Source organism: Perna viridis, chromosome 1, assembly GCF_037379345.1.
Source record: "Perna viridis isolate PV_CMFRI_1.1 ecotype Kerala chromosome 1, ASM3737934v1, whole genome shotgun sequence".
NCBI lineage: Eukaryota > Metazoa > Mollusca > Bivalvia > Mytilida > Mytilidae > Perna > Perna viridis.
In genome coordinates, this window is record NC_142445.1 from 61622982 (window position 1) to 61767160 (window position 144179).

The window sequence follows — 144179 nt, forward strand, 5'->3', positions numbered from 1 at the left end:
AGTAATATGAATTCAAATTTTGGTGAGCTAATTGTCATGTTACTTGAAGTTATGAATTAAGGACATTAAACCTAAATAATGAATAGAAAAACGGATTATATTTTAGTATAAATCATCAATCGACGATGAATTACGGTGCTGTTTATATTTGACGGCTATACACAGTTTTATCCTTTACACATGGCACAATTAGTCTTCAAACGTTGATTTTCACTGATGGTCTTTATTAAATTAATTTGTTAGAAGTTGAAGATCTGGTTGTGGTCCACCGTCTAATAGTTTTCATGTGACCATCTGCTTTTCTGTTGTTCTTCGTTATGCATTTAGCTTAACCATGTGTATAAATATATCTTTGAGATTTATGCAGGCATTCTGTCATAGACATTTTGTTTCCCTTTTAACTAGCCCCATTCCCTGCTCTTTTTCATTGTGAGTGGTTTCCAACAGCCCTCTGAAGATGTTTTTACATGTCAGTATCTCATATGTATTTTTCTTATGTGTATTTCTACTAAACCCATGAGTTTTTACATGTCAGTATCTCATATGTATTTTTCTTATGTGTATTTCTACTAAACCCATGTGTTTATATCTGAATAAAATGAAATATTCAATGTCATTTCAGAACAAAAGTAAAATTTTATATTTTGATATTACCAGAATCATGATAAATACTCATCCAATATGATTTACTAAACCGTTGAATATGCTAATTCGTACGGGATATAGTTATGATAGTGTTGTCGTTAAGGATAGCATTCTTTTTATATTAACTATGATTTGTTCATATGGTCTTTACAAAGAAAACAAAAAACCATATTGATATTTGGCATGACATGGGTTATTCACTTATTGTTTGACTTAGGATGTACCTCGATTCTCATCCCCGCATAGGAACATTTGGGATTGATTTTACATACGATGGAACATAATTTTTTTGTATGTTTAAACTGGTCTGGAGCAGGTGTGTCACTTAACTGCTAGTAGTCCTTAGTTTGTGCAATCGTGTAATTTATATTCAGTTTGTTTATTTCCGTTGTATCAAGGGACTCTGTATACTGAATTCTGTAATATATTTTCAACAGTGGCCAGATTTTAAAGGGGTAGGGTTGTGATCACCAATGTACTGTAATACCGTTGATTTTTTTTGCGCCTGTCCCGTCAGGAATTTCTGGCCTCTGTATGTCTTGTTCCGTTTTCACCTTTAGTTTATTTTTGTGTTACCTGAGTATATATGGGCAACTCTTTTGCTGTACTTGTGTGCAATGACGTTTTGATACCAGCTGCAGCCTGTTCTGCCTGTGGTGTGACGGTTTCTTTGTTGTTCATTGAAGACAAATTGGTGGCCTTGGGCTGACATTTTCACCCCGGTTGGTTCGTTATCTCTTTCTCATATTTAACATACCTATTATCGTTTTATTATTACTAGATTTCTGAACTTTCTTATAATTGAACAAAAATTCTGTGTGTACTTTGAGTATCTAAGTCAGTACGTTACCGACCCCTTACACAGATTTTACAGTTTCAACGCCGTTGTCACGGTTTTTCTATAACCGGATTTTGTTCCTGAGAATAGAGATGGGTTGCTTAAGTAAATGACTTAGAAATGAACATATGAATCAATATTAGCATTCCATGCTTAAATGATCAACCTTTCAGAGTATTTCTGTATCTACACAGATTTCAGGTCTCACTAACCACTTCTAACGTTTCCATTACTTTACATGTTAAAAAAGTAATTTTCAAAGTCTCACTGTGAATTCCCAGGACAAATGACATCTTAAAGTTGCATATCGTTGCGAAGCTTGGAAAGTAAGGCTTCCAAAATCATTATGCTAATGGTACGATGGTAGTAGAAATTCTTCACAAAATTTACTTGAATAAATAATACTGAAAATCCACATTTTTACCTGTTCTGTAAACTGACAAAATGGAGGCAAATTACTCACACATGTAAACAATATTCATACACTTTTGTAGTTAATTACATATATGATTTTAAAGTACACATTCTCAGCTTTATTTTGACTACTTTTAATCATAATACACACAAATAATGTACTTACAATGCATATGTCTAGGTTCAGTGTGTTTTGGTACTACATAGGGGGGTGGCCATTTGACCCGGAAGTGGTTAGTGAGACCTCAAGAAGTAACCTCTCATCGGCAGCATTAAAATCAAAGATAAAGGAAGATCTTAATCCAAAAATTAAGTAAATACAAGAAGTACTCAAAACAAGAACTATCGGAATATTGATTGATTTATTCGTTCATTATGGCTAAACGTCCTACAGATATTTCATGCATTTCATGACGATAACGATTGACCAATCGAACATAATCTGCTTCGTACTAGTTCGATACGCTGAGCCTTATCTTTATTGTGCTAGCTCAGAGAAGCAACAGCCTACAGGTAGGCATGTCACCCACCCCACTCGGACATATTATTCTGACCTCACACCAACCAGTCGTCACTCTATCCTCTTACACCGAGTGCTTGGTGGAGAAGCAATGACTATCAGTTTTAAAATCTTTGTTGTAACTCGACAAGGGATCGAACCTAAGACGTCCCGCGTTCGAGGAGAGCACGCTATCCTGAGACCACCAAAGCAGTTACTATCGAAATAACACGACAAATCATTCAGAACGGTTCCACCATGTGCATAACAAGAAATGAGGCACTGAATAGACTGTAAAATGCACAGATTTTCCACAAATGCTCTCACGTTTGCAAAAGTTCCGCGGTGATTTTACGGTTTTTCTTTCTAGCAACGGCGATTGGATCGGTAACTTTTTGACAAAACATTGATAAAATAAATTTATTTGAAGTGTTCAAAAAAGATTTATCAAATATATATATATATAGTGTGTTTCTTCTAATTCACACTCGCTCGCCACGCTGTCACCAAAACAATTGTTAAAAAATATGAGAAAAATTGCGATGATTAACAGCTTAAAGATATCGAAAAAGAAGAAATAAGAATTAGAAAATATTAGAAAAGAGAGTTCAAATAGAGTTAAGAATGTTAAAAACCTACAAAATGTTTTTGCGGCTTGGAAACAAGAATCTTTACTTTTAAAATATAAGACATAAATGGTACTATTGTAACGAAAAAATTTGATATATTAAAGGAGACTAAACTTTTCTATGTAAAATTGTATATAAGTAGAGATGGATGTACTATAAATACATTATAACTTTATTTACACAATTTAGTATGTAGAAAACTGCAGAAAAAATATGTTAAGAAGATTTATAAATAACGTATTGGAATACACAGAAGATAAAACTATACAATATTAATATATTGGTAGGCATTCGATTCGATATCACGAGACTTTCTCATAGGTGTTTTGCATTTTCTTTTCTATTTTGGGGATTGCTTTATTAGTTGGGTTAAGTCTTCACAAAAATATTGAATTAACAGTTTTACAAGGTGAAAATCTATATAATCATTAACATTTGCCGTAGACAAGGAAACCCACTATTCTCTTACCTTTTATTTTCTGCGCGGACATTTAATCGGTTAATATAAGGGGAAATAGTAGGATTCAAGGTACAGAGGTAACACAAGTAGAACAAAAGTTGTCAAAATTTTTTATTACACTTCCCTAATATTAGATGGAAGAGAAGATTCTCTAAATGAAGCTTTAGGAGAACTGGATTAATAATATTAAACTATCTAAGTGGTATAAGTGGCATGGATTGGAAGAATGATGACATGAAAAAAAAGGATGGGACACAAGGATAATAGGGTCGACAAATTTTGATTGCCAGTAGAATAAGGGGTGATGGGTAGGGTCGGGCAATTTATCCATCTGTGGCGGAGCGCAAAGGTTCCTAGTCCTATCGAATACCACAGCAGGGTTCTTTAACGTGCGAGGAACGTGGCCTCTTTCCCAACACAGTGCACCACTATGGTTTGCGGTTAGGTTTTCTGTATTATAGCCTGACAACCCCAGCATGTAACACGCCAGGGGTACCCCATTCCACCACCTGGGGCATATATGCCAGTTGCTCTGTGGGCAGAGCGCCTAGCCCCCGGCTAGGTTTCTGAGCACTAATTAGTCGCCTTTTACGATAAGCTTAGCGCTGCTGCAGGCCTATTCTTTTGACACCCGGACCTGCTTGGGGCCGGATCCACATTGAATTAATACCACTAAGGTAAACAAGTATTGTGGTAGGACTGGAGACCCTCTTTGACGACAGCTGTAAGTATAGAAGTTAGAAGTTTTGTTAGATATTTTGTGGAACATTTTGAAGATCCAGCTAAGTGGCGTTGTTTTTATGGATTCTTGTGGAGTCCAGTACATTGCCGGTAAATCACTATCATCGTCTTTTGTAGAGAGACCAAAAGAGGATAGCACAGAATTATGGTTTTCCACTATCTCGTCTTTGGAAAGTGTAGTGTATAGAAATAAAGTTTGCTATGATGTCTTCTGTACATGGCAATTCTTTATATATAGAAGTGACTATGCATGTTGGAATTATTATGGATGAATAAGAATAATCTTTATGAAAACCTACACTTAATAGAGAATGGTTTATGAAAGGTTTTATTTTTGTTCATGATATATTGAAGGATAATTGAAGATTTCAATGTTAATTCAGCAGATAAAAGTTGACATATGAAAGACACATGACTATAGTTTTAATGTCATTATGCCAAGGGGCATGTAAAATCAAAACTGTTTTAAGTTGAATTTATATGTAAGATTTTGCCAAAGATGGAAGGTGGACTAAGATGGGGCTTAATTTAAGGACAATGGATACACCTGCTAGATCAAGATATGTTTTTGTAGGTGGGAACATACTATTGCTTTCATGAAGGGTTATCGGTATAGCCAACAAATACCAATCTATCAAACAAACATAGTTTTACCTTGCAAATTTGACATTGGGGTCTATTCATAATACATTTAGTTTAATTGATTTGTTAAAATGTTTTTTACGCTTCTTATCAAGAGCGTGTTGCATCGACGCAAGATTAAGGGTGACAACAAAATTACCGAACACTAATCCGATCCCTAATCAAGTCAAGTCCTCAAAAAGTCTGACAAAATAGATGTTACATCACCGGTGCAGCAGGAACTGCATTGGTTCCGACTAAGTGCAGGCATTTCAAACGAAATGGTGGGTTAAATCAAGGTTTTACAGCGCGCCAAACCTCCCTCTTCCATTGCGGCGTGAATATACCGTCGGAGATTAAATAGCATTTGCATGCTCTTGTGTCAAAATCGGTAAATCAGTGGTCATATCAGTACAAAGAATAATTCACAAAAACAATCATTACTTAATGTTTTACAAGAAACTGAGTGTTTTTTCAATCAAGGAGGACTGATACTTGAAAAAAAAATAATTTGGTAAGAGACCTTTTGAGAGGCATTTCCACATATTGCTAACTTGGGAGTCAGTTACGCAGACATTTGTGGGGTGCAATAAAATCAGAGTACATGTAGTTAGTACATTCTCTAGTGTAGCGAATCAATTGTGAAATATAAACACCATATGCAGGAGATGAAGGTATATTGCTGCACAGGTAAGAAATATTTATACTTTTAAAACTAAACTCGTCTCTTTTATCATAAATCTTAGTACTGAGACGATAACTGTTGTCGAACTCGAGATGTAGGTCCAAAAAGATGCTGAACAAGCTGTTTCTGTAGTCTTTTTTATCTCAAGCTCTTGTGGATATATTGAAGGTAACCATTGACTAAAAGAAGTATTGTTAATGGACAATACATCATAAATATACGAGTTCGAGTCCCGCGGAGGGAACGACCAAAATTTTGCATCGTAAATTTGACAGTTCTAACATCGTTGGGAATTTTTCAGACCTTTCTGTACGTTTACATATCTTCCCTGTATCAAATTGATCCGATGGAGCAGTGTAGCGAATAGAGTCGTCACATTCTGAGACGTCTGAGATATATATATATATATATATCTAGGAGAGGAACACAATTAGTGCCTATGGAATGCCAACTGAAATAAGCTCCAAATGTGAATTGTTATCAATGAGGAAATCAAGTATGCTACAAATCTTCTTTTCTGTGATTCCCCTTCTCAGAAAAATATGTAACCTAGACCAACATAATTTTCTCGACTCAGCAAAAGAATCACGAAAAAGTCCTTTTCAACGAGATTTCAATTTATCATGTCACACCGTAGTGTAAAGTGTTGAAAAATCTAAATTTGAAAAGAATTAATTTCAAGTGAGCCATTAGAATTTTTAAGTATCCACATATGATTAATGGCACTACGAGAAAAGATGGTATTGCAACTAACTTATTGTCCATCTTTCACTGCGAACAATATCTTTATTAGGTGACATGACCTCTTTCGTGGAGCAAGATGAAAATCCAGTTAAATGCCTTTCCTTGTATGGATTCTTATGAAGTTTGGGAATCAAATACAGGTAAGGCAAGTCCTCACAATTTGTTGTGAGAAGACCTGAAGAACTTAAGGTTGTTTCTTTTTTAAAAGAAGTACGTTTGTATGTGGTATTTCTTGGGGTGTTACTATCAATGCCATAATTCCTTGTAAAGGCAATTGATGTATTGGGCTTTACAAACAAGTAGAATGTTGTTTGAAACTTGTCTCCAGGGACGATAACATATTTGTCATGCAGTAAGGAAAGGCATGCCTCATGATCGCTGAATACAGACTTGGGTCATTTACTAACATCCTTTTTGAGATTTTCAACCGATCGGATGGTACGTATCCATTAATCTGACAAGGACTCGATTTCTGGTTCTTATACGTAAGATGGACCCTTATACTTTATTTGATATCATATTTAATTGATAAAGAACATGTATCTAGAACTTATTCTCTTGAATTCTTCAAACACTTTTACAATATGGCATTTGATATGTTTTCCACATAAAACTTAATTTACTTTTCAAGTCTTGTTCAAATACGCTCCATGTTACTTCAAAAGAGGAATTTGCCATTGAATAAAATATGTATTGTATCTGTCAAGCAGCATAAACGAAGCAAAAAACATTTTATTGACAATACTTACACTAGAACGACTATACGGAAATATCCGTTGATTTTCTATTTGATCTCTATGTAACAGCGGTAATAGACATAATGGGTGGTTGTACGGTTAACAATGTAAGGTTCAGATCATCCAGTTTTAGATTTGTAATACAACACCATGTTCAAATGAATCTGTCAAATCTCATTGGGAAATTGCCTGTAATGAGAGGAACAATGTGATAATGTCCATTAATTATTTGAAAAGGCTTTTAATGCAACAAAATTTCCTCTTTGATCCTTATAGGTAATATCAGTCATATAAGGTTTAATTAAGACAATAGCGGTTGATGTATCACCCATCGCGTCACCAAAGTCTTTATACATTCAGACCAAAGCATAGAAAAATGGGCGATGGTGTTTAGGTTCTTTTTAACTATAGACGCATTCGTCAAGGACTACGTTGGTCTTTAATTACAGTTCACTTTACAAAGAAACAAAGTATGTTTTATTACTAATATCAATATTTTCTTTTTCCATATAGTAACACAAAAATAATAATACAGACACAATCTTCCTTAAGTACGTGAACATAAAATCAGTTCATCTGAATGAATTTTTCCGAATACTTCATAAAAAGGAAATTTACAACACAAGTTTTTAACTCGTTGAGACAATAAGGAATATTTGTAGTATTATATTTGAAGAATTGAGGTAACAACTGGCGCCTGAATTTTACGGCGTAATCCATTAATATTGTAGCATTAGATTCACAAATAACTAAGATTAATTAAGTAAATGTTTTTAATATTTTGAACACATCAATGAACGATGCTATGCATGAGAATTATTTATAAATCAATTTGTGTATTAATCATGTATTGATTTCCATGAATTTGGGCTGGTCATATGCATTATGTGCATGTTTTTGCTGTGCATGAATTGATCCTTGATATAAAAGTATCAAACCATTTGATAAATATATATATTTTGTTTCGACCACGTCGGGACCAGTTACTTTTATCCAGTAACAGTGAACAAAACTATTCGCTACAGTTTGCTGAATCAGATCTTGAGTGGTACTGGAACGATAACGTATGCATATATAGAGGTTTGAAAACTTCCCAATGATGTCAGAGCTTTCAAATGTGCAGAACAAATGATAGGTCGTTTCATCCGCGGGATTCAAGCTCGAACCGCTGTGACATCTATGGCAACACCGCCTGCAATACCTTCAGCACCCTAGACCACTCGACCAGCCAGGCTAGCTAGGCTATATATCACAACAAAGTATTTAAACCTCTCCGCATGTTTACGCCTATCCCAAGGCAGGAATTTGGCCTCTGTATGTATTGCTCCGGTTTCACTTTCAGTCTACTTTTATGTTGCTGGAGCATATGGGGCAACTATTTCGCTGTATCTGTGTATAATGCTTTTTCTGGGCCAGCTGCAGCCTTCCCTGTGGTGTGAATGCTTCCTCGTTTTCTCGTTAAGCATTGAAGACCAAGGGTGACTTGAGCTGACATTTTTCATCCTGGTGGGATCGTTTTCTCTTTGATATATTCACCATATTCATTAACATTATATAAAAATGTAGTCAAATTTACGTTTCATAATGTGAACCACATTATTCGCTATATGTATTTCAATTATTGTGATATTTTACGACAAGAACAGAAAAGTATTGCAAGCATAATAATCAATGAAGAATCGGATACACCACATAAACAAAATGAGTCAAACGACCAATTAGGAAAGAATGAAAGTACAGGTGCACGATCAAGCATACTATTTCATGCGAGTAAAATGCACAAATAGATGTGCCGATCATCAGTAAACAACCAGTTTTCCTAGAAATATGCCACCCGCACCAAATGTAGGCTGTAATCCATTTAAATATCAAGAGAATGCTGAAGTTCTTTCTATACTTTTAAATCAAATTGGCATCGATATTTGATTCCATTATTACATACGTAATCTACAAATTGCCTTTGAAGCCACTAGAATGTTGACAGTATATTTCCACTAGTTTAGGGTTGCTTATTTCTAGAAAATGACTGCAATTCTTCAGGTATTTCCTACTTCGATTTAAAGAGCTACATTTATGGACATCCCACTACAGATAATTAGTATGATTCTGCTTTTTTTATTTCCGGTAAAGTATCTGAAAGTTCCCCAAGTTATCATATCATTAGTGGTTTATTATAAACTTTCCATATTGTAAATTCGATTTAAACCTTTTTACCTTTATTTCATTTCTACAGTAGAATATATTTTTCCAAAAAATGGAATTAACACATTATCAACTATTATGAGGCAGGTGCAACTTGTAAGATGGCAAAGTTGAATATATTAAATTAAAGTGATGTCTTTTTTTTACAGTTTATCATTAACTACGAATTTGTCATTTTTAGAAGGATACTTTTCAACAAAATATCAGCATTCCAATGAGCAATTATTTTGCCCATTTCCTAGCCGATTAGTTACTTTATTCGTATGAATCAGAGTTTCCTAAAAATCTTGTGAAAGACAAAAAGGTTAAAGAGTTAAGATCCGTTAATTCCACATAATGTCGATATATTGATGATGTTCACTCTATTAATAGCCTTCAATTTGGAGAATGGCTTCAGTTTATCAACCAGAACTAGAAGTAAAAGAGACTACTGACACAGCTTCCCCGTGTCATTATTAGATCTTCACGTCGAAATTGACTACAGTACAGCCCCGTGCAGGTTCGGGTGTCAAAAGAATAGCCCTGCAGTAGCGCTAAGCTTGTCGTAAAAGGCGACTAAATAGTGCTCAGAACCCTAGCCGGGGGCTAGGGCGCTCTGCCCACAGAGCAACTGGGATGTGTGCCCCAAGTGGTGGAATGGGGTACCCCTGTCGTGTTACATGCTGGGGTTGTCAGGCTATAATACGGAAGACCTGACCGCAAACCATAGTGGTGCACCGTGTTGGGAAAGATGCCACGTTCCTCACACGTTAAAGAACCCTACTGTGGTATTCTCCCGGATTAGGAACCATAAGGCTCCGCAACAGGAGGCTAAATTGCCCGACCCTACCCACCTCCCCCTATTTCCAGTGGCAATCAAAATTTGTCGACCCCATTGTCCTTGTGTCCCATCCCTTTTTCATTTCATCACCATTTCATGTTCATTTTATCATCAATTTCATGTTCATCGTCTGAATATAGCTGAGATATTGCTGCTCGGACGTTAAACCCCAACAAACAAACAAACAAACAAACAATACAAAAATATATGGCAAGCAATTTTGATTTTAAAAAATAAATTTCTCTTTCTTGTGCAATATTATACCAGCATCTCCTGAATATATCGTATATATTTCTCAGTTGTAGAGGTATCTCGGAGATAGTAGCGACTTCTTAAGACACCGACGTTGCCTTAGACACAGGCTTTCGGACCTAAAGAAATACATTCCATAAGCTGCCTAAAAAGTTTATTTCCTATTTCCATATCTTATTTATAAATATTATGTTTCTGGTAAACAGATTATAGAGGAGGGATTATCATAATGGATAAAAATTAATTTTCTGTATTTTTATTTGTATATTATTATTTCATCTTGAACTTGACGCACCTTACCAACAATGTTCTAGACTTATTTTGAAACTCGTGACTTGGACTCACATAATTTTTATCGTATTTAGTTCTTTTAATTTTCACTCGTTTATTGTTCATATCTCCTTTACTGCTTTGACTACTGATTTTATACAGATTGACTGGTGGCCATAAATGTTGCCCATTTGCTTTGACGTATATCGGAAATCATGAACCGTAAAGGAAGCCAGAGGTTTAGCACGCTATAAAACCTGGTTTGACCCACCTTTTATTTTGAAATGACTGTACCAAGTCTGGACCATTGCGGTGGTTTCCAACTTTCCGGTTTATCACCCTGACATTGTAATTGTTATATTGACAACCTTTTTAAATATTCCTTTTGATTACTGCCTAGATTTCATCAGTTCGGTAATTTTATTATTACCAATCATTTTTTCAACATAATTTAGCAAACGTTTTAGATGTGATCTAAGAATATTTTGTTTCTGTTAAAGATACGAAACATCCTTACTCAGTTTTACTGATGTCTGCTCGGATTTCTACATATACTACTGTAACCCATTTAGATTACCAGGTCATATGCTCAGGTTACTTTCCTGGTAGTCTGCTCTCAGTGCTTCTAATGTGATACAGTTATGAAAATTTATACTACAGTCACATCTGAGCAATCAAAATACTTAATGATGATAAACGGTTACTGACACTCTACACTTGGCTCCGCCTACTTCCTTGCATGAAAAACCTGTTTATCAAAGCGTCACTATCGGGGACCATTAATAGGGAAGATAAGTAATTAACAGATCCTACACAAATTAAACTTAATTTAAAAAGGACTAGGATTGCAGAATAAAGACAATGACAGAGCACTGACTAGAAATAAAAACGATGTACGAATCAGAAAAAAGCCTTGCGTTTTACACCGATGTAAGCATACTTTATATATCGTTTTGATTTTAAGTCAATGTATTATTAAGAGGAACAGATCTGAACCTGTAATACCCACACTATTTCATTTTGACATTTTGGTTTTTATCGTTAGGTGTCAAGTTATTTATTTAAATCTTTTACTTGGGTTTTATATAGCTTTCATGTCGTCCTGTTTACTTCGTATTAATCCTTGATATTAGGATTACAATTTTGTGTTTTAACAGTTGTCATTATTCACGGAATAATATGTTTACTCTTGTCCCAATCTAAATATACAGAATTTACTGACGATAATGAAATATTTAATCTTTTCAAGATAATTATCTTTGCTTTGTCTACAATGTAGAGAAAAAGCTATTAGGTTGGATTATGCTTATAATAATCTTATAAACTAAGAGTCAACTAATGACTGTATTTGAAACCTACATGTTTTAATATTCAGGTAAACCCATTTGTGTGACGCGTTTATGTTAATGCCTTATTTGAACTGTATGCAGATCCGACAAAAATGTTCTATTTTCAATTTAATGACAAATTGGTTATTCAAATTTCTAAACAGCCTTCAAAAATACCGAAATTATTTTATGTGATCTAATTTGGTTCCATGCATGATACCATAGTTTTGATCAATATTCCATCATTATTAAACTTTCTTTGCTATTGACTCCGAATTGCAGTCGTTATACTGTCGACAAGGACGCCGTCAATACCAATGACGACGTTAATACCATTCCTGAATATAAGCCTTTGGTTTTCACAATAACTCTAAATATGCAACGGTTGCCTTTTGTGTCTAAAATCATAAGTTTTTTTATGTATTGACCCGCATCGACAAGCATATACTATGCCGTTGGTCAGATATTTAGATTTATGGAATTTTAATAATTATTAAGGAGAGGTCGTTGATATAAAAGTTAAATGTAGTTTGGGTGGATAACTTTCCTAGAACATCTGTAAAAAGCATGTGAAAAATAAAGTATAATAGGTCGATTTGTTTTTCGTTTCCATGCCAACGCCCGACATATGATATGGAAACACTTTTTATAGACTTTTTTATTTTAACTGCGGTATGGTTGAAGGGCATAGATGATTTTTCTTCAAATTAAGGTATCGGGTTTAAACAAAAGAATATTCCGCTCAGAAGTGTATATTTTAGCACAATTGTCCCGCAGTCCAGTCCAGAGCTTCACAAAAGGCAGTTTTCCGTTTTGTGTGATTTAGACTCAGGTGGTCGGATAATTAGTATATTTTTAATAAAAAAGAAACTGGGGCTTGTTAACGAAAGTGCTTTAAGACTAAGACATGTCGTACAGGGGTAGATTCAGAAATTTGGCCGTTTCATTCAATTATTCAACATATTCTCTAATTTTATCCAGATTTCCTTCCAGTGGTACTTTGAATAACTACTATGCTACAGTTGCAAGTGTAGACTAATAATAGGGTCGACTGGTACCCTTTGATTTTTTTTATTCTCGCAAATTTATCACGTTATTTGTCGAAAAACGGCGGTATGTAAATTTTACTATCCATTCACATGTCAAACAAGATAGAAAAACACTCTCGCTCAAATAATTTGCACATTTGAAAAAGAAAATTAGCACTTGGTCACGGTCTCGTGCTAAACACGTGTGAGTAAATGTGTTCACATGGACGAATTTACAGCCGTGTGGTTAAAATGCGTTCACATGAACGAATTTACAGCCATGTGAGTAAATTCGTACATATGGACGTATATTCTCAGCCGTGTGAAATTTACATATAAAATTATACTAATGAATGTGCACATGTGCAAATGAGGTTACGAGAACCATTTACATAGCTAGGTTCGGCACTGATATTTCATTACTTGCTATCTGTGAAACTAAACATCAATCCAACTAGACTACATGTATGATATCCAATTCGAATGTAATACTTACTTATTTGTATCACTCATGTAATTAAATTTTAAATACTTTTAAAGCCAAATTATTCAAAATTATTAATGGGCGTTAACACATTCTATAAATCTCATGGTATAAAGAAATACCGACAGAATTGCTAGCTTGATCTTGGTAATGCAATATTAATGAATACGAGCATCCCCCACAGGACTAACATATAAAATTCACTTTAGAATGCTTTGAATTTACGTTTTCCACTAGCAGTTGTACTTTATTACGTTTTATAGTGTCAACATGTCGAGAAGCAAAACTATATTTATATTAATTGATGGTTTCCATTAACCTTTATCACTTTTTAACTTTCCGAAATGAATCTTTTATATCAGTGCATTCCTCTGTAGTTATACTATAATTACTTATTGTTATTCCATTGTCATATTAAGTTCATCAATTCTGTATGTTACCGTTGAACTTCAAACAAGAAGGAGATTGCGCTTAATTGTATGTCAACATAAAACTCAAGAGTACAAACACAGGGCGAGAATTATGTACGATTTCCTCTGATACCATATTTACACAGACTAAACCAGTTTCCTAACAGTAACTAATTAGAAAACTTAATTTTTCTGATTGTTTTGTGCATGTCATATCATTACTTAAAATTGGTAACATATCCGTTTGTTCTTTCTTCCATTAAAGAGAGAGAGAGAGATACGTATCTTTGCTGAAGCACTATGAATGCTGTTAATTACAGTCTCATGTTGCAACGTCGTTGTCATCCATCAAAAAGTGAGAAGATAATTTAAGAAGAAGTCGAAAGTATTCTAATCTATTTATAACATACATATGTATAAGTATAACACTATCTGTTCTAATGTTTGGGATGGGCTATGATTATGTATTTCACTTTGTTCATCAGTCTGGAATGTATTACAATAGAGAGTTAAGGTGATCAACAAGATATTTGAACGAGCTATCATTTTAAGGTTTGTGTCTGATCCAGTTCACTACGAAAAGTTCTTCAAATGGTTTACATTTTAAGACAAACGCAATCTGCTGAACGTAATAGTCTTAATTTTTATACGAAATCAGTAATGCAAATCCTGATGCTGTCACTTTAAGAAAAGTCTTACAGTTGATGATTATTGGTATGACAGAGATAAACATTTCTGTGGGTAAATAGAGATCATCTTCCAAATATACCAAAGATGTTTTCAAAATGCTGGATTTTTTTATCGACAACATATTTGTCCAGTGTGGTGGGCGTGTTTTTCAACAAACGGTCGGCATTCCAATGGAACAAAATGAGCTCCTCTACTTGCTGACCTATTTCTTCGCTCTTATGAGGCTGACTTTATAGCTGATCTGATCCGAAAGAAAGGACATCGTTTAGCTAGATCCTTTAATCTCAGTTTCCGCTATATACTAGTAGATGACGTATATCGTTAAAAGTCCTAGTTTCGGGTATTTGATACATCGCATTTATTCCAAAGAACTTGAGATAAAGGATACTACAGACACTACGAGGTCAGCCTCATATCTTGACTACACTTAGAAATCGATGGCAAAGGAAAACTATTGACCAAACTATACGACAAACGTGATGACTGTTCATTCAGCATTGTCAACTTTCTTTTCATCTGTGGCAACATCTCTTCAGCACCTGCGTATGGAGTTTTCTTATCACAACTCATACGATATGCCAGAGTTTGCCGAAACTACGAAAGACTTTTTTTAACCCGAAAGACTTCTTACAATAAGGCTTCTGGAACACGGTTATGTTGCTACAAGATTTAAGTCATCACTACAGAAGTTTTGTGGTCATCATCATGAACTCGTGGATCGTTACAGTGTATCCATGTGCCCCATGAGAACTGATTTGTTCAATATGTCATAGCTTTCCTTTCCTGTTTCGTCTACCCTGGATTTGACTTTCCATAAGCAACTCGGCGGGTGTTTCTAAATACGCAGAGGACGCTTATCCTACTGATGCACCTGGTCCATGCTTCCAGTTTTGGGAGTCCGTGTTGCTCATTTACTTTTTCTTACTTTGTATGTATTATTTCATTTATTATATGTTCTGTGTTGTGTTTGTTCTCCATATCCAGTATTTGTCCCATGATTACATTCTTTTGATTTCTGCTAGAATCTTTGATCCCTTCATTACTCTTAAAAACTTAAAACAACACCATGAAGGTTTTATTACTTGTCTCTTTGCTAAACACTTATTTTTCACTTTAATACTTTTCTAATTTTCTAAATAAAAAGGTACTTTCCAACAAAAAGTGATATAAAGGTTGTTTAGTTATGTGTGGTTTCATAATTACAAGTAGCATCTCAATTGAACAGTTTTGCAATCAATCGTTGATAACAACATTTCTCATTGCTTAATCAAGTTTACCCCGCAAAAGAGTAATCAAGGGAACCAAGGTTATAGCGGTAATCAAAAGAATTTAATCCAGGGACAAAGACCAGACACGGAAAACAGACATACACAACAAAGAACATAAAGTAACTAAAATCATACATACAAAGTAACAAAAAGCAACTCGGACTCCACTTAAAACTGGGAAAAAACGATGTTCAGAGTACTATACTATTAAACTGCTTTCTCCACTATTCAGTATTTTTTCTTCATAAAAAAGTTTTTTTTCTGGAAAGATACTTTTCATGGTTGCTTCAATGACAAAACATTATCACCGAAAAATAAAGGCGATTTGCAGTCGTCTCTCCTTATCTGCTTAGTAAATACCGATTCTTGCCCATTATTCATTATCACAGTTCGAAAACAAAAGTTTTTTATAAAGTTATTGTACCAATTTACAATTTCACCAGTTTATAATCAAAGATGAACTTTTGAACCAGGATAAAATGTTTGCTTTGTGAAATGTGATTTTTTTTAGCCTTGGATAAATCTTTTGATAACAGATGATCAGTTTGTAATGGACATGAATGCCATGAAAAGGTGCCATAATGAAACTAACTATTCACATAAGTCATTAAGAATTCATACGCCCTAGCAAAAGACGTGGTATGAATTTACTGTGTCATTATGAAAGATGTTTTTACAGAGGACATTAGTTAACACTGATTTTAAAAGAATTACTCAACATAAATTATCATTATCAATTTTGCTTATTTTTGGTCCAATACAGATTATGTAGAAACATATAACATTTAATGATTTAATTTATGATTTTGCTAAAGCTGATGTGCTTTAAATAAATTCTCTTGTGTTTTTGTGAAACAGTAAAAATTTCTGCTGATTCCCAAGTAATGAAACTGTGCAAAAAGAACTAATAAAATGTGTAGCTTTCAAGCGAAACGAAAGAATACGAATCTTCAAATTTGAACTGTTCTTTTTTGTTTCTGTTTTGGAAGAAATTTGAGTCATTTTTTGTATTTTGTCGATACTGATATCGATCAGTTGATTCTCTTTAAGTGACAAATTAAGTATCGAGTTTGACCGATTTGATAGCTCTTTTAACATAATTTTTATTGACAGAAATGTCTTCTGAAACCACAAATTATCCCTTAAAAATTTCAAATAAAACGAGTGTCTAGACCATAAAAAGACACTTATCAATATAAAAACAAAATCTGTACATACAAGGTGTTAAGATTAAAAACGTGCTTCTTTTGAAATATTGTATTAAGTTTACCGGAAAATGTTTAAAATCAATTTTAAATTATAATAAAACAACATTTTTGCAAATTTTGTTCTTAACTTCAGTGCGAGTCTTCCAGGATTGCAATAATAGGAACAATAAAGGTTGTCTTTATACATTTCAGTGAGGTATTTTGACTTTTAAACTGTTTTTGGCGTTTTCTCTGCTTGTACTTGCAGCATTTAAACAACGCAAAATTTATGTATTTAAAATACTCATTCTATCTGTAGTTCTAAAATATATATTTGCACATCAGTATGTATTGATTTTTTTTACTGAAAATGATTATAAACACGTACTTCTTTTTAACCAAGTGTCATATAACGCAACGCAAAACAATTTCTTTGTTTTCTTTGAAATACCACCTGACCATATTTTCTTGTAAAATTACGCTTCTGTGAGTTTACAGGTTCAAACCACTTTCAAGAGTGGTGTTCGAGTATAATTGGTATAAAAATGTATATGATTTTCTTCTGTTGTGAAATTTAAAAAGTGTCACTCAACCACGGTTAAACTGAAATAAAAACAATATAATGACCGTGCTAGAATTTACACAACAATTCGCCATAAAATATTGATATTGATTATTAAATAACAAAGATGTAAATATGTACATATCTATGACCGAATATTGTCATACTGACAAGTATCATTTCATTTTTACCTATGAATTAGCACACACACACTTTTGAACAATTAAAAATTTATATATTTAAATCCTCCTTTTGGTCTTCACTTTCTAAATATATTAATTAGCTCTGCATCACACGGCAAACTTTGAGAACTGAAAATGAAAGTGAAAACTTGTTTACTATAAATAACGCATAATAAACAACAAAAGTCTTTAGTTATTTCCCAAGACGTTTAAACTAAAAAATAACTCTTACGCCTTGCTGACTATTAAGAAGGAAAGTTTACCGCTAGTGGAGTGCCTTTTCTTCATGTAAACCCTCTGTGAGCTAATACATAAAAATAATATTATCGCCGTATGGTGTTATTTAAGTGTAATATTATAATAGTCGCCTCCGCTTAAAATTTTGTTTCTTTGTCCTACTTCCAGAAGTGTCACCAAATGAAGGCAAATAAAGACTCCAACTAAGAAACTGTATCTAATATAGACTGCAATAGTTTTGCAATAAAATATAGATGTTCAGCTGCCGGTCGTTTTATTGCTTACGTAATTAACTGTTTGTAAAATACTGCTAAAGAATACTTGCAGTTTTACAGTTTAATTTGTATTAAGGGAATACAAATTCATAGTCCGAAACGATTATGCAACCCCGCAAATGACATTTTATGAGCAACTTTGCGGATGTTTCTTGATAAGCAGAGGACATTTACCCCACATGGTTTATGGTTCCTGTTTTAGTGGAGCAAAAATTCACTTTTACTTCTATGTGTGTCTTATTTTGCTTATTATGTTTTCTTTCTTGTGTAAGTCTTTTACCTTTTTCTGGACCATATCCTTGGATGATGTTCGGTTTGATTACTGTTCAAAATCCGTTTCTCTTGATTTCTCTGACATAGTTTGTTCTCTTGTTTGAAATGGATGCAAATTATGATGGTGGTCAAAAGAGTATTGAATCGATGCGCTATCTTTGAAATCTAGATGTACAAAGCTCCTTCGATATTCTTCAATCATTTATCTGTATCAAAGAGGTTTAGTGTGGTACAGAATTGCAAATGTAACTAGAAAACATTCACTAAAAATGGATATAGGTTGACATACAAGTGTATGGAGTATTTTTTCAGAAATTTGAAAAACTAGATCACGGAAAAAAATGTTAGCCATGACATTTTCTTCTTTAGTCGATTTGAAAGGGGAAAAACAAAATCTCTCCTTAGGATTATCATAAATCGTCAGAATATTGATTTAAGAATCATACAGCTTACAACTTAAGAACAATTTATGACAATTTAAGACGTGAATCTAGAATTTTCTGCGGTGATAGAACAGTAGAAGTTAGAACTGGAACTAAATGTGTTATATCCTTTTTTTATGAAAGGTTCCCGTGATGACAAAACAAATATAAACAAATATAAAAAAAAGAATAGTCAAATCAGTAGTATTTTTGTAGTTGTTATTGACAACACAATAACAGAATAAGACTGCAAATTTACTGTACACTTAAATATTTGACAATATGCACACCGCAATATGTAATATAACACTCCATTGAGTTTCATCACAATCCTGCAATTCATTGAGGGGGTGGGGACAACGCATTAGACCAAGATTTACTGGAAAACGCCAACGGCCGTCATTTCTACAATTTTTTGCCCAAGCATAAATTCTTGACAATATAAACATCTCAATATAGTAATTTAACACTCAATCAAGTTTCATACCAATCTCCGCTAGTCGTTGGGGAGGAGTTGCAGACAACGTATGAGACGAAGTTTCGCTGATAAAAAAACCCATGTTCAATAGCCGTCATTTCTACAATTTTTTTTATCAAAAGTAGATTCCTGACAATATGCACTTTCCAATATGGTAATTAAACACCAAATTAGGTTTTATTATAATCCTTGAGTCGTTGAGGAGGAGTTGTGGACAACGCATCAGTCCAAGTTTCGCTTAAAAAATGCCCGTCAATTCTATATTTTTTGTACAAAAATAAATTATTGACAATACATACACTTGAAATGGTAATTTAAGTTTAATAACAATGCTGTAAGCTGCTTGGGAAAAATTTCGGACATACAGATGGACAGACAGACAGGGTGTAACCTAAATACCCCCCAAACTTAGTTTCTGGGGTATGAAAATACATATATAAGTAAAAATTACAGAAAATTAATTTGTTGACACTGTGAAAATCCATAATCTATAATCTGTTTGTCAGAAACTGAATATTTCTGAATAGGATTTGGATATCGGAAGAATAATTGTTTTAGGCAGCGCATGAGGCGTATTTTTATAAGTTTTGTCCAAAAGGCTGTCTCTCACGGCGCATTAAAATGTCAGATAGTCGCTACTAGCTCGAGCATACACAAACAAAAACTGAGAAAAATTAACTCCATATGCGGAAAAGCCGGTATTATTACTGCACAAGAAGGGGGAAATCGAAATAGTCTCGTTTGTCAAATATTTTGTACTGAGATAACTACTGTCGTCAAATTCGAGATTAAGATCTAAAAAACGAATGGGAAGCTAGTCTCTTTTATTTCTAGTTCTGGTGTTTCCTTTATATACTTAGAAACTGAGATTAAACGATTTTTCTTCTTTTGGGTTAGATCACTTATAAAGTCAGCCTATTAAGAGTGAAGGAAAAGGTCAGTAAGTAGAGGAGCACAATTTGTTCCCATTGAAATGCCTACTTTCGTTGAAAACTCGTCTACCACAATGGACACTGTTTTTCACAAAAATTCGAGCGTTTTAAAAATTTTGAATAATTGTTTACTAAGTAGGATGAACCCCTACCAAGAACTACATACTAGTATTTGTATCTTGGTGAACCGTCTTTTTCTTGAGCAGCAACAATGTACAATGTTTTTGAGTCGGGATTTAAACTGAGTGTGGGGAATAGAAGTATAAAGAGTTGAAGAATCGTCGGTTTTAATGCTATTGTCATAATCTTGAATTGAGGATCTCCAGAAGATTTTTTCAGGAGTTTTCAGGGTCCACATTGAATTAATACCACTACGGGAGTAACATGTGCCGAAGTAGGACTGGAGACCCTCTTTGACACCTTTGAGTATAGAAGTTAAAAGTTTTGAAAGAGGTTTGGTTTTGCAGGTCCAGCTATCCAGCTATGTAGCATTGTTTGTATGGATTCTTATTTTTCTCATATCTTAAATCCAGCGCAGCTTGCCTAAAGTGAATTTCATTTTTCCCCATAGCTATTTCACAAACGGTTTTTATGAACTTTTTACTTTATGAAAGAGAATGAGAATAAACCGTTAAAAGGGTTGGAAGTTTTCACTTCCAAGTTCCAATATAAACAGGATAAATTGAAAGAAATTTTATGAAGTAATTATTTTACTGTAAAAGCAATTTTATTTTGCTATTGTGTTCTTATTGGTATTCAATGTCTAGACGTATAAACTTCTGACGTTTTTTTATACGTCTATTGTTGATGCCTTTTTTCAAACTTGAATACAGGACGGCTTTACAATTCATTTCTTGAAAATTTATTTAGATTCTGTTAGGAACATTATCTTTCTTTGTGTAGTGTCCGTCTACTCGTGATTTTTATTTGAAAATATGTGTCTGATAAATGTAAAGGTAACTTGTTCTGAAATCTTATGAACCATATTTCGTGCTTCTTAATCAACAAAGGCCTCTTTTTTTTCTATATTCAACGTTTTTGTCTACATTGTGCGTTTGGAAATTTTAACTTCATTGGCAATATTTGATTTTAATGTCAAAGATAGATGATTGATACATGTAGCACAATTCTTGACAATTTAAACATTTCAAGTCACCAAAAAAATGGGACAAAATATTCATATTAGTAGTGCTATTTATCTAAGTATCACCAAAATGGGACCAAATATTTATATTAGTAGTGTTATTTATCTAAGTATTTATTTTTGTTACTGAATGTTTAGACATCTTTTCGGTTTAATATGAAGTCCCCTGTGATTTAGTACGTATACTAGAAATTATTGTTTGTTTGTTTGTTTGTATGTTTGTTGGTTTTTGTATTTAAATGCGTTTCTTGCATAAAAAACTACTACATAGTACACGAACTTTACATGGTGTGTAATACTCAGCAAGGGGACTTTAATCAATTAGAGATAATTGCTGGATTTTATAATATACTGTTTATGTTGAATCAATGGAATGATGTCAGTGCAAGTCCAATATTTTGACAGGAATTTCATGAAAGTTGTCGAGCGCGGGATAATATTCAATATTGCAATCTTAATTAGTTTACTGTACAATATAATTAAATATGAAAGAGTAAGCAAGGGAACTAAGGTTAAAGCGGTAATCCAAAGAATGTAATCCTGGGATAATGACCAATATGGAAAACAGATATAAACAACAAAGAACATTAAGTAACTAAAATCCTACATACAAAGTAACAAAAGGAAATGAGCAACTCGGACTCCACAGATAAATACAGGGAGCAAGGACTAGGTGCACCGGTAGGGTATGCGTCCTCTGTTTTTCTAGAAACAACCGCCGAGTTGCTCATAAAAAGTCAAGTCCGGGGTAGACAAATAAGGAAAGAAAAACTATGACCAGTTAAATAAATCAAATATCATGGTGCAGATGGATACACACCATAACGATCCACGTCTTCATGATGACGACCATAAAACTTCTGTAGTGATGACTTCAATCTTGCAGCAACATAACCCTGCTCCAGAAGCCTATTTGTTAGATTTTTAGCGCGATACAGAAAGTCTGCGTAGTTTCTGCAAGCTCTGGCATAACGTATGAGTTGTGATATGAACACTCTATACGCAGGTGCTGAAGGGATGTTGCCACAAATGGAAGGAAAGTTGACAATTCTGAAGGAAAAGTCATTAAGTTTGTCGTATAGTTTGGTCATTAGTTTTCCTTTGCCATCGATTTCTAAGTGCAGGTCAAAATATGAGGCTGACTTCACTGTGTCTGCAGTATCCTTTATCTCAAGTTCTTTGGGGTAGATGCGATGTATCAAATTCCCGAAATTAGGATTGTTTAAAGATAATACGTCATCTATATAGCAATATTGTCAAATTGGCAAAACGATGTGAGTAATGTAAACGTAAAATATATCTTCGTTGCATTCATATTGGTGAATATTGTGCCGAGCAGATTTATAATGCACAGCACTGTTAGTTCAATATTACTCTCGAGGGATAATATTCACAAATATAAATGCAGTAGCTCTTATTGTTTCATAATGATGAATATTTAAGATATTTGTTTGGCTCGTATTGATATAATGCAAGCTTTAACATTTTTTTTTATATTGAACTAGTTCCAATATCGATTAAAACTTCATTTTTAACAAATACAACCGATGACCACTTCCAAATTCTTTACATTAAGCAACTTTATAATAGTTTACTAACGAAACTATTCTCTGTGGAATCTAGCTCATGAAGTTACTACCATAGAGGTTCCAGTTGAAGTGCCTTAAAATCTGAAGTCATGTTTACTGTTTTGATTATGGGATGGGGGTTCACTCTCATCGTCATAATATCCGACTGGCAGTTTCAAAAACGAAACTACAATATATTGGAGTCCATTTCGAAACACATCAGTTCTATCCAGAAAATGATTATTTAGAATTCGTGCTGATACAAGGGTATATATAAATTGCATCGTTGTTTTCTCAGGCTCTTTGTCGAAATAAAGAAAAAAAGGATAATGAAAAGAACCAAGACTATAACGGAAATCAAAAGAATGGAACCCGGGTACGAAGACTAGAAAGGGAAAACACAAAGAAACAAATAAAATGAAATAACCAAACCACGCACGTAGAAACGAAGAAAATGAAATAACCAAACCACGCACGTAGAAACAAAAGAAAAATATTAATTCACATAGTTTATACATGAAAAAGAGCATTTAGGTTTAAATTGATTTATTTGAATAAACCATCATCAAAATACTAAAAAAATTAAGAAGTATTGTGCTTTGTCTAATAACACAAAAACAGATTGTTTTCATAAAATTAATTAAATTTAATATATATATATTTTCTCTGCAAGAAACAAGTACAAAATTAACAAATATAATGCTGGTATTGTTAACGTTACACAACAGTCTGTATATAACAAGAAGCCTTCAAACTGAATTTAACCTACAATAACAGTCATCAAAGTTTGGAAGTAGCTTCTCCTGACATCAATGGCTTAATGTATTTGTGGTATGCCGGGTGAACCTGTTTAGAAAAGGATACATAAATAGCTAAGGACTGTAGCAAATGTCTTGGTCAAGAATAATCAAGGCTTTTTAATACAAAAGCTATTTTAACAGGATGTGTATTAAAACTTGCTTTACCGCTTCATTGTTATCATCAGTTGAACTCCTGTTCTATTTCCTTACATATTTAATAAAAAACAAATATACAAAACATCTACAATATACATTGTATGGTTCCAAAGTGAACTTCATTCATTATGTAATTATTGTAATATCAATTATATCAATTTGGTTACTTAAGGTATAAAAGGAATAGAGAAGGTGATTATCAAGGAAAAAGAGTGTTACCTGGATACATTGGTCTTTCGGTACTTATCAACAAAAAAATAGATGTCAAAGATAAAATGTAATTTAGTCATGCAATCAAAGCAGTGCTAGATTTATTATTAGGATGAACAAATTTCATAACATTGAAATATATTAACTTTTTATAGCATAAAGCACAATTATTCAGAACAAGTAATTGTATATTACAAAACGGTGTTATAGAGATAAAATTTAAAACATGTTTTTTAATTGACCATTTCATTTTTTTATCTTTCAATATAGAATAATCAAAGGAACCAAGGTTATAGCGGTAATCAAAAGAATGTAATCCAGGGACAAAGACCAGACATGGAAAACAGACATACACAACCAAGAACATAAAGTAACTAAAATCATACATACAAAGTAACTAAAGCAAATAGGCAACTCAGACTCCAATAAATACTGGGAGCATGGACAAGGTGCACCGGTAGGGTAAGCCTCCTCTGCTTTTCTAGAAACACTCGCCGAGTTGCTCATAAAAAGTCAAGTCTTGGGTAGATGAAAGAGGAAAGGAAAACTATGACATGTTGAACAAATAAGCCTTCATGGCCCAGATGGATACACCATAACGATCCATACGTTCATGATACCGACCATAAAACTTCTGTAGTGATGACTTCAATCTTGTAGCAACATAACCCTGTTCCAGAAACCTATTTGTTAGAGTTCTAGCGTGATACAAAAAGTCTGTGTAGTTTCGGCAAGCTCTGGCATAACGTAGGAGTTGTGATACGAACACTCCATATGCAGGTGCTGAAGGGATGTTGCCACAGATGAAAGGAAAGTTGACAATTCTGAATGAAAAGTCAATCAAAAAATGAAAAAAAAAAAAAAAAACAGTGTGAATGTGTACATCTCCTTAACCTTGCAGTTGGCCACATCCATTAGCCTCATACACATAGGCTGATTTTTATTACTTTTTTTTGTTAAACTCAATGAAAAAGTATAATGTAAAAAAAGTCAACGATATTGTATAGAAGTTCTTATTGTCCTTAATAGGAGGAAAGTTATATAAATAGGATGTAAAAATGGCTACTGATTTCTATTATTTCCAATTGCAATATATTGTCAAAACACAGGTCAGTAAAATTTGCATTACACATTCTGCAACAAATAAAGGTAATAAATATATTTGACCAAAACATTTTTACGGCAACTGTCCTTCTAGTAAAAATATTGCAAGTGATACACTGTCAATGACTGTTAATAAAATTTTGTTGTGACCTGAAAAAACGTCACTTTGAAGGTGCCAGGGTGTTGGTCCTCTGCTTGGATCAAAACCTTATGCAGTGTATTTTCCAATAATAACCAAATCTAAGATCTTACCTGTGATTGGTTCATAGGGTTGTACTTGGCTGAGTCATACAGTCTTTCATAAACGTTTCCATCATAAACACCAAGTATGCCACAGATGGATTCATCATGTAAATCAAAAGCATCAACAAGGCTGACAGCATCTGGTCTAAAATATAACATGAATATTGAAATTATATTTAAACAGATATACCTGTACATAGAGTTATTACAGTATAGAATAAAATAAGATCTTGTTAACTGAAAATCAATATAAATAAGTCTGACATAGATATGAAAAGTTCAGAAAAAAAACAACTTCATCCATAATAAAAAAAACATGTTTCAACAGGTGATTTAGTCACAATATACCACATTTAGTATATTATACATAAAAATAAACTAGAAAAAGATAACTTTCAAATTTCCTTGATGTTATCAATATTTTGCATAAGAAATGAATTTATACTTAATTCAATAACATCATACCTGATCTCTTTCAATAATTTGAGCTCCTGCTCTCTGATCCATTTCAACTGCACTAACCCAACAGACTCAGTCTGAAATTAGAAAACACTCACTTCTATTGGAGATTAAGACACTTTCAGTTTTACAACCAAAAAAAAGGATTTAATTGGATTGTATCATACACATGGTTCAAAAATATTTCAAGCCACTCTTAATACAGATTCCAGTCAACAGGAAGACTATGCAGATGATTTTATATAGATTTCCGAAAAAAAGTTACTGAGCTTTATTTTCACTAACAAGCAAATCCAACATTTTTTCCTTTAAATTATACATTTTTCAAATCCTTACATTATGGAGATCCACAAGAATGATAAATATTTATTTCATTCTTTTATATTTGTCATAAAAAAATCTGTAGCTAAGGTAAAATAATGAAATAAAATGCTTTACAGGGCACAGCTTAATAGAACTGCAGACGACAACTCCTTAACAGTTTTGAACTTTGATTATGGCTATATATTTGAAACCTGATTAGAATATTACTGGTATTCAAATGGTCATCTTTTGGCCAAAAAATGGATTCAGTCAAAACCTTCAAAATAAATCTCAATCTTCCTTTTGGGGTATGACACCCTGCGGTAGAACTACAAAGCAATATTTTCCCTTTCACTAATGTCACCATCCAGACAAAATGCTTGCTCTGGCCCCTTTGTGGCCCCTTATTCTTACTTAGCTCATGTAATAGCCCAAAAATTATTTCCAGTCTTCTTTTTTGTAGTATGTTACATTGTAGTATAATTTTTATGAGATCCATTTATTTTTACTAAAGTTGTCATGCCCACAAGTAAAATGCTTGTTTCATGGCCATTTTGGCCCCTTATTCAAAAATGTTTATATCTTAAACGATTAATCAATTCTAATATGACCATTGTAGTGTAGAATATTGTGAAATAATACCACATTCCTATACTTTTATTAGAGATTTATATGTAAATTCTATAAAATGCTTGTTTTTATACGCTTTTTGGCTCCTATTCTAAAACATACTGGGACCGTAACCCCCAAAATCTCTTTGTGGTTTAAACCCTTGATATTAAAACTTATTGAGATCAACCAATATTTACGTTTTGCATGAAAACCAAATGTCTACAGGAATGCTCATTTTTGGCTCCTAATTCATAAACAGTTAGGGCCATAACAGCACCTAACCAATAACTCCAAAGACAGCACCTTACCAATAACCCTGAAAACAGCACCTTACCAATATACAACTACGAATTTTTTGTGGTCATATGAAAAGGATCAGTTTTCATGACAAATTTTGGCTGCCTTTCCAAAATTATACAGCCAAAAGACAGGTCATACTGGAATATTAGACACTTTTTAAAAACTGATAGAAAAGTATGCAGGATATGGTTTTGTTGCAAAAACAAACAAAAAATAACTGTAACTTTTTCTGCTCATTTGTTTATTATTTAATACTTAACATTCACAAAATGTTATGCACTTTTGAGAAAAAACCAGCATTAACAGAGGGGAGAACCAAATCCTGTCAGAAACTGAATCTTTCTGGATAGTTTAAAGCATGTATTTTACACCTCTTTATCTTCACAGGTGTTGCACCTACTCTTCTACCCACAATTATATTTTCACCTTTCATTTTCAAGTTTTACAAAAATAGACAGGAACAAGTTTGTGTACAAATTACATATGTTATTGCAACTATAATAGAAGAAAGCATGATTCAGTAAGGGATCATTTAAAAAAAATATGTATCTAATAAATAAATAGTAAGATATGAAAAATGTTTGCAGACAAGCAGTGACTATGGCAAAGCAATGCATTTCCAAACTGTTATCACCTTAAATATATTAATTATCTTTCTTGTTGATATTCTGACAACAAAACCTAGGTGTCACTATGGATCTCACATCCAAAATGACACCATCTATTAAGATTAACTGCATATTACAGGTAAATTTCAGATATCAAAAAGTTTAAATGAAAATTTCAACACTATTCTTGGTCAATTCCTCATCCATATGATACTCTTTTTATTTTGACAATTAACATTATTATACCTTACATAATAAAAGATTAATTCTATTGGATGAAATATAATCACGTGACAGATTAATTTGGATATTTTTGTTTTAATCGCAAGAAAGGTTGAATAACCCCCCCAAATTCATGCTGTCATTGAATAACCTTATTATTCACAGGTGAATAACCAATCAAAAATACGAGAGCAGGTGAATAACCCATTACATTTTTAAAGGATGGCCTAGCACATTTGAAACCATGCATTTTTTGTAAGTCCTTTCTTTCTTCGGTATAATAAAACAATCACTTCACTCTGATTCATTGAATATCCAAATTTGTCAACCTCAATTAAGTTATTGCCCTCGGGGCTAAAGCCATCAGGGAAATAACCCTAGTTCAGGTTGACAATTCTGGATATTCACCACCTCAAAGGGCCATAATTGTATAGTGAAATAAAAGTAATAATTTAAACACTTTCTATCATATTGATTGTACCTCTAAGAAGTCACCAGAGTTTTCAATGATCATATGCAATGCAAACAGCTGACTAAGACGTGTTAAGACTTTTGTAGTCTGTAGGCTTGTTCTAAGAGCAGTAACTCCAGCAACAAAGTCGTTTATCATAATTGTCTGACAATGTGCCTGAAAATAAAACCACAACAAATAAAAAAATAGAAATTATTACTTTCCTGAAATATTATTTGGATTAATCAAACTAAGAGCATGTTATTCAAAACTCCAGAAAAACAAAAACAATTACAACAAAAACAAGAAATACTGTGAGCAAGCTCATGAAGAGAATACACCCGCTTCAAATGAACTTTTAAGTAGCTGTCTTTGTAAGAATCATGCAAAATCTGAAAAAAGTGATACACCCCAAAAAAGGCTACATATTTTTATTTTTGTAATCAAGTTGTTTTATGGGTCTATATTATGAAATGTTTAATTATTCATTCAAATCTGCCTGCTCTTAGGAGATAATCAACATTAAAAATCCAATAGATTCTATAATATTTGAGTGTCATTCACAGAGTTATCTCCCTTAATTTTGAATTCTACAGTGCATTCTATACAATTTTTATCTCCTATGAGCACAAGTCATATGAAAAACCAAATGTTAATTTTTGTTCACTAGAGCATTTTACACAAAATATTAAAAATAAAAATATGTAGGCTTTCCAACCATGTATCACATTTTGCATGATTCTTAGCTGGAGTGCTACTTAAATGAAATATATATTCTGTAAGTTCAATTTTCAGTTGGAGTCCTCTGACATTAACTATATTAACTTCATGATGACCAACATTCCTTAAAAAAATCACCAAAATCCCTTGGTAGTTTTGGCTGAGTTGGGCTTGTGCTGTAAATAAAACCCTTAAGTTGGATTATCTCCTTTCAGAGTCCTCCAACTGTAACTTTTTTTTCATTTTGCACAACTACATATGATACCCAACCTTCCTTTAAAAATTAAACTGAAATCCCTTGAGGGGTTAAAGAAGAGTTGCACTTACAAGGTTTTATCATGTAAATAAAACCATTAAACTTGATTATCTCACTTCAAAGTCCTCTTGCAATATCTTAATTCCTTCATGCACATCTACATTTAATAACCAACCTTCCTATAAAATTTCATGAAAATCCTCTGATTAGTTTAAGAGGAGTTACTCTTACAACAAATGTGGACAGATAGACAAACAAGCAGACAGACAGACATGGTGATTCCAACATTGTTTGGGGGTTTAATAATCTGGACATCACATATATCACTTCGAAATTATGACATCAAGACTTCTTAAAAACTAGAAGTAGGAAGGCATCACTCATTAGTTGTTTACTGTTTTAATAGTTCCAAATGTTATGTTGTAAAAAAAATAACACAAACACTAGACATGACCTTGACCCAAGGAGAAATACTGAATACAAATTAATCTCTCAATGTCTTAGTAAAGAAGAAGTAACAAGAAGTACCAAATATTAAAAACTAATACGTACCTCAGCAGCTCTGACTAATGCCTGTAGATTATTGTTCATAGCGTCCTGTTGTTCAACACCTGATTCAATCTCAGCTTGAAGTCTACTGGCAACTAATCGAATCAACCTGTAAAATATTAGCAAAAATAATGAAGTATCAAGAATAGAAGGTTAATCAAGAGATATGAAAATCTGAATACATGGCTTAGAAAGCGAATATAGAAACAGAATACATAATGTAGCCAACTGAATAAAGTACTATCATATGAAAAAATCTGAAGATAAGGAAAACAACAAATTACACAAAAAACCCAAAGCAATATGAGCTCCCATAAAAACAGGAACACCATGGTTCTCTGGTACTGCTCCACCAGCAAGCAATTTATGGTTTAATCTAGCTACAATAATGTAGCTCCATGCCACACTTTGTCAAGGCCGAGCATCAAGGTAGTCCCACCAAAAATAATGTAGAAACACTATAGGTGCGATTCAAACACAGATGGTATCAGTTAATGTAACTTTATCAAATGGCAAACAAATTAATCAAGTGTAGTGGAACGAAAAAGCCATCAACAGGTTTAAACACTCACAAATGACATAAAAAACTGAACTGCAAAATTTATAACTAAAAGTACTTATGTTACGCCCACTTATTGACACCCAGACAACAGTTCTGCTTATTGATACCTATATGAGTCATGAAATAAAAAAAGAAAGTTCTCCAAATAGTAATGCAAAATAGAAGGTTTACAATGTCATCATGTGAACAAATATGTGAAAGTTTCATCAAATTCAAAATTGAATCAGTAATTTCAGGGAAATTATCGGTAGCAAGGTGCCCCCTCCCCCATGTTCAGCATTAGTTAATGATGACAGAAATGTAAAATGTTATAAAAATTACGTGAAAGTTTTATCAAATTCCATTCAATAGTTATTGTGAAGTAGGAAAATTTTATAAAGATGACGACAACACAGTGATCAACAACGCCACACCAATATAAACATAAAGTTACAAAAGTCTATTTCCGAATTTAAGTATGAAATGTAAAAAAGCAATATTTGAAAAAATAACAATATAGAACGCAACAAACAAAAAATAGGAAGAAATGTTTTTAATAGGGAGTTTCACTATAATTAAGGGTGAAGGTACAAAAAATCATTTTACCTGTTTGATCTATTTTTCGCAACATCACATAGGTATTGTAGGTTGAGGCAATCACCTGGACTTTGAATTGGACAGTTAAATGATTGTGGATCTATATTGAGATACTCAGATGTATTTGTGACCATCTCTCCACTAGCAACTTTGGCAATTTGCTTTATGAGGTATCTGAAAGATATAAAATTGTGAACATCAAAATCTGAGTAGAAATAAAAGAATTCATCACTTTACAATAATATTACATCATTTTAACCTTTACTGTAATTACCAATTGTATAATCTCTAAGCATGTTTATTTCAATTCAAAATTTAAACAAGACTGATACATGTGTGGATCTGAATCACTGTTATAAACTTGTCAACACAAAAGTGTTTTCAATATGTATATAAACAGTATGCATTTGTTAGAAAATTACAGTGTGGGTTACAAATTTCCATATATATTGTCCTATGACAGTGTATAATGCTAAAACAAATGGTTAAACTGTAAAAATGCTAAAAGTGTAGAAAAAAACAATCAAACCTCCCCATAATAGGAGGTGCATATCTTCAATTTAAATCTCCCCGTAATAGAAGGTGTACATGTTCAATTTGTATATGCAAAGTTTGAATAATATTGCTATGATACATTCTGAATTACAGATTACACAATGTAGTTACTGTTCACAAATTAAGTGACATAAAATGCCAAGTTGAACATGCTTAAATTATTGAACTTCTCCATAATAAAAGGTACACGTCTTCAAATTGTATATAACAACTTGTGCAAAGTTGATTAATATTGATTAAATACTTTACGAGTTACAGATTACACAAAGTACCGGTAGGTACCTCTAAGTGTGGTGGAGGGACAGACTCAGGCGGCTACTATACCAGCCCTTTCACTATTGGTGACACATGTAAAAAAACTATTGCATTGTTTAGTCAGCAGAATTTAAAAATGCCATGTAAACAAACTACATGTACAAGTTCATTAAAAAAACAGTGGCATAAGAACTATTACTATTGTTATACAGGAAAGAATACACATTAATCATGTGATCACATTATTGCTTTAAGTGTAGAAAAGGACTACAGGATCATCATCAGACATTATTACATCCTTCTTACTAACAAGGAAAATAAACCTATCCTAAAACATACCTTGCCATCTGCAGACAAACAACTGTGTATTCCCCTTCAGCAGTATATAAACCATGTAAGGACCCAAGGGGTTGACTTAAGGCAGCAACCTCCAAGAAACCATGACCTCCACAAGCTGTACGACAAACAGATGCCCCCTCTATACCCATTCTAGTGGATATTGCCTTAAGGCCACAAGAAATACTATGTATCTGTAAAGATTATTTGACACATTATGAAATGGAAAATTTATCTTTTTGAATGAAATTGACAATGAAATTGAATATGTTACAATGAAAAATATACTTCTGCCATATTGATACTATGATACATGTATGAACATATATTGTGTGGAGTATGAAAAATCAAATTTAATTCAATTAGACTGCTATAACTCTTTTTGCTTTGCAAAGTATTACGGCTGACCTCAGGTAACATTCTGAAGTTCCCTTTAGTTTGAATGTCAGTCATCATCTGATTGTAACGGAAATTGAGTCTTCTTGACATGAAAAACAATGCATAAATGTTGGCAAGAACAGGAAATAGCTTGTACTGCTGAGTCTGGTATTCTAAAACCTGTGGCTCCGGATCACTAAAAAATAATCAGAGATAACTCAAATAAAAAATATTAAACTTTTAGAACAATGTAAATATAACATATTACTAGGATATCTTACAAGTCTGTTCTAAATGAAGTGATAGTCATTTATAATGTGCACATGTATTGTATCATTCATTTTTGTAAATGTTAATGAGATCAAAAACATTAGTCAATGGTGTTTCTATGAGGTTGACCTCACCCACAGATATGACAGAGAAATAAAACATAAAGAAGGTAATATTCTTCACTCAATACAGACTTAAACAACAGCAGACTATCTAGTAAACTTATATCATTTTCTTTTCAACACTTAGAGAATATTTGAAAAAATTTTTTTTTTGTAAATACAGTCCATATTGGAAAGTGCTGCTGTTTACAAAAGTGGCTGGATTGTCTACCTGTGTTGTAGAGGGTTGTTACAAAAGTGGCTGGATTGTCTACCTGTGTTGTAGAGGGTTGTTACAAAAGTGGCTGGATTGTCTACCTGTGTTGTAGAGGGTTGTTACAAAAGTGGCTGGATTGTCTACCTGTGTTGTAGAGGGTTGTTACAAAAGTGGCTGGATTGCCTACCTGTGTTGTAGAGGATTGTTACAAAAGTGGCTGGATTGTAGAGGGTTGTAAAACAGCCAGTGAATAAACCTTGTTAAAGGATTAATCTTTACAGAATGGTCACTTATGGGTCTAGGGTTAGATTTTCGCTGCTGAACTAGTGAAAGTACATTTTTGTGAGGCGCATCATGCTTTTTTGTTACACAAGATAAATGAATTTGGCAACAGTCATAAATTAAGTCTACTGAGTCAAGTCTTAATCATATGTACGACAAACTAAAATTGACCATCTTTGTGGTCTCATAGCATCTAAGACTGTTTAAATAAAATGTTATAATTAACTTATTTCTGAAGTACCCTTTATATTTGTTCAATATGTATATGAACTACAAACTTCAAATGTTATGTACATCATTCATGTAAACTACAGCAAAATTTACACTTATCACACCTCTAATAATAGGTTCAAACCACCTGCCGAAGCTTTACTTAACATTATGTAAAGTACATTGTACTTAACTTTTACATAAAATAAAAAAAAAAAAAAAAAAAAAACACCTGTAATATCTAAATCTTCAGGTTTAAGTTGAATAATGTTAAAAAAAAGGAACAAGTGCATTAAGCAAAGAAGCTGAATACACCAGCAGTACAGTATTGTTATGCAAACTATACAAAGAATCAAAGTGACCTTTTTCTGGCCCCTAATTCGTAAATAGTTTGAATCCCAACCTACAAAATCAATCCCAATCTTCCTTTTGGGGTGTGGCACTTTAAGGTACAAATTCAAAGGAATCCACTTCCTTCCAAACACCAGGATAAAAGGCTTTGCCTAGTGTATCATAATTCTACCATAGTTAGTTGAACTCTGTTTATTGACAGACTTAAATATAGGGACTTTCAGTACATTATGGACAAAACTAGTGATTTTGATACAAAACTGCAAAATATTTTGAAATTCAATTTAAGTGAAAAGTTCTACTTTCAAGGTGCTTCATGGATAACTTTGTACACAATTATCTCAAAAAACAGTTAGTGATAAGTAAATATACAAGTATACATGTACTTCTGAAACCCCTTGTAAAGAGGAACAATTTACCAAAACAAATCATTAAAATCAGAAGAAAAAAAAATACAGAAAAAGCATGTCTTAAAAAAACAAGAGGTTCCCAGGAGCATGAATGACCCTGGATTGTTATTTTATTTGGAATTTCAGTAGTATTGATTATTTGGATTATTGGATATTTAATTGGTAGAAAGTCACATGCACTTTTGGAGGGAAATCCTTTTGTTCTTGTTGTCACTCTCTATACATTTAAAATCTCTGACAGACATTTTTGTAACTCAGTCTTATGAATTTATGTATTGTTATTGAAATCTTTTTGTTTATCCATATAACTGCAATAAATATTGGAACCTAATGATTTGATGTGGTTTATTTCTCCCTGGAGAACTGGCCGGACAACAATGGCGCCCAACGTGAATGTTACAGTAAATGGACTTATTCCCGGGATCAACACATTAATTTAGCGAATGCGCATTCTCAACCGAGGAATTCACAACATCCGGTTTGAAGATTCATATGTGTTTCCAGTGACAGTGACTTGACTGATTTGCTGAATATTTATTGATATTAATTTTGATGGAAGTCTGATTGTCTACTTTATGTCTATGTCACCATTATTGACTTCTTCTACTTTAAAAGGTATTTATTAGTAATAATCTTGCTACTTGTCCCAAAAATAACATTTTGAGTGATTTGAGCTGAATGAATGGATGACTGACTTATAAACTTATAAAACAGTAAAATAATATAAGAATAAAGTTAAATTAAAGGATAAATGAGTTAATATAAATCAGTAATAAATATAAAGTCTAAATGATCAAAATATTATTATTTTGATAAAACATAAATTTTATAAAGTTGATTTAGTAAGTGTTTTATTTGTGTTATGCGTTACATGTAATTGTGATTTAGATATATAGCATTTCATACTAGGTATATTTTCATCTATCAATCATACACGTAGTTTACTCGTCGAGATACAGTTGTATATCGTATAGCATATGAGAGTATAGAGAATTTTATACATGTAAATGAAGAATAGACTCAAGTCCTAGATATATTTGGTATATATATACATCAGTATACTAGTGAGTTTGGATTAAGATAAATTATCCATGTACTATTTCTGATTTAATTTGAGAATTGTCTGCTAGACAAAAGTTTATATAGTTTGATACTTCAGACTTTAAACTTTTCTTTTGTTTGAGATTGTTAACGTACAAGCTTAACAATTCTCAACGTTTTTTTTTTTTCTTTTTTTTTTTTGTGGATAGAAGTATTTGATAGCAGAATAATACAGCACAGATTGAGGTAAGCTTGCATACTTGAATTTTATTATTTTAAGTACAGACAAGTCTTTTGATTGATATATTTTATCATACTTACATAGACACTTTTGATTTTGATATTGGGTACATTTTGGTACACTTTAATCATGTCGAAAGAAAAAGGAGCGGAAGGCGGTAAGTCCGAAGTCACAGAAGAAAGAAAAGAAGGATGACACATTCATTATGATGTTTAAGACATTCCAAACTATGGGTCTTAACCCTCAGGGAAGTAATGCCGCAGAATTAGAGGAATGGATTGGTAAGTATGCTGCAGCCAAAAAGGATCCTCCTCCTGGTAACAGACTCACTTTATCATCTGATGATACAGGAGCTAGACCAAAGGTAAGGTATCAACAACCAGCAGCAACTTCATCATATCCACCCAATGTTAGAGTATTTTCTGGTGGAGACAATAAGAGTGAGACACCATATGACATATGGCGGTATGATGTTAAGATGGCGCTCAAGGATCCATCATACACCAAGGATCAGAAGGACTTTGCTATTCATCGATCTCTCACAGGTTCCGCAGTCAGATTGGTCATGTATCAAGCATTCGATAAACCTATTGAAGAGATACTTGAAGTTTTTGGACAGTGCGTATGGCACAGTAGATAATAAAGAACAACTACTTGCAGAGTTCTATAGTGCAAGACAGCGAGACGATGAAGATGTAACTACTTGGAGAAACCGTTTGCAAGACATACTTGGAAAAGGATTGGAGACGGGTACCATAGCCTACCAAAATATGAACTCAATGCTTCATGCCATGTTATGGACTGTCATAGACAAGAATTAAAGGACATCAGCGGTTATAAGTATGAATCCACCAAAGACTTCAATCAACTTAGAGTAGCTTTACGACAGTGGGAAAAAGATCACCAACCAAAGAAGTCTAAACCCAATACATCTAAAGCCATCACAGAGACTAACACAGATAAAAAGGAGATGGATGAACTTAGAGGTATGGTTCAGCAATTAAGTACTCAGGTAACAGAGATGCAACAACAACAAACCCAGTATTATAGAGGGAATAACTATAGAGGAAAGTCTTACAGAGGAAATAGAGGTAAGGGTGGCAAGTGGAATTACCAGAAGCAGCAGACAAATTCATCTCAACCACAACAGCAAGAACAATCTGATGATCAGCAATCAACATACCAACATAAACCCATAGTATGTCAACGTTGTGGACAAGAAGGACATATACAAATTGGCTGTCGTGTAAGGTTAGACCACTCAAGACAACATTTAAACTCCAGGAAGCCTATGCAGAGGGGCCGGTATTAGGCTTTACAGGATATTCATCAGGTCCCAAGGTTAATCATGTTAAGTCACCACCTGGTTTGTTTGGAACACCTACAGAAACAGAGAAATGTATAGATGGAAGAAGGGTACCAGCACTTTTAGACACAGGTTCCACTGTCTCAACTTTATCAGAAAAGTACTATAATGAACATCTTGCATCATCAATACCACTTTGTAAACCTGACGACATCTTGGAAGTAGAATGTGCAGGAGGGACATAATTGCCATACTCAGGATATATTGAGGTAAATATTAAGGTACCTGGAAATACCAACACCACCAGCAAACATGTGATGCTTATAGTACCAGAGAGTAGATACAGTCAGCATATACCAGCACTGATAGGAACCAATGTATTAGACAGTATGATGTACCACCTTAATGAGGAATATGGAGCAAGATATTTACAGAATGCTGCATTGACCACACCTTGGTTTTTGACATTCCATTGTCTTTTGATGAGGGAAAAAGAACTTTCGAAGAATAATGACCGACTAGCTGTCATCAAGACTTGTAACCGGATAACCATCTTACCCAACACCACCACTACAGATGAAGGATTTTTAGACAGAGAGATACCATAAACAGCAACACCTTCCATAATACAGTCAGCATCTTTGGCAACACAGAAGGTAATTGATACAGAACCCTCATTTTTAAACTACAACTACAAGAATACAGGAAATGTGACAGTCAAATTATCCAACATGACGAAAGGAACCATTACCATACCAAAGAGAGCTATCATTTGTGAAGTCCAGTCTGTGTCCATTGAAGCACCACCCACTATCACCAGTGAAAAAGATACCAACTTATTGGAGGAAGTTGAAATCACCAAGAGCAACCTATCAGAGGAACAGCTTGAGAAGAGGAAGGAACTGATACTACAGTATTGCGACATCTTTAGTTGGGGAGATCATGACTTAGGACACACCGGTCTAGTAAAACATCGCATCGACTTAGTGGATGAGACTCCTTTTAAACATCGATACCAAAGGATACCACCATCTATGTATGATGAAGTAAGGTCACATCTTAGACAGCATTTGAATAATGGAGTTATCAGACCATCTCATTCACTATTTGCCTCTGCCATAGTCATCGTTAGGAAAAAGAATGGTACCATCAGGATGTGTGTGGATTATCGACAACTCAATAAGCAGAGCAAGAAGGATAGTTATGCCCTTCCACGAGTAGAGGAATTGTTAGACTGTTGTGCTGGAAGCAAGTTCTTTTCTGTAGTAGACATGAAGTCGGGTTACCATCAGGTAGAAATATTGGAGGAACATAAGGAGCAAACAGCATTTTCCGTAGGACCACTTGGTTTTTGGGAGTTCAACCGCATGAGTTTCAGATTAACCAATGCACCAGCCACATACCAGCGACTTATGGAGCATTGCCTAGCCGAATACAACTTGAAGATCTACTGCATTTTTATTGATGACATTATTGTATATGGAAGGACATATGAGGAACATCTTAACAATCTCCAGCTCATCTTTCAGAGGATCAGAGAGGCAAACCTGAAGCTGTGTCCCAACAAGTGTGAGTTCTTCAAGCATAAGGTCAAGTATATAGGACATGTCGTATCGGAGGAAGGTGTCGAGATTGATCCATCAAAGACAGAGAAGGTAGTCAACTGGCCAACCCCAACCAGTCCGGAGGATGTCAGAAGTTTTTTGGGATTCGTTGGTTACTACAGACGCTTTATTAAGGACTTCAGCAAGATTAGTTGACCCCTTACAGACTTTATACCAACACCGAAGAAGAAACGCACTAAGATAAAGTCCACCAAGGAATGGAAATGGGAAGATAAAGAACAACAGGCTTTCCAGATACTGAAGGATCATCTAGTCAGTGCACCAATCCTTGGATATGCAGATAGTACACTACTGTACGAGCTGCATACAGATGTTTCTGGGGATGCCCTGGGAGCAGTTCTGTATCAGGGGCAGGGAGGAATAAAGCAAGTGATCAGTTATGCCAGTAGAGGACTCAACAAAGTGGAACGGAATTATCCACCACATAAAGGAGAATTCCTGGCACTGAAATGGGCAGTAGTGGTCAAGTTCAAGGACTACTTATATGGACAGGACTTTACTGTATACACCGACAACAACCCAGTTACTTATGTAATGACATCTGCCAAGTTAGATGCTGCAGGACATCACTGGCTGGCTGCATTGGCTGCATACAACTTTGATATCAAGTATCACCCTAGACGATCCAACGCTGATGCTGATGCCTTAAGCAGGATCCCCATCACCAGTGAATCCGTCCAAGCAATTTGCAAAGCAGCGACACAGGATCTGGCATATGTGGATAATCTAGCTTTGACACCAGATGTCATATTGGAGGACTTAGATCCCAGAGGAAGTGGAATTGGTAACTTAGTAGATTGGAAGGCAGCGCAGTTCCAGGACGCTGATATATGCCATATTATGGAATATGTCGCTCATTGTACCAAGCCATCCAGGAAGGACATAGGGCCTAATCCACTTCTGAAACAGTTCAACCACCTAAAGTTGATCGATGGAGTCCTTCACAGAGTGACAGTAACTGATGAAGAAGAGAAACATCAACTTGTACTTCCACTGAAGCATGTATAAGTTATTTTAGAAGCAATGCACAACGACATGGGTCATCCTGGTAGAGACCGAACAACATCATTGGTCAAAGATCGCTTCTATTGGACCGGAATGCACCAGGATATTACAACATGGATAAAGGAATGTGGTTGTTGTATCAGGAGAAAGTCATCAACCATCCAAAGAGCACCCCTGGTCAACATAACAACTTCACCACCGGAACTTGTATGTATGGATTTCCTTACCTTGGAACCATCAAAAGGGAATTTTCAGCACATACTAGTAATAACAGACCACTTCACCAAATTTGCCATGGCCATCCCAACAACTTCATTCTTCACTACGGTATACCAGAAAGCATCCATTCAGACCAAGGTGCCAACTTTGAAAGTACCATCATAAAAAAGCTCTGCAGTATTATGGGAATGACCAAGTCAAGAACCACCAGTTACCATCCTATGGGCAATGGACAGTGTGAACGCTTCAACCGGACACTTTGTGATATGCTTGGATCTCTGGATTCCAACAAGAAAACCAACTGGAAGAGTTATGTCAGCCCACTGGTGTTTGCTTACAACTCAACTAGACATGAGACTACTGGACAGTCACCCTTTATGTTGATGTTTGGTAGGAATCCTCGTCTACCCATTGATGCAACACTAGGACTTCAGGAAAACCATCAAGATATCAGCACCAAGTATATAATCAAGTTGAAAGACAGAATAATACAGGCCCATGATCTTGCAACAACAGCAGCACGAGATGCCAAAACCAAATAGAAGTACAATTATGACAGCAAGGTCTGTGGAGGAACAGTACAAGTCGGAGACCGTGTGTTAGTTAAAGTTGTTAGCTTTGAGGGAAAACACAAGCTAGCAGAAAGATGGGAACATGACCCCTACACAGTGTTGAGCCAACCGAACAAGGACATACCAGTGTTCAAAGTCAAGAAGGAGAATGGACAAGGACGTACGAGGACGCTCCACTGTAACCTCTTGTTACCGATTGGCTTCATCAGTGACACACCAACAATGCTTCCCAGAAAACCAAGACCGAGACAAAGACCTGCCAAGAAGACAGAGAAAGAACTGGTTCCAAACCAGACTGACAACTTGGAGGAATCTGAAGAGGAGTCAGAATGGGGAGGAAGAGTAGTCAGCATAGAGACTGGTAGCAGTGGTTCATCCATCACTGGGGATTTACCAACCCAAGATGCTGATGAGGATAACCAGGATGCAGATGAGGCTCATGGGGATGCCCAGTCTTCTGAGGGTACTCTGAGTATCTCAGAGGAAGTTTCACCTGTACCACCAAGAAGCGCTTCACCAGATAGGAGTGGTGAACAGGATCATCAACCTGACGAAGCAGAGATTCCTAGTTCAGATGATGACACCGACCAACCAGTTCTTCGTCGTTCCACCAGAGAGCGAAGAGTTCCTCTTCGCTACAGGTCTGGTGAGTTCGACATGGCCAGATCTATCCAGACACCAGCATCTGATTGGGAAAGGAGGGTGTGATGCATCACTTCCTTGTCAGGTTCACCATTTATGGAGGGATTACAGTCTGAGGCAGGAAGAACTATTCTCAAGATTTTGGAATCCTCTTCACATTCTCCTTCGTGAAATGACGGGACATCATTTTTCCAGGTAGGGGGAGTATGTGGAAGAGTGAATTTTATAATGAATATACAAATAATTTTATTTTCAGAATTTCCATGATTTAAGATGAGTGATTTATTAATAAAATATTATTTGAAAATCGTAATTTGACTTGATCTTTTTAATTATTGAACAATCAGAACTCATTCAGAAATAAAATCAGTCAGTTACCTTGTGTTTATATTTTTATATTTAAATTAAGTATATGACCTAAGTTCATGAATATGACCCTAGATTGTTATTTTATTTGGAATTTCAGTAGTAGTGATTATTTGGATTATTGGATATTTAATTGGTAGAAAGTCACATGCACTTTTGGAGGGAAATCCTTTTGTTCTTGTTGTCACTCTCTATACATTTAAAATGACAGATGGCAGACATTTTTGTAACTCAGTAAAAACTATTGGAATATCTTGGAATATTAATTTTGATGAAAGTCTGATTGTCTACTTTATGTCTATGTCACCATTATTGACTTCTTCTACTTTAAAAGGTATTTATTAGTAATAATCTTGCTACTTGTCCCAAAAATAACATTTTGAGTGATTTGAGCTGATTGAATAGATGACTGACTTATAAACTTATAAAACAGTAAAATAATACAAGAATAAAGTTAAATTAAAGGATAAATGAGTTAATATAAATCAGTAATAAATATAAAGTCTAAATGATCAAAATATTATTATTTTGATAAAACATAAATTTTATAAATTTGATTTAGTAAGTGTTTTATTTGTGTTATGCGTTACATGTAATTGTGCGTATTTTGAAGCACAATAGTTATTACTGTAATCTTATATTCAGATGTAACCATGACACTGCTGATGTTATTGCACAGAGTATTGTAATGAGTTGATATACTGGGAAACTGACCTTTGCACCTAAGTGTGAGGTAAGGAAGTGTTACATTTTTACGAAATTTGCTTAACTAATATTATTTGCTTGCTTGGTAATATTTGGCTTTCAGTCAGTAACTATTAAGCTTATTTTTAACTGATTTTTTGTTGCTTATTTAGACATTTCATGCTAAATTAATTTTTGCATGTCATTGTGTTTAAAACATATACAGATGTGGAATATTGCACATGAGATTCATGCGCAACAGACAAATACATTTTTCTAAGAAAATGCATTTTATGAGTTCTATCATATTGCCTATAGAAGGTGTAATGTTATTATATTATAACTATATTATTTTAATTAATTGACTGATAGAATTTATCTATGCTATCAGGGTTATGTTTCTTTACCCAAGTCTTATGAATTTATGTATTGTTATTGCAGGGACTTTTTGTTTATCCATATAACTGCAATAAATATTGGAACTTAACGATTTGATGTGGTTTATTTCTCCCTGGAGAACTGGCCGGACAACAACTGTAAAAAAAAAGTCATTTTTCTCACGTCAAGGGCAATAACTCTTACATGTAGTAGTCTGACAACATTTATCCCTGAAGACTTTTGTAGTCCCAATAATAAGGATCATTTCAGCTATTGAAAGAATTTTGCTAACCCTTACAGTTTTTGGAGATATACATGTGTGCAAAAAACTACTGTTTGACCCCTATATCCTATATTTAGTAATGGCGGCCATGCTTTGAGACTGATCAAAAATCCTTACAACAGTACTATGCAGTATACACCAAGAATCATTCATACCAAGTTTGGTTTCAATTGGTCAAATAGTGTCAAAAGAGAAGGTTTTTGAAAGAAATAACATTAAAAAGAGCAAAAATCGTTAAAATAGGGCAATAATTCATGATTAAAACCAAAATTTGACCAGAGATATATCTCATCATGCTAAACACTTTTACCAATAAAAATTTAGCTAAACCTAATGGTTTTGGAGATATATGCAAAAAAACTACTGTCTGACCCCTATGTTCTATTTTTAGTAATGGCGGCCAAGTTTTTCCAGGGATCAAAAATCCCCAAATCAGTTCTATGCAGGATACCCCATGAAACATTCATACTAAGTATGGTTCTAATTATTCAAGTAGTATCAGAGGAGAAGAATTTTGTATAATTGTTAACGACGACGACAAACAACAACAACCACGGACACCAAGTGATGGCGATAGCTCACTTGGCCTTTGGGAAGGTGAGCTAAAAAATATGTTTTTGGCACCTTTGACCCCTTGTAACTCAAAAACAGTGAAAAATGTCCCCATAGTGATTGAAAAATGCAGGTACATGTATACACTTCCAGATGGAATCTAATAAAAAACTATTTTCAAAATTAGTCCAGAATTTTTTTTAAACTTATTTTTTGTGTGTGTGGCCCCTTTGACCCTTTTTAACTCAAATCTTTCAAATATTCTCAACACAGAATCTTATATGGAACAATTAAAAAAGAATTGTAAACATTAAATGAAAATTATACCTTCTACATCAAATTTAAAATAAATACCAAATTTATCCCTTTTGGCTCCTTTTTGCAGAACCACAAGGTCTATTGACCCCATTCTAAATAGCAAGCTTTCTCTAGCCACAAATTGAAATTTTGGTTCTCTGCAACTTCATTTATTGCACAGAAATGAAAAAGTTAACGACTATCAACAGGCAGCATCATAACATAATATGACCACATTTTTGTGGTCGAATAAATATATTTGTTAATTGACCTTCTTTGGTCCCTCATCCAAACTGGTTTCAGTCAAAACCCTAAAACTACTCTGGCAGTATTGCACCTTATGGTATAAATTCATAGATATCTACTTATAGCCAAGTTGTTCTGACATCAGGAAAATGTGTGCTTCTGGTTCCCTTTGGCCATTCATTCCTAAACAGTCTATGTCATAAACCCTATAAATAATCCCAGCCTAATTTTTATGGTATGGCACCTTGTGGTATAATTTAAAGAGATTCATTTACTTATAGTTGTCAGAGTTATTATATGGGCATCATGAAATTGTATGTTTATGGCCCCTTTTGTGCTCCAAAATCCTGAAAGTTTAGTCTTAATCCAAAAATCAATCCCAGCCTGACCTTTGTGGTATAAATATTATTGAAAAATATAATAGACTTCCAAATGCTTTTACTGGACTATGTTAACAATAGGTAGTTAAATTCTATGAAATTCCAAAAATGGTTTGGGCCTTAACCATAAAAAAACGCCACCCTCCCTTCTGTTGTTTGGAACTTTAGTGTAAAATAATAAAATCAAACAAATACTTTTCTAGTTTCTATTATATGACCCAAAATTTTATGCAAAAACTGTCAATTTATTCAACATCAAATCTCCTTACATAAAACACTGAAGTCAACTGAGAAAATAAAAAATACATATCCAATAACATGAGTCAACAAAAAGCAATGAAGAGGAAAGGACTACCACAACACTTTGGTCTATAGTGGACTCATTTTTACCGGTTTATTGTTGGAATGGTGAAACAATTTTAAAGTTGGACTTATAAATTTTCTCAAGAATTGATGTCTACTACCTTTCTGATAGCTTGGATTGGTGTCGTACAGCACTATATCTAATAGCAGTAGTTACAAGTCTTCTGAGACAATCATAAACCCAATGGGTCATAGCTACTCTGACGTATGTCATTGTAGCATAGTTTGCTTTGTTTGGTCCTGAGCTTGTAAACTTCCCCTCTTTGGAAACCTAATAAAAAAATGTATGTATTAGTATGACCTTTATGACCTCAAGTATTACTGAGATTTAAATCAAATTTATTGAAATTACGAGGGTTTTTTTGTGGCTTCAAAGAAGAATATTAATGCAAATTAATGCATGTATCTTTTCAAGTTTTGAGATCAAGAACTGCAACAAGTGGCTCCCAGGAGCATGAATCGCTAACCTTGGTTAAATTTTGTCTTTCAAGGGCGATAAATTTAACAAAGAAATGTTCAAAAATTTTGACTCAAGAAAACTTTGGTAAGACTTATCATAAGGATCATTTCAGCATTGAGTGTTTCTATCTATTATAGTTACCAAGATATTGGCTGAAAACTGTACATCTTTCAAGGACAACAACTCTCACAAGGAATCATCTGACAACTTTGATCCCTTGGAAACTTTGGTAAGCCTTATAATAAGAATCATTTTAGCAATTTACAGAATTTGGCTAAACCTAACAGTTTTTGGAGATACAACAAGGGAAAAACTACTGTCTGACCCCTATGTTCTATTTTTAGTAACGGTGGCCATGTTTTTCGGCAGATCAAAAATCCCCACATCAGTTCTATGCAGGATACCCCAAGGAACATTCACATTCACACCAAGTTAGGTTCTAATTGGTACAGTAGTCTCGGAGTAGAAGATTGTGGAAAGAAAAAACATTAAAAATAGCAAAAATATGTCAAAAAAAGGATCATATCTCCAACATGGCTTCACAGATTAAAATGGAAATTTGACCACAGATAGATCTTATCATGCTGAACACTTTTATCCCACTCAGAATTTGGCTAACCCTAACAGTTTGGGAGATACATGTATATGCAAAAAACTACTATCTGACATGTATGTTCTATTTTAGTAGCAGCTGCCATGTTTTTTGACAGATCAAAAATCCCCACGACAGTTCTATGCAAGATACCCTATGGAACATTCAAACAAAGTTTGGTTTTAACTGGTCAAGTAGTGTCAGAGGAGAAGAGTTTTGAAAAATTGTTAATAATGGACGATGACGACGTACACCAAGTGATGGCAAATCAATTTTAACTAATTTGTTTGTTTTATCAGAGTATCAGGTACATGTATGTCACATTGGCTTGTGAAATTGTTTTCTCATATCAACATCTGCTTGTTTTGGTCCTTTGTTATACCCCAATTCTTAAACAGTTCCAGTCACAATCCCTAAAATCAATCCCGTCCTGCCTTTTGTGACATGGCACCTTGTGAAACAATTAAAAAGAAATCAATAAGACTTATAGTCAACTTATAGGGTTTATTAGTCTATCTCCAGTTTCATTTTCCTTAACGGAATATTCAGTGAAAGACAGATCTGTATTTTATTGTTTACTTCATGGATTTTAGAACTCTGCATCTTAATCTCTGCAAAATCTTTAACTTATTGCTTTTCTCAACACTTTATTCATGTAGAAATAATACTACCGGTATGTCATTTTTTCGGTATGTTTAGACAAAAAGGTATTTTACTTTTAATTCTGAGCTCAATGCTCAGTAATTGACAAAATTTCCATGCATTTGAATGGTAAATTTAAACACATTCTCATGAAACCAAGGAGTCAAGTAACAAGACTTACATACTCTATTGTTCAGACATAATGAAAATGCTTTGACTGAAATTAATGTCAGAACAATATATGTCTATGCAACAAATACAGCCTGATACTAATAATACCACTACAACTCTTTTGTAGTGGAATTATTGCATCAACATGGAACAAAAATCATCAACAATATAAGATATTTACTCCTTGGTATAAAACACCCTATTATATCCATTGAGTAATTGATTGAAGTTTGCATGTACCTGTGCATTTTTCATTAACATATTCTTCCGAGGAACTCTAACATTTCTCAAAGCAAGATAGCCATTGTCATTGTAATTAGCACCCATTTTTGGTCCAATATCACCAACTTCTATACCTTAAAAAAAATAAATACACTTGAGGTATAGTATTAGAGTAATCAAGGGAACCAAGATTCTAGCAAATATATCAAAAGAATGTAATCCTGGGACAAGGACCAGACATGAAAAACAGACATACACAACAACGAACATAAAATATATAAAGAATATCAAAATTTCTTTTTAAAATAAATCCCAAGTGTAAGAGTTACAGGTTTTGTTAATCAATGAACTTAAACAAATCGTTAGTCATGTACTGTTTCAACTTGTTAATTCTAAAGCATAATTTGTCTATTCTGTCTTAAGATTTATACCATTTGATTACAACATTTGCCAGGCTTTATTTACATTCAGCATTGAGGAAAGTCCATCCTAGCATTTTCTGGTCCATTATACTTTAGTATTGTTTTCAAAGTGGTCCATTATGATGTTCTAAACAAAGATCAATTAAGTCATCGGTAAACAAATAGAGTGTATATCTAATTGCTCACAATGACCCTTACATACATTGTAAACTAAAAATGAAGCATATACTGTACACTACTGTCAACACAATTTTAATTTCTCCACTCTCCACAGTGGAGATATTTTGAGTGGAGTGTCAGTGTCTCCACTCTCCACAGTGGAGATATTTTGAGTGGAGTGTCAGTGTCTCCACTCTCCACACTGAAGTCATCATTTCAAATATTGTCTGTAATTCCCTTCTCCTGTCTTTATATGAAGGTAAATTTATATTTAATGGTTCTAGCAGTTTAATAACATTTCAGTAAAGTTCAGAAAAACAAGTTGAGAACTATTGAAATGGAGCAATTTTATCCCGATTTTTACTTTCGTGCAGTCACGGTGTACATGAGTGACTCTACTGTGAGAAGTGGAGAAATTATAATTTTGGTTGACGGTAGTGTGGTCATTGCCGAGGATCTTCTTTGGGCCATTTTGAGATACTGGACTTATTACAGGTCCATTGTGAAAAAAAAATATGCCATCATAGTATATACATGTACATGTACCTAATGGAAATTTTGTTATTCATAATAAGCCAGGATATTCAAGATAAGTATTCATCCGTCCATCTGTCTGGCACACCTAGTAGAATTTCTTTCTTTTGCTTCAACATTGGTACAGTAGGATGTATTAAGGAAATCATGGAAACAAGGAATGAAATGGTAATCAGAGATTAAATATTCCAAGGATAACAACTAGACAAGGAAAATAGACAACAAAGTACACGAAATAACCAAAAGAACCTATACATACAACAGAGCAACCCGAACTAAAAACTGGGATCAGGTTCACTAATTCAGTATTGTTTTGATGTTTTGGTGTGCATATTACTGTGAAAGTACTTTAATTCGTGGATTAAGGAAGAAATACAAGCTATTGGATTCTTGAATTCATGGTTTTGATGTTTCAGGTAATATACCTACGGAAATCTACTTTTCCTTGCGAGGCAAATTTCATGGTTTGGCTTATCCATGAAAATTACAAAAATTGGAACCCCATGAATAATAGTTACTTTCACAGTATACTGCAAGCTACATTTTTTTGTACATGTTGCAATTTGGTTAAATTTGTTCAGTCTATTAAAAGACCATTGTATTTATTTATGATTAAAGTACTGCATAGTAACATTGTCTTCAACATTAGGAAATTCTTACCTGGTAATGGTAGATGATTCTGTAAATTTCTCAACTGCACCATAAAAGCCTGCATACCACAATTTTTACCACCTACTTCTAAGGAAGCCAGTACTATAGAATGTGTCGACGTTTTACCCACTGAAAATGATTAACATTAATTTTAGCTACAACATCCGCAGGTTATTATCAAGTGTGAACCATGGACATTGAAGTTCTTTCAAATAGACATAAAAATATATCATATACAAAAGTATATCATAAAAAAAGTTGATGACATCACTTACATTTCAAAATTTAGTCTATGAGAATATAGACAAAGATTTTTCTCCAGTCAGAAAGCTTGTTACTACTGAATTTAAATTATTGTGATTTTGTCATTTATGTACAAATACAATTTAATTTTTTGCATTTTATGCGAATAATCCAGCATCAGTAATGTTAAAAGTCCATAGCATAAAATATGTGTTTTCATTTTGTTAGTTTATAAAAACTTACATGCCCCGGCCCACCATTTCATCGCTGTTATACTAGGTGTGTTGAGAATAAATTCTTCAGTAACAGGGTCATATGTAGCCTTGGTTTCCAATCCTGGCAAATAACTTCCTACAAGATTCAGAGATTTGTTAATTATACAACATTATTTCTTTAGTTATTGATGCTCTCTGGCATTTTTGCATTTTTTAAAGAATTCAATATTTATATATAATATATCAAATTTTGTTCTCAAATAGAAAGTGGTTAATTTCAAATGAGCCTGGAAATACTTCCCTTGAAATGGGAAACCTATTTTAAACTGATATTCAATACATATATACATATATATGTTGACTAAATGTAAGACAATTTGAGAATAAAAAAGTCTCGTCATTAGCATGATACAAAAAATGTATGACCCCAATCAGTTGAACTTTGTTCACTTGAGGCAAGTGTGGACACAATATCAATTTTGGGACACAGTAAGCAAAGGGACTTACAGTTCATTATGGACACAACAACTCATTTGAACACAATATTGCACAATAAGTATAAAGGTCTGCTTCAGGGTGCATTCATACATCATGTTCTAAAAAATGTACCTCATTATCTCAAAAACAGTAAATAAGTGTAACAACAAAACCACCAACCAATAATCTGATCCATAATCAAGTCAGGTCTAAAACAATGATACGGTTAATTTGGTAAGCTCTTTAAGTTATACTGGGATTTTCATAAGGAATCCAATAAAAAAATCAAAATCACAATTAAAAAGTCCATTTTTTTTACATGGCCTTATAATTTGAAAACTACAAAAGTCAAGGTAGATGAAATCTCATTGAAAAACGCAGGCAAGTATTTTCATGAGGAATCTTATAACAAAAAATTTCTAAATTCTGAAAAGTTCAAGTCTTAACCCCAAAGATCTATCGAAGTCTGACCATTGTGGTAAAGAATATTATGGAACAATATCATAGACATTTAACACTTTTATTAGAGTTATATAGTTATATTTCATTAAATACTTGTTTTAGGCCCTTTTTTGTCCCCTAATTCTAAAACAGTTGCCATAACCCCTAAAATCAATACCAACCATCCTTTTATGATTCAAAACTCTGTTATAAAATTTTACAAAGACCAATCTACTAATATTCAAGTGCCTACAGACAACAAACAACAGCACCATACCAAAATATGCCTGCAATTTTTTGTGGTCGAATAAAAACAACAGAAGTTTACGAACCTTCCACGGTTACTTTGCTATTATATAATAAGTTATTTTAGCAAATTGCATAAATCTCTGTTACTGACTTAATAACATACTATCATACAACTTTTTTTTCACAAGTGATTCCTTTTCGCTAATTTTGCAAGCAGGAAAAATCATGAAGAGTAATCACAGCAAATAAGTCCCTCTATTATGGAATACATATAGAGTGTGCATGTCATGTCACACAACAACAACAAAACTGAATGAACACCTAATACACATTGTAAGTATCCATGTAAACTGTCTGGTTTACAGTAAATATTAATTTTTTTTAAATGCTTTGGTTGTGATTAGAAGTTGGACAGTATAAAAATATATTAGATGCAGAATATAATATCTAATTGTTTGAGCTTTAATGAAAGAAAAACAAAAACCTGAATCAATGTTAAAGTCTTGTCCTAGGCAAAAATGAAACAAAAACTATAAAATGTGGTACATACATGTACTAATGTATATGTAATCTCTATTTTCATTTAAATGTATTTATGATTCCTTTATTCAAATAAAAAAAATATTGACAGTTAAAGAATTTGATCCATATGTACATGTACATGTAGCAAAAGTTTGATCACTGAAAAAGTAAATTCTAAAGTATTCAGACGAAGTATTTACACTTATATTATGATATTTAATTAATACAGAGTAAAAAAATACAAATACATTTGTTTTTAGTTATTTCCCCTTGATCAGTCAACAAATCAATGGACAAATGGACCTTAAACAAATATTTTGCGACCCTCATCCGATGAAACTTTTAGATATTATATTACCATGGCCTATTTCAGTTTGTGCATAAGTTCCAATCCATTTAAAACTTCTGGCCAGTGGTAACCATTTTTCCTTCTGTGCCTCTGTTGCAAGACGTTCAATGGCAGGCAGGAACATTGTGTAATGTAGCTCAAAGGGAAACACATGATTTATAATACTGAAACAGAACAATGCAAGGTTTCTGGTGAGAAAGAAATTATCCTTTTTTGCCATGATTTAATAAAAGTTACTTTTCTACAGTTCCAGGAAATTTTAATATAGCAGTATGGCATAATTTTTAAATATTAAGTTACTTTTTTCGTTTTTTAAACAAGTTTTCTCAAATCTTTGATAGCAGATTTGTCCAAGTTTTATAATTTGTAGTTTTCCTTTCCTTGTTTGTCTACCCCAGACTTCACTTTTTATGAGCAACTCGGCAGGTGTTTCTAAAAAAGCAAAGAACGCTTACCCTACCAGTGCACCTGGTCCATGCTCCCAGTTTTTAGTGGAGTCCGAGTTGCTCATTTGCTTTTGTTACTTCATATGTATGATTTTAATTACTTTATGTTCTTTGTTGTGCATGTCTGTTTTCCATGTCTGGTCTTTGTCCCTGGATTACATTCTTTTGATTACCGCTATAACCTTGGCTCCCTTAATTACTCTTTAATCAGAATCTACAGTTGGAGGAAAAAAATCCACGTTGGTATTTTTATGGACACTTCAAATTTTTATAATTATTTTTTTTATTTTGTGCACTGAAGTATAATAGTAGATACACGTACTTATTAATACAGTTGTTAACAGACAAAATTTAAAATAAAAAAACAGAAATTGGCAAAATTGAAAGTAAAAATACAATAAAAATGGGAACAGAACAGCAAATCCAACTTTGAAAAATTGAGAAAAAACATGTACATGTATGTGTTTAGGATGTCATATACTGCATGATACATGAACATGTATATATTGTACATGTACCCTTAATTTTATAATACAAAATTAGTACAAACCTTTGAACTACATTAAATTGTTCATCTGTCCATCTATGTTTGTTCTTTAATTGAACCAACCTCAATCCTTTTGCCAACGAGTCTTCATACAGTTCTGATTTGGACTTAAATGCCAACTTCCAAAAATCTTTAAATACTGGATCTCCAAATATTATATTTTCTGAAAAGTAAAAGGATTAATGGTTTATTTATTATCAACATATTTTGTTTATGAAAGGTTTCTGGACAGCTCATGTAGTAATAAATTAAAACCATACAAACATATATAATGAAAAGACCACACGCATCACACAAACATGAACATGTAAAATAACTGTTCATATTTCACAGACTTATAATATATAATTTTTATACAAAAAATTCAATGCATGTACAAAAATTGTGTACATGTATTGTTGACAATACTTGTATACATGTATTGCAATCACCCAAGTAGGTTTATCCACATTTTGTACTCCAGTGATACATTTTGTACATGGTACATGTATGTGCATAGAATGGTACAGTACCTAAACCGATCCGTGCAACAAAAATTGGTCATCGGTCTTCAATCACCAATCAGTTTCCAGTCAGTCATTGATCTGTCAAACCGATCCATTAAACCAGTGATCACATCACGTGACCACAGAGCAGTCACTGTATTTGACAGTTTTTATTGTTTTCTTTGTCAATTTTACACATATTTACATAATGTAATAGATTTAAACATTAATTTATACTTGTATTTTACTTTTTTTTTTTTATTTCAAACACATTTTACATCATTTTACATAACAAAACTGTAATCAGATCAGTATCCGGTCATCGATCCGTCAAATCATTGCGCGGATCAGTTCAAGGACTGTAACCATGGTAATTTCCATTTTACATGGATTATTCTTTACTTTAATCAATAAGCCCAAAACCAAACAAAAATTATTAACAAAACTATAAAATAATACGATAAAATGTTGTTATGTGGTCAAAAACCATACAACCACCTTACCTGACCTCTGGTCAGGCAGTTTTTAAAATCATTAACAACACACTGGTAATATATATTTAGCTAAAATCTTATCATGATACAAAAGGATACATTTAAATAGCTGGTGATATCAAGTTAGATCAATTATTACGGTAACACGTCGAAGTGTTGAAAGTAAAAGCCTTAAGCACATGCGCTTGTCTCTGTCTATGTGGGGGAAATACTATCAAACAGGGGTCGACTATCAATGCCAAAGTATTGATAGTCGACCCCTGTTTGATAGTATTCCCCCCACATAAACAGAAACAAGCGCCTGTGGCCTTAAGGTCGTAATATGTACATGTAACTTTATTTCTAAATTACTGCGAAGCATTAAGGAAGATTTTTACCCGTTTCTTTCCTAAACTTTGTACTTTCAGGTCCACCATCCAATAAATTAGTAACTTCTTTTGGATCAAACGATGCACAACTTCTCTCACGTAACAAATCTTTGTTTATACGCCTGTGCTGCTTTTCACTGTCTGAAGCAGTCGCCATTTTCTTACAATCAAGTAAACACAGATCACATGATTAAGGTTTTCAAGAGCGACCGAATACCACATATCACTTTTATTGAATAGTGTCGTAAATTTCCAAGTCCATGCGATAAACATTAGTCAAGATATGCGTGAAAATATTTTCACTTTTATTATTCCTATAACTTATATGCTTTATAGCCTAATGTAAATTTATGGAGACATAACTAAGGAGGTAAACCTAGGGTAAGAGACATAACTCTTGAAATCAGTGATATGTTTTTATCATATTCATTTTCACCAAAGCCTATCAAGCTTTCATTTGAAACAGAATGAAATCAATCCCGGTTACTTTGATAATTACATAAGATTAATGTCAAATGCTGAATACAAACGTTCCAACGTTCCTTTGTGGACATAACTAAGGAGGTAAACCTAGGGTAAGAGACATAACTCTTGAAATCAGTGATATGTTTGTATCATATTCATTTTCACCGAAGCCTATCAAGCTTTCGTTTGAAACAGAATGAAATCAATCCAGGTTACTTTGATAATTACATAAGATTGATGTCAAATGCTGAATACAAACGTTCCAACGTTCCTTTGTAAGAGTTGTGTCCCTTACCCTAGGTCTACCCCCCTTAATCTGGGGGAAAATGTCAACCAAATAATTATTTACAGGAGCCAGGTAATACGCTATTTTCATTATTATACAGTTTGTGTATCCATTGTTTTGAATAAATAATGTAATATAACTTTATTTGATTGTATGATGATACAATAAATATATACGTTACAAGAGCGGAGCATATCTAAACATACAGGACTTGCGCTAAATATATACATCATTAACTCCTCCCACAAATCAGGGAGTGTATACGTATAAAACATGAGAAATTCAAACTCTGATTAAAGGCTTACTTTCTCAAATTCAACTGGAATGTTATAATTAAATCAGTGATACTCCAGCAATGATAGAGGTTGCCTAGCAAGCTATTTTCTGACTTGGTGCAATGTGCATGAGGCATATGCATTCCAATGTATATAGTATCATAAAATGGTATCAAAATAAAGCTCTAGATCTTTTATACTGTCATGCTGGATCAAACAAAATGTGGTCGTGTCGTAAGAATCCTGATCTACACCATTTACTGACACATAAATATTATTCTTTATAGTTCACCATAAATTGTCTAATAGACTTATCATATAAATTTGGTAAACAAATAAAAAGGGGTACCTCAAATCTATAAGGAAATACTAAAGGTGTACATGACAAAAATTAAAGCTGCTTTAGCCGCCAAATTTGCTCAGTTTTGATCCTACTAAATTTTGCTGATTTAATCAAATAAGTTTGTAGTAATGCAATTGAAGCAATAAATGTCAATAATACCTACACAATATTGTGGAAACGACGTTTTTTTTTTCATTCAAAGAAGATCGATAGCTCTAACCTAATTATTTTTCGCCATTACTGCCGAAGACTGCCGGCAGGACATTCACCTGGGTTAAAAAAAAAACTTCCACCTTGTTAAGTCACAATATTCAGATATCAAACAGGAGTATAAGAAAGCAAGTAAAGAGAAATCAAAGAAGGGGCACAATTAAAATTTCGGAAAGAGTTGCATATTTCTCCTTTTGTTCCACTTGCTGTTCAAAAACCTAACCCATCTTGAAAAAATATAGATCCGATTTCTGGTTGCCAGTTCCCAGACAACATGCCTCCGTTGGGCCAACGTTGACTTGGCTTTTAGTTGGCGTTGGCAAGACGACGTTGGCCATGCAACGTTGGCCTAATAAAGTAGTCGGTAGTTATGGAAAGTTTTCTTCTTGATTTATTTTTACCAAAATGGTTTCTACTTGACAACCAAACGGTTAAACACGACATTTTGAAATTTTAAATACTTTCATACTATACAAAGGTTCTACGTTGGCCTAACGTTGGCTCTCTTTGCACTTACAACATTGGCCAACATTGGGTACCCTACGTTAGCAACTCTTTCGCTGTACTGTGTGTAATAATGTTTGAGGCCAGCTACAGCCTGCCTTGTGGTGTAAAGGTTTCCTCATCGTTCATTGACTACCATTGGGAGGCTTCGGTGGGGTTGTTGTCTCTGTGACATATTCACTTTATATGTACCTATTGAAATTGATTAATGATCAGCTGTCAATTACATTGTTGTTAATTGTGTTGTTAATTTAGACAAATTATATGACGGCTACTATCACAAAAAATACATCAGCTGAATCTTTTTAAACTGTCAAGTAAACAACTACGCCGGCGAGAGATTTAAATATAGTTTATTCTGTATATATACAGTCACTGAAAAGGATATTGTACGGTTTTAGGTCGTCAAGTCCACTGATACATTATGATGTACATGGTTGATTCGATGTCATTGTTGAAGTATGTACATTTGTATTTGGCTAAATCAATTAGTAGTTATCTGGATATTTGCGAACGGTAATTTGGACTACTTTATTTGACAGGGGAATAAACCCATCATTTTCAATACATTGGTATGGTACATAATTTGTAAACACCCCTTTGGTGTTAATTAACTGATCCAGTCATATGGTTAATTCATGTGACCTGGGCATATACAAGCCGGTGCAATCAGTAATTGACGTACATTCTACTCGTTGACGTACTCCCAAAAAGTTAGAGTGGGGAAACGCTCTCGGACCCACGTGGGGTCTGGGAGTAGGCTAGAGCGTCAACAGAGCAACTCAGCCGCTAGTAGGACATACTAGGTCAGGTATCCCGAAGGCTGGGCTCCGCTACCTCCAACTACCAACAGACATCTACTAACACAACCTCTGTATGGGGCGGTCGTGCAAGATATCGGTAAGGATAGTCAAGACCGTAAAAACCACCAATCGTCGTAATTGACGTACTCCCAAATAGAACAGGGAAACGCTCTCGGACCTACGTAGGGATGGAGCGTAAACAGCAGCGACCGCGAGAGGCCTACATTGGTATTCAAGGTCGTTTAAACCCCCAATCATCATCATTATTCGTTCTTCTCTTGATCTATTGATCACAGGGCTTAGGCGAAAGTCTCGCATAACGATCGATCGTCTAAATTGCAAAATAAAGTGTTATATTAGGTGATACTTCTTATGATAAGTAGTATTTAGTATTTAATAATCTTTCGGCGAGAGTCAGGCGCTAAGCGATAAACATCGTCTGGATACCATTCAGTTTACTGTGTTTTATAAGGATTAGAGAAAAAATAAATATAATATTTTGTTCATTTTGTTGCAATAAATGCTCTATTGAGTAACTCACTGAGCATACTCAATGAGAAGTTTCTATTAAGGGTTGAGATAAAACCTATTGAGGGGATTTTGATTTAAATTACTTTAGAATTCATATAATAGATGTATCATTGTGTTTAATACAAATAAGTTTTACTGTTCTGACGTCTATGGCAGATCAACTTAAGAGTGAATGAAGGCCCCTGAAAGAACCCATTGAGAAATATAGAAATAAGAAACATTATGTTTCAATGTAAACGCTCGGTACACGTGATACTACTCTCGTTATATTTTAACAAATCTAATTTCGTTTACCCCAAGACAGCTAAAGTGTGTCCTAATTATGAGGAAAAAAATAAGAGGGTTGATGTTTGAAATCATCATTCAGTTGTCAATTAAGTAGTTGTTACTGACTTTGGTGAATATACAAAAAAGACAAATAGAATATATTGCAAATGTCGATGCTGTGCACGGGTTTCGAGGAGAAACTCTCTTCCGCAGCATTAGAATCAAATACGTTTGTAGGAATATCTAAATCCTAAATTAAGTCTATCAAAGAACTACTCAAAACTAAAGCTGTCAAAAAAGGAAGCCAAATCACCGATAGGTTCTGAAATATGAAATAAGAAATACCTGGTGGAAAATAATTTACTTTTTACGTAAACTGTAATTTAGACTTTAGTTTCAGATTACTAAGCATCTCATTCAACAATTACATGTCTGATTCATCTGATAGATCCTATCAAAAACTAAAGAAACTTTTACTGAAAAGATCATGCTAGATTTGCAAAACATCTTTGATACGATATACCACCATAATGCGTAGCAAATAAATGGTTTGAATCATATCAAGTAACGTAAGCACCAATATTGTGAACTTGATCTATGATTTATTTTATTTAGTCTTTTAAGAGAGTAGTACACAAGAACTGTAAAATTCTTGTGTTATATAAAAATATGTATATAAGCAAAACTAACTGTAAAAAAGAATTATTCTTGATGCATATCATACTTACTTTAGAATCCCGTTAGATAAGGAAATATCGATTCTTTTTTTTTAACATTTTAAGTATAGAAAACGCTTACTGTCTTAAATAATAGTTATAATAATCGCGCAATTTCATTACAAAATTGGGTAAAGTAATTGTAGGAACTGTAAGAAGACGGAGTTATAAGATAAATAGGCCTTATCGATAATTTTAATGATGTCCCAGGTCCTTGTATACTTGTCTGTGGTCCGAGTTGTTCAACATCCGTATGACACAATTGATGGAACAGTAGTGATGTGTCCTCCTACAACAGCGATTTATATACAGTAATGGCCTATAATCACGGCTTTGCTAATTTTTTCGATGACAATGGATTATTTCATTTTTTAGCTCACCTGGCTGAAGTCCACATGAGCTAATGACATCACTTGGCGGTCCGTCGTCGTCGTTATTTTCTTTAAGTTCTTCTCTGAAACTACTTGACCGATTGGAAGCAAATTTGGTATGAATGTTAGGGTATTCTGTATAGAAACGACATAGGGTATTTTTGATCTGTCGAAAAACACGACCGTTGTTACTAAAAATTGAACATACGGGTCACACAGAAGTTTTTCCTATATATCTCAAAAACCGTTAGGTTTAGCAAAATTCTGACAGCAGAAAAGTGTTTAGAAGGATCTGGGTCGATACCTCTGCTGGTATCATCAGCCAAGTAATATAATTAATGGTTTTAATAAAAGGAATGAACGAAAAACTGGTTCGGACGTAGCCCAGTCTACAAAGGTCCGAACCTGACAACAGATTGCACACACTGTTGTATTGTACGACTGTTGTAAGACTGGTGGAAATCCTAGCATGCTCACATCTGGTATGGATAGCGCCCGATAATTCCAACAAAGTGTACCCAATCGCGCGTTCAGTCTGCTGACCATGTATTCCAGTACAAAAGTTATGACTATTAAGTAATCAAGCCATGTTCTATCACTTTGAATGCTACACTTGACTACAACGATGACAAACCACATTGGTTGTACTATATCAAAATGTGAAATTAAAAATTGCAAATTTTCAATAACCGAATATTTCTTTACTAGTACCCTTACAAACAAAACCTTTCACACAAGAAGTCATGATGACTTAAGTTTCAAATCGACGAACATAATATACGCATTAAAATGCAACTTATGCTGTCTAGTATATGTCGGTGAAACACAAGAACGATTAAACAAACGATTGTGTAATCATCGTTCGGGAATTAATACCACCAAATTCCGGATAATTTACCAACATTTTAATCAAAAGGATCATTATATCCTCTCTATGACAGTTCGTATTCTTGAAAAAGAATTACTATCCAACGAATAGTGCGGTCCTAAGTAAAAGCTATCGTAGGGGAAGAGAGTAATTAGAGTAGTACTGGATACTGGACTAGGTACTGAAATACCTTACGGGTGCAATGACAACATCAAAAGTAAAGGAAACCTTTCAAGCCAATATAACAATAACAAATGTGATGAATTTATTTGACAAAAATTTAAGACGGATAAGGAGTCATGGCCATCGCTTCTATACATCACCTAAGGTGCATTATTACTCGATAGATGGTATTCTATATGATTCTATACCTCTCACTCTATTACACTCTCTTTACAAAACCAGTCTCGACACTCCTGTTTCTGAATCTACGATAAATCAATACCGATTATTTCATATTCCTATACTTCACCTTTTCCATAAAAAACTTCAATTTTAAAAGTTATTACAGAAATTCGAGATTGAGGACTTCAAGGCTAAATAACATGACTGTTCTTGCGGAAAATCTCCATTCAGATATGGTTCTTTAGGTCACATCATTACGAGAGATTTCAACATCATCGAAAATGAATCTCTCTGTAAGGTCGTACTATAAATGACAAATATGTTATCGTATCAGAACACAAAGACAAAGCAATATTGTTTTTGTCTGCAAAACGTATTACACCCAATGTTTATTATCAGAGGTAGACACACAAAATAATAGCAGAAAAAAGACCTATACTGCCACTACACTCTCAAAAGAAGAGATAATGGAAAGCCATATATCGGGGTTCTCCTCTTTTTGTCTCTCTGCCAAAGACGATAGTTGTGATCTTCCGTCTATGTACTGCATTCCTAAACTTCCCAAGATCCATACAAACAACGATACATAACTGGATCTGCAAAATGTACCACCAAACCTCTTTCAAAACTTCTGACTTCTATACTCACGGCTGTCAAAGAGGGTGTCTTGGCCTACCACGACACTTGTTACTACCGTGGTGGTATTAATTCAATATGGATCTTGAAAAAATCGAAAGATCTTCTGGAAACCCTATATTCAAGATTATTATCGGAATACAACAGTTTTAAGACCTATGATTTTTCAACTCATAATACTTCTATTAGCTATACACAGTAAAAATCCCGATTAAACATCGTTGTTACTAAAAAAAAAACGGTCCACCTAGATACAAATATGTAGTTCTTGGTAGAGATTCCTGATACTTTTTGTAAAAAAAATAATCCAGATCATCTTCCAAATATTCAGATGTTTTAAAAATGCTGGAATTTCTATTTACAACATATGTGTCCAGTGTGGTGGACACGTTTTCCAACAAACGGTTGGTATTGCAATGAAAACATATTGTGCTCCTCTACTTGCTGACCGTTTCTTTCACTCTTATGAGGATGACTTTCTAGCTCATCTGATCCGAAAGAAGAAACATCGTTTAGCTAGATCATATAATCTCAGTTTCCGCTATAAAGATGACGTGTTATCTTTAAACAATCCTAGTTTCGGGGATTTGATACATAGCATCTACCCCAAAGAACTTGAGGTAAAGGATACTGCAGACACAGTGAAGTCAGCCTCATATCTTGACCTACACTTAGAAATCATTGGTAAAGAAAAACTATTTATCAAACTATACGCCAAACGCGATGACTTTTCATTCCGCATTGTCAAATTTCTTTTCATCTGGGGGCAACATCCCTTCAGTACCTGCGTATGGAGTTTCCATACGTAATGCTAGAGCTTGCCGTAACAATGCAGACTATTTGTTTCGCGCTAGATTTCTTACAATTAGGCTTCTGGAGCAGGGTTATGTTGCTACAAGATTGAAGTCATCACTACAGAAGTTTCATGGTCATCATCATAAACTCGTGGATCGTTATGGTGTATCCATCTGCACCATGAAAACTGATTTATTCAACGTATCATAGTTTCATTTCCTCTCTCGTTTAGCCCGTACCTGACTTTTTATGAGCAACTCGGCGGGTGTTTCTAGAAAAGCAGAGGATGCTTACCCTACTGATACACCTTGTTCATGCTCCCAGTTTTTAGCCCGACTTGCTCATTTGCTTTTCTTACTTTGTATGAATTATTTTGGTTATTATATGTTCTTTATCGGGTTTGTTCGTTTTCCATGTTTGATCTTTGTCCCTGGATTATCTTTTTTTTAAATTTCCTCTAGAATCTTGGTTCCCTTGATTACTCTTACAGTCTTGCTCTTGCAGTAAAGATTTATACAGTTTTAATTTTAGACGTTTGGCCTTTAATAGTTATAGAACTACCCATTTGGCAGGATCTGGAAAGATAAAAAACCGGCGGATAAGATCCTATATTTCTGCGCTTGACCATATTTATTGCCTCCTGTGGTACCCCGGGACGGTGAGGTATTTTTAAAGGTGCGGTTCGCTCTTTAAACCGAAGCGATCAATTCATTCCTGGTAGCAGTTTTGTCTTAATTGCCTTAACTATCAATTGGGCTAAAATTGTGTAATTTGATATGTGAAGAAAGTGGTCTAGCAAAGATGTGGGTCTTACTTTTTGCGCTTTTGATTTTACGCACACGAACGTTTTCTCCGATGTTACAAGTGGAACATTGAACATGCCATTTGTGATTAGGCAATTTGAAAAAAAATTGTCATCTTGTCAAATCTACGTCTGAATTGTTTTTTATTCATCAGAACTTTTAGTATTATTTCCTCAGCCTAAGATCTTGTATTAAGTAACAGAAACTGTGACATCTTTTTCTTTGTTGTGTAAGAAAACGTTGTTCTTGCTAATTTGATGTGAATCTAGCTTGACGCGGAATTCAAACAAAACACTTCTTGTGATTTTACTTCAAATGTTCACTACATGTAGACTCGAATTACATAAATTTCAAGTGACTTATTTGCATAATTCAGGCAAAGATTAAGTGAAATTCCGCTGAAATATTTTCGCCCACGTAACCATAGGTATACAAATCTCAAAAGAACTACTACAGGTTGTTCACTTCTTTAACGACGTCGTTCGTAGAATACAATTAGAACAAAAACAATTCATTTATTTGACTATCTAACAAAAACATTTTGTCCACAGAAATTAGAAATTATAGAAATTATAACCTTATTGTAATAACATGCGATCACGCCGAATAGCTGTTTCTAGATTCAACTCCAAAACCTACAAAACAATTTTGTTTATTATCTCGCTAATCATTTTCCGGACTGCAACCACATATTTATATCTAATAAAGTGTATACCGGACGACAAACGTGTGTGAAGATAAGAATGTTTAAGTTTGACAAGTACAATTATGATCTGTTCTGATTAACAAGGTTTAGTGGTACCTTTTTTTCTTATTTTAACCTTTAGATTGCTAAAATCCACTTCATGAGTTAGTTCAGTGTAAAATAAACAAAACATCTTTTGTCATTCCCATAAAGGATACTACAACCACTGTGAAGTCAGCCTCATATCTTGACCTAAACTTTGAAATCGACGGTAAAGGAAAACTATTGACTAAACTTTACGACAAACGTGACGACTTTTCATTCAGAATTGTCAACTTCTCTTTCATCTGTGGCAACATCCCTTCAGCACCTGCGTATGGAGTGTTCATATCACAACTAATACGTTATGCCAGAGCTTGCCAAAACTACGCAGACTTTTTGTATCGCACTAGAACTCTAACAAATAGGCTTCTGGAACAGGGTTATCTTGCTACAAGATTGAAGTCATCACTACAGAAGTTTTTTGATCGTCATCATGAACTCGTGGATCGTTATGGTGTATCCATCTGCACCATGAAAACTAATTTATTCAATGGGTCATAGTTTTCCTTTCCTCTTTTGTCTACCCCGGACTTGACTTTTAATGAGCAACTCGGCGGGTGTTTCTACAAAAGCAGAGGATGCTTACCCTACTGGTGCACCTGGTCAATGCTCCCAGTTTTTAGTGGCGTCCAAGTTGCTCATTTGCTTTTGTTACTTTGTATGTATGATTTTAGTTACTTTATGTTCTTTGTTGTGTATGTCTGTTTTCCATGTCGGGTCTTTGTCCCTGGATTACATTCTTTTGATTACCGCTATAACCTTGGTTCCCTTGATTACTCTTCCACAACAAATCGCTGTACGTTTTTCCTTGCATATTAGTATTTTCCCCGAGCATGTTACTATTTTTTCCCTTGCATGTAACTAATTTTTTTCTTGCATGTTAGCATTTTTTTCATTGTCCTGTACTATAAATCTGCGTTTTGATAGTGTTTATTCTGTAAATTACATTACATGTATATTGATTGTTTGGACTGTTTTACCAAAATGTACTTCAACATGTGAGTCGATTTAAATGAAAAATATATAAAAAGAGATGCACGCTATTTTAATTTATAGATGTCGACCTGTCGTACCTCGGGACGGTGAGGTATTTTAAAAGGTGCAGTTCGCTCTTTAAACCGAAGCGATCAATTCATTCCTGGTAGCAGTTTTGTCTTAATTGCCTTAACTATCAATTGGGCTAAAATTGTGTAATTTGATATGTGAAGAAAGTGGTCTAGCAAAGATGTGGGTCTTACTTTTTGCGCTTTTGATTTTACGCACACGAACGTTTTCTCCGATGTTACAAGTGGAACATTGAACATGCCATTTGTGATTAGGCAATTTGAAAAAAAATTGTCATCTTGTCAAATCTACGTCTGAATTGTTTTTTATTCATCAGAACTTTTAGTATTATTTCCTCAGCCTAAGATCTTGTATTAAGTAACAAAAACTGTGACATCTTTTTCTTTGTTGTGTAAGAAAACATTGTTCACGTAAATTTGATGTGACGCGGAATTCAAACAAAACACTTCTTGTGATTTTACTTCAAATGTTCACTACATGTAGACTCGAATTACATAAATTTCAAGTGATTTATTTGCATAATTCAGGCAAAGATTAAGTGAAATTTCGCTGAAATATTTTCGCCCACGTAACCATAGATATACAAATCTCAAAAGAACTACTACAGGTTGTTCACCTCTTTAACGACGTCGTTCGTAGAATACAATTAGAACAAAAACAATTTATTTATTTGACTATCCAACAAAAACATTTTAGATGTATAGTATACCGAAAATTACAATATTATGCGTGGTATAATTTTATTTGTACCATAACTGTATGAGCTCACAATATATTTATCATTTCCTGTTTAATTGAGTACTTTTATTCAAGAGTAATCAAGGGAAGCAAGGGTTATAGCGGTAATCAAAGGAATGTAATCCAGGGACAAAGACCCGACATGGTAAAACAGACATACACAACAAAAAACATAAAGTTACTAAAATCATACATACAAAGTAACAAAAGCAAATGAGCAACTCGGACTGCTCTAAAAACTGGGAGCATGAACCAGGTGCACTGGTAGGGTACGCGTCATCTGCTATTTTAGAAACACCCGCCGAGTTGCTCATAAAAAGTCAAGTCTGAGATAGACGAAAGAGGAAAGGAAAACTATGAGACGTTAAACAAATCAGTTTTCATGGTGCAGATGGATACACCATAACAATCCACGAGTTAATGATAACGACCATAAAACATTTGTAGTGATGACTTCAATCTTGTAGTAACATAACCTGCTCAAGAAGCCTATTTTTTAGAATTCTAGCGCGATACAAAAAGTCTGTATAGTCTCGGCAAGCTCTGGCATAACGTATGAGTTGTGGTTTGAACACTCCATACGCAGGTGCTGAAGGGATGTTGCCACAGATGAAAGGAAAGTTGACAATTTTGAATGAAAAGTCATCACCGTTTTTCGTAAAGTTTGGTCAATAGTTTACCTTTACCATCGATTTTTAAGTGTAGGTCAAGATATGAAGCTGACTTCGCTGTGTCTGTAGTATCCTTCATGTCAAGTTATTTGGGGTAGATGCGATGTATCAAATCATAAATTAGGATTGTTTAATAAAGATAATACGTCTTCTATATAGCGGAAACTGAGATTAAAAGATCTAGCTAAACGATGTTCATTCCTTCGGATCAGATCAGCTATAAAGTCATCCTCATAAGCGTGAAGGAAACGGTCAGCAAGTGGAGGAGCACAATTTGTTCCCATTGGAATACCGACCGCTTGTTGAAAAACGCGTCCACCACACTGGACAGATATGTTGTGGATTAAAAATTCCAGCATTTTGTAAACATCTTCCTCTGTATATATGGAAGATGATTTGGAATTATTTCTTACACAGTATGAGGAATCTCTGCCAAAAACTAAAAACGCTTATTGTTTAAATAATTGTTATACGAAGTTGGAATACTGAACGATACTAGGTATTTATCTAAACGAGTACATCACTATTGTTGTCCATTATTTCATAAAACAATCCCCATTTGACTGATAATTATCGAGTTTCACATTAAAATAGATTCAAATGGTATTTGCTCAAACACAATGATAAAACCATGAAATATAATATGAAATGGAATGTCACCTAGGAGCATAAGTAAAACAAAGACAGTTCTGAAAGGACATTATTTCTACCTTGACCAATTTGTTTAACCAAACATATCACCCCCATATTCATATCTGATACTGCCCACACTGAGAGGTCCACGTTCAAAGACGAAAAGAGATAAAATGCAGAACGACATAGTTTATGTAAAGATAAGAAAGCAATGACTTAAAAGCAAACCTCGGATCGCGTGATCTACATTGTTTTGCCTCAATAGTTCACATTTTCTTTCTCATAACAATGTTCGCTTTATAGCGAAGTAAGACATATATCTTAAATGAGTTCAAATCTAAAGAATTTAGCGAAAAGAATACAGTTTCATAATAGCTGATGAAGGACATAAAAATGTATTTATGTTATAATAGAAGGCATAATTTTGAAATTGTAATTGAAAAACATGAGTGAAATACGGCCTTAACTATTTTTTACATAAGATTAGTTGGTCAGGTTACCCACTAAGTTTTCTATACTTCATGAAACCTTTGCTCAAAACAAGAAAAATAAGGCATTAAAACTTGGCGATACTGATTACATTGATATCCCATTCCATTCCATAATATGCACCTTTTGATTTCTTTAATGATCTGAATCAAAATATAATATACAACAACAGTATGCATTATTGGAATATGTAATTAAGATTTCATTCAATTCCGTTCATTAATGAAGAAGGAGTTACTGATAAGAGATGGATACCCCATGTCCCATTATTCATAAATGACAAAAGCTATGTTTTGCTATGTGAATTGATTGATAAATGAATATATCAACCAGTTACAATCGTTGTTTGTGTCTTAAAACGTTATTCTATATGATTTTGATAACACATCATGGGATCATTCGATATAAACTAGTGATATGAATAAAAAATGCCGTTGTGATTGGTTGTTATGTGATTGCGACGCAATTTCGATAAAATCGGATTGTTCGAATGAGATTTTTTTATGGATTTAACTGGCAATTTTCCATTTCTGCAGAATCTGAAAAAAATTGTACTTTGCCAATCTCTCATGTATAAAGTCCATCCTAAATGGTTAAGAACCACCCTCATGTATTTTACATATATAATTTTCAATAACAGAAATTAAACAAATATAAAAAGTTTCATTAAGTTAAACAAATATAAAAAGTTTCATTAAGTTAAGTTATAATTAGTATTCACCAAGAAGAGATCGAGTCAAGAAAAATGGAAAGCTTAAATGATTGGTACTTCACGCTATGCAAAATACACATACAAACAAAAATAATTCGACTTTCATATAAATTTAACAAGAGAACTTGAAATGTGGTGACCGTTTTGTAACACTGATTACACAATATGTAAGTTCGACAAGTGCGTACTGTACAGGACTGAATACACATGGAATGCTTGTGTACTGTTAGCAATATTTTTAAAAAAAAGCAGCAAAGACAAGTAACACGTCGGCAAATCTTTAGTGCTACTAGATACTTAATAGAGGTATAAAAACTGAAGTGAATGTTTCAATTGTTCACCCATTTAATGTTCAGACCATAGCCAGAAATGGGAATTTTGTGCGTCTTTTTCAACGCACCTTTTGCTAAGAGTTAACATCAAAGCTACTTTGTACCAAGGTATCCAATAACAATTAATCAGATTAATAACTAGTCAAGAATGCAGGAATTTCTAGGTCATTAATAAGAAACCGAAATAATCAAATAAAATTAATTTGTCCACTTGTACTCAAACATTTAAAAACGTCAATTAAAAGATAACTGTATTAATATTATAGTAATTAGATTAAAGTTGATGTGATTTGAACACATTGAGGCGATCTTTTAGTACATTTTAGTATATGTATGTGCATTTCTAATCAAATTGTTTCTAATTTGACAAAAATGTTATTACTATGTCCCTCATTTTGCTGTGTAAAATACCAGTGTTATTATTGCTAAGCAATACACACGAAATAATACACGTAACTTTGAAGCAGTCACCTATCCCAATGTTATACTACGACCTTGTTTGATTAGAGAGATCTACTTCTGATCACCTTAACAGGTGTAAAATCAAAGGTAAATAAGGAGAAGCGATAAATAAGTGGATAAGAAGACTTAGGTGTTATGCTAGTGTCATGAACTCTGAAATAGCCTTTAGCTTTTCGGTGGTAGTGTTCTTGACTTTTAATTTATTTTCTACTACCGTAGGACAGGACCCAAAACTTCCATGTGCTTCTTGTATTGGGGTAACTTGTCCACCCAAACCGACAGGATGTGAACTTGACAAAATTCCTTGCAACTGTTGTTTTTCATGTGTGAGACTCGAGGGCCAACTTTGTGAATCGTTTTCTCCAAGGTATGTAGTTAATGCAGTTATAAACCAATTTCAACTTTTATATTGAAAAAAAAAAAGGATTAACGATACAGTAATACAGATCACGTTGTAGTAAACATAATTCGAGATATCGTAGATGATTTAAAATGTACTATGGAATGCAAACTACTTTTTATTTTGTCTTTAACATATGCTTTGAAAAGCTGAAATTGAGAATTTGTGCGTTATGTATTTGAAACAAAAAAGCAGAATACCAATATCTACATTTGCGAATAAAACTGGTATTCAATACCAACAAAAAACAAAACAAAACAAAACGTACAAAAGACGACAGACAACGAATGTCGTGGTAATCAGATCCAGGAAGAAAAAGTTAACCTCATGTTATTGGATCCTTTTTTTAAGCTTAAACGCAAGGTCACCATCGATGCCCTGAAGTCGTCTTAATCTATTTCTTGATACATCATATTTCCTGGTAATAAAAGAGTAAACAAGGGAACCAAGGTTATAGCGGTAATCAAAAGAATGTAATCCAGGGACAAAGACCAGACATGGGAAACAGACATACACAACAAAGAACATAAAGTAACTAAAATCATACATACAAAGTAACAAAAGCAAATGAGCAATTCGGACTCCTCTAAAACTGGGAGCATAGACCAAGTGCACCGGTAGGGTAAGCATCCTCTGTTTTTTCTAGAAAGACCAGCCGAGTTGCTCATAAAAGTCCAGGATAGACAAACTAGGATAGGAAAACTATGACCCGTTGAATAAATCAGTTTTCATGGTGCAAATGGATACACCATAACGATCCACGAGTTCATGATGACGATCAAAAAACTTCTGTAGTGATGACTTCAATCTTGTAGTGACATAACCCTGTTCCAGAAGCCTATTTGTTAGAGTTCTAGCGCGATACAAAAAGTCTGTGTAGTTTAAGCAAGCTCTGGCATAACGTATGAGTTGTGATATGAACACTCCATACGCAGGTGCTGAAGGGATATTGCCACAGATGAAAGGAAAGTTGACAATTTTGAATGAAAAGTCATCAGTTTTCCTTTACCATCGATTTCTAACTGTAGGTCAAGATAGGAGGCTGACATCACAGTGTCTGTAGTATCCTTTATCTCAAGTTCTTTGGGGTAGATGCGATGTATCAAATCCCCGAAATTAGGATTGTTTAAAGATAATACGTCATCTATATAGCGGAAACTGAGATTAAAGGATCTAGCTAAACGATATTCTTTCTTTCGGATCAGATCAGCTATAAAGTCATCCTCATAAGTGTGAAGGAAACGGTCAGCAAGTAGAGGAACACAATTTGTTCCCATTGGAATGTCGACCGTTTGTTGAAAAGCACGTCCCCCACACTGGACACATATGTTGTCGATTAACAATTCCAGCATTTTGTAAACATCTTCCTTCTGTATATTTGGAAGATGATTTGGAATTATTTCTTACAAAGTATGAGGAATCTCTACCAAGAACTATATATTTGTATCTAGGTGTACCATCTTTTTTGGAAAAACAACGATGGATAATGTTTTTAAGTCAGGATTTTAACTGAGTATGGGGAACGTAGTATACAGTGTTGAAAAATCATAGGTTTTAATGCTATTATATTCAGATAATAGTCTTAACCTGATTGTCTCCAAAAGACCTTTCGAATTTTTCATGATCCACATTGAATTAATACCACTACGGGAGTAGCAAGTATTGTGGTAGGACTGTAGACCCTCTTTGAGAGTTGTGAATATAGAGGTTGAAAGTTTTGAAAGGGGATTGGTGGTACATTTTGCAGATCCAGCAACTTTGTTTTAAATGTTCTACACGTTTTTAAAATTTAAAATTGTGAATGTGGATCGTCTTTGTTTCATCTGGGCACGCTTAGGCAATGTTTTTTTTAACCTACTTGAATGAACCTACTACTGACGCTTCAGTATTTCTTTATTATTTTTTTACCGATATCAAACCTTTGAAATTTATTACTATTTTGATTTTTAAAGTTCAAATTAATATGTTCATTTTTTTCTATCTCTCACGTTAAAATTTTACATGCCAATTATGAAGTCTCGATTATTGTTATACCTCACTGAGTGTACTGTTAGTAAAATGTGAAAATTTAATTTAAAGGCAAACATCTTACAATACCATAAATTGGGATATTTTGGTTGTAGTTTTATTTTGGTTTAATTGTTGCCTCTTAAAATACCTAAATTTTACACACCAAAATATAACGTATGCGATTTGTTAGACTACCAATGTATATTGGTGTATTATCATTTGTTAGGGAAGGACAAACGATGTAGAAACAAATGTGTTATTTATTACCTGAAGTTACCATTATTAAAAAAGATTATTAAATGTATTAACTATTGTTGTTAATCTTATTCTGAACAGCTGAGGCAACTAATATGTAACTGGTACCATTATAATTGGATGGATTGTTTTCACTCTGATAAAAAGGCCAAAATAAAACACACCAAATTTGTACATGATTGTTTTGTCAGAAATAGAATAATCTGACGCCAAAATATCCCAATTTACGGTATATCTGTTTTTTACTACTTAAATTTCTGGACCATCATCGCGTGTCAGTTGCAGAAAAAACTAAACAGGTAGAATTCGAGTAATGATGGAGTATATTTCCTAATAACAAGATAAACGTCTTTTTTTATTATAGTGAGTTTGTTTCTAATATATAAATAATATATTGCATATCTATTATGTTCATTCAAACTGAGCTCATGCAAATTTTGATTCATTTGATTTTTAGATATAATTAACATGTATTACAACATAATCCTGGCTTTACTCTATGCATTGCCAGTATATAAATAAATTTTCGCTGTTATAAGCAATTAAAATCGAATTTTTTTTTGTTTGTTATTTTTTGTTTTTTTTTTTTTTTTTTTTTTGTTTTTTTGTTTTTTTTTTTTTTTTGATTTTTGTTGTTTGTTTTTTTTATTTTTTTTGTTTTTCTTCCGTAGGCATAACTATCATAACTGATCGGTTTTTAAAAACTGAATATATATAAAGGTTAACTCCATTTTAGATATGTACACATTTATGTCTTTCACAAATTACATTCAACATGTCTAGGTTGAAACGTTTCCCTGATATCGATGATACATATCCGCGACATGGTTCCATGCTCTTCTCCCTCTTGTCGTCACTATTTTAAAACGAGGTATGAGTACTTTTAATGAACATTTTCTCAGACAAAATGCATGACATAGCTCTTTGGAGGCGGTGAAATAGTAGTAAGACTCAGAGTACAATTCAAGTTAGAAGTTTTGGGGAAGTGCGTACGTGTTTATACGAGAGATTTTTTTTTTTGGGGGGGGGACTCAAACTGAAATTCGTTTGAACCATGCATGGATTACGAATTTACATGTTACGCTAAAAGTACATTTTGTCAATAAAATGTATAATTTCAGTGTACTCTTACAGTTGTAAACACGTGTAGCTTTAGGTTTCATGGCTATATTTGTTATTTTATGTTCTTTGTTGGGTGTGTGTCTGTTCCCCATGTCTGGTCTTTGTCTCTGGATTACATTCTTGTGATGTCCGCAAGAATCTTGGTTTCTTTGATTACTGTTTATCAATTGCCTTTCTTTTCTTAATTTAAACATCAGTATTAGTACAAGGCATCCAACTTACATATAGGTTATTTTGAATGTTCATTATCATGTCTTTGCAATAACAGACTTTGGAAATATAATTTCTTTATACAAGATAGCTTGATGATGCAAATTACACAAGAAGCGTCTTATTTCGTAGCCAGTTCCTATCATTGAAAACTGTGTTATCGGAAAATCATGACTGTTTTACAATTGACTTCGGGCAAATATGAAAGACTGATGACAATCATTTCAATATTGATGTAGAATTTATTGAATGTCAGATTTATTTTTTAAAACATAATACACATGCATTTTGAATAAAACTTGTAAATATACATTCAGAAATTCTTAGTTACAAAACAGAAATTTTATTTCAAATTAATTACTTCAAAAGAATTAATTTTGGCGGTGTATTAGATTTTGCCATTGTCGCGATAGGCAGGGCGTAAAAAAATACCAGCAGTACACGCGAAAGTAAAATTTTTACACATTTACACAATTTATTATCTCTTCAAACGGCGAACTTAAAATAATTGAGTGCTAATTTTGTAAATTTTCAAACATATTTATTTAGGTAAAGTTACAAATATTACAAATCATGGTTTCATCGAGAATTTCAGTTCAAAAGTCAATAGATGACAAACATAAGTAATATCTTTAAAATTGAAGAATTTAAGAAAGAAAAGTCAATAGATGACAAAAACAAGTAATATCTTTTTTTAAAAAGATAGCCAACGCAGTAAAGTTTTGTTCTTTTTACTTCTAAGTTTTTACATTAACACATGGCACGCAATTTTTTTTCAAACGCCTTTAAGTTATCAGTATTTGGCCAATCGGGAAACATAATTGCGATCAGGTGACTTGCGTTTCCATAGAAGAGCATCCTTAAAGTTTTAAAAAGCAAAACTATCCCGGCAGCGTTGGAAAAAATATAATGTTGAAAATGAGTGCAAAAGTGGAGGAACTCGGTGATCGTGAACGTGGTTATTGATCCCTTTGGTTGTATTTTTTTAATCTGGCAGTTCGATCTTTAATCAAAATGCCAATACGAAACGGATTTACCAGGATTTCACAAGGAGCTGAAAGTGGTTGAATAAAATCAATTGAATGTGTCACAGATATCATGAATGACCTTTCCTAAAAGCGATTAGTGTTGTCGACAAAGAGTTTTTTTTTCAATTGAATCAAAAAAGATAATGATAAACTGCAAATGGGCAAATGAATGAGAACATATCTTTTAAGTAAAATGAATTTATTTTTACAAAAGTAAATTCTTTTTCTGAACAAAAATCGTATACAGTGTTTTAAGTTTGAAAAAAAATACTTTCTCATTTCAATGTTATTTGTTTCTAGAGTAACATTTCTGTATTCTACGCGTTTTTGTTACAGCTTTTTTTTTTTGTAATTAGTTATCATGAACTAGAATTTTTATCACAAAGTATATATCGTGTAGAAAAGACAATACATAATTAGGTCGTGTACATTTGTATCCACTGTACAAGAGACATGCTTTAGATAGACAGATGTAAACATTACTTGTTATTTTAAGAATTATTGAATTGTTGTTTCGGCTTAGTCTTCATCGATCATTAACAAACTGGCTTTGAAAAATTAGAAATAATTTAGAATGGGAACAGACCATAAACAATTCTTACTACAGACATGTATCATTCCATTACCTGCTTGTTGCTGAAGGATGTTGCCTGATTGAAAAGTCATCACGTTTGTCGTAAAGTTTGGTAAATAGTTTTCCTTTACCATCCATTTCTAAGTGTATAGGTCAAGATATGAGGCTGACTTCATTGTGTCTGCAGTATCCTTTATCTCAAGTTTTTTTGGTAGATGTATGTATCAAGATTGTTTAAAGATAATAGCTGAGGCCAAATTGAAGTGTAGGCAAAATTACGGCAGGGGATCTGGGCGGAGCCCTGGTAGGGGTCCAGGGGGCGAAGCCCCTCCCCCCCCGAAGCTCCGCGGAGATAGCGTTTTAGAGCATCATTTATGCCTCTCCTGGATGTATTTTATCTTTAAAAAAATTGGCAAAATTAAGTGCAGGCAAAAGCTTTTTTGCCTAACAGCAGCTACGCGCCTGACAGCGGAAACTAAGATTAAAGGATCTAGCTAAACGATATTTTTTCTTTCGGATCAGATCAGCTATAAAGACAGCCTCATAAGACTGAAGGAATAGGTCAGCAAGTAGAGGAGCACATTTGTTCCCTCAAAGTGCTGCCCTAGAATTGTGTTGCCGCAACGCGCTAATTAATCCTTATATTATTTTAAAATAATCTCTAATAAAAGGGAGTGTTCTATCAGGTTTAGGCAGCAATGCTTAACGCTTTTGCCGAGATATATCTCATATTATTTCAAAAACATTTTGTTTTAAATTGTGGTTTGACGTCAACAATGGCAACAGAGGATAATATGAAGGTAATTTCATGGAAAATATCCTTTATACTCACATTAAAAAAACAACCAAAATGTGTATGTGGGAAACCCCCGAGAGGGTTTCATATTGAACAAAGGAGGAAACTCAAGCAAAAGAAACTATATGCTTATATGTTTTTATCTCTTTTTCAATATTTGTGGTTTAAAAAAATCTATTTTTGTACAATTCGGTTTTGATAAAGTAATAAAATTTAACAAAATCCACTTTGGTCGTCAACAAAAGATGTTGCTTCAGTATATCCTCAATATGAGGCATACTTATATAAAGCTTCTGTCAAAATAAATATCAAGTGGCTGAAATAAGTAGGTGCATAGAATACTGTAACAAAAAGGTGTAAGTTTTGCTTATGCTTTTTGTTTTTATTAAACCCTATATTTTGTTAGGAAATGGCAATTTTAATGACTAAAAACAAATATATCAAAACTCTACTCTAATAATTACTGGAGCATGTACCAGGTGCTTTTTTAGAATTACCTGTCGAGTTGCTCATTAAATGTCATATCCAAGACAGACGAAGAAGGAAATGAAAACTTTGACCTGGTGAACAAATTAGTTTTAATTGTGCAGATGGATAAACTATATTGTTCCAATATTTCATTATGACGACTATAGACCTTTGTATTGAAGACTTTAATCTTGTTGCAACAAAACTCTGTTTCTGAAGCCTAATTGTAAGAAGTCTAGTATTGTACAAGAAGTCCGCGTATTTTTTGCAAGTCGTATAGTGCGGTCATGAGTTTTTCCTTTCAATTCATCCTTAAGCGTAGGTCAAGGTATGAGGGTGGAGTGTCCGTTATTTCAAGTTCTTTGGTGTAGATGCGATGTATATAATTCCTGAATCTAGGATTTTTTAATGACAAATATCATCTGTATAGCGGAAACCGAGATGAATGGATCTGGCTTAAAGATGTCCCCCTCTTAGATAAGATCAGTTTATAGTCATCCTAAAAGAGTGACAGAATTGGTCAGTGAGTACCGAAGCACAATTTTTTCTCGTAGGAATGCCGACCGTCTGTTGAAAAGCGCGTCTACCAAACTAGACGAACAAAAATATTATCTTCGGTACGTGAGGAATATGCTTTGGTTGGATGATTGATCGATTGATTTGTTGGTTTTTTATGTCTAAGCAGCAATACTTCAGCTATATCCGGGCGATGAAGAAGAGGAAGATAAATGAACATGATGAAATGAAAAATGGGTTAGTACAAAAGGATTATAGGAAATCTTCGTATTTGTATTTAAGTATTGCATCTTTTTCAGAGTAACAATGATGTTTAATTGTTTGAAGTCTTGATGCGATTATATATAGATAACAATCTCGGATTTGGGGTTTTCAGAAGATTTTTCGAATATTTCAGGATTTATTTTGAATTGGTACATGTACCACTACGCGAGTAATAAGAGTCGAGATAGTATTGATTATACTAAATCCCTGCTCCGTATTAGTACCAAGTGACAAACCATGTATTTCCTTTCACTATCAGACTTTTGAAATACCCGGTCCCCGTTTAGTAAACTAGGTCAATGTTGGAGTTATCGCTCTATCCGGTTTACATTCAAAACGAAAATGGCGACAAAACGGTTCGTAAAAATTCAAATACTCCGTGTAGGTCATACGGAATTTTCCCTGGTCAATAGGCTTTATACCTAGCCCTGCTTAGCTGCCGAGCCTAGTATAACCTTTATTAGCCAGGTAAACCGGTTTTGATAACGTAATAAACCTCCATCTTCTATTAGGTCAATTATTTCTGTAAGACAAGTGAATCTTTTCGTTACAATGTCATATGATCAGCCTGTCTGACTAAATTGCTGTCTTTATTAGGTAGAGGACTTAATATTAACTAAAAGTAATCTGTGGTTGAAGTGCATTATTCCCAAGACAAACCAAATTATTTGGGAACAGATAATAAGCTGAAATATTTTAAAATGGGCAAATTTTGATAACAGTATGAATTATCAAAAAATAACGTTCACAAATAAAACAACATGGTTTTTTTTCAATAAGCTAAAATTTAAATCAATTACAAATGAAACAAACTTTGTGATAACAACACCATTATGATATATGATTCTCAAAGTAGATTATGTTATCTATAATTAACTAACAATAATTATATAATAAATACTTTCCTTTATTGTTTCATTATTATACAGAATCATTTCGGATTATTCGTATATATATTATAACTTTTCTACAAAAAAAGTTATGAATAACAAAAAAGTAAGACATCATTCTGAACGAAATTAAGTTTCATTTCAAGGAGTATTCATTTGCTTATTTGCCTGTAATTTACCTATATTTAACTAAAAAAATGTATTTTAAGTCATACTATATATAAACATTAATTTACTAACTATCGTTGTTATAGTTCATTAATCCAACTAATACTTGCACATTTATACACGTGTATATGATGTACATTCATGGATGGCCTTGAACTGATATCCCGTTAGAGTTGTTGTCCCTTTGACATATTCATCATGTCTATTCTTGTATATTCATAAAAAACACTTTCTACTAAAATATGATTGTTCTCTGTTAGCTTAATTTTAACAAATACATTAGGCACAAGTTCTTCAACTTAGAGAAATCCTCTCTGTTAACCACATTCTTCACACATTGAACAAATTACATGTAAAAAGTAACTAAGAAAACTTCCGTAGCTATAATATCCTAAGTACGATGGCATGAAACGCATTGAGCTACCGTACAATTACAGACAAGATGTTTTGGGGATGTTTTGTAGCGGCATGATTATCAAAGGATACCAACATATAAAACAGATTTGGGAGAAACATAAATAATATTGGAAGAAGCTGCAAAACATTTGTTAGATAAGTCATTTAGTTGGCTTACTAGAGCTAAGACCAATATCGTTTTACTACTTTCAAATTCATCATATATATGAATATATAAAATCTACTTTATATCAAAGAATATATATTTTCATGTCCTGAGTGATTGTTACAACGGTGGTTATTTTTGTTTTCATTTGTAATTATGTTTTGTCATTTTTTTTATTTTTTTCGAGCGGCTCTGAAGGTGCATCAAGTGCAATCACCATGGGCGTTGGAATGTATCACGTGATCTTTTTACAATGCACAATGACGTTAAGACTAGACATTTTCAAAATGATAAACCCTCACACTTCTGATAATTGTTATATAATCTGCTCCAAAAGTCAGGTACTGTACAAGGATTATGAATAGCCATTGAAAGCACCAGCGGCTATGTTTGATAAGGCATTTTGCACGGTTGTTTTACTAGTTTTGTGCATGATTTATCGGGCCACGCCTCGCTCATTGCCCTGTTCATCATGTGCACTTACTAATTGTGGTCCAGCACCTACAAATTGTGAACTGGATAAAATTCCATGTGGATGTTGCTTTGTCTGTGCTCGTCAAGCTGATGAATCATGTGAACCCTTTTCTCCAAGGTAAAATATGTTTTACTATTTGCCTTTCAGAGCAGTCGCGAATGCTTTGCTCACACATTAAACATGTTATTTCTGGGGTTTTTGGTTTGTGATTTAATCATCAATTCGGAAACATTACACTTACGCAGAGATAAGCAAAGTATAGAAAATCCAAGAAAGAATTATATCTTAATTTAATTTGCATCGCGCTTACAAAGCGAAGCATTGCTGTTTGCTTTTGATAAATACAAAACAAAAACAATTATATATATTGCAAATTTGTGCTGTACTCTTGTTTCAAGGAGTAACCGCTCACCAGCAGCATTACAATAATATATATATATATATACAAATGTCTTAGAATGTGACGACTCTATTCGCTACACTGCTCCATCGGATCAAATTGATACAAGGAAGATATGTAAACGTATAGAAAGGTCTGAACAATTCCCGGTCGTTCCCTCCGCGGGACCCGAACTCGTACCGCTGTGACATCTATGGCAACACCGCCTGCACAAAATCCAGCGCCCTAGACCACTCGGCCAGCTAGACTATAAAAATATAGCTTTCGCCGGCCGGGTCATTCCTCCTCGTAGGATTAATCTAGGGCTGTAACTTAGTACACGATGTATGGTAGTACAGGACAGTTCATTTAGATGTTATTATGTAGGATAGAGGATCAAAGTAATGATGCATGTCACAACAAATCAACATTATACAAACGTCTTAGAATGTGACGACTCTATTCGCGACACTGCTCCATCGGATCAAATTGATACAAGGAAGATGTAAACGTATAGAAAGGTCTGAAAAATTCCCAACGATGTTAGAACTGTCAAATTTGCGATGCAAATTTTTGGTCGTTCCCTCCGCGGGACCCGAACTCGTACCGCTGTGACATCTATGGCAACACCGCCTGCACAAAATCCAGCGCCCTAGACCACTCGGCCAGCTAGGCTATATACAAAAATAGTTTTCGCCGGCCGGGTCATTCCTCCTCGTAGGATTAATCTAGGGCTGTAACTTAGTACTCGAGGAGGAATGACCCGGCCAACGAAAGCTATATTTGTATATAGCCTAGCTGGCCGAGTGGTCTAGGGCGCTGGACTTATATATATATCTGAAGATCTAAATGTAAACATAATTTGTAAGCAATAACTACTAAGTACTCAAATCCAAAACTATAGAAATAGGATGGAAAATCCGTCACTGGGAGACTCTTTATCTGTAATACAAGAAATACAGCGGTTTTTTTTGGTTTTTTTTTGGGGGGGGGAAATAATTTGAAACTTGTAATACTGCAAACTGGTGTTTCAAATTCGTTTATTTATAAACTTCACTTTTGGCGTAAATGCAACATTTGTTTCGATTGATAAAAGTGAAGTACACTACAACCTCCATATTATTTAAACATATTTAGTTTTGATTTGAAGCAAACGAATGGGTAATTGACTCAGAAAAAAACAAGTATTAAAAAAAACAAACAAACAAAATAAAGAAGTATACTATAAATTGGTGAATAATTACATTTTTTTTTCAAATGGAAATTATTTTTTTTTATGTTTAACCTGACATAGTTACAACTCAGAAAGGTGTTTAATTTAAAATTCTCGATGATAGTTTCAAGAACTTAAATGTAGTGTCTGTAAAATCTGTCTTTTTTTAAATATGATTTCGACCTACATCAATCATAAATGTCATAAAGTATCAAAAATGATGTCGATAGTTTAACACACCGTTATTTGACTGAATGCCACTCTTTTCATTCACCATTTTCATCCAAAGATAAAACAAATTACATTTCTGTACTATCACAAGTTGTTCACCTTTGACAAGTTCGACTATTTTAATATAAATGAATGTGGGCAATTTTTGCTAATACCAGTTACGACCAAAATTTTCATCAAAATACGTGAGCTAACTAAAAAAATATAAAGCATATAAGTTTAAATAAAAAAAAATAACGCTCAGGCCAAATAAGTTTACGAACTGTTATACCTTTAACATATGCCAAAAATGATGTCACAACTTATATACTTTTATGATTTTCAATAATTTCTTACTAAACTGGGAGATTAAGGGATGTTTGAAATATTGGAAATATGCAATGATAAATTTATCGTCAAATACAGTTTTTCAACGATGTGTGAAGCCAACATTTTCTTCAAGTAAATATGTTGCAAAGTTGTATTTTTCACTGATTTGGTAGAATTTATATGATTTAGCTTCTTTCTTTTCGTGCTTGAACTGAAAAAAAAAGGTTTTGTGCAAAGTAAGCACGCATTTAACTAATAATAAATACAGGGTCCATAAGTAAACCGGACAAAATACTTTTCGGATCTTAATACATTAAATTATGAATAATATCGATATTTACATTTTCCTTCATCATAAGATGTATACACTTTGATGCTTAAGGTGAATATATGTATGTATACAAATGAAGTGAAACAAAGCAACATCCACCAATTGAAAGAAGCAAAAACAGCACATACATTTTTTTTCCTAACTACATAACGCCGCTTACAAATGGTCCGAGAATCTTATCGATTAAATTGTCACAATTTAACGTGATGCTACTTTTATCTTATAAAATAAATGATCTAGGGAAAAGCAGTAATGAACAACCGTCTATGGTAGAAATGCAATGTAACCTACACAATTTGCACGGAGCAATTAGTGTATACATTAAAAAAATTAGAAATATACTCTTGTTATCATAAATAAGACATGATTATAATTCTGTACAATAAATGCTAATGCAAGAGTAATCAAGGGAACCAAGGTTAGGGCGGTAATCAAGAGAATGTAATCCAGGGACAAAGACCAGACATGGAAAACAGACATACACAGAGAACATAAAGTAACTAAAATCATACATACAAAATAACAAAAGCAAATGAGCAACTCGGACTCCTCTAAAAACTGGGAGCATGGACAAGTTGCACCGGTAGGGTAAGCGTCTTCTGCTTTTCTAGAAACACCACTCATGAAAAGTAAAGCCCGGGGAAGACAAACGAGGAAAGGAAAACTATGACCCGTTGAACAAATCAGTTTTCATGGTGCAGATGGATACACCATAACGATCCACGAGTTCATGATGACGATCATAAAACTTCTGTAGTGATGACTTTAATCTTGTAGCAACATAACTCAGAAGCATATTTGTTGACTTCTAGCGCGATACAAAAAGTCTGCGTAGTTCGGCAAGCTCTGGTATAACCCTTTAAATATGCGTATCTTGATTCTGTAGTTACTATATTGCATTTCTATTGCTTATTGTCTTTTGTTATTTCCGTCTATAATTTTCTTCTTTTTTTCACTTTTCTGAGTTACCTTCATTTAAATCTCCGATTTTTTTGTACTTTTTCTTCAATTTCATCAACCCATCAACTTGACAATGTACTAGTTGTGTCATTGAAGCTGGAACATCAACATACATGCTCCATTTACAAACAACAGCAGGCTGTAGCAATATACATGTTGCAATTTGCAAGAAAAAGTCAATAAGCTTGTCGAGGGTTAGAACATGAGTTTTCATGTAAAAAGTATAAATAATTCAGGCAGATGGGTGCATTTGCCAAGTGTCAACTATTTCTAGCATAGATGATTACGCTTCTCATCTTTGGAAAACATTAAACTTGTTTATAATTTCAGATGTGCTACAGGTCTGAAATGTCTTACACCAGCCGGGTTGTATGATGGGCGTCCCCCATGGTACCAACCTTACTTCAAAGGTGTATGCGTTGTTGATCCTGGTCTACAATTGATACCGACTACAGCATCGCCATGGTTTGTATACATATTCATGAAATCGAATGTGGTATCATACATTTCCGAACTTCATATTTTGATGTTTATTATTTACATTTTAAACTGCACAAAGACGGATGTTCCTAGCGAACTGTATTCCATTGCTTTATATTGCTGGGGCATTCACTTTTGGTTCAGCTAGAGTTATTTAGCTCCTGGTTGACCCACTGTCACGTCACAATTTACTCCTTCGAAAATTAATGGCAAAATGTTCAATAAATTCTTGAGGTATTCTTACAGGAATTTCCTCTCTTCATAATTAAAGAAGTGGATAACATGAAACTATGTGGAAACTAGAAGAACAGAAACCATACATTGTGGTAAATGGAATGGAAGGTCATCAAAAATCCATCACGCTTTTGGATTCGGTCGTTTAAACAAACATTGGTAGCTGTGTTTATCAAACCTTCTTACTTGCGATTTTAAAGTTCAATGTCCCTAAAATAGAAAGATAAAAATATTCTAAACTTAATACTATTATTACAGCTATTACCTTTATAAACTGCCAACTTTTAACGCATTTTTAATTTATGGAGAAATTAGTAATGACCTCAAAATTCCAATTCATTGCGATTTTTTTATTTCCTCTATATCTCTAAACAGGATAATACAAAAACAAATTGCTCCATTTATCTAGTTTCTGTTTCTTTTTATTGTGTGTTTTTTTTTAAATCGTTGAAGCCGTTTAGATGAAAAGGATATAAAAAAATAATGTCAACCAGTATCGTTAATCCAGAGACAGGTGCAGTCTAGCATTTTTAAATAATAATCATTGCAAGTTTAGTCCGAAATGGTGGCTTCTGTTTGCATTTTTATATAAGTTTCTCTGTAAAATATAAAATTATATTGTTAGCTGTAGCAAAATATGGACAGATACATCATGCAATTTAAGTGTAGAATTTCTTAAATAAGCATCTTGTGTGGAAGACCTAAATTATCACGAACTGTATAGTCATTGAGAAAAACGATTCATATTCATCAGGCAGTTGGCATAACACAATTCATTAAGTTGTATATGTCATCCCATCTTCTTTTCTTGTGTAAATCATTCTTTGTTTTCTCCAAATAATTATTAATGACTTTCACATGATATACTTTAAAATAGCTTAATTTCGCCCCGCAATATTTGCCTGCGTCATCAACGGTGAGACCATGTTTGCTATCCGCTCGTCCCCGTCCGTCAATCATGTTTCGGGGAACCTACTATGTGTGATCTGTCACTCTAAAAGTGTTAAATCAATATTACTCAAATTTTACATAGTGTATACATACTGCGAGTGTGCACGTGCACCTTCTATGATACTATAACGGAGAAATTCGACGAATGTTAACTTTATTTTCAGTACATTGAACTTAGCCATTTTTCGACAAGTTATTTTGTGTTCAGTTCCTCCTTATCATAGTCATTAATTCTAAATGTATCGAACCTATATTATTCCAACTTTACACAATCATTAATCTCCCTTCATGGCCCAGGTGTGGGAAATGTAGTCACGGCTATGACCCAAAATATAAACTTTGTTGTAATAACATGACAATTGTTCTAAATATAGTACTGTATATAAGTATTAAAACAGAATTATGTGTGGCTTTATTTCATTGTAACAAAGTTAGAATTGTACCTAAATTATACGTCGTATAATATAACACTACTTAAATTTTGTTGTTTTTCGGGCACTTTACATCAAATTCACTATGTTAACACCCAAACAGTTTCATATACGATAAATTAAGTAATAAAGAATGTATTTCTTGGGAGTGGATACTAAGTCTTTGCCGGAAATGGGAGCAAAAAGGAACAAAATTAAGAGAGTTTCTGAATTTTGAAAAAAAAATAAACCTCAAGCGTTTTGCAGTGCAACTTTGCCCTTTGTCAACAGTATATTCTACCCTAAGAACATACTTTTTTATCTTTTTAAAAACATTGTATAGTTTTCTTTATATGTCGAAAACATATGATGGTGACGCAGGTCTACCCATGTTTAAATCTGATAAAACACCAAGGCTTCATTTTTTGTATCGCACATTTTAGAACTAGTACTTCTTGCTGCTTGATTTGGCTTTTAATTGCGATACTTTTGGATATAAGAATTGTTTGTATTGAACTTTATTTAGTTTTTATCATTTTTTGCATTTGATTTTAATGTTGCTGATGAGAGGTTACCCCATGAAACAGGTGGGGCATGTCCAAATTGGCGATATTATGCGATTGGTTCTGTAGTATTTACTGTATAAACAGTCAAAATATCCCTAGATAAAAATCGCTTCATAAATAACAGCATTGTTATATTCGTTTCTTTATGAAGTAAATTAAAATATTAAATGTTTTAATCTTGCATTTGTTATCCAACCGTCTCATTGTTACAAGTGTTGGTGTTAAATGACATTAAACATAGTTGTTTATTATAAACATGGGATTTCAACGTAGAGTCGGAGAGTAATACTTAGATATATAAAATTGATTATAATTTTGGGGTAAAAAAATAAATAAATATATTCATTAATCGTTTTATTTATTTATTTTTTTTTGTAACACTTTCACACTTTATAAATTAATCAATGTACAGTGTAAAGAATACAAAACTGCATTTAACAAATTTGTTTTCATAATGATTTTATGAGCTGATATTTTTGTAATAAGTTTTAGAAATATTTACGAATTATTGATCTTTATTGTTTATCATCCGATAGTGTAGACCTTGTTAGATATTTGATTCAAAATTTAATGAATATATAATTTTATTTGATTCGCAATAATTTAGATATAACATTTTTGATAAAGAACAAGTCTTGATTTGAACTATAATCGCTTCGAAATCAAAAATCAAATTATAACGACTGTTGTAGATTTTTTTACCAAGTTTTACTTACGCTTGTTTATAAACCGCTCACAGTTACATGATACGAAACAGTGGGTTATTGTCGAATAACTTTGTCAAACATTAAAACCAATTCTCCTGTATACTGCACTTTTGGCTGTTTCTATTGCAAACTAAATTATATCGTACAACTGTAGTTCATGCTGTTTACATACAATTCGCACGAATTATTTATTTGTCATTACTATAGTGCTGAATTTTCCAGAATTTCCATTCTTACCAGGGGAACTAAAATTTGTACGACACTCGAACTGTATTCTAGATAACATTTGATTACAATTACACTGACCTATATATATATATCAGTCATGATTTGATGTAGTACAAAACGCGGTATCACTTAAATAAGTTAACATTTATTTGTTTTTATTTTTATTTCATTTTATTTGTAATTTATCGATGCAAAAATTTCAAAAATTGTAAATTTAATACGAAAGTAGTTAAGATTTTTACTAGCCATGCTGAACTTTTCATCTGTATGTTTATCATTTTGCTGTATTTCGCTTTTCAGATTTGAAGCTTGACCAAATGTTGCCAACTAGATGTCTACTCAATAGAAACACGGCAATAAATCATTAAATAATTATTTCATTCACCAATATTTATATAGCGTTAGTGATGCGTTAAGGTTCAGCTCTTTCTGAAATCATTTTTTATTTAAATATTCATGAGATAAAAATGGTAGGTAAGACTGTCCCTATAATGCCATCAGACAGACGTAAGGACACATTATAAAAAAAATCAAAATAGCATTGTTTCACATGGTGTAATTTTACTTTTTATTCAGATCTTCCCATATATGTTATTGTTATGCTGCTAATGAGAGGTAACTCCTTGAGACACTCATACAACATTTCGAAATTATATATGACTATTATTTTTTGTATTTATCAGAGCTTTTCATAACTATTTATTTGCTTAAAATAAGCTTAGACCTCAAAATCAAAGGATGGAATTTTTCTATCAATTTTCTACGATCTACTAGGCTAATTATCCAAAATAGCGTTAAACATAGTTGGAAGTCGCCTAACATGAATGAAATGGTGGCCTATATAAATGTACAAATCCTTCAATCATTGTGCAAAATACCCTTCATATCCACACACATTAAAGAGAAACAATCAAAGTACATGATGGCTTCTATCAGTCTAACAAATTTCCTGAACACAGAAATACTAAATTGTAAACACATGAATCAAACCCCACGAATCTCACTTAAAAACGGTGTGTAAACACGGGTGCTCCAAGAGGCAGGGTATGGGGGCAGTTCCTGCTTCTTTCAATATATAACCCTCCCTGATTGTTGAAGGTCAATTCTAGTGAAATAGGAAGAAAATATGTGACAGATGGATGCCGTTTAAAGTTTCGTTAAGATTGGTGCCGAAGTCGTTTAACTTGCATATAACTAGCTACGATGAAGCATATAACATTTTTCAGATTTTTATCACATAGTGATTTATCGAATGTTCCCAGTGTAATTGTTTTCGATAACACACACTGTAAACTAAATTCGATAATATCACTCTTGCACTTTCTCCTGCCAAAGCGTCACCACACGAATACCAATTCGCCGTTCTCAGAAGTAAATATTTATTTTGAAAAAAAACAACAAATAAAGGAGAAAGTATATAATAAGTATATAATAAAAAAGATTATAAATTAATTAACACTCGTTAAATCTAGGCGATCTTCGTCACCTGTTATTTGGTTATTCACTCTTTCAATTAATTATCTTATTATCAAATTTCATTTCACCGAGTAATCAACCAAGATATCCGTCGTGGTTCTAAAATTTGAACCAAATATCTATGAATAATCCCGTTTGTAGAGGTTTTAAGTAATTACACACTACATGTATGGGGAAATTAAGGTTAAAACATTTAGAATACATTTATAATGTATCAGAACATAAAAAATATACAATCAGTAAGTTATGAACTGCAGTATATGTGTCTATTGTGTGTCCTTACAAAACACGAACGACTGTTAAAGTCAACAAATTACATGAACACATTTTGTTACAACAACAAAATAAACATATTTACCTTGATATTTTAACTTTTGCTAAATAGATCAACACAATCAAATATGATTTTCTGTAAACTCGATACTGATGATGTTATTTTAGTAATATCACAAGAATATAAAGTCTTTAATTTCGTCATATTACATTCATGGAATTGTATGAATTGACTGTTCATATGACCGTGAGATATTTAATCTGGAATCTTCACACACACAAAATAAATACATAATTCAGCAGTCCAACTTAAATTACAGTGTGTACTCTACTGGTAAATCAATCAATTACAGTGTGTACTCTACTGGTAAATCAATCAATTACAAAATGTGTTGACGAATTGATTGACTTGTTTCATACTGATCGAATAATAACTTATCTTAAGTAAGAGTAATATGACAAATGACCTGTTCTTGATAACAATCACCTTGTCTCCAAGATGAACATGCTAGGAGTCAATGTTTTTTTTTACCATTGTTTGTTTCGTTTTATTATTATTTTTTTTTCATATTTTATTTATTTATGTATTTACTTACTTATTTATTTTTTGTTTTGAAATGTATTTTATGGCACTTACCCAAAAACATAGCATGCATGTACTTCGTTAACTTATGATGAATGCGAAACATGTTATACTTAGATCTTACAACATCATTCGAAAAACGAACATACTAGTTTTAAAAGTACCAGCTCTAAACAAAAAGACTTGCCGTAGTGTATTGCACCCCCCAAAGTACATTGTGTTATGTCCTTATATGGAAATTACAACTGCAACTTATGAATAAATGAAGTTTTCTTTTTGGAAGTCAGACCCTAATTAAAACACATTTGATGCATTTTGTTATGTTTCACTATATCTGTTCTTTTTTTTTTTAATAGATCAGTAGTCCCTTTCACAGAAAATCGTAAGTGTAAAATTAGTCGTAAGTTGTGACGTCACTATACTTTAATTTACTATGACGTCATAACTTACGATTTTTTGTGAAAAGGACCACAGGCGTCGAATTCACAAAAAGTCGTAAGTGTGAGATTGATCGTAAATTATGACGTCACAATACTATTTTAGGTTTTAAAGTCATTACTTACGATCAACTTTACTCTTACGATTTTGTGTGAATTCGAAGCCAGGATGTAAAGTACCATGGCTTTATACCATACAAGTGTTTGTTGGTAATATTGTCTCAATTCATATTCATTTTTCGTTTAAAGGAAACAGATCTTACAGTCTTTGATAATATAATTTATGCATGCAGATAGAAATCTCTTCCGTGGAGGATGATAAATGTTTTACAAAACACTCGACTGATGCGACAGTCTTCGGTCTGGATTGACAAAAAATTAACCTATCTTTACATGCAGTTTACGAAGAGCAAAACCACTAATCGTCACAAGACGTGATACCCTAAAAATGATCTGCCCTATTTTTAATAGCTAACTTTGCCTTATCAAAAGTTATAGAATCGACTCTTATACATAAACCAGACTGTTCTTAATTTAAGCAGAATAGCGTACCGGAGATTTCTCTATGGAACGCCATAACTGTCTTATCTGGTCAGTTATATTAATTTATACGTGGTGTTGTTTTCTTTATATTCGATACTTTCTTATTCATATGCGGTTGTATTATCTTTATATATGGTGGTTTTATCTTTATAAGCGGTGGTTTTACCTTTATATGCGGTTGCTTTATCTTTATATGCTGTGAATTGACTTTTATATGCGGTGGGTTTATCTTCATATGCGGTGGATTTATCTTTATATGCGGTGGTTTCATCTTTATATGAGGTGGGTTCATCTTTATATGCGGTGGTTTTATTCATATATGCCTTGTATTTTTCTACATCAGCAATCATCTTTATATGATGTTTATACATATACACATGATATTCAAACTTCGTTATACGCTGTCAAAAGCTTTGATTATCTCATTGCAAGGCTTAAATATTCGGAACTTTGAAATATGATCAATTTTGCACAGCACAATATGAAAGGAATGAAGGAAATATGGCAAGAATTAGGCTTCGAGAATCTTGTAGAATCATTTTAAGGGTAAAAATAACACCCGACATTATTGGATTTTATCTATTTCTCAAAACGAACATTTAGGCGTAAAGGATATAAATCGGAAATGATGAAATTAGGTCTGAAATATTGGCCTTATGGAAGTCGAAAACCAAGTGAAAATGGTTGAAATTTCGAGATTCCAAAAGAATTACTTGAAACTTATTAGAAAGCAACTTCACAATTATGGACATCAGTAAGATTCTTTCGGTTTCTGAAAGTACTGTGTATAGCAAAATGAGGATGTACAAGTTAAGCAAGCATGACTTTGATGACGTTGAAGATGATGCAGTATAGACCTGGTAGTCACACAAATCATGCATAGAGGAATTCCTTCATAGAGAAGTGATGATAGGTCAGCTTTTGCGGCAGAAAAACACAAAGGTTTGTATTCCGTCAATTTCTCGCAAACCGTTACACAATTATATTGGTGCTAACGTTTTAGAATTTCATGCGCGATATTAATTAACTTCCTTTTGTCAGACATTTATCTCCAGTCTCCTATTCACTACGTTAAGGACAGACCATTTAACTTGAAACGGGGAAGGGCTTGTTTTTGGGGTTTTTTTTGGACAGATTATTTTTGCGCGTAGCGCGCGAAAATTGATTTCTTTTATTTTTTTTTCATTTGGCGGAAATAAATTGTAGCTTCATTTGAGGTGATATACCCACATACCGAATATCAGCACGATCATGTTGTAGTTTAATGAATATATCTAAAAAAAAAAAAAAAATTTTCAGGTTCCAAAATTCCAACCTAGTGACAGCCTACATAGGCTAGATGAAGACAGAATACCAGCGCGAAGAAGTCGACGACGAGTTTATAACGTGGGTGGTGTCATTTGTGGCATATAGCCACAAATCACTAGCTAATACGATGGCGGTTTGTCATTGTAGAAGGCATCGATTAAGAAAACAGACTGAAGTCTCCAAAGTCGCTAATCGTCGAATATTCACTATCACTGATTTTGGCATACTTTCAAGGCTAAAAACCACTAATTCCACTTCCCATAGGCTTCTATGCTAATTTCACAATATTCAATGGCTTCTCTGGACTTTACCTTAACTTTAACCTGCAGATGACTATATATCAGCATGATTCTACATATGTCAGCTCACAATCCTCAGAATGGCATGTGGGGTTAGCAGACTTGCAGTGCAGTACTGGTCACCGGAAGTGAAGGGTCTATAAATAGCATGGGAAATCCAAGTGTTTTCACAAGATAGGGGTATATTTAAAAATCATTATGGAGATTAGGCTTCACATCACAAGAAGCAAAATGCACCTATAAAATGTACAGAAATGTTTTTCCTTTCAGAAACTGTTTCAATTTTTTAAATAAGATGAGAACTTTTTTCACAGCACTATGAGGAACAGGGGTAATTTCTGCGTAGGACTATTTTTGCGTACGTTCCAAATGCTCATTGGTTGAATTGGTGGTCTGTAACCTAAAGAGTCACTTTTTGTCTTAGAAAAAATAAATAACTATACAGGTATCTTCCTACACACATACTGAATGCATTTGCAAAGTTTCAGTGAAATGTGACAAGCACTTTTTTAAATATTTGATTTTTAAATATAGGGTAACCAAGTTGTGCGAGCAAAAAAGTGAAAATATTCTACCATACTGAAATGCATTAAATATTTGCAAAGAACTTTTTCTGACTTTTCAAATAAAAAATATCAATCACAACTTGTTTTTTAACAATATTAATGAAGAAATAGTTTTAAAAGTAATCATTTTCTGAGAAATTGGTCTATTTTTAAAAATTTATTTCTGACATGCCTCCCCCTTTTTCTTGATCACATGTCAAAAATCCTAAATCTTTAAATTTTCACAAAAGGTGATATATTTGGCTTTAAATTTGTAAATACAGTGTTTTCACATTAAAACATGACCAGTAAAGGGCACCTAAAGCAAAAAAAGTGCTCAATAATGGATTTTCCATGTTGCCATAGGGGAATGCTTATATGGCCTTAACCGCAGTAATGAAAGTGAGTTTTTCCTCATTTCTAACCTAATTTTTGCTCAAATCTACACAAAACTTGATTTCAAGTGCTTATTACTACCATATTTAGGTAAATATAGCCCTCAAAGTTTAATATTTGATATTTTTACTAAATTTTCTACACTTTTTACAAGATAGGACAAAAAAATCAGCCAAAAAGACCAATTTTCCATAATTTGGACCTATAACTTAAAAAAATGCATATTTTGAAGGATGTTTGTAGTGTATTCCTCTCATGGCAAAGTTAACAAGATCTTCAAGTAGTTTAAAGCTATTTCAAGAAACTTTTCATTTTGCCATGGCTTTATCTTAAGAGTCACTTTTTGTCTTAGAAAAAATAAATAACTATACAGGTATCTTCCTACACACATACTGAATGCATTTGCAAAGTTTCAGTGAAATGTGACAAGCACTTTTTTAAATATTTGATTTTTAAATATAGGGTAACCAAGTTGTGCGAGCAAAAAAGTGAAAATATTCTACCATACTGAAATGCATTAAATATTTGCAAAGAACTTTTTCTGACTTTTCAAATAAAAAATATCAATCACAACTTGTTTTTTAACAATATTAATGAAGAAATAGTTTTAAAAGTAATCATTTTCTGAGAAATTGGTCTATTTTTAAAAATTTATTTCTGACATGCCTCCCCCTTTTTCTTGATCACATGTCAAAAATCCTAAATCTTTAAATTTTCACAAAAGGTGATATATTTGGCTTTAAATTTGTAAATACAGTGTTTTCACATTAAAACATGACCAGTAAAGGGCACCTAAAGCAAAAAAAGTGCTCAATAATGGATTTTCCATGTTGCCATAGGGGAATGCTTATATGGCCTTAACCGCAGTAATGAAAGTGAGTTTTTCCTCATTTCTAACCTAATTTTTGCTCAAATCTACACAAAACTTGATTTCAAGTGCTTATTACTACCATATTTAGGTAAATATAGCCCTCAAAGTTTAATATTTGATATTTTTACTAAATTTTCTACACTTTTTACAAGATAGGACATAAAAATCAGCCAAAAAGACCAATTTTCCATAATTTGGACCTATAACTTAAAAAAATGCATATTTTGAAGGATTTTTGTAGTGTATTCCTCTCATGGCAAAGTTAACAAGATCTTCAAGTAGTTTAAAGCTATTTCAAGAAACTTTTCATTTTGCCATGGCTTTATCTTAAAGAGTCACTTTTTGTCTTAGAAAAAATAAATAACTATACAGGTATCTTCCTACACACATACTGAATGCATTTGCAAAGTTTCAGTGAAATGTGACAAGCACTTTTTTAAATATTTGATTTTTAAATATAGGGTAACCAAGTTGTGCGAGCAAAAAAGTGAAAATATTCTACCATACTGAAATGCATTAAATATTTGCAAAGAACTTTTTCTGACTTTTCAAATAAAAAATATCAATCACAACTTGTTTTTTAACAATATTAATGAAGAAATAGTTTTAAAAGTAATCATTTTCTGAGAAATTGGTCTATTTTTAAAAATTTATTTCTGACATGCCTCCCCCTTTTTCTTGATCACATGTCAAAAATCCTAAATCTTTAAATTTTCACAAAAGGTGATATATTTGGCTTTAAATTTGTAAATACAGTGTTTTCACATTAAAACATGACCAGTAAAGGGCACCTAAAGCAAAAAAAGTGCTCAATAATGGATTTTCCATGTTGCCATAGGGGAATGCTTATATGGCCTTAACCGCAGTAATGAAAGTGAGTTTTTCCTCATTTCTAACCTAATTTTTGCTCAAATCTACACAAAACTTGATTTCAAGTGCTTATTACTACCATATTTAGGTAAATATAGCCCTCAAAGTTTAATATTTGATATTTTTACTAAATTTTCTACACTTTTTACAAGATAGGACATAAAAATCAGCCAAAAAGACCAATTTTCCATAATTTGGACCTATAACTTAAAAAAATGCATATTTTGAAGGATTTTTGTAGTGTATTCCTCTCATGGCAAAGTTAACAAGATCTTCAAGTAGTTTAAAGCTATTTCAAGAAACTTTTCATTTTGCCATGGCTTTATCTTAAGAGTCACTTTTTGTCTTAGAAAAAATAAATAACTATACAGGTATCTTCCTACACACATACTGAATGCATTTGCAAAGTTTCAGTGAAATGTGACAAGCACTTTTTTAAATATTTGATTTTTAAATATAGGGTAACCAAGTTGTGCGAGCAAAAAAGTGAAAATATTCTACCATACTGAAATGCATTAAATATTTGCAAAGAACTTTTTCTGACTTTTCAAATAAAAAATATCAATCACAACTTGTTTTTTAACAATATTAATGAAGAAATAGTTTTAAAAGTAATCATTTTCTGAGAAATTGGTCTATTTTTAAAAATTTATTTCTGACATGCCTCCCCCTTTTTCTTGATCACATGTCAAAAATCCTAAATCTTTAAATTTTCACAAAAGGTGATATATTTGGCTTTAAATTTGTAAATACAGTGTTTTCACATTAAAACATGACCAGTAAAGGGCACCTAAAGCAAAAAAAGTGCTCAATAATGGATTTTCCATGTTGCCATAGGGGAATGCTTATATGGCCTTAACCGCAGTAATGAAAGTGAGTTTTTCCTCATTTCTAACCTAATTTTTGCTCAAATCTACACAAAACTTGATTTCAAGTGCTTATTACTACCATATTTAGGTAAATATAGCCCTCAAAGTTTAATATTTGATATTTTTACTAAATTTTCTACACTTTTTACAAGATAGGACATAAAAATCAGCCAAAAAGACCAATTTTCCATAATTTGGACCTATAACTTAAAAAAATGCATATTTTGAAGGATTTTTGTAGTGTATTCCTCTCATGGCAAAGTTAACAAGATCTTCAAGTAGTTTAAAGCTATTTCAAGAAACTTTTCATTTTGCCATGGCTTTATCTTAAGGCTAAAAACCACTAATTCCACTTCCCATAGGCTTCTATGCTAATTTCACAATATTCAATGGCTTCTCTGGACTTTACCTTAACTTTAACCTGCAGATGACTATATATCAGCATGATTCTACATATGTCAGCTCACAATCCTCAGAATGGCATGTGGGGTTAGCAGACTTGCAGTGCAGTACTGGTCACCGGAAGTGAAGGGTCTATAAATAGCATGGGAAATCCAAGTGTTTTCACAAGATAGGGGTATATTTAAAAATCATTATGGAGATTAGGCTTCACATCACAAGAAGCAAAATGCACCTATAAAATGTACAGAAATGTTTTTCCTTTCAGAAACTGTTTCAATTTTTTAAATAAGATGAGAACTTTTTTCACAGCACTATGAGGAACAGGGGTAATTTCTGCGTAGGACTATTTTTGCGTACGTTCCAAATGCTCATTGGTTGAATTGGTGGTCTGTAACCTAAAGAGTCACTTTTTGTCTTAGAAAAAATAAATAACTATACAGGTATCTTCCTACACACATACTGAATGCATTTGCAAAGTTTCAGTGAAATGTGACAAGCACTTTTTTAAATATTTGATTTTTAAATATAGGGTAACCAAGTTGTGCGAGCAAAAAAGTGAAAATATTCTACCATACTGAAATGCATTAAATATTTGCAAAGAACTTTTTCTGACTTTTCAAATAAAAAATATCAATCACAACTTGTTTTTTAACAATATTAATGAAGAAATAGTTTTAAAAGTAATCATTTTCTGAGAAATTGGTCTATTTTTAAAAATTTATTTCTGACATGCCTCCCCCTTTTTCTTGATCACATGTCAAAAATCCTAAATCTTTAAATTTTCACAAAAGGTGATATATTTGGCTTTAAATTTGTAAATACAGTGTTTTCACATTAAAACATGACCAGTAAAGGGCACCTAAAGCAAAAAAAGTGCTCAATAATGGATTTTCCATGTTGCCATAGGGGAATGCTTATATGGCCTTAACCGCAGTAATGAAAGTGAGTTTTTCCTCATTTCTAACCTAATTTTTGCTCAAATCTACACAAAACTTGATTTCAAGTGCTTATTACTACCATATTTAGGTAAATATAGCCCTCAAAGTTTAATATTTGATATTTTTACTAAATTTTCTACACTTTTTACAAGATAGGACATAAAAATCAGCCAAAAAGACCAATTTTCCATAATTTGGACCTATAACTTAAAAAAATGCATATTTTGAAGGATTTTTGTAGTGTATTCCTCTCATGGCAAAGTTAACAAGATCTTCAAGTAGTTTAAAGCTATTTCAAGAAACTTTTCATTTTGCCATGGCTTTATCTTAAGAGTCACTTTTTGTCTTAGAAAAAATAAATAACTATACAGGTATCTTCCTACACACATACTGAATGCATTTGCAAAGTTTCAGTGAAATGTGACAAGCACTTTTTTAAATATTTGATTTTTAAATATAGGGTAACCAAGTTGTGCGAGCAAAAAAGTGAAAATATTCTACCATACTGAAATGCATTAAATATTTGCAAAGAACTTTTTCTGACTTTTCAAATAAAAAATATCAATCACAACTTGTTTTTTAACAATATTAATGAAGAAATAGTTTTAAAAGTAATCATTTTCTGAGAAATTGGTCTATTTTTAAAAATTTATTTCTGACATGCCTCCCCCTTTTTCTTGATCACATGTCAAAAATCCTAAATCTTTAAATTTTCACAAAAGGTGATATATTTGGCTTTAAATTTGTAAATACAGTGTTTTCACATTAAAACATGACCAGTAAAGGGCACCTAAAGCAAAAAAAGTGCTCAATAATGGATTTTCCATGTTGCCATAGGGGAATGCTTATATGGCCTTAACCGCAGTAATGAAAGTGAGTTTTTCCTCATTTCTAACCTAATTTTTGCTCAAATCTACACAAAACTTGATTTCAAGTGCTTATTACTACCATATTTAGGTAAATATAGCCCTCAAAGTTTAATATTTGATATTTTTACTAAATTTTCTACACTTTTTACAAGATAGGACATAAAAATCAGCCAAAAAGACCAATTTTCCATAATTTGGACCTATAACTTAAAAAAATGCATATTTTGAAGGATTTTTGTAGTGTATTCCTCTCATGGCAAAGTTAACAAGATCTTCAAGTAGTTTAAAGCTATTTCAAGAAACTTTTCATTTTGCCATGGCTTTATCTTAAGAGTCACTTTTTGTCTTAGAAAAAATAAATAACTATACAGGTATCTTCCTACACACATACTGAATGCATTTGCAAAGTTTCAGTGAAATGTGACAAGCACTTTTTTAAATATTTGATTTTTAAATATAGGGTAACCAAGTTGTGCGAGCAAAAAAGTGAAAATATTCTACCATACTGAAATGCATTAAATATTTGCAAAGAACTTTTTCTGACTTTTCAAATAAAAAATATCAATCACAACTTGTTTTTTAACAATATTAATGAAGAAATAGTTTTAAAAGTAATCATTTTCTGAGAAATTGGTCTATTTTTAAAAATTTATTTCTGACATGCCTCCCCCTTTTTCTTGATCACATGTCAAAAATCCTAAATCTTTAAATTTTCACAAAAGGTGATATATTTGGCTTTAAATTTGTAAATACAGTGTTTTCACATTAAAACATGACCAGTAAAGGGCACCTAAAGCAAAAAAAGTGCTCAATAATGGATTTTCCATGTTGCCATAGGGGAATGCTTATATGGCCTTAACCGCAGTAATGAAAGTGAGTTTTTCCTCATTTCTAACCTAATTTTTGCTCAAATCTACACAAAACTTGATTTCAAGTGCTTATTACTACCATATTTAGGTAAATATAGCCCTCAAAGTTTAATATTTGATATTTTTACTAAATTTTCTACACTTTTTACAAGATAGGACATAAAAATCAGCCAAAAAGACCAATTTTCCATAATTTGGACCTATAACTTAAAAAAATGCATATTTTGAAGGATTTTTGTAGTGTATTCCTCTCATGGCAAAGTTAACAAGATCTTCAAGTAGTTTAAAGCTATTTCAAGAAACTTTTCATTTTGCCATGGCTTTATCTTAAGGCTAAAAACCACTAATTCCACTTCCCATAGGCTTCTATGCTAATTTCACAATATTCAATGGCTTCTCTGGACTTTACCTTAACTTTAACCTGCAGATGACTATATATCAGCATGATTCTACATATGTCAGCTCACAATCCTCAGAATGGCATGTGGGGTTAGCAGACTTGCAGTGCAGTACTGGTCACCGGAAGTGAAGGGTCTATAAATAGCATGGGAAATCCAAGTGTTTTCACAAGATAGGGGTATATTTAAAAATCATTATGGAGATTAGGCTTCACATCACAAGAAGCAAAATGCACCTATAAAATGTACAGAAATGTTTTTCCTTTCAGAAACTGTTTCAATTTTTTAAATAAGATGAGAACTTTTTTCACAGCACTATGAGGAACAGGGGTAATTTCTGCGTAGGACTATTTTTGCGTACGTTCCAAATGCTCATTGGTTGAATTGGTGGTCTGTAACCTAAAGAGTCACTTTTTGTCTTAGAAAAAATAAATAACTATACAGGTATCTTCCTACACACATACTGAATGCATTTGCAAAGTTTCAGTGAAATGTGACAAGCACTTTTTTAAATATTTGATTTTTAAATATAGGGTAACCAAGTTGTGCGAGCAAAAAAGTGAAAATATTCTACCATACTGAAATGCATTAAATATTTGCAAAGAACTTTTTCTGACTTTTCAAATAAAAAATATCAATCACAACTTGTTTTTTAACAATATTAATGAAGAAATAGTTTTAAAAGTAATCATTTTCTGAGAAATTGGTCTATTTTTAAAAATTTATTTCTGACATGCCTCCCCCTTTTTCTTGATCACATGTCAAAAATCCTAAATCTTTAAATTTTCACAAAAGGTGATATATTTGGCTTTAAATTTGTAAATACAGTGTTTTCACATTAAAACATGACCAGTAAAGGGCACCTAAAGCAAAAAAAGTGCTCAATAATGGATTTTCCATGTTGCCATAGGGGAATGCTTATATGGCCTTAACCGCAGTAATGAAAGTGAGTTTTTCCTCATTTCTAACCTAATTTTTGCTCAAATCTACACAAAACTTGATTTCAAGTGCTTATTACTACCATATTTAGGTAAATATAGCCCTCAAAGTTTAATATTTGATATTTTTACTAAATTTTCTACACTTTTTACAAGATAGGACATAAAAATCAGCCAAAAAGACCAATTTTCCATAATTTGGACCTATAACTTAAAAAAATGCATATTTTGAAGGATTTTTGTAGTGTATTCCTCTCATGGCAAAGTTAACAAGATCTTCAAGTAGTTTAAAGCTATTTCAAGAAACTTTTCATTTTGCCATGGCTTTATCTTAAAGAGTCACTTTTTGTCTTAGAAAAAATAAATAACTATACAGGTATCTTCCTACACACATACTGAATGCATTTGCAAAGTTTCAGTGAAATGTGACAAGCACTTTTTTAAATATTTGATTTTTAAATATAGGGTAACCAAGTTGTGCGAGCAAAAAAGTGAAAATATTCTACCATACTGAAATGCATTAAATATTTGCAAAGAACTTTTTCTGACTTTTCAAATAAAAAATATCAATCACAACTTGTTTTTTAACAATATTAATGAAGAAATAGTTTTAAAAGTAATCATTTTCTGAGAAATTGGTCTATTTTTAAAAATTTATTTCTGACATGCCTCCCCCTTTTTCTTGATCACATGTCAAAAATCCTAAATCTTTAAATTTTCACAAAAGGTGATATATTTGGCTTTAAATTTGTAAATACAGTGTTTTCACATTAAAACATGACCAGTAAAGGGCACCTAAAGCAAAAAAAGTGCTCAATAATGGATTTTCCATGTTGCCATAGGGGAATGCTTATATGGCCTTAACCGCAGTAATGAAAGTGAGTTTTTCCTCATTTCTAACCTAATTTTTGCTCAAATCTACACAAAACTTGATTTCAAGTGCTTATTACTACCATATTTAGGTAAATATAGCCCTCAAAGTTTAATATTTGATATTTTTACTAAATTTTCTACACTTTTTACAAGATAGGACATAAAAATCAGCCAAAAAGACCAATTTTCCATAATTTGGACCTATAACTTAAAAAAATGCATATTTTGAAGGATTTTTGTAGTGTATTCCTCTCATGGCAAAGTTAACAAGATCTTCAAGTAGTTTAAAGCTATTTCAAGAAACTTTTCATTTTGCCATGGCTTTATCTTAAGAGTCACTTTTTGTCTTAGAAAAAATAAATAACTATACAGGTATCTTCCTACACACATACTGAATGCATTTGCAAAGTTTCAGTGAAATGTGACAAGCACTTTTTTAAATATTTGATTTTTAAATATAGGGTAACCAAGTTGTGCGAGCAAAAAAGTGAAAATATTCTACCATACTGAAATGCATTAAATATTTGCAAAGAACTTTTTCTGACTTTTCAAATAAAAAATATCAATCACAACTTGTTTTTTAACAATATTAATGAAGAAATAGTTTTAAAAGTAATCATTTTCTGAGAAATTGGTCTATTTTTAAAAATTTATTTCTGACATGCCTCCCCCTTTTTCTTGATCACATGTCAAAAATCCTAAATCTTTAAATTTTCACAAAAGGTGATATATTTGGCTTTAAATTTGTAAATACAGTGTTTTCACATTAAAACATGACCAGTAAAGGGCACCTAAAGCAAAAAAAGTGCTCAATAATGGATTTTCCATGTTGCCATAGGGGAATGCTTATATGGCCTTAACCGCAGTAATGAAAGTGAGTTTTTCCTCATTTCTAACCTAATTTTTGCTCAAATCTACACAAAACTTGATTTCAAGTGCTTATTACTACCATATTTAGGTAAATATAGCCCTCAAAGTTTAATATTTGATATTTTTACTAAATTTTCTACACTTTTTACAAGATAGGACATAAAAATCAGCCAAAAAGACCAATTTTCCATAATTTGGACCTATAACTTAAAAAAATGCATATTTTGAAGGATTTTTGTAGTGTATTCCTCTCATGGCAAAGTTAACAAGATCTTCAAGTAGTTTAAAGCTATTTCAAGAAACTTTTCATTTTGCCATGGCTTTATCTTAAGGCTAAAAACCACTAATTCCACTTCCCATAGGCTTCTATGCTAATTTCACAATATTCAATGGCTTCTCTGGACTTTACCTTAACTTTAACCTGCAGATGACTATATATCAGCATGATTCTACATATGTCAGCTCACAATCCTCAGAATGGCATGTGGGGTTAGCAGACTTGCAGTGCAGTACTGGTCACCGGAAGTGAAGGGTCTATAAATAGCATGGGAAATCCAAGTGTTTTCACAAGATAGGGGTATATTTAAAAATCATTATGGAGATTAGGCTTCACATCACAAGAAGCAAAATGCACCTATAAAATGTACAGAAATGTTTTTCCTTTCAGAAACTGTTTCAATTTTTTAAATAAGATGAGAACTTTTTTCACAGCACTATGAGGAACAGGGGTAATTTCTGCGTAGGACTATTTTTGCGTACGTTCCAAATGCTCATTGGTTGAATTGGTGGTCTGTAACCTAAAGAGTCACTTTTTGTCTTAGAAAAAATAAATAACTATACAGGTATCTTCCTACACACATACTGAATGCATTTGCAAAGTTTCAGTGAAATGTGACAAGCACTTTTTTAAATATTTGATTTTTAAATATAGGGTAACCAAGTTGTGCGAGCAAAAAAGTGAAAATATTCTACCATACTGAAATGCATTAAATATTTGCAAAGAACTTTTTCTGACTTTTCAAATAAAAAATATCAATCACAACTTGTTTTTTAACAATATTAATGAAGAAATAGTTTTAAAAGTAATCATTTTCTGAGAAATTGGTCTATTTTTAAAAATTTATTTCTGACATGCCTCCCCCTTTTTCTTGATCACATGTCAAAAATCCTAAATCTTTAAATTTTCACAAAAGGTGATATATTTGGCTTTAAATTTGTAAATACAGTGTTTTCACATTAAAACATGACCAGTAAAGGGCACCTAAAGCAAAAAAAGTGCTCAATAATGGATTTTCCATGTTGCCATAGGGGAATGCTTATATGGCCTTAACCGCAGTAATGAAAGTGAGTTTTTCCTCATTTCTAACCTAATTTTTGCTCAAATCTACACAAAACTTGATTTCAAGTGCTTATTACTACCATATTTAGGTAAATATAGCCCTCAAAGTTTAATATTTGATATTTTTACTAAATTTTCTACACTTTTTACAAGATAGGACATAAAAATCAGCCAAAAAGACCAATTTTCCATAATTTGGACCTATAACTTAAAAAAATGCATATTTTGAAGGATTTTTGTAGTGTATTCCTCTCATGGCAAAGTTAACAAGATCTTCAAGTAGTTTAAAGCTATTTCAAGAAACTTTTCATTTTGCCATGGCTTTATCTTAAGGCTAAAAACCACTAATTCCACTTCCCATAGGCTTCTATGCTAATTTCACAATATTCAATGGCTTCTCTGGACTTTACCTTAACTTTAACCTGCAGATGACTATATATCAGCATGATTCTACATATGTCAGCTCACAATCCTCAGAATGGCATGTGGGGTTAGCAGACTTGCAGTGCAGTACTGGTCACCGGAAGTGAAGGGTCTATAAATAGCATGGGAAATCCAAGTGTTTTCACAAGATAGGGGTATATTTAAAAATCATTATGGAGATTAGGCTTCACATCACAAGAAGCAAAATGCACCTATAAAATGTACAGAAATGTTTTTCCTTTCAGAAACTGTTTCAATTTTTTAAATAAGATGAGAACTTTTTTCACAGCACTATGAGGAACAGGGGTAATTTCTGCGTAGGACTATTTTTGCGTACGTTCCAAATGCTCATTGGTTGAATTGGTGGTCTGTAACCTAAAGAGTCACTTTTTGTCTTAGAAAAAATAAATAACTATACAGGTATCTTCCTACACACATACTGAATGCATTTGCAAAGTTTCAGTGAAATGTGACAAGCACTTTTTTAAATATTTGATTTTTAAATATAGGGTAACCAAGTTGTGCGAGCAAAAAAGTGAAAATATTCTACCATACTGAAATGCATTAAATATTTGCAAAGAACTTTTTCTGACTTTTCAAATAAAAAATATCAATCACAACTTGTTTTTTAACAATATTAATGAAGAAATAGTTTTAAAAGTAATCATTTTCTGAGAAATTGGTCTATTTTTAAAAATTTATTTCTGACATGCCTCCCCCTTTTTCTTGATCACATGTCAAAAATCCTAAATCTTTAAATTTTCACAAAAGGTGATATATTTGGCTTTAAATTTGTAAATACAGTGTTTTCACATTAAAACATGACCAGTAAAGGGCACCTAAAGCAAAAAAAGTGCTCAATAATGGATTTTCCATGTTGCCATAGGGGAATGCTTATATGGCCTTAACCGCAGTAATGAAAGTGAGTTTTTCCTCATTTCTAACCTAATTTTTGCTCAAATCTACACAAAACTTGATTTCAAGTGCTTATTACTACCATATTTAGGTAAATATAGCCCTCAAAGTTTAATATTTGATATTTTTACTAAATTTTCTACACTTTTTACAAGATAGGACATAAAAATCAGCCAAAAAGACCAATTTTCCATAATTTGGACCTATAACTTAAAAAAATGCATATTTTGAAGGATTTTTGTAGTGTATTCCTCTCATGGCAAAGTTAACAAGATCTTCAAGTAGTTTAAAGCTATTTCAAGAAACTTTTCATTTTGCCATGGCTTTATCTTAAGAGTCACTTTTTGTCTTAGAAAAAATAAATAACTATACAGGTATCTTCCTACACACATACTGAATGCATTTGCAAAGTTTCAGTGAAATGTGACAAGCACTTTTTTAAATATTTGATTTTTAAATATAGGGTAACCAAGTTGTGCGAGCAAAAAAGTGAAAATATTCTACCATACTGAAATGCATTAAATATTTGCAAAGAACTTTTTCTGACTTTTCAAATAAAAAATATCAATCACAACTTGTTTTTTAACAATATTAATGAAGAAATAGTTTTAAAAGTAATCATTTTCTGAGAAATTGGTCTATTTTTAAAAATTTATTTCTGACATGCCTCCCCCTTTTTCTTGATCACATGTCAAAAATCCTAAATCTTTAAATTTTCACAAAAGGTGATATATTTGGCTTTAAATTTGTAAATACAGTGTTTTCACATTAAAACATGACCAGTAAAGGGCACCTAAAGCAAAAAAAGTGCTCAATAATGGATTTTCCATGTTGCCATAGGGGAATGCTTATATGGCCTTAACCGCAGTAATGAAAGTGAGTTTTTCCTCATTTCTAACCTAATTTTTGCTCAAATCTACACAAAACTTGATTTCAAGTGCTTATTACTACCATATTTAGGTAAATATAGCCCTCAAAGTTTAATATTTGATATTTTTACTAAATTTTCTACACTTTTTACAAGATAGGACATAAAAATCAGCCAAAAAGACCAATTTTCCATAATTTGGACCTATAACTTAAAAAAATGCATATTTTGAAGGATTTTTGTAGTGTATTCCTCTCATGGCAAAGTTAACAAGATCTTCAAGTAGTTTAAAGCTATTTCAAGAAACTTTTCATTTTGCCATGGCTTTATCTTAAGGCTAAAAACCACTAATTCCACTTCCCATAGGCTTCTATGCTAATTTCACAATATTCAATGGCTTCTCTGGACTTTACCTTAACTTTAACCTGCAGATGACTATATATCAGCATGATTCTACATATGTCAGCTCACAATCCTCAGAATGGCATGTGGGGTTAGCAGACTTGCAGTGCAGTACTGGTCACCGGAAGTGAAGGGTCTATAAATAGCATGGGAAATCCAAGTGTTTTCACAAGATAGGGGTATATTTAAAAATCATTATGGAGATTAGGCTTCACATCACAAGAAGCAAAATGCACCTATAAAATGTACAGAAATGTTTTTCCTTTCAGAAACTGTTTCAATTTTTTAAATAAGATGAGAACTTTTTTCACAGCACTATGAGGAACAGGGGTAATTTCTGCGTAGGACTATTTTTGCGTACGTTCCAAATGCTCATTGGTTGAATTGGTGGTCTGTAACCTAAAGAGTCACTTTTTGTCTTAGAAAAAATAAATAACTATACAGGTATCTTCCTACACACATACTGAATGCATTTGCAAAGTTTCAGTGAAATGTGACAAGCACTTTTTTAAATATTTGATTTTTAAATATAGGGTAACCAAGTTGTGCGAGCAAAAAAGTGAAAATATTCTACCATACTGAAATGCATTAAATATTTGCAAAGAACTTTTTCTGACTTTTCAAATAAAAAATATCAATCACAACTTGTTTTTTAACAATATTAATGAAGAAATAGTTTTAAAAGTAATCATTTTCTGAGAAATTGGTCTATTTTTAAAAATTTATTTCTGACATGCCTCCCCCTTTTTCTTGATCACATGTCAAAAATCCTAAATCTTTAAATTTTCACAAAAGGTGATATATTTGGCTTTAAATTTGTAAATACAGTGTTTTCACATTAAAACATGACCAGTAAAGGGCACCTAAAGCAAAAAAAGTGCTCAATAATGGATTTTCCATGTTGCCATAGGGGAATGCTTATATGGCCTTAACCGCAGTAATGAAAGTGAGTTTTTCCTCATTTCTAACCTAATTTTTGCTCAAATCTACACAAAACTTGATTTCAAGTGCTTATTACTACCATATTTAGGTAAATATAGCCCTCAAAGTTTAATATTTGATATTTTTACTAAATTTTCTACACTTTTTACAAGATAGGACATAAAAATCAGCCAAAAAGACCAATTTTCCATAATTTGGACCTATAACTTAAAAAAATGCATATTTTGAAGGATTTTTGTAGTGTATTCCTCTCATGGCAAAGTTAACAAGATCTTCAAGTAGTTTAAAGCTATTTCAAGAAACTTTTCATTTTGCCATGGCTTTATCTTAAGGCTAAAAACCACTAATTCCACTTCCCATAGGCTTCTATGCTAATTTCACAATATTCAATGGCTTCTCTGGACTTTACCTTAACTTTAACCTGCAGATGACTATATATCAGCATGATTCTACATATGTCAGCTCACAATCCTCAGAATGGCATGTGGGGTTAGCAGACTTGCAGTGCAGTACTGGTCACCGGAAGTGAAGGGTCTATAAATAGCATGGGAAATCCAAGTGTTTTCACAAGATAGGGGTATATTTAAAAATCATTATGGAGATTAGGCTTCACATCACAAGAAGCAAAATGCACCTATAAAATGTACAGAAATGTTTTTCCTTTCAGAAACTGTTTCAATTTTTTAAATAAGATGAGAACTTTTTTCACAGCACTATGAGGAACAGGGGTAATTTCTGCGTAGGACTATTTTTGCGTACGTTCCAAATGCTCATTGGTTGAATTGGTGGTCTGTAACCTAAAGAGTCACTTTTTGTCTTAGAAAAAATAAATAACTATACAGGTATCTTCCTACACACATACTGAATGCATTTGCAAAGTTTCAGTGAAATGTGACAAGCACTTTTTTAAATATTTGATTTTTAAATATAGGGTAACCAAGTTGTGCGAGCAAAAAAGTGAAAATATTCTACCATACTGAAATGCATTAAATATTTGCAAAGAACTTTTTCTGACTTTTCAAATAAAAAATATCAATCACAACTTGTTTTTTAACAATATTAATGAAGAAATAGTTTTAAAAGTAATCATTTTCTGAGAAATTGGTCTATTTTTAAAAATTTATTTCTGACATGCCTCCCCCTTTTTCTTGATCACATGTCAAAAATCCTAAATCTTTAAATTTTCACAAAAGGTGATATATTTGGCTTTAAATTTGTAAATACAGTGTTTTCACATTAAAACATGACCAGTAAAGGGCACCTAAAGCAAAAAAAGTGCTCAATAATGGATTTTCCATGTTGCCATAGGGGAATGCTTATATGGCCTTAACCGCAGTAATGAAAGTGAGTTTTTCCTCATTTCTAACCTAATTTTTGCTCAAATCTACACAAAACTTGATTTCAAGTGCTTATTACTACCATATTTAGGTAAATATAGCCCTCAAAGTTTAATATTTGATATTTTTACTAAATTTTCTACACTTTTTACAAGATAGGACATAAAAATCAGCCAAAAAGACCAATTTTCCATAATTTGGACCTATAACTTAAAAAAATGCATATTTTGAAGGATTTTTGTAGTGTATTCCTCTCATGGCAAAGTTAACAAGATCTTCAAGTAGTTTAAAGCTATTTCAAGAAACTTTTCATTTTGCCATGGCTTTATCTTAAGGCTAAAAACCACTAATTCCACTTCCCATAGGCTTCTATGCTAATTTCACAATATTCAATGGCTTCTCTGGACTTTACCTTAACTTTAACCTGCAGATGACTATATATCAGCATGATTCTACATATGTCAGCTCACAATCCTCAGAATGGCATGTGGGGTTAGCAGACTTGCAGTGCAGTACTGGTCACCGGAAGTGAAGGGTCTATAAATAGCATGGGAAATCCAAGTGTTTTCACAAGATAGGGGTATATTTAAAAATCATTATGGAGATTAGGCTTCACATCACAAGAAGCAAAATGCACCTATAAAATGTACAGAAATGTTTTTCCTTTCAGAAACTGTTTCAATTTTTTAAATAAGATGAGAACTTTTTTCACAGCACTATGAGGAACAGGGGTAATTTCTGCGTAGGACTATTTTTGCGTACGTTCCAAATGCTCATTGGTTGAATTGGTGGTCTGTAACCTAAAGAGTCACTTTTTGTCTTAGAAAAAATAAATAACTATACAGGTATCTTCCTACACACATACTGAATGCATTTGCAAAGTTTCAGTGAAATGTGACAAGCACTTTTTTAAATATTTGATTTTTAAATATAGGGTAACCAAGTTGTGCGAGCAAAAAAGTGAAAATATTCTACCATACTGAAATGCATTAAATATTTGCAAAGAACTTTTTCTGACTTTTCAAATAAAAAATATCAATCACAACTTGTTTTTTAACAATATTAATGAAGAAATAGTTTTAAAAGTAATCATTTTCTGAGAAATTGGTCTATTTTTAAAAATTTATTTCTGACATGCCTCCCCCTTTTTCTTGATCACATGTCAAAAATCCTAAATCTTTAAATTTTCACAAAAGGTGATATATTTGGCTTTAAATTTGTAAATACAGTGTTTTCACATTAAAACATGACCAGTAAAGGGCACCTAAAGCAAAAAAAGTGCTCAATAATGGATTTTCCATGTTGCCATAGGGGAATGCTTATATGGCCTTAACCGCAGTAATGAAAGTGAGTTTTTCCTCATTTCTAACCTAATTTTTGCTCAAATCTACACAAAACTTGATTTCAAGTGCTTATTACTACCATATTTAGGTAAATATAGCCCTCAAAGTTTAATATTTGATATTTTTACTAAATTTTCTACACTTTTTACAAGATAGGACATAAAAATCAGCCAAAAAGACCAATTTTCCATAATTTGGACCTATAACTTAAAAAAATGCATATTTTGAAGGATTTTTGTAGTGTATTCCTCTCATGGCAAAGTTAACAAGATCTTCAAGTAGTTTAAAGCTATTTCAAGAAACTTTTCATTTTGCCATGGCTTTATCTTAAGGCTAAAAACCACTAATTCCACTTCCCATAGGCTTCTATGCTAATTTCACAATATTCAATGGCTTCTCTGGACTTTACCTTAACTTTAACCTGCAGATGACTATATATCAGCATGATTCTACATATGTCAGCTCACAATCCTCAGAATGGCATGTGGGGTTAGCAGACTTGCAGTGCAGTACTGGTCACCGGAAGTGAAGGGTCTATAAATAGCATGGGAAATCCAAGTGTTTTCACAAGATAGGGGTATATTTAAAAATCATTATGGAGATTAGGCTTCACATCACAAGAAGCAAAATGCACCTATAAAATGTACAGAAATGTTTTTCCTTTCAGAAACTGTTTCAATTTTTTAAATAAGATGAGAACTTTTTTCACAGCACTATGAGGAACAGGGGTAATTTCTGCGTAGGACTATTTTTGCGTACGTTCCAAATGCTCATTGGTTGAATTGGTGGTCTGTAACCTAAAGAGTCACTTTTTGTCTTAGAAAAAATAAATAACTATACAGGTATCTTCCTACACACATACTGAATGCATTTGCAAAGTTTCAGTGAAATGTGACAAGCACTTTTTTAAATATTTGATTTTTAAATATAGGGTAACCAAGTTGTGCGAGCAAAAAAGTGAAAATATTCTACCATACTGAAATGCATTAAATATTTGCAAAGAACTTTTTCTGACTTTTCAAATAAAAAATATCAATCACAACTTGTTTTTTAACAATATTAATGAAGAAATAGTTTTAAAAGTAATCATTTTCTGAGAAATTGGTCTATTTTTAAAAATTTATTTCTGACATGCCTCCCCCTTTTTCTTGATCACATGTCAAAAATCCTAAATCTTTAAATTTTCACAAAAGGTGATATATTTGGCTTTAAATTTGTAAATACAGTGTTTTCACATTAAAACATGACCAGTAAAGGGCACCTAAAGCAAAAAAAGTGCTCAATAATGGATTTTCCATGTTGCCATAGGGGAATGCTTATATGGCCTTAACCGCAGTAATGAAAGTGAGTTTTTCCTCATTTCTAACCTAATTTTTGCTCAAATCTACACAAAACTTGATTTCAAGTGCTTATTACTACCATATTTAGGTAAATATAGCCCTCAAAGTTTAATATTTGATATTTTTACTAAATTTTCTACACTTTTTACAAGATAGGACATAAAAATCAGCCAAAAAGACCAATTTTCCATAATTTGGACCTATAACTTAAAAAAATGCATATTTTGAAGGATTTTTGTAGTGTATTCCTCTCATGGCAAAGTTAACAAGATCTTCAAGTAGTTTAAAGCTATTTCAAGAAACTTTTCATTTTGCCATGGCTTTATCTTAAGGCTAAAAACCACTAATTCCACTTCCCATAGGCTTCTATGCTAATTTCACAATATTCAATGGCTTCTCTGGACTTTACCTTAACTTTAACCTGCAGATGACTATATATCAGCATGATTCTACATATGTCAGCTCACAATCCTCAGAATGGCATGTGGGGTTAGCAGACTTGCAGTGCAGTACTGGTCACCGGAAGTGAAGGGTCTATAAATAGCATGGGAAATCCAAGTGTTTTCACAAGATAGGGGTATATTTAAAAATCATTATGGAGATTAGGCTTCACATCACAAGAAGCAAAATGCACCTATAAAATGTACAGAAATGTTTTTCCTTTCAGAAACTGTTTCAATTTTTTAAATAAGATGAGAACTTTTTTCACAGCACTATGAGGAACAGGGGTAATTTCTGCGTAGGACTATTTTTGCGTACGTTCCAAATGCTCATTGGTTGAATTGGTGGTCTGTAACCTAAAGAGTCACTTTTTGTCTTAGAAAAAATAAATAACTATACAGGTATCTTCCTACACACATACTGAATGCATTTGCAAAGTTTCAGTGAAATGTGACAAGCACTTTTTTAAATATTTGATTTTTAAATATAGGGTAACCAAGTTGTGCGAGCAAAAAAGTGAAAATATTCTACCATACTGAAATGCATTAAATATTTGCAAAGAACTTTTTCTGACTTTTCAAATAAAAAATATCAATCACAACTTGTTTTTTAACAATATTAATGAAGAAATAGTTTTAAAAGTAATCATTTTCTGAGAAATTGGTCTATTTTTAAAAATTTATTTCTGACATGCCTCCCCCTTTTTCTTGATCACATGTCAAAAATCCTAAATCTTTAAATTTTCACAAAAGGTGATATATTTGGCTTTAAATTTGTAAATACAGTGTTTTCACATTAAAACATGACCAGTAAAGGGCACCTAAAGCAAAAAAAGTGCTCAATAATGGATTTTCCATGTTGCCATAGGGGAATGCTTATATGGCCTTAACCGCAGTAATGAAAGTGAGTTTTTCCTCATTTCTAACCTAATTTTTGCTCAAATCTACACAAAACTTGATTTCAAGTGCTTATTACTACCATATTTAGGTAAATATAGCCCTCAAAGTTTAATATTTGATATTTTTACTAAATTTTCTACACTTTTTACAAGATAGGACATAAAAATCAGCCAAAAAGACCAATTTTCCATAATTTGGACCTATAACTTAAAAAAATGCATATTTTGAAGGATTTTTGTAGTGTATTCCTCTCATGGCAAAGTTAACAAGATCTTCAAGTAGTTTAAAGCTATTTCAAGAAACTTTTCATTTTGCCATGGCTTTATCTAAAGAGTCACTTTTTGTCTTAGAAAAAATAAATAACTATACAGGTATCTTCCTACACACATACTGAATGCATTTGCAAAGTTTCAGTGAAATGTGACAAGCACTTTTTTAAATATTTGATTTTTAAATATAGGGTAACCAAGTTGTGCGAGCAAAAAAGTGAAAATATTCTACCATACTGAAATGCATTAAATATTTGCAAAGAACTTTTTCTGACTTTTCAAATAAAAAATATCAATCACAACTTGTTTTTTAACAATATTAATGAAGAAATAGTTTTAAAAGTAATCATTTTCTGAGAAATTGGTCTATTTTTAAAAATTTATTTCTGACATGCCTCCCCCTTTTTCTTGATCACATGTCAAAAATCCTAAATCTTTAAATTTTCACAAAAGGTGATATATTTGGCTTTAAATTTGTAAATACAGTGTTTTCACATTAAAACATGACCAGTAAAGGGCACCTAAAGCAAAAAAAGTGCTCAATAATGGATTTTCCATGTTGCCATAGGGGAATGCTTATATGGCCTTAACCGCAGTAATGAAAGTGAGTTTTTCCTCATTTCTAACCTAATTTTTGCTCAAATCTACACAAAACTTGATTTCAAGTGCTTATTACTACCATATTTAGGTAAATATAGCCCTCAAAGTTTAATATTTGATATTTTTACTAAATTTTCTACACTTTTTACAAGATAGGACATAAAAATCAGCCAAAAAGACCAATTTTCCATAATTTGGACCTATAACTTAAAAAAATGCATATTTTGAAGGATTTTTGTAGTGTATTCCTCTCATGGCAAAGTTAACAAGATCTTCAAGTAGTTTAAAGCTATTTCAAGAAACTTTTCATTTTGCCATGGCTTTATCTTAAGGCTAAAAACCACTAATTCCACTTCCCATAGGCTTCTATGCTAATTTCACAATATTCAATGGCTTCTCTGGACTTTACCTTAACTTTAACCTGCAGATGACTATATATCAGCATGATTCTACATATGTCAGCTCACAATCCTCAGAATGGCATGTGGGGTTAGCAGACTTGCAGTGCAGTACTGGTCACCGGAAGTGAAGGGTCTATAAATAGCATGGGAAATCCAAGTGTTTTCACAAGATAGGGGTATATTTAAAAATCATTATGGAGATTAGGCTTCACATCACAAGAAGCAAAATGCACCTATAAAATGTACAGAAATGTTTTTCCTTTCAGAAACTGTTTCAATTTTTTAAATAAGATGAGAACTTTTTTCACAGCACTATGAGGAACAGGGGTAATTTCTGCGTAGGACTATTTTTGCGTACGTTCCAAATGCTCATTGGTTGAATTGGTGGTCTGTAACCTAAAGAGTCACTTTTTGTCTTAGAAAAAATAAATAACTATACAGGTATCTTCCTACACACATACTGAATGCATTTGCAAAGTTTCAGTGAAATGTGACAAGCACTTTTTTAAATATTTGATTTTTAAATATAGGGTAACCAAGTTGTGCGAGCAAAAAAGTGAAAATATTCTACCATACTGAAATGCATTAAATATTTGCAAAGAACTTTTTCTGACTTTTCAAATAAAAAATATCAATCACAACTTGTTTTTTAACAATATTAATGAAGAAATAGTTTTAAAAGTAATCATTTTCTGAGAAATTGGTCTATTTTTAAAAATTTATTTCTGACATGCCTCCCCCTTTTTCTTGATCACATGTCAAAAATCCTAAATCTTTAAATTTTCACAAAAGGTGATATATTTGGCTTTAAATTTGTAAATACAGTGTTTTCACATTAAAACATGACCAGTAAAGGGCACCTAAAGCAAAAAAAGTGCTCAATAATGGATTTTCCATGTTGCCATAGGGGAATGCTTATATGGCCTTAACCGCAGTAATGAAAGTGAGTTTTTCCTCATTTCTAACCTAATTTTTGCTCAAATCTACACAAAACTTGATTTCAAGTGCTTATTACTACCATATTTAGGTAAATATAGCCCTCAAAGTTTAATATTTGATATTTTTACTAAATTTTCTACACTTTTTACAAGATAGGACATAAAAATCAGCCAAAAAGACCAATTTTCCATAATTTGGACCTATAACTTAAAAAAATGCATATTTTGAAGGATTTTTGTAGTGTATTCCTCTCATGGCAAAGTTAACAAGATCTTCAAGTAGTTTAAAGCTATTTCAAGAAACTTTTCATTTTGCCATGGCTTTATCTTAAGGCTAAAAACCACTAATTCCACTTCCCATAGGCTTCTATGCTAATTTCACAATATTCAATGGCTTCTCTGGACTTTACCTTAACTTTAACCTGCAGATGACTATATATCAGCATGATTCTACATATGTCAGCTCACAATCCTCAGAATGGCATGTGGGGTTAGCAGACTTGCAGTGCAGTACTGGTCACCGGAAGTGAAGGGTCTATAAATAGCATGGGAAATCCAAGTGTTTTCACAAGATAGGGGTATATTTAAAAATCATTATGGAGATTAGGCTTCACATCACAAGAAGCAAAATGCACCTATAAAATGTACAGAAATGTTTTTCCTTTCAGAAACTGTTTCAATTTTTTAAATAAGATGAGAACTTTTTTCACAGCACTATGAGGAACAGGGGTAATTTCTGCGTAGGACTATTTTTGCGTACGTTCCAAATGCTCATTGGTTGAATTGGTGGTCTGTAACCTAAAGAGTCACTTTTTGTCTTAGAAAAAATAAATAACTATACAGGTATCTTCCTACACACATACTGAATGCATTTGCAAAGTTTCAGTGAAATGTGACAAGCACTTTTTTAAATATTTGATTTTTAAATATAGGGTAACCAAGTTGTGCGAGCAAAAAAGTGAAAATATTCTACCATACTGAAATGCATTAAATATTTGCAAAGAACTTTTTCTGACTTTTCAAATAAAAAATATCAATCACAACTTGTTTTTTAACAATATTAATGAAGAAATAGTTTTAAAAGTAATCATTTTCTGAGAAATTGGTCTATTTTTAAAAATTTATTTCTGACATGCCTCCCCCTTTTTCTTGATCACATGTCAAAAATCCTAAATCTTTAAATTTTCACAAAAGGTGATATATTTGGCTTTAAATTTGTAAATACAGTGTTTTCACATTAAAACATGACCAGTAAAGGGCACCTAAAGCAAAAAAAGTGCTCAATAATGGATTTTCCATGTTGCCATAGGGGAATGCTTATATGGCCTTAACCGCAGTAATGAAAGTGAGTTTTTCCTCATTTCTAACCTAATTTTTGCTCAAATCTACACAAAACTTGATTTCAAGTGCTTATTACTACCATATTTAGGTAAATATAGCCCTCAAAGTTTAATATTTGATATTTTTACTAAATTTTCTACACTTTTTACAAGATAGGACATAAAAATCAGCCAAAAAGACCAATTTTCCATAATTTGGACCTATAACTTAAAAAAATGCATATTTTGAAGGATTTTTGTAGTGTATTCCTCTCATGGCAAAGTTAACAAGATCTTCAAGTAGTTTAAAGCTATTTCAAGAAACTTTTCATTTTGCCATGGCTTTATCTTAAGGCTAAAAACCACTAATTCCACTTCCCATAGGCTTCTATGCTAATTTCACAATATTCAATGGCTTCTCTGGACTTTACCTTAACTTTAACCTGCAGATGACTATATATCAGCATGATTCTACATATGTCAGCTCACAATCCTCAGAATGGCATGTGGGGTTAGCAGACTTGCAGTGCAGTACTGGTCACCGGAAGTGAAGGGTCTATAAATAGCATGGGAAATCCAAGTGTTTTCACAAGATAGGGGTATATTTAAAAATCATTATGGAGATTAGGCTTCACATCACAAGAAGCAAAATGCACCTATAAAATGTACAGAAATGTTTTTCCTTTCAGAAACTGTTTCAATTTTTTAAATAAGATGAGAACTTTTTTCACAGCACTATGAGGAACAGGGGTAATTTCTGCGTAGGACTATTTTTGCGTACGTTCCAAATGCTCATTGGTTGAATTGGTGGTCTGTAACCTAAAGAGTCACTTTTTGTCTTAGAAAAAATAAATAACTATACAGGTATCTTCCTACACACATACTGAATGCATTTGCAAAGTTTCAGTGAAATGTGACAAGCACTTTTTTAAATATTTGATTTTTAAATATAGGGTAACCAAGTTGTGCGAGCAAAAAAGTGAAAATATTCTACCATACTGAAATGCATTAAATATTTGCAAAGAACTTTTTCTGACTTTTCAAATAAAAAATATCAATCACAACTTGTTTTTTAACAATATTAATGAAGAAATAGTTTTAAAAGTAATCATTTTCTGAGAAATTGGTCTATTTTTAAAAATTTATTTCTGACATGCCTCCCCCTTTTTCTTGATCACATGTCAAAAATCCTAAATCTTTAAATTTTCACAAAAGGTGATATATTTGGCTTTAAATTTGTAAATACAGTGTTTTCACATTAAAACATGACCAGTAAAGGGCACCTAAAGCAAAAAAAGTGCTCAATAATGGATTTTCCATGTTGCCATAGGGGAATGCTTATATGGCCTTAACCGCAGTAATGAAAGTGAGTTTTTCCTCATTTCTAACCTAATTTTTGCTCAAATCTACACAAAACTTGATTTCAAGTGCTTATTACTACCATATTTAGGTAAATATAGCCCTCAAAGTTTAATATTTGATATTTTTACTAAATTTTCTACACTTTTTACAAGATAGGACATAAAAATCAGCCAAAAAGACCAATTTTCCATAATTTGGACCTATAACTTAAAAAAATGCATATTTTGAAGGATTTTTGTAGTGTATTCCTCTCATGGCAAAGTTAACAAGATCTTCAAGTAGTTTAAAGCTATTTCAAGAAACTTTTCATTTTGCCATGGCTTTATCTTAAGGCTAAAAACCACTAATTCCACTTCCCATAGGCTTCTATGCTAATTTCACAATATTCAATGGCTTCTCTGGACTTTACCTTAACTTTAACCTGCAGATGACTATATATCAGCATGATTCTACATATGTCAGCTCACAATCCTCAGAATGGCATGTGGGGTTAGCAGACTTGCAGTGCAGTACTGGTCACCGGAAGTGAAGGGTCTATAAATAGCATGGGAAATCCAAGTGTTTTCACAAGATAGGGGTATATTTAAAAATCATTATGGAGATTAGGCTTCACATCACAAGAAGCAAAATGCACCTATAAAATGTACAGAAATGTTTTTCCTTTCAGAAACTGTTTCAATTTTTTAAATAAGATGAGAACTTTTTTCACAGCACTATGAGGAACAGGGGTAATTTCTGCGTAGGACTATTTTTGCGTACGTTCCAAATGCTCATTGGTTGAATTGGTGGTCTGTAACCTAAAGAGTCACTTTTTGTCTTAGAAAAAATAAATAACTATACAGGTATCTTCCTACACACATACTGAATGCATTTGCAAAGTTTCAGTGAAATGTGACAAGCACTTTTTTAAATATTTGATTTTTAAATATAGGGTAACCAAGTTGTGCGAGCAAAAAAGTGAAAATATTCTACCATACTGAAATGCATTAAATATTTGCAAAGAACTTTTTCTGACTTTTCAAATAAAAAATATCAATCACAACTTGTTTTTTAACAATATTAATGAAGAAATAGTTTTAAAAGTAATCATTTTCTGAGAAATTGGTCTATTTTTAAAAATTTATTTCTGACATGCCTCCCCCTTTTTCTTGATCACATGTCAAAAATCCTAAATCTTTAAATTTTCACAAAAGGTGATATATTTGGCTTTAAATTTGTAAATACAGTGTTTTCACATTAAAACATGACCAGTAAAGGGCACCTAAAGCAAAAAAAGTGCTCAATAATGGATTTTCCATGTTGCCATAGGGGAATGCTTATATGGCCTTAACCGCAGTAATGAAAGTGAGTTTTTCCTCATTTCTAACCTAATTTTTGCTCAAATCTACACAAAACTTGATTTCAAGTGCTTATTACTACCATATTTAGGTAAATATAGCCCTCAAAGTTTAATATTTGATATTTTTACTAAATTTTCTACACTTTTTACAAGATAGGACATAAAAATCAGCCAAAAAGACCAATTTTCCATAATTTGGACCTATAACTTAAAAAAATGCATATTTTGAAGGATTTTTGTAGTGTATTCCTCTCATGGCAAAGTTAACAAGATCTTCAAGTAGTTTAAAGCTATTTCAAGAAACTTTTCATTTTGCCATGGCTTTATCTTAAAGAGTCACTTTTTGTCTTAGAAAAAATAAATAACTATACAGGTATCTTCCTACACACATACTGAATGCATTTGCAAAGTTTCAGTGAAATGTGACAAGCACTTTTTTAAATATTTGATTTTTAAATATAGGGTAACCAAGTTGTGCGAGCAAAAAAGTGAAAATATTCTACCATACTGAAATGCATTAAATATTTGCAAAGAACTTTTTCTGACTTTTCAAATAAAAAATATCAATCACAACTTGTTTTTTAACAATATTAATGAAGAAATAGTTTTAAAAGTAATCATTTTCTGAGAAATTGGTCTATTTTTAAAAATTTATTTCTGACATGCCTCCCCCTTTTTCTTGATCACATGTCAAAAATCCTAAATCTTTAAATTTTCACAAAAGGTGATATATTTGGCTTTAAATTTGTAAATACAGTGTTTTCACATTAAAACATGACCAGTAAAGGGCACCTAAAGCAAAAAAAGTGCTCAATAATGGATTTTCCATGTTGCCATAGGGGAATGCTTATATGGCCTTAACCGCAGTAATGAAAGTGAGTTTTTCCTCATTTCTAACCTAATTTTTGCTCAAATCTACACAAAACTTGATTTCAAGTGCTTATTACTACCATATTTAGGTAAATATAGCCCTCAAAGTTTAATATTTGATATTTTTACTAAATTTTCTACACTTTTTACAAGATAGGACATAAAAATCAGCCAAAAAGACCAATTTTCCATAATTTGGACCTATAACTTAAAAAAATGCATATTTTGAAGGATTTTTGTAGTGTATTCCTCTCATGGCAAAGTTAACAAGATCTTCAAGTAGTTTAAAGCTATTTCAAGAAACTTTTCATTTTGCCATGGCTTTATCTTAAGGCTAAAAACCACTAATTCCACTTCCCATAGGCTTCTATGCTAATTTCACAATATTCAATGGCTTCTCTGGACTTTACCTTAACTTTAACCTGCAGATGACTATATATCAGCATGATTCTACATATGTCAGCTCACAATCCTCAGAATGGCATGTGGGGTTAGCAGACTTGCAGTGCAGTACTGGTCACCGGAAGTGAAGGGTCTATAAATAGCATGGGAAATCCAAGTGTTTTCACAAGATAGGGGTATATTTAAAAATCATTATGGAGATTAGGCTTCACATCACAAGAAGCAAAATGCACCTATAAAATGTACAGAAATGTTTTTCCTTTCAGAAACTGTTTCAATTTTTTAAATAAGATGAGAACTTTTTTCACAGCACTATGAGGAACAGGGGTAATTTCTGCGTAGGACTATTTTTGCGTACGTTCCAAATGCTCATTGGTTGAATTGGTGGTCTGTAACCTAAAGAGTCACTTTTTGTCTTAGAAAAAATAAATAACTATACAGGTATCTTCCTACACACATACTGAATGCATTTGCAAAGTTTCAGTGAAATGTGACAAGCACTTTTTTAAATATTTGATTTTTAAATATAGGGTAACCAAGTTGTGCGAGCAAAAAAGTGAAAATATTCTACCATACTGAAATGCATTAAATATTTGCAAAGAACTTTTTCTGACTTTTCAAATAAAAAATATCAATCACAACTTGTTTTTTAACAATATTAATGAAGAAATAGTTTTAAAAGTAATCATTTTCTGAGAAATTGGTCTATTTTTAAAAATTTATTTCTGACATGCCTCCCCCTTTTTCTTGATCACATGTCAAAAATCCTAAATCTTTAAATTTTCACAAAAGGTGATATATTTGGCTTTAAATTTGTAAATACAGTGTTTTCACATTAAAACATGACCAGTAAAGGGCACCTAAAGCAAAAAAAGTGCTCAATAATGGATTTTCCATGTTGCCATAGGGGAATGCTTATATGGCCTTAACCGCAGTAATGAAAGTGAGTTTTTCCTCATTTCTAACCTAATTTTTGCTCAAATCTACACAAAACTTGATTTCAAGTGCTTATTACTACCATATTTAGGTAAATATAGCCCTCAAAGTTTAATATTTGATATTTTTACTAAATTTTCTACACTTTTTACAAGATAGGACATAAAAATCAGCCAAAAAGACCAATTTTCCATAATTTGGACCTATAACTTAAAAAAATGCATATTTTGAAGGATTTTTGTAGTGTATTCCTCTCATGGCAAAGTTAACAAGATCTTCAAGTAGTTTAAAGCTATTTCAAGAAACTTTTCATTTTGCCATGGCTTTATCTTAAAGAGTCACTTTTTGTCTTAGAAAAAATAAATAACTATACAGGTATCTTCCTACACACATACTGAATGCATTTGCAAAGTTTCAGTGAAATGTGACAAGCACTTTTTTAAATATTTGATTTTTAAATATAGGGTAACCAAGTTGTGCGAGCAAAAAAGTGAAAATATTCTACCATACTGAAATGCATTAAATATTTGCAAAGAACTTTTTCTGACTTTTCAAATAAAAAATATCAATCACAACTTGTTTTTTAACAATATTAATGAAGAAATAGTTTTAAAAGTAATCATTTTCTGAGAAATTGGTCTATTTTTAAAAATTTATTTCTGACATGCCTCCCCCTTTTTCTTGATCACATGTCAAAAATCCTAAATCTTTAAATTTTCACAAAAGGTGATATATTTGGCTTTAAATTTGTAAATACAGTGTTTTCACATTAAAACATGACCAGTAAAGGGCACCTAAAGCAAAAAAAGTGCTCAATAATGGATTTTCCATGTTGCCATAGGGGAATGCTTATATGGCCTTAACCGCAGTAATGAAAGTGAGTTTTTCCTCATTTCTAACCTAATTTTTGCTCAAATCTACACAAAACTTGATTTCAAGTGCTTATTACTACCATATTTAGGTAAATATAGCCCTCAAAGTTTAATATTTGATATTTTTACTAAATTTTCTACACTTTTTACAAGATAGGACATAAAAATCAGCCAAAAAGACCAATTTTCCATAATTTGGACCTATAACTTAAAAAAATGCATATTTTGAAGGATTTTTGTAGTGTATTCCTCTCATGGCAAAGTTAACAAGATCTTCAAGTAGTTTAAAGCTATTTCAAGAAACTTTTCATTTTGCCATGGCTTTATCTTAAGGCTAAAAACCACTAATTCCACTTCCCATAGGCTTCTATGCTAATTTCACAATATTCAATGGCTTCTCTGGACTTTACCTTAACTTTAACCTGCAGATGACTATATATCAGCATGATTCTACATATGTCAGCTCACAATCCTCAGAATGGCATGTGGGGTTAGCAGACTTGCAGTGCAGTACTGGTCACCGGAAGTGAAGGGTCTATAAATAGCATGGGAAATCCAAGTGTTTTCACAAGATAGGGGTATATTTAAAAATCATTATGGAGATTAGGCTTCACATCACAAGAAGCAAAATGCACCTATAAAATGTACAGAAATGTTTTTCCTTTCAGAAACTGTTTCAATTTTTTAAATAAGATGAGAACTTTTTTCACAGCACTATGAGGAACAGGGGTAATTTCTGCGTAGGACTATTTTTGCGTACGTTCCAAATGCTCATTGGTTGAATTGGTGGTCTGTAACCTTTCAACATCCGAAATGATACGATATGCGATATGCTCTAAAATCGGGTGAATTCCGCTAAAATCTTGGTTCCCTTAATATTATTGCGAACACTTTCGTGACCGTTATGACCCGAATGGCTATACATAGATATCGGAGTCCTGATAATATATATGACCTTTTCATAATCGATTGTAACGAAGGGCTGTGTTTGAATCGGAAACTGGGTAATATTACATAAATTCAATGCTAACTTATCATTGTCTTTTAATGTAAACTTCCCGTTCTAATACAAGCTAAAAACATAGACATGTGTATGATATTTTTAAAAAAAGGTACGTTGTAGCGATCTTTGAGTCGCCTATGATATTGACCAGTGAACCAGATTATGAACGATTAAGCAGCTGGGAATGAATATTCATAAATATCGGGGCGTGCTAATGTTTATTTTATGACTATATAGTCTTGTAACGAGCCTCAGTGCCTGAATCGGAAACTGGGTAATGTTCCAAGCTTACCGATCATTTCATGTAAAGTTCCCGTTCTCGTACAAGCACGAAACACACGTAGAACACACGTGTATAAAACTTAAGAGGTACATTTTTATTTCGTGTATAAAACTTAAGAGGTACATTTTTATTTCGAATGAAGCTAGAACTATGACGCTATGATGGTGAACACGGCGAGGATCTGCAGCATTTAGTGGCGTATTTATGCAAATCATATGCGAATATTAAGGACAAAAATTACGAGTGCAAGAAGTCGCTAACAATATTAGCGACTTAAAAAGATCACAATAACAGCAAAGCAGTCCCTCATAAAATGTTTCCATAATCTTTCTATGCCCTCGTTGTGTGTGTTCTTTCCTGTTATCATGCATTTTTTGTCCATCAGCCCTCGCATTTTTATCATATACTCTGCTACTTTAAGATTTTCCATTCCTTGTCCAATTTCACTCTCAAAGGAAGGCCAAACTCTTGCATACCTTTTTCGATGCTGAACTCCCCCTCGTATTATTTCTGAAGAACAACTCAGTTAAGTTGTTCTTAATGACAGTAAAGTAGGAGATGTGCTAAAAATTTGGATACAAGTAAAGCAGTAGGTCCTGATCTGATAAACCCCCGCTTGTTAATAGAAGCAGCTTCGGTGTCAATTTTTCAATTGTATAATTTTTTTTAACTCTCATCCTCTGAATTGAAGGAAACAAATGTAACGCCCATTTTTAAGAATAATTACCCTTGTGAAGTGAAAAATTATAGACCAATTTCATTATTATGTATTCTTTCTAAATGATTCGAAAGATGTGTCTATAAACACGTCTACATTTATTTGTTGGAAAACAAGATTACTCCAAGTCAGTACGATACGTTTACAAAGGGTGATTCATGTGTAAATCAATTAATAAGCTTTTCGAATGATATTGGTCGAACTCTTGATAGTAGTCGTATTTTGTGATACAAATAAAGCATTTGTCCGAGTTTTGGCATGCTGGACTCTTATTTAAACTGGAAAATACGGAATAACTGGGACGCTGCTACATTGGTTTTTAAAATTATTTGTCGGGGAGGGTTCAAAGGGTTGTCTTATACGGAAGTAACTCAGACTGGAGACCAATTAAAGCGGATGTTCCGCAAGGCTCCATTCTGGGACATTTATTTTGTTTATATTATTTTCAACGATATAGTATCTGACATTGGTGCGTCGATCAAGCTCTTCGCAGATGACACTAGTATATACGTAATTGTAGATACTCCTGAAAATTCTGTGGGGATCTTGAACTGTGACTTGGAAAGATACAGCGTTGGTCATGTCGGTGGCTAGTAAAATGTAACCCACAAAAAATCTGAAATCTGAATCAATTATTGTTTCACGTAAGTCAGTAAAGTCATTACACCCACCTTTGATGATGAATGGACAGGATCTTCAGGAAGTTGAATCCCATAAACATCTTGGTATCATTTTCTTTTTCCAATAATGGTTCTTGGCATGACCACATTGATTACATAGTAAAAGAGGCTTATAGTAGAAATATTGCTACTCGGACTTAAACCCCAACAAACAAACAAAACAAACGAAAGATGCGTTTCAATCTTGATAGAATCACCTTAGAGAGAATTATTTTTCTTTTATACGGCCAATTTTAGAATATGGTGACGTTATTTGGGACAACTCGACTATGTCCTTAGTTAACAAGCTAGAAAGTGTTCAGATAGATGCTATTCCATTTGTGACGGGAGGACCAAATTAACATCTATCAAGGAATTGTACAAGGAAACGGGATGGGAAAACCTTTCGAACAGAAGGGAAAACATAGACTCATATTATTATATAAGATTATCAACAAGGAAACTCCAGAGTATTTGCAATCGTTAATTCCAAACTCGTCTGATTCATTTTTGCACGGGCATTATACTAGACAATCATAAATTATTTCAGAAATTCGCACAAGGACTAACTTCTACTGTGAATACTTTTTGCCTGCAGCAGTTAAACTGTGGAACAAACTTCCTCAGAATACCTGGAGTTCTAGCTCCACTAACATTTTTTGATATTTGGTATATCACCTCAGATGAGGGTACAATTAAATTTTGCCAAATAAAAAAAAAGAATTTTAAAAAGAAAACAAGCCCCTCCCCCTTTCCAAGTTAAATGGTCTGTCCTTAACGTAGTGAATAGGAGATTGGAGATAAACGTCTGGCAAAAAAAAGTTAATTAATATCGCGCATGAAATTCTAAAACGTTAGCATCAATATAATTGTGTAACTGTTTGCGCGAAATTGACGGAATAAAAGCCTTTGTGTTTTTTTCTGTCGTAAAAGCTGACCTGTCATCATTTCTCTATTATGAGGGAAGTCCTCCTTTCATGATTTGTTTGACTACCTGGTCTAGTGCATCATCTTCAACGTCATCAAAGTCATGCTTGCTTAACTCGTACATCCTCATTTTGTTATACACAATACTTTCAGAAACCGAAAGAATCTTACTGATGTCCATACATGTAATTGTGAAGTTGCTATTTAATAAGTTTTGGAATCTCGAAATTTCAGCCATTTTTACTTGGTTTTCGACTTCCTGAAGTCATAAATTTCAGACGTAATTTCATTATTTCCGATTTATATACAACACGCCTAACTGTTCCATTTGAGAAGTAGATAGAAATCAAATAATGTCGGGTGCTAGTTTTACCCCCTAAAATGATTCTACAAGATTCACGAAGCTAATTCTTGCCATATTTCCTGCATTCTTTTGACACTGTGCTGTACAAAATTGATCATGTTTCAAAGTTCCGAACATTTATTAAAATAAGCCTTGCAATGAGATAAAGCTTTTTTACAGCGTATAAAGACGTGTAAACAGCATATAAAGGAGAATGCTGGTGTAAAATAATACACCGCATAAATGAATAAAACCGATGCATATAACGACGAAACCACCGCATATAAAGGTAAATCCATTACATATAATTTGAAACCACCGCATATAAAGGTAAAACCACTACATATAAAGGTAATACAACCGCGTATAAATAGGAAAGTACCGAATATAAAGAAAACAACACCACGTATAAATATAATTGATCAGATAAGACAGTTATGGCGTTCCATATTTCTTAGCAAATCATTATATGGCATGGTTTACAGCGAAGTTTTATTATTCTTTAGTAATATGACCGTCATTTGGAAGTAATAAGCAGCAGTGAATCGGCACTGCGGTACGCTTAACAAGCATGAAAATCTGCTGTTATGTCTTTGGTCTTAAAACATAATTTAAAAAAAAAATGCCAGTTATCTTTTCAACATTAATGAATTAGAATTCTCTGCACATCTTTGTCAATCGTAGAAATTCTTTTAAATGTTCGACATACATTTATTTTCAAAGATTTGAGAAATATTTGCCATTACTACCGGGATAAAAAAAAATTAAAAGTTTCTTTGCAATTAAATTCGAATTTCAATGCAGTTAAAAACTCACTATCAACGGCAATACACATGAAACTGAGGAAAAACATTGTTGTATCCAAAAGAACAAAGATTACAGTTTCAGACGTGTATATTAGACTCAGGATGCACTCTACAGTTACATTTAGGCGGACTGTTCCGCACACCAAGTTACCCCGTCAAATTTTGTAAAACAAAATTAAAGGTTGAAATTTGGTGAATATTGTTTAAATGTAAGTAAACATTTATACATAGACAGATGTAATATATGTAATGGTAAACAGGTGTAATTTAAATGAAGAATGGTATCCGGAACGCTTCAGTCCTCTGCCGTATTAGGTTCTCTCCTCAGCATCAGATGGCTGATTTTCAAAATACCTTATTTCGCACGAATGTTTGGAACTAAAATTGTGAGAGAGTGAATCGAAAAGGGTCTTATTCTTTTTACCCTTTTTCCACCTACTCCATGCATGCTTTCATTCTGTAGTAGTGTCTAAATGCCTGATATTTTATAAAACATAGTATTTGGCTGTTAGTTTTGGAAAGGCACCCCTGATTTGTGCTAAAACTCAGTAATACTTTTTCAGTATGTCACCATGGCTACTGGATTTTATAACAATAGTAACTAAATTACTTATAAATGACTTAAATCTCCACACACCAAGGATTTCAAAAATATGCACCTTTGTATGACAAAGCACTAGAAATTTCTTTGACGACTGCCTCAAAACAGCTTTATTTCAACAAAATGAGACAAAATTTTCAAAAATGACCTGTATTGTACTACTTTGCAGATATAGGTATATTCGTAACAAACGATACGACGTTACAATACATTGATTGGTTGATTCGTGGTGTATAAAGTATTCAATGCCCAAGCAGCAATATTTCAGCTATATGCGGGCGATGAACATGAAAAAAAAATAATAAAATGGACGTGAAATGATGATGAAATGAAAAATGGGATAGGACATAAGGAAAATAGGTAGAGGAATTTTGATTGACACTGGAAATAAGGAAAGGGAGTAAGGTCGGGCAATTTAGCCTCCTCTGGAGGAGCGCAAAGTTTCCTACTCCTATCGAATACCACATCAGGGTTCTTTAACGTGCGAGGAACGAGGCATTTTTTCTCAACACGTTGCACCATTATGGTTTGCGGTCAGGTTTTCCATATTATGGCCTGACGATCCCAGCACGTAGCATACCTAGGGTACCCCATTCAAACACCTGAGACACACAACCCAGTTGCTCTGTTGGCAGAGCGCCGTAGCCCCCAGCCAGGTTTCTGAGCACTATTTAGTCGCTTTTTACGACAAGCTTAGTGCTGGTGCGGACCTATTATTTTGACAACCGGACAAGTATAACGTTCCGTTACGCATACTAAGTTACTATTTTTCTCCTATTCTTCAAAGGATGAAAACTCTGATTGAAAATGAATAGATATCAATACTAAGGGAAAGCATAATTACCGAGATCAAGTACGTGTGATATTCGATGTTCGATATTCGATAGTCAAAGTTTTCAATATCAAATTGAATATCAAACGGTAATATTTTACGGTTTGAAATTCTTTTGATATTCATTTTTGGTTGATCTAAAGGTTGTCAACTCTAAATGAATATCAAATTGAATATCAAACCTTTTTCTGCTGTTCGATATTCATTTGACATTCATTTCGGTGTTATATATTGAATATAGAACGGATTTGAATATCAAATTTAATATCAAACATAATTTTTTTCTGTTCTATATTCGTTCGACATTCGTTTCCGCATTATATGTAGAATATAAAACGTATTTGAATATCAAACAGGATTTCTTTTCAGTTCGATATTTGTTTGAGGTTCGTTTCCTGGTTATATATTGAATATAGAACGGATTTGAACATCAAATGTAATATCAAACTGGTACTTTTAGTCAGTCCATCTACATTTGACATTCGTTTCGGGGTTCTATATTAAATATTGAACTGATTTGAATTTCAGCTTTGGTTCAGTACTAATTCCGATAATTCTAAAGAAACTACCCATTAAAATGAGAAAATGCATGACCCATGAATGCGGAATAAAGAGTTGGGATATTCGCCCGTTACGAGGGGCCATAGCAAAAGGAATGTATGTCGAAGAATCGAATTTCGCCAATGGTTACATTGGCGTAAAGTATACACCCACCGCACCGTTCGTCACAGGCGCGATGTCTAAACATGGTAAAAGTCAGAGAAAAGTCATTAAAACCCAGTCCAATTTTAAGCCGCCACCTAGGAAACAGAAAACCAAACAGTATTGTAATGGAACCCATCACCCATCCGAATGCACTAAATATGACACTGCCGAGAAACGTTTCGCCAGAATCAAACAGAAATGCTATGTTTTAATTGCTTCGGAAATCACAAGGCATCAAAATGTAAATCAAAATATTCGTGAAGTAAATGTAACAAGGGACATCACACTGCGTTATGTTATGAAAGGGAGAAGAGCGAGAACTCTGTGATAGAATCGAAAACCGCAGTGAACGTAGTAAATGAAAAAGATATGTCTACAGCAGCGTTATACAGTACGCAAGAGAGATTAATGAACAACGCGCACAGAAATGATTTCATACTGCAAATAGCCGTATCCACCGTGTCCAATGGAACAAATTCAACAACTGCACATATACTACTAGATGAAGGCTCACAACAATCGTTTGTTTCAGAAGAGTAAGCAGAGAGATTGAACCTTAAACCTTGAGGAACGTCCACACTCAGCAGTCTCATTCGGCGACTCTTGCCGAAATGTCAGAAATCTAAAGAAAGTAGTAATATAACTAGGAACGGAAAACTGCAAAAACTATCAGTCCATTTTCTTATCATTCCAACCATAGCAGCACCATTGGTAAACATTACACGACTTGAAGTCGCTAAACTACCCTATCTCAAGGGATTAAAATTAGCTCACCTAGTTACAGAGGATGAAAATTCAATGTTAATTGAAGCTGATTTCTATTGGGATATTGTTGGAAATTAAATTATACGCGGCAACGGACCCACAGTTGTCAAGTAAAAAACTCGGATACCGTCTATCTGGTCCGATATTCAACAGCAACGTTTCAACTGTTACAACAACAATGATGAATGTATTTATACAACACAATCGAGAAGTAATAGACTTAGAGAAATTCTGGAAATTAGAATTGATAGGCGTTACTAAAGTTTTCATGACACGTACGAATCGAGTATTGAACACGAAAATTGTAAACACATAGCAAAACTACCATCGAAAGATGACTTTGATGAACTACCAAGTAATTACCATATCGCAAGAATACGCACAGAGAAAATGATCAACGGACTACAAAAGGACCCGGATATGTGTAACGTATACGGGAGACCCGTATGGCTGACCAACTGAAACGAGGCTTCATAAAGAACGTCAGTGAAAATAAATGAGCAAACAGAAAACAAGGTACATTATATACCTCATCATTATGTGAAAAAGGACTCAACAACAATGCATTAGAATTGTTTCCTACTGTAGCTGCGAGTCACCCAACAAAGCTAGTCTCAATGATTGTCTGAAATCCATACCACCCGCCATGAATGACTTAAAAGGGATTCTCAAAAGATTCAGATTGAACAGATATGCTATCAGCGTCACCACCGACATAGAAAAGGCATTTATACAAATTGAGCTACACAGGAACGACCGAAATGTAACGAGATTCCTGTGGTTTGACGAACCATGCAACCCGTCCTGTCCATTAGCCAACTAACATTTTTAGAGTAGTCCTTTTCGGTGCCACTTGTTCACCCTTCATTTTATATGCTACGATCATGAAACATTTGAAATCAAACAAATCACGCTTCACAGAAATATTGAAGAATGGACAACATACGTAATAGTTTTGAGAGCGACAACGATTTTATGTCTTTCTACCGAGAATCTACTTTTAAAGAAGAAGGATTCAGCTTACGTTCTTGGTCATTCAACAATGAGACACCAGTTAGCTACAGATGAAAACTGGGTAGACCCGGAAAAGATGATCAAAATCTTAAGGCTAAGATGGAACAATGAGAAAGACGCAATATCATTCCAAGACGACTTCAACCCAGATTTGGAAAATACATGCTTGACTGGAACGGGAACTTTTAGAACAGTCATCTAGAATTTTCGACCCACTTGGATTCATGAGCCCAGTTTAGGTCCGCGCGAAACTACTAATGCAGACATTATGGAAGGTCAAGGTTGAATGGGACCAGCCACTATTAGAGAAAGTAAAAAAACAAATTGTACAGGAACCCCGCAAAGCTGTTACTGTGGAGATTCCGGGATGCTACTTTACTGACACAATAGCCACTTACTCCACAACAAAATACGTATTGACTCTATTCTCGTAGCATATGGAGCATGTGAGAAAACCGTCAAAGATAACCAATCATCACTACTGATGTCCAGAGTCGCACCAATGAAAGATATTACACTTCCAAATATGGAACTAATCAGGACCGTTTTAGGATCGAGATTACACAACATATACTTGAGAATCTTGGAATCATGAACGCCATATTTTGGTGTGATAGTCAAATCGTGTTGAAGTGGATAGCATCGAAGAAACCTCATAAGAAATTCATAACAAGTCGAATAAAATCAAGGAGAATGTACAAACACAACAATGGCGATATTGTCCAACCGACTCAAATCCTGCCGATTTACTAACAAGAGGAACGTCAGTAGACAAAGTGAACAATGCGTTCTGGATAAATGGACTGGAATAGCTCACCATGAATATTGCAATGACCGAAGTGGAATGGAAACAGCGTAATATGTAAATTGGAGGCAGAAGACGACTTTGAATCGACACATTCCGATGCTACAATAATTAACGCAGATTCAGGAATTCATACAATCATCTACAAAGATAACGTCCGCAGCTTACAAAAACAACTAAAGATTACCGCCTACCGTTTCTTGAGAAATTGTAGAGTCAATACAGAACTTCATGAAACAAAGACACTCACAACTAATGATAAACACAACACGAAGACGCCACGGATTTGCGACACGCAGAAACAGACATTTCAGGAACAATTCACAGTTGCAAGCAAACAATCATCTATCGTAAGACAACTACGACTATACAAGGATGATAATACATTCAGATTTGGAGGGAGACCTGGAAATGCATCCGTATGTGAAACTGTGTAAATACCCCTATTTGTTACCAATAAAACACCGATTTACAACACTTGTAATCCAAGATGCACACGAACGTCAACTACATGCAGGAGTCAACAGCACAGTGACTTATTGACACCAGACTTTCTGGATTGCACGACAATCCGTTAGATCGAAGTTAAAGAAATGTATGATATGTCGAAAAATGACCATACCAAAAACTAGATCCATCTTCTTTACCGAAAGAACGAGTGCAAGAGGACTTACTGTTTTTTTATGTCTGGAGTGGATTTCAAAGGACCGCTACATGTTAAGAATAGTGATAACACAACGACTAAGATATATATCTGCTTATACACATGTGCATCAATGCAAGCCGGGCACCTCGAGCTTATTCCGGCATTATCCGTGGATTCATTCATGCTTGGATTCAGAAGATTTGTTAGCAAACATTCTCTTCCGAGAACGCTAATATCAGATAATGCATTGACATTCATAGCCGCTAGCAATGATATTCGTAAATTGACGAACTCTAATGAAGTACACGATAAATTGAATTCAAAAGGGACCACATGGAACTTCATACCTAAACGAGCACCATGTTTTGTATGATTTTATGAAGGACTAATTGGACTCGCGAAACAAAGTCTTAGAAAAGTGTTGGGAAACACGTGTGTTAACACAGAGACTTTAAGAACACTTCTATCAGAAGTAGAGGCGACACTTAATGATCGCCCCTTAACCTACATTTCAGAAGACATTTTCGATCCTAGTCCGTTACCACCCTCACAACTACTGTACGGCTGACGTATCACTTCACTTCCGTATCCATTAGACTGTTGAAAACGCAAAACTTGAATGTGATGCCTGTTTGAATACAAACTTAATACGTAGGTGAAATTTGATAGAACATTTTGGCAATAGATGGAAAACAGAATATTTAACCCACTTCGTGAATACCATCGAACCATTGGGAACAGCAAAAATGATATCAAACTTGGTGAAATTGTTCAGATTCACGATGAAACGCACAGAAATCAGAGGAAACTATTAATCATTGATAAACTGTTTACTAGCGAGGGCAATCATGTTCGTTATGTACAATTGAAAACAGCTCGAGGGTACACGAACTTTACCCACTAAAAGTCACTAGAGAAGTATCTTCAGAGGAAGGAAGACAAAGCTGTTCAAGACCAAGCCAATCATCGAAAGACACAGCAATGGTAAAATCCACAAATAGACATCATAATTATAGACAACCCCAGTGAAAATAGAAACAATGCGATTGAAAGTGACTAATGAGAAAAGTGTAAAATTCTATTCATTTCTATGGACTTTAATTAGTAGTGTCATTTAAAAATCTATGTGTCAATTTAAAGTAATTTTCTAGGTTTTCTTTCATTTTCCTTCTTTCATGAATTTGGCGCTAACGCGCATAGCGCAATTATGAACACTATTGATAAGTATTGTTATGCCACGTATGTATCTATGTAACGTCATTGATATGCAGAAAACGTCTCCATAAACGTATTTGATACATCAGCGTATTATCTCTACATTCCCCATACAAAACAATATACAAATTTGTTATCCACATCTTGCATATCCATTAATGACTTTTCGATTCTCGGCGGTAGCTTCGCAGTATACTTATTACATAGGTATGAGCGATTTGTGTGAAGTATAATAATCTTGAACTTCGGCGCTCCTAGTAAGTACATACTAAACCTCTTTTTGGCCTATTTCACGGCTAACGCGTCCTTCTGCGTTTGACTATACCTTCTTTCAGTGCCAGTCATCGATCTACTTATGTTGTATTACTTTAGCTTTTCTCGGCAATAATCCCGCGATAGTCCCTCGTGATAACAAGCCTCCGTTCTTACTATTATTTGTCTCTCTTCAGATCGAAAAATGTGATTGTCTTATCATCTGTGTCTTTAAGAGTTTGAAAAGCTGTTCCGTTTTCCGACTTTCCCCATTTCAACTTAGTTCCTTTTTTTGTCAAATCTCTTAATTTTGTGGTTAACACTCGGAATGAACTTCGGCAAGTATCCTATCATACCAAGAAAACTCCTGGCGTCTTCATTAGATTCATGCAGTTTACATTCTTTAACTGCTCTTACCTTCTCTGTTGTCTTTTTCAAACCATCCTGTGTGAACCGATAGCCATCAAACTCGAGTTTTCTCGACTACAAACTGACAATGCTCTCGGTTCAATGTTACTCCATAATCTTTAGCTCGTTTCAAGACTTCGTCCACAGTCTTGTTAAGTTACTCAAATGTTCTACCATCAATAATAATGTCATCTCTTTGATTAAAACATTTCGGAATATCCATGAATATGCAAAAAGATCTTGTGATGATTTAGGTCGCATGTTCCCCATTGTGTGCTTAATGTTGCAACTTGTGTATAAAACTAATTGATACCCCTGTCTCAAGTACATTTTCGAAAATACTTTACAATCGTGAAACTTGTAAGTGAAATTCCCTACTACTGGTGATTGTAAAATTATGATTCTCTCCATATATTTATTCGGAATACATTACACTTACAAATCTACACATGCGTGGATCATGTGTGGTTCTAGATCGATGCTAATGTCGAATCACTTTTCAATTGTCTAATTTGAAGGAATACGTCCTTGAATAAAGCTTGTTCTTTTGCCGTGCAAAGTAATCATTTTATTTTCTCTTCATTTTTAATACACGCAATCTTCTTGCCTCCATATACCATGTATGATCATTGCGTCCTTCTTGTCTCCATTATCTGTAATGCGAAAATAACTTTCTCTCGATTCAATCTTGCCATACCTCCCACCGACTCCCCGTTATGAAATGATCCTCCGACGGCACAAACGTCTCTGTACCCACTGAAATTCTTTCCGCCACCGTCAATACTTAGTTTTGGTTATTAGTCATCTTCGTCGCCAATGTTATATCCAAAAGAACTAAGATTACAGTTCAAGACGTCTATATTAGACTAACACATATAGATACATATGTAACAAACAATACGACATTACAAAACATTGAAGCCAAGTATAATGTAACGTTACGCGGACTTAGTCACTACATTAATATCATAGATGAGTAATACTATGCGGTTGTGTCAGTTCTGCAAATTTAGTCTCATTTTGTTGAAATTAATCTGTTCAAGTAATTAGTCATTCTTGTCATAAAAATCAGTAGCATGGTTACATTCTAAAAAAACATATTACTAAGTCTTTGTACAAATAAGAGGTCCCTTTCCAAAACAGCCAAATACTATGTTTTATAAAATATCAGACTCAAGGAAACTAGCACAGGATTCAGCATGCATTGAGGAGGTGGAAAAAAGGTAAAAATGATAACAGCCTTTTCGGTTCATTTTATTGCTATTTTAGTTCCTACAGTTCGTGCGAAATAAGAAATTTTGAAAAATAGCCAGCTGATGCTGCGGAGAGAACCTGACACGGCAGGTGACTGAAGGTTACATGCCACTAATTCAATCAATAAGCTTTTTAGAACGTACGCAAAAATAGTCCTTAGTGTTATGTTGCTGTGGAAAAAGTGCACATCAAATCTACACGAGTGAGCCTGTGTATTGCAGGGAGAATTATATTGTCTTCATTTCTATATAAAATGATCACTGTAATTTACCGAATTAAATATCTTTTATTCAACTTTTAACACATTGTCTTCTAGTGGCACTGCAAGGTAGTAAACACCTACAGTTTCAGGGATATTAGTGTAAACATGCAGGTTTTAGATGGTAAGTAGTCTTCTTCAGGTTAGACTTCAGGTAGATGCTCCATAATACATTGAACTTAATGAAATTAGAATTGAGCCTATAGGAAGTGACATTACTGGTTTGTAGCCCGAAACGTTCTGGATACCTTTCTTTATTTAAATTACAATTGTTTACCTTCACATATATTACATCTGTTCATGGATAAGTGCTCAACTACATTTAAACTATATATCTACCAAACTTCAACAAAGTTTTACAAAATTAGACGGGGTCAAGTTGGAGTGCGGACAGTGCGCCTACATGTAACTATATAGTGCATCCTTAGCGTTCGTTATTCTCAAAACATCTCGTAAACTCGTTGTTTGTGAGTACCTAAAACACGCCATGAGTTATTTAAATACTTCTAATTCTATGACTAAAGCATTTCGCCCGTAGATTCATTTACGATAAACTTGCGATTGTTATTCGTTTTAAAAATTAATTTGAAATAAGTTTGTACATTAAAAAAGTACACCTTGACATTTTCTGTAGGAAAAGATCACGACCATCAAACTGCTGTATTTTTTAATCAAACAGTTAAAAAGTGGCACAGAATTTTGATGTGCCTTGATATTTTAAGTCGTTTTACAACTAGTTACATCTACTGCCATTACGACTTGCATGTAAAGACAATAAAATAGTTTGTACTATAGACACTTTTTGAACCTTTTTAAAATTTTGATTTACTAACTTTGGTATTTTAACTTTAATTTTGACATAATTCATGCCTTGTTTAAGCGACAAACGTGCTAGAAGTAACATTATTTAGTCACAAAAATTATTAATCAGGATTGTATCTGTAATTATTTTCTTATCCACTTTTTTCCATCTAAAACAGATACAGCCTTGGTCTAAATTGTTTCATTTAACAGTGTCATGTTGTTGTTTCCAGTGAGATGGCATGACGTTCACTCACCTATCAAAATTGATTTTTGCAATGGAATTATTTTTTTCAATTTAATTTGAGCTTGTGTAAGATGCAGTACACTATATTTAGACCGAATTCCATGTAAAATCACTGACATGTTTGTAGCGGAACTTTATAGTATTTGAAATGAACGTATTCCTGAGTGTAAAGTTCACTCAAACAAAATTAGATCGCTCTTTTCTTAGGAAAAACATTTGTTATCTGAAACGATTACATCACAATGAAATACACATTACATAATTTTGAATAGACAACATGTTTTTCTTTGTATCTGTCAAATAAATCAAACCTTTCATATCAAATCAACTATATCGAATTGCTCCCCTGGAACTATTTTGGCAGCATTATTATCTGTTTAGATTTTTAACGAGACTTTGTAAGCAAACATAGATAAAATCATCTTACATGTATACAAATAGTTCTTTGTCATGTTTCAGATCCTATCAAACATGTAAGTGCAAGAGAAATGTAATTTTGATATGGAATTGACAAAAGTATTTGACCATTTCAACTAAAGGATGTTCCCTGGTCTATTTAAAAATAACAAGGATTTCAAAGATGTTTCATGATAGAACAATACAACAACAAAAAATTGATGGGTCAGACCGCTGAGATATAAGCTTTTGAAATTTAGGCGGGAAAAGGGTTTCTCTAAACTGTCCGTAGGTTTTGACCTAGTAATTTTGTTTTTCTATTGAAACACTAAATAAATAACAGGACTTCCACTTAAACTTCCCAAATAACATTTTAAGGTGTTTAAATGAAATAGAGGGGTCACTGGGCAAAAACTATGAATGCCATGGAATGGATAAAACCAGAGGAGTTCGAAATCTGACTAAAACGGCCGAGCATGACCAGCGAATATACTTGAAAAAGTTTCATGTTTGACAAGTTGAAGCTACAGTTGCTGATTATAAAACTCTGGACTCGAATTGAAAAATGTGGTCTTGATATGAAGTTACACTACCACAAATCTCACATAAACTTTATCAAAATATGTCGGACGGTCGTGCTTAATGTCTGTTAATATGTCATGACATCTGGTATATTTGTCCGTCTTATATTTAAGTACATTTTTCATATCTAGAAATCTGTATTTTAACAAATTCGGTGTTTTTCACTATGACCTGAATGAGCATTTAAATTATAAATTGTTCCTTTCGAATATGATCAGTGACCTCCTTCATGTCAGTAATGTATTGACGGAGCATTGATTTCGCCATGGTGGGTTCGTGCTTTATCGATTGTATGTATGTGTGCGAGTTTTTAGGGGGTTCTTGAGTCTTGTACATAGTAGTCGTCTGTTGTAGTTATAGTGTTCACAAGCACACCCACATTTAAAATATTTTATTAAAATATGTATGTCAAAACCCCTTCGATCTGACAATGTAATATCACTCAAGGATACTTTCTCTACTTGAAAAGACCATTATATGATCTGTGCATCACTGGATTTGCTCAGAAATTATTCAATATTTGTTAGAAAAATGAGGTTTTTGACAGAGTTATCTGTCCTTGAAATGTTCATTTTCATTGCATTGCAATGAAAGTATAACTCAATGCACCAAAATTATATGGAAAATATTGTCTTTTTTCCTTGATTCTGATAGTGCAAATATTTAAATTATACTATCTAAATGATGGGTTTTTCATACCATGTTTCACCAGCTACCTGACTCTCACAGGGACTGACACTTGATTATTTCTTCAAAAGATGTCACAAGCTTCAAACAAGACATTTCAATTGACTAAAAATGTCTTGTTTTAAAACAGAAGTACGATGCTCATGTATCTTAAATAATGATATGAACGAAGTTTATCGTTTTCTCAAAAGTAGATAGAAACACTTTTGAAAACGTATGATACTTGTGATAAGACCTGCAGTTGTAGGACGAACCCTTGTTTGAGTCATTTCCCTGATATGCAAAAAACAAACAAAAAACAAAAAAAAACAACTGTCATTCTTTCCATTTTGTTTTGTCAACAAGACCTTGAAAACTGTAACAAACAAAAAACAGACATAAATTGATGAATCATACTCATTATAAGTCCTACTGAAGATTGAATTTGATTAGAAGTGACTAGTATCAGAAGAAACTGCTTTAGAAAGATTGGAAAAGGCCATGTCTAACTTCTCGGTGTTTTCTTTTTTTAGAATATGTAGCCGATATAGATTAGTGTTCATTCGATCAAAATATCCTTAATTTCTGATATCAAATAATCACAATGGGAAAATGCAGTGATTACAAAGGAGTTCTTGTTTTTAATGAACATTTGATAAGTAATATAAAACATCATTACCGGACCAACAGGTTTTCATATAATATACAAACCAAAACATGGCACAATTGTTTAGTACTATGTAATACAGACTCAGTTCAATTTTCATCAAATAGCATTCTTAGTTTTTAATAAATGCTATTGAAGAATTGTTATTCACCCATTTGTGATTTCTGAAGATGATATAATGATCGAAGGAAGTTATTGAAGCTGCACAATAAAAACTGTTTAGTACTTTGAAATTTAGATAAAGTTTTTCTTTAGCAATAAATAAAAAAAAATAGTTCTCTTCACCAGTTATGGATATTTAAATTTTTGCCATCCCCACTTTGTAATCCTAACGTTGTATGATTCAGGCCCCGTGCAGATCCGGGTGTTAAACGAATAGGCCTGCAGCAGCGCTAAGCTTGTCGTAAAAGGCGACTAAATAGTGCTCAGAAACATAGCAGGGGGCTAGGCGCTCTGCCCACAGAGCAACTGGGATGTGTGCCCCAAGTGGTGGAATGGAGTACCCCTGGCGTGTTACATGCTGGAGTTGTCAGGCTATAATACGGAAAACCTGACCGCAAACCATAGTGATGCACCTTGTTGGGAAAGATGTCACGTTCCTCGCACGTTAAAGAACCCTGCTGTGGTATTCGACAGGAGTAAGAACCTTTGCGCTCCGCCACAGAAGCCTAAATTGCCCAACCTTTCCCATCCCTCCCTTTTTCTAGTGGCAATCAAAATTTTTCGACCCTATTATCCTTGTGTCCCATCCTTTTTTCATTTCATCATCATTTCATGTTTATTTTGTCATCCATTTCATGTTCATGGTCTGAATATAGCTGAAATATTGCTGCCCGGACGTTAAACCCCAACAATCAATCAATCAATTTGTATAATTCGGTTTTATAGAGCACACAGTTAGTATGCTAGGGTGTCATCTATTTTTTTATTAGAAGCCTTTATTTCACCAATGTGTCATGGTCGGCTAGTTTTTAGCTTCTTAAGTTCATATCTAAATTTGTTTTTAAAGTACATATGCATAATAATTTATTCCTAATAAAATTCTAATTGGCAAAATACAAGTTCGTCAGTGTAGCATTTCCTGTAGTATATCAAGAACTGTTTTCATAAACTCTTGGTTAATTGATGTTATTTCATTTAATTGGGGTACAGTTAGAATAAACTTGATGTTTTTAATTCAGACACATTATGGAATTCAAATATATTAAGTATCAATAATTTGTTCAGCCTGCGTTCAAACTAGTTTGCATGTACAAGTATTTTATATAATTTACATGGAAGCGCATCTCCTCATAATTTTATTGTTCATAAAATAAGATGTTTATCGTGTACAATCCGTACTTGATGACAAACATTCAACATTTCCATTGAACACTTAAACATACAACTTACAACGATGAATTTATTCCAAAACGTTACGACTCCATTGTCTTACAACCATGAATTTATTCCAAAACGTTACGACTCCATTGTCAGTGCTTATCTGTTCATTACTCGAAATGCGAATGAGTATGTTACCTTCCACTTGCTTTGATTATATAATGCAAGTGGCACTACTAATGACATTGCAACAATTTCCTCATACAGTCAAGAATAGTCTTGTAGTTGAAGTAATTTGGTCTTTACTATGTACAAGCTGTGTGTTGAAGACTTGAAAGAACGCGTGCATTAGAAGCATGTATTGCTAGATATGCAAATGGTTAGCGTTATAAAAAGTAAATTGATTTCTTCAGTTTGTTTGCAAATGCCGACAAAGCTGTTGTTACGGTAGAATGCTTTCTTAAAAATGGCTAAAGCGAGGCGTAGTATTTGCGTCATCAAACGGTGATTGTTCTTTTTTTTTTTTTTTTTTTTTTTTTTTTTTTTTTTGATAAGGTAATCAAACAAGTTCATATTCGTACTCTTCTTTCTTGAACATCTGTATTTTCAACAACTAATGGACTTAAAACCCTGGAAAGAGTAAAAAGGAAAACTTTAACCCGACAAATTCGTTTTTTCACATCGAACCATTCTACAATTTGAGAAAGAGCATCAACAAGAAAATTTCAAAATATAAAGTTATGACTCGGCGGAACATCAGACTTTCGATTGCAAAGTTTCGATAAACTTAACTCTTGACATTTTACCAATGACTTGGAATGACAATCAAAACATATCTATATGTGAAAGTCATTTTTTTTACAAACGCGATGTCCGATCATTGCACAAGATTTCATAATTAAAGGGATCTCAAAGAAATTATAATATAGTTTTTGAAGAATGTGTTCCTTAAACTACTATATAGTTTATGATTAACTGCTAAGTTCAAATGTTTATAGCTATCTTTCTACATATATATATACATGTAGGGAGAACATTCTTGTCACTTTAGAAAAAGATTCATAATGACAAATAATGTCCTTATACTTTGAATTAAGCATGGCATTTGAATTTTGGTTTTGGGGACATTTGATCACATCCCCGTTGTATCTGATAATCAACAGAAATTGTTTTGTCAGACCAAAACTCCTTTCTCATTTTAAAGGACCATAGGAAATACAATAATGCAGACGCCTTAATGTCTGATATCGGACCAAATGTTCTGTTTCACTGAGATAAATATTAAACATGCAATAAATATCGTATCAGGTCATTAATGTAAATTGCTACATGCGATTTAAATAGCTCGATATATAGAATCGTCATGAAATCTTAAAGTGTTTTTAAAAAAACAAATCCATTTACAGAGTTTTTATACTTTTGGGAAATAAGACTTTTCTACTTATTACAGGGAATGTTGTCACCTGTTTTTAGCCTGATACGAGTTTCTATTATAATTGTTATATAAAATAGAATGTAGGTTTTCAGATGTTTTTTTTTATAATTAGTAACTGTTGAATATCTATAGTCAAATTTTACATAGCATAACAAATATATAGAGACGGATAAATTAATGTACATGTAAGTTTAATTATATCACTTGATCAACCGTATTTTAAATGTCAATTCGCGTCTTTTGTTTTAAATTCTTTAATAAATGAAAGATTTTGGAAACTAAATTTTCAGCCCGTCGCGGGTCCACCTTGTCTATACTCGGTTTGAGTATACAGGGTGATCAGACATATAAATAATTATCAAAGCATAGTTTCAAAAAAAAATATTCAGGTTTTTAAATAATCGAAGTGAAATCAAAATATCATCGGTTGTATGAGGCACTGGACACTTTTACCTACACATTTTGACAAACGCCTATGTAATGTTTCATGTGACGAGGCACAACTCTCAGGGCTTCTCCATTACCATTTACGCACATCAGTCCTTTAGCACACCTGGAAAGAAATTGTCATTTAAATTTCAGAACGATTTCGTCTTTGTGAAATAGCTAAATAAGCCTAAAATTGAAAATAACTTACCTAAATCTGTAAAGATTTTCTTGTTCAAAAACCAAATCGTCTAAGGTTGTATAGATCCAGTCCCAGTTCAAAAAAAAAACTAAACAAAGAATCTGACAAAATTCTCAACTGACACGAATCCCCGTCAAAAGCTTAGAATTATAGGCTAAAAACCACTAATTCCACTCTCCATAGGCTTCTATGCTAATTTCACAATATTCAATGGCTTCTCTGGACTTTACCTTAACTTTAACCTGCAGAGGACTATATATCAGCATGATTCTACATATGTCAGCTCACAATCCTCAGAATGGCATGTGGGGTTAGCAGACTTGAGGTGCAGTACTGGTCACCGGAAGTGAAGGGTCTATAAATAGCATGGGAAATCCCAGTGTTTTCACAAGATAGGGGTATATTTAAAAATCATTATGGAGATTAGGCTTCACATCACAAGAAGCAAAATGCACCTATAAAATGTACAGAAATGTTTTTCCTTTCAGAAACTGTTTAAATTTTTTAAATAAGATGAGAACTTTTTTCACAGCACTATGAGGAACAGGGGTAATTTCTGCCTAGGACTATTTTTGCGTACGTTCCAAATGCTCATTGGTTGAATTGGTGGTCTGTAACCTATATGACGTAGCAAATCATTAATTTTATCCTTAAACTGTAGATTTATCTTTATATACTCGTCTTCGTAGACATATAACAGACTGTATTTACTGTGTCCGTCCAACCACCGTTTACATTTAGCACAATCATTCAAAAAACGCCTTTCAAAAATTCCTTAAAACCTTATGGAATTGTTAATTTTACGAAATACAAGTTAACTTTTGATTGTTATTAATTTCCAATATTACAAATTGGGGTGACTACCTACATGTATTTTCAGACAATAAATCAAAATACTTTTAGCATTTTTTTATGAAAATTTAAGAAATTGTTTATATCTATTCACTGAAACCCCCTTTCGATTCTTTTCAGTTTACGATTCTAAATTCTGAATTCTGAGCTATAAAGCTAAATTTACCCATAAAAATGGTATGATTCCCAATTTTCGGACTATGTAGACTTTTCCATCATTTTTCAAGAAACTTTGATGAATCGTAGTTGCTTTAGAACTTTATGAATATAAATTCATGTTTTACGAAGTTAATTGCTTATATGTATTGGTCTGTAATGTCAGATTTATTTATCTTGGTGCATATTGTAAGCACATATATTTTTTTATTTTCTTTTTAGGCTGCTTATATACATAAATATATATGTGAATTTGAGAATTAATTCTTACTGAATGTATCATATATGCTTCAATTTGTGTATACTTTGTAATTGTTGTATGTGTTTAAAATGTAATATTGATATTTAATCGAAATAAATCTACCTATGGGTCTTACTGAGCAGTGCAATCAAGCTGAGGTATCTTTCATAATGAGTACCATATGCAAAGGGTAAGAAATTATGCGTTATTGATTTTGATAAACAATGCTTCATAAAATGCAAAACGCAACAATTCGCCCTATATAGTTTATCTACATTATATCAATAATGGACAATCCTGTACAACATATTAATTAAGTGCTATTGTTCAACAACTCAATTAAATTGTTCAAAAAATGGAAAAAATCGAAATCGTGGTATTAAGTGTATAGAGCGAAGTATTGTGGTATGTATTTTTTAGAAAATGGTTCATTGAAATCAATTTCGCATTACCCGGCTTCCTTTACAAATGTTAATCTCTTTCAGAGACACTTTGAAATTTTTTGTATAAGTCACAGTTCTGTTGAAATAATTAAAATGCAACAAAATTGTTGTTCGCGATCCTTGATATCCTCCTTCACGGTCAAGCTCTTATACTGTCGTTACGCACGTTATTGGGGCTGTGTTGAAAAAAAAACACACCTATCTTAACTTTAAATGACTATTGTAAACAGTCAAAACTGTGATTATGTGAAAGCTGTCTACTGTTGGAATCAGGGCAAATTATAATTTCTGAATATTTGTCGCACATGGTACTTCCAATACTTTAAAAACAATTAAACTTTCCAAAAACCCGTAAAAACGTCAAAATTCCGTTTGTCAGGTGTAACACACTGTAGGTCCAAAAAGATAAAATAGTGAATTGCGTTATTGCAGAAGATACGAAATTCGCCAACTTTTGCAAGGAAGAATAATTTTATATGTTCTTTTTGAGATACTTACCGAAATTGCGTTAATTTTAGACAAAAAATATTCAATGCAAAAATGAAAGTGTTGATAAATGGTCAGATTTCTAAATGTGTTCAGTAATCAAATTTTATTACTAATGTAAAAACTTATTTACACAATATTCTTTTCCGATTAATATTTCCTAAAAATGTACATACTTTCAGCAAATCTACGTTGGCATTTCATAAAATTTTCAGTACAAACAAAAAAGTTACGTCTTTTTGAAAATGTCTCAAGAAATGTCAGATTATTTTCTGGGTTCGTTGGGAGAAGTTCATGCTCCAAAGCAATTTTACAATCAATTGGCAATTTCTTCTATGAAATAATGATACTTTGTAACTGTAAATACACTTAAGAATATACATATTTCATTTTTTATGACTTAAAACATTTAAAACGGAGAAAATTCGAATGAAACAGATGTCTAGCGATTTGTCGAATTTTCACTTTTTGAACGTTTGGAACGTTTTCCGTCGACCGGGAAATAAAACGGAAATAATTTTTACTTTAGATAATAAGATTCAGACACTTATACCCGTCTCTGCAATTACAAGTATAGAACATTCAACTTAAAGAGACAAATGGGATTCAAAAAGAGTTAAAGTATCTTCATTTTGTGTTATTAACAAACGAAAGAATAAACCAAAAAAGAATAGAATAAATTCTTATAGTTTATAGGAATTCGATCGGAGTGGAGCGACTGAAACGCAAAATTAAGTTGACAGAACTTTAAAAAGGTAAAGAAAAGCAGAATGCTAATAGATAAAATGAATGTAGAAAAGGGAGTCATAAACATTTTTATTTCGGAAAACGAAAATGAGAAAATGAAATGAAAAATCTTCATCAATAAGCGGCTATCTAATGGATGTTGATGAAAGCCCGATTTTCTGAAGAATAGAAAGCTCTTTCAATCGAAATACTAAGTTGTGATAGGTCCAAATTCTGCTATTGGTACATGTAACATAAAATCATACATGTATATCAAAATGCACACTTTAATTTAACGCAGAAGAAAGTTGTAATGTTCCCTCCCTAGACAGAGTGTGCATATACCTTGCGATTGCATTCCACGCTGTGATGCAGATGCATGTGCAACTTTAATTTACCGGTAGTACTGATAATCAAATTAATTAATCTGTTTTTCGTTTTTTATAAGAAAAGTTCAAGATGTTTCAATTGCTACCAATCAGAAATTATTGTATATTTTTCTTTATTGTACCCGTGATTCAATAAGCAAGCAAGAAACGAAGTGTCGACAAACGTCGAATTCTGACGTTACCGAATGTGCCGCAATAACGTGCGTAACGTCACTGTCTTAGCATCCATTATCGACTTGTTCAAGATCCGTTAGAATTTAGTTATATTATTAGTACATGTATATGTTCAAAAGTTACTGAAATTTCTTATTTATTTCACGGTCGTCGTAATAAATAGATAAAATTATCATATTATGAAACATCCTATCAAATATATCCTTAAACATTTCGTCAGTGTGGCCATAAACTACATGCCTACTATATCTATCTAGGATTCATTATACTCATGATATAAAGTCATTATTCAATGTGCGATCATGTTCAAACGGAAGTAAAATAACAACAGAAGGTTGAATACTTATCCATCATGTTTTGTTATAAAACAAACAGTCCTTACTTAAATGGTACATATAAAGAAAATATAATGCAGTGATATAAATTCGATATTTCATACAGTGGCCGTGTGACGATGCTAAAGATTCATGTTTCTGAATAGTTGCTATGTGAGATGATCATCATATGTTACTTCAATTAATAAATCATCGTGATGAAAAAAAAAAGATGTGTGTAATTCAATTTAGAATGGAAAACATGTTTTGTAAGCACTATTAGTTATTACGCTTTTCAGACCTGTATCACACTCTTCCGACCTATATATCAATACATCAGTAAACTCCATGGTTAAAATATTTGATACAATAAACATAAAATGTCTTGTATAAAATGCCGTATCAACCTTGAACAAATGTCAGTCCTCCGATAGCGGTGAGAAAGGGTGGATGTTGATACGGCACGTGATACTGATATTCTGCATACCTGTGAAATGAAATGATTGTGTGTATTTCAAGTGTCAATGAGAATGATTACGCAATTCAAGTACTGTCAATGAAAGTGTCTATAAATATGCATTTAGAAATCAGATACATAGAACGTACATACATGTTTCAAGTGTCTATAAAAAGAAATGCCTAATTTAAGACACAAACATTATGTTGATCATCAATTGTGGGCATGTATACAATGAGGAAAGAACTAGTAAAACCCATTAAATTGTTCCTTAACAGTATATGTCGCATTTAGAAGTATTTCTTTGTTAATGATGACCATCACCCCTATATACATGTATTGATTTGAACAATTTAATATATAAGGGTGAGTTGCTCATTTACTTTTGTTACTTTGTATGTATTATTTTAGTTACTTTATGTTCTTTGTCGTGTTTGTCTGTTTTCCATGTCTGATCCTTGTCCCTGGATTACATTCTTTTGATTTCCGCTGGAATCTTCGGCCCCTTGATTACTCTTAAGCATAAAACATAATTTGAATATATAGTGTAAATTCACTGAAAAGAATAAATACGATTAAATGAAAGATATGTTCGTTTTCATTTTAAGGCATCAGATGCAAACAACTTTAGCGCTTCGTTTGGTTAATAAAATCACATAAATGATACATTGTTGGACTTAAAGACTTACCTCGGCGTTTTGGAGCTACACTGCTCGTTCAGATTGAGAGCACACGTTCGTTTACAACATCCACAAGGTACTATTTCACAGTAATCACTGTTCAAAGGTGGGCAATTAAATCCATGCTGCTTCTTATGACGACAGCTGAAATGACACTTATGACTGTTTGTCCCAACAACAACAACAACAATAAGGAAAACTAAGACAATACATGTACGTGTTTTCATTGTTTACATCACCGTGTATTGTTAGCAAATTAAAGTATTCTAAACATTTCACTTAGTAAATCTTATCTCTTGTTACATACAGATTTTTCACACTAAATGCCTGTATGCACATTCGTTTTATTCGACAGAAATGATAAAAGCGAGTGGTTTTTGCTCTGAGTCATATATGTTTTAAGTAACCGAATTTCTGTTATGTTCGTTTTTTATGGGGTCAGCCGTACTAGATTACGTAATAAACTAGACTACGAACAGTTATAGCTTTTAATGCTTTTCAAAGCCATCCAAAATATGTTTTCATCCAATTCATACCGTAACTGATCCCCCGTATAGGATTCTCACACGCAAACGATCCGAGTGAC

General features: G+C 33.1%; 3 protein-coding genes and 1 long non-coding RNA gene across 9 annotated transcripts; 1 reads left to right on the forward strand and 3 right to left on the reverse strand.

The window, feature by feature from the left end:
• Positions 1 to 17610: 17610 nt before the first annotated feature.
• LOC148629721 (peroxisomal acyl-coenzyme A oxidase 1-like) lies at positions 17611 to 53594 on the reverse strand. Of its 2 annotated transcripts, XR_015917234.1 has the most exons (16): positions 53420 to 53594; positions 52067 to 52226; positions 51080 to 51234; positions 49061 to 49168; positions 48584 to 48703; positions 46827 to 46942; positions 44823 to 44992; positions 32711 to 32876; positions 32306 to 32496; positions 31166 to 31330; positions 30022 to 30127; positions 28524 to 28670; positions 26004 to 26074; positions 25548 to 25683; positions 18489 to 18687; positions 17611 to 17825 (listed from the first exon to the last, which is right to left on the reverse strand). XR_015917234.1 is itself a non-coding variant. In XM_088556143.1 (15 exons), exons 1-15 carry the CDS (start codon positions 53565 to 53567, stop codon positions 23806 to 23808), a joined length of 2025 nt encoding a protein of 674 aa, XP_088412269.1. In that variant the 5' UTR covers positions 53568 to 53594; the 3' UTR covers positions 23555 to 23805. The 2 variants fall into 2 exon arrangements, 1 of the variants encoding a protein (XP_088412269.1); XM_088556143.1 differs by lacking the exons at positions 17611 to 17825; positions 18489 to 18687 and adding an exon at positions 23555 to 23871.
• Positions 53595 to 67606: 14012 nt separating this feature from the next.
• Positions 67607 to 84638, forward strand: LOC148629722 (perlustrin-like). 2 transcript variants are annotated; one of them, XM_088556159.1, is made up of 3 exons: positions 67607 to 67884; positions 81009 to 81143; positions 84555 to 84638. In XM_088556159.1, coding segments are annotated over exons 1-3 (357 nt in total). In that variant the 5' UTR covers positions 67607 to 67663; the 3' UTR covers positions 84556 to 84638. The 2 variants fall into 2 exon arrangements, with proteins under 2 accessions (XP_088412285.1, XP_088412297.1); XM_088556171.1 differs by lacking the exon at positions 67607 to 67884 and adding an exon at positions 77108 to 77372.
• LOC148629723 (uncharacterized) lies at positions 78658 to 86740 on the reverse strand. Of its 2 annotated transcripts, none has more exons than XR_015917239.1 (2): positions 86089 to 86740; positions 78658 to 81602 (listed from the first exon to the last, which is right to left on the reverse strand). It is a non-coding gene; the product is annotated as an uncharacterized LOC148629723 (long non-coding RNA). The 2 variants fall into 2 exon arrangements; XR_015917238.1 differs by lacking the exon at positions 86089 to 86740 and adding an exon at positions 84036 to 84174.
• Positions 86741 to 136573: 49833 nt separating this feature from the next.
• On the reverse strand, positions 136574 to 143982 carry LOC148629724 (perlustrin-like). 3 transcript variants are annotated; one of them, XR_015917244.1, is made up of 4 exons: positions 143603 to 143982; positions 142864 to 142943; positions 138501 to 138600; positions 136574 to 137242 (listed from the first exon to the last, which is right to left on the reverse strand). XR_015917244.1 is itself a non-coding variant. In XM_088556194.1 (3 exons), the coding sequence occupies exons 1-3, from the start codon at positions 143818 to 143820 to the stop codon at positions 137182 to 137184; spliced, it is 375 nt and encodes a 124-aa protein (XP_088412320.1). In that variant the 5' UTR covers positions 143821 to 143972; the 3' UTR covers positions 136574 to 137181. The 3 variants fall into 3 exon arrangements, 1 of the variants encoding a protein (XP_088412320.1); XR_015917240.1 differs by having other exon boundaries at positions 138505 to 138600; positions 143603 to 143980; XM_088556194.1 differs by lacking the exon at positions 142864 to 142943 and having other exon boundaries at positions 138505 to 138600; positions 143603 to 143972.
• Between the last annotated feature and the right edge of the window lie 197 nt (positions 143983 to 144179).

Excerpts from the sequence above, each read along its gene's own strand:
- LOC148629721 (XM_088556143.1), bottom strand. The coding sequence starts at position 53,567 with ATGGCGACTGCTTCAGACAGTGAAAAGCAGCACAGGCGTATAAACAAA. Across the intron at positions 32,877-44,822 it reads CAATCCAAGCTATCAGAAAG|TGATCCGGAGCCACAGGTTT; the intron begins GTAGTAGACATC and ends ATTATTTTTTAG. Across the intron at positions 25,684-26,003 it reads AAATTATTGAAAGAGATCAG|ACCAGATGCTGTCAGCCTTG; the intron begins GTATGATGTTAT and ends GTTATATTTTAG.
- LOC148629724 (XM_088556194.1), bottom strand. The coding sequence starts at position 143,820 with ATGAAAACACGTACATGTATTGTCTTAGTTTTCCTTATTGTTGTTGTT. Across the intron at positions 138,601-143,602 it reads TGTAGCTCCAAAACGCCGAG|GTGTGCTAAAGGACTGATGT; the intron begins GTAAGTCTTTAA and ends ATTTCTTTCCAG. Across the intron at positions 137,243-138,504 it reads ATAGGCGTTTGTCAAAATGT|GGTTTTAAGTCCATTAGTTG; the intron begins GTAGGTAAAAGT and ends TACTCTTTCCAG.
- LOC148629722 (XM_088556159.1), top strand. The coding sequence starts at position 67,664 with ATGAACTCTGAAATAGCCTTTAGCTTTTCGGTGGTAGTGTTCTTGACT. Across the intron at positions 67,885-81,008 it reads TGTGAATCGTTTTCTCCAAG|ATGTGCTACAGGTCTGAAAT; the intron begins GTATGTAGTTAA and ends TTATAATTTCAG.